The sequence below is a fragment of the Thermobia domestica genome, chromosome 1 (genome assembly GCF_964235325.1).
Source record: "Thermobia domestica chromosome 1, izTheDome1.hap1.1, whole genome shotgun sequence".
NCBI lineage: Eukaryota > Metazoa > Arthropoda > Insecta > Zygentoma > Lepismatidae > Thermobia > Thermobia domestica.
In genome coordinates, this window is record NC_137454.1 from 147,448,540 (window position 1) to 147,592,718 (window position 144,179).

The window sequence follows — 144,179 nt, forward strand, 5'->3', positions numbered from 1 at the left end:
CTGATGTTTCTCAAAACATTAATTACAATTTTTGAGTTCAAATTCTTGATCGGAGGTGAATTATGAAATATTTTCCCCCTTTCTTTAGCACATAGAATAAGTGATTAGTGCGGCGCACCCACAAAATTATTTGTATGGGCGATGGAACACCCACGTAGTTGGCGCGCATGATGGTATGTCACTGAAAAGAAATTTGACAAACCACAGGCGAATGGTGCACTCCGTCATTCCTGGCTCAAATGAACTGTTAATGTTTTCTGCGATTTGCTCTGCAGAAATAATGTTCCAGTTTGAATTCGTCGAGAAAAGTCACTTGCAATTGAGTCGTCTAGTTCCAAAACGGCTCTTGTCCATGTATATCAAACACCAGAAAATCGAGAAAAACTGTAAGATCGGGAAACAATTGAGGATATTCAAATTTTTCACATAAACACACTGAAGTATTCCCAGTTCTACAAAACATGTAGATCCTATATTTTTTTCTAAGGTTTCTGGGTTTTGTTGTAAATGGACAAGAACCGTTTTCAAACTGGACGACTCAATTGTGTGCTTTCCACGGTGTACCCTCATACGACACATTTTAACAATCTATTACTTTCTGACTGTCTGGATATCCCGGCTTTTTTTTTATGCTTGCAAGAAAATGAACTTCAATAATTTCTTGTTTGCTTTTTTTAAAACACATATTTACCTAATAAATAAATGGTAGTTTCAAGGGGTATGAGCTCCTTGCCAACAGTAAGGCGTTGTAAACTTTCAGGGGTAAATTACAATCATCTTGCCAATTTGTAGTCACGATACTAAATCCAGGAGCGATCCTATTGATCGCTTATATTAATTTATATGGTTGAGTGGATGCAAAAAAAAAAAAAAACTTCACCTATCTATAGGTTTTGTAATTAGCGGAGTGCAGCCATAGTCTGTTTCACACATATCCTTGGAATTGTAAGCAGAGTACCATTGTGTTTGTTGGTTAGGTGTGCTTTGACCTTTTCCGATGGAAATTGAAAAATGAGAACTGGAATTGTCATTCCCTCTTGTTGGAATATATGAGTAGTGTTAATTCCCTTGTCTATGTGGGATATACAAAGCTAATATGTTCTAGTGAAATATATTTATTTTATTTTATTTTTTTCCACCGGAAGACGAAATATAAAAGAAAAAATGATATTATTAACCAGATAATGATTAAAGTAAATTAAAAAACAAGTCCATTGTCTTGAAAAACATTTTAAATGTTTGAAGATATCCAAATCATTGTGCGTCAAAATTTGTTTGATGGTGAAGGGTCCATAACCGTAGCGTTTATTTAGCGCTTTTATAACTTGAGGTCTATTTTTAGATAACAAAGGACATTGGAATATGAGATGATTCAGAGCCCAACCTCTTCGTTGCACCAACAGAGAGGTGAATCTGTCCGATGAATTTTGTACAGAAGATATGGAGTAATTGCAGTGTTGAAACGAAGTCTATAATATAAAATGATTTTTGACCGTGACCAAGTGCGAAGTACATTCCAGGTGGTTGATTGTAAAGGGTTAGTTTGCCAATAGTATGTTCCTGGTCCACTTCTGATTTTGTTTTTCCAAAGGACAGTTTGCTCCGAGATTATCTGGTCAATGTGAAATAAAAAATTGAGAGGTGATAATTTTATATTGGCTGAAAGACCAGAGTTGCGAGATTTTTTGGATAAATCGTCGACAAATTCATTCGGTTTTATGTCAATATGACTTAGTACATGGATAAAATCTATGATATGACCCATTTCAATTATTTTTTGATAAAGGGACTTTATGTTTAATATTGTCCAAGTAGATTTAATTGTCCAATGAATAGAAGTAAGTGCTTGTAACACACTGTAGGAATCCGTGCAGATACATGCACGTCGGATATTGTTACGTTGAATGAGTAGTAAGGCTTGTCGTATTCCAAACGCTTCACCCTCAAATACTGTAGTGGTAACTGGAAGTTTCAGTTGTAGGATAATATCAAGTTGAGGAACATAGATAGCTACTCCAACTGGACTATGTGCAACCTTGGAGGCATCAGTGTAAAGGAAGATTGTGTCAGGACGGAATTGATCGAGAAAACCTTGCCAGATATTTTTATTTATGCGATAAGATTGATCTTTAATCTTGGTATCTACATATGACGGCAGAATAGGTTTTATAATAGTTGTATTTGTTTCATATGCGAACCTATAGCATGGCAGGTTTTGAAGTTTTATTATTTGAGTTTGGAAGTTTTTCAAAAGTAAAAATGCTTTGTATATCTATGGTAATTTAGTGAAATGGAAATTTGGTATTTCGGTTCTGTACTTCTAAGACTCCCAGTTGTTTGAATAGTGGCGAATTCGTAATAGCGAGTCGAGATATGATATATTTACAGGCAAGTTTGAGTATTTTAATAGATAGCGGTAGCGTGCCTGTTACCTCCAAAATGACATTATTAGGACAAAAGCGAGGTTGGGAAAGTATAATTTTTAAAGTAGTGTACTGAATCGTTGTTAGCGATTTATAGAACTTTGACATGGTGATAGAGTAGATTATACTTCCATAGAGCATCTTGGCTTCAATGCATTGTTGAAAAATGGTATATAACGTGTGCGGATGAATGCCCCATTTTTTTAGAACTTAAGCTGCGAAGAATGTTTTGTACTTGTTTACATTGTTTTATTATATGAGTTAAATGTGATTTTCAAGTTAATTTGTGATCGAGGTATAATCCAAGATACCGTATTTGATATTTGGTGTGCTGTGAAGCTGTGAATGTGAAAGTTGTAGAGGAGGAAAGTTCGTGATATTCTTTTTAGTAAATACTATGTAATTTCTTTTATTCCAGTTAATTTCTAAACCATTGTTCCGGCACCAGGTTGTAATTATTTCAAATGAAGACTTCAGTTTCTTTTCACCAGTATCAAGATCACTTGTAACAAAATAAATGAGTAAGTCATCTGCGAAGAGAGAAACTGATACAGTACCATTGAGGATTTCCAGTAAGTCCACCATGAAGATGTTAAAAAGTGTGGGACTAAGCTTGCTACCTTCCATAAGACCAAAAGAAGTTTGCCAAGGAGTGCTATGTTTGTTATTTATTTTGAGATAAATTTATCTATTAATGAGTACATTATGAACAAACCTAATGAAAGCGGTAGGGATGTTCAATTTTGCCATTTTAGTTATCAATAAATCCAATTGAACTAGGTCATATGCCTGTTTAAGATCAATGCTTATAGCCATACGATGTTTACGATGTCGTAAAGTTGTCCAAATGTCTAAAAGGAATGGATTAAGTGCATCTAAAGTTGACTTGTGTTTTCTAAAGCCTGTCATATTGGGAGGAAATATTTTGTGATATTCCAGAAACCATTGTAATCTGGTTAGAATTAATTGTTCTAATGTTTTAAATAACAAGATATTAAAGCGATCGGTCTATAGCTGGTCGCTGCTTCTATGGGTTTTGTTAGTTTCCGTATTGGAGTAATCAGAACTTTCTTCCACTGTGAAGGAATCTGTGAAGTTTTGCAGATGGAATTTTAGAAATGTAACAAAGCAGAGATTCCCTCCGACGGAATATTCTTGATGTTCTCATAATGTATTCCATCGAAGCCTGGAGATGAATCTCTGTTCAGTGACTGAAGTAAAGTGCTCATTTCCTCAATAGTGAACGGAAGATCAGAAGTAGTGTGTGAGGTCGAAGAAAAATATTTTACAAGATCTAACCGGTTATTATTTACAGAAGGCGGAGCCAGATTCTGACGAAATTCTTCGATCCAAGTATATCCATTGAGCTGAATATTATTTTGTCCAGTCTTAAGAGATATATTTTTTTGGTATTTGAGATATTTCCGAATTTTTGTTTTCGGGGTTTGGTAGGCACAAGATCCTGAGACGAATATTCGGACCCAAGAGGAACGGGAATGGGGAATGGCGGAAACTTCATAACGAGAAAGTACATAATTTATACGGTTTACCCAACATTGTTAGGGTCGTGGTGGGCGGGTCATGTAGGTAGATGGAAGAAAGTAGAAACGCTTTCAAAGTCCTGACTGGAAGACCAATCGGAAAACGACCATTAGGAAGACCTAGGCGCAGATGGGAGGACAATATTAAGATGGATCTCGCAGAGATTGGAATACAAAGTAGAAACTGGATGCAGTTACCTAAGGATAGAAGTCAGTGGAGAGCTTTTGTGAACGCGGCATTGAACCTCCGGGTTCCATAGGCCATAGAGTTAGTTAGTTAGTTAGTAGGACATATTGCAAAAATCTTGCCAATGTTGATGTTGTGTTTGTCGGAGTATTCTTTTTATGAGGGCATTTGGTTTCTGGTATGCTAGAAAATGAATTTTTTTCTTTAGTGTGAATAAATAATTTCCAAGTTCGCTGTCTGGAGTTAACACTTTATTGACATTATTGAGTCCACCATGGAGGTTTGACTGGAATACTACGAATACGTGATGATTTTGAAGGAAGAATCGGCTGAACTTTTGAATGATGTACCGCAGTTTTAAGTAAAGTATCCAAACTTCGTGCTGCTTCCTGCATATCAGGAGTAATAGTACGATGAAGAGTTATTTTGAAATTGTGAAGCAATGAAGTTGTATTTATCCCAGTGTAACTCCGTAAAGATATGTTCCAAAAAAGATTTGAAAGGTAAAGAGCGTCCATGAATAGAAGTAGGTATTTTACAAACTGGTACCTCAGTAATAATGGTAAAATGATCACTACCGAGGACATCGTAAAAAAACATGCCAGGAGGAATAAATAAAATGTTTTGTTCGTATCAGTGAAATATCAGGTGCGCTTATAAAGTTATAACAAATACGAGTAGGTGTACCATCATTGAGAAGAAGATAATGACCTGTAGATAAGGCAGTGATTAATTTGTTACCAGCAGAATTGGTACATGCACTACCCCACCAAAGTCCTTGGGTGTTAGCATGCCAGTAATGATGTCAAAATTATTAGAATGAAATAACTCCTACCAGAAAAACACATCAACAATAACAGGAGAAGGAATATAAATGTTCGCAAGATTAAAATATTGCACTTGTATCCCTAGGAGTTTTACATTAGAAGGTTTATTGCGGATTTTTACTAGTAGTTCTTGGTAGAAAAGATCGTGACGTATACCTATTGCTATGCCACCATAACCATCCTCTCGAAGTTGCTCGATGAACTTGTATTTTTTTTATACGAAGCATCGAATGAGGTTTTGACCAAGTCTCCTGTAACATGAGCAAATGTGGATGAAATACATTGTTAAATGCAGTAGATCGTAACCCTTCCCAGTTGCACTCTGCATGTTCCATTGAAGAACTACTATCGGAAGCCATGATGAAGTTATTTGGTGGAAAGAACACTAGTAATTTGTTGAAGTAAAGTATCTAGAATTTTGGGATTGGGGTCAACAGTAAAAGTGACAGAAGCAGTAGTCAATATTTGTTTTATTGCTTTTATTTGATTAAGGAGAATATCGTTATGGCGGGATAATTCACAAATCTGATCTTTAGCAAAATTGTCATTATTGGAAAGGAAAGTATAGTTCTGGCGATTGTTGATTTGTCCAGGTGAAGGCTCTGCACTATTGTGTCCAATGAGTTTGTTGTCAACGGAGGAAGCAGATGTTGATTTACTAGATGAAACTTGCATGTTAGAAAATCTAAATTTGTCTTTGTTGCGAACTAAACCTTTAGGATACGATTTAGGTTTCGGAGTGTCGAATCTTAGTGGAGGGAACATGGAAGAAGAAGTAGAGGAAGTAGAAGGCACCTCAAAAGGTATTGAGGGACTTCTTCTACTATCGAAAGATGATTGAGATGGAGTAAAGTGATCATCTTGCAAATCTTTTCTTCTTTTCCCAGGAGAAACTGCAGGAGGAATAGAAGTAGAAGGTGGTTTGTTATGTAAGTTCACAGATTGTGAGAATACGTTGTCAACAGGAGGATGTCTAATAATTTCACTGTAGAGAGCCGTAGTATTCATGACATTAGTTGAATTTGTTTTATTATTAGAAGTTAACATACTAGTTTCATTAAAGGATAGATGTAAGTCGGCCATTAAATGGACAATATTTTTTGTCGCAATTGTTCAGGACACTGAGAGAAATTTGCTCTATGATTAGACTTGCAATGATAGCACTGTATAGAGTATGATCAATCAGTTTTACAATGATTTTGACTACAGTTTGTACATAATTTTATGCCTGCTTTACACGTACGGTTCGTGTAACCGTATTTTAAACACCCATCACGGCACTGCCAAATGGCTGGAATATATGGTTCTACAGAAATTTTGGGAAAGTATAATTTTATTTCTGATGGTAATTGTTGAGAATTAAAAGTGAGAATAACTGTTCTAGTGGGAACTTTCTAGTTTCGACGCGCAGAGATAATTGTTATCTCAGAATCGAAGTCCTGTAGTAAGTCATCTGTTGAAACGTCAACATCAATGTCTTTCACCACTCCCGTAGAAAATAAAGCATGATTTGGAATATAGGACGACCAGTTCTGTTTTTTATGGATTGGGTGACACGAATTGATTTGCTTCAGTCCCTGAATTAAAGTGAATTTTTAAAAGGTTTCTACTAATAGTTTGAATTTTATTAATGTCAGGGATTTCTGCTAGATAGAGTTTCCGACTTAGACATAATGTATTATCTCCCAATTTCGCTATTGTTAGCTTTTAAAAAGATAAAATATGGGGCGGAATGATGACAACTATATAGATTTTCAACATGATCATTATATTCAGAAAAGTTTTGAAATTACTGTTTCTTATTTTGATTTTAACTACGATTGGCATTGATTCAGTTGCCTGAGTGTTTTGAACTTCTTTTCTAATTACTTCCATTTCGTTTGATATTTCCATTGAATCTGAAGAGACAGGGATAATGTTAATATTTAAGACTTGAGTTGTTATTTGGGTGCCATTTGTATTTGTATGAGGCTCCAATAGATGGAGACAATTGATCATGAACTGATATGTTTATTTAAAATAAGATAATGTGTTCAAAATAGCTATACCTAAAAACCAAATAAACACAATATTAAAAATTAATGCCAAAATTAAATTAACAATGGACAGATCTTACCGATATCAGGTAATATTAATTACTCAAAATGTATCATAAACTAAATACACTTGTTCTTCTTCTAAATCCGATGCCAAAATTATAACTGAGGACCAGTCGTTCTTTCAGAAAAACTGTTCCGGGGGGGCACACTTAGTATTCCGGGGGGCACTGCCGGTACTATTCTATTTATTATTATATTATAGACGTATTATTTTGCTCTCCTCCGGGGGACACTCTCAGAGCTCCGGGGGAGCATTGCCCCCCCCCCAAAAAAAAACATATCTGGAAGAAATACTGTTGAGGACAGGATATTCAAGTGTTAAAGAGTTTCCAAATCAATGTGTTCCATGCATCTTATTTGCTGTTATTTTAGCACAATTATGCACCGAAGCTAAAGGAGGCGGTGATGATGGAATGACGATAGTAGGAAGATACTGGAGACCCCCGAGAAATCTCAGGCATACGGTATTGTCCACCACAAAGCGCATTTGGGAGCTGAGATCGAACAAGAGACCTGGCTCGTCAGAGGTGAGCAGTAGCGTAGCTAGGATTATTTTTCAGGGGGGCCAATGAAGGGCCCAAGAAAATTTTGAGGGGACCATCTCCAATGAATGAAAAATTTTATTTACATGAATCATGAATACATACATACATACATACATACATACACACACACACACACACACACATATATATATATATATATATATATATATATATATATATATATATATATATATATATATTGTGTGTGTGTTCAAGATGGTGAATGTTTTCATCTTTGTTGTTCATGATTTTACTCTTACGGAGAAAATGTAAGAATTTACTACTTCAAATAACTAGGATACATTAATACAATTGATTTCTAATATAAGTAGTTATTTAATCGCTGCCTTTAAAATATGTGTGGCTGGTTGATTTAAGTGGAAGCAGGGAAATACACTTTTACAGGAACTTATATGTAGGTTCATGCCTCTACTTTCTATTCTTGTGGGCAGCAGCAAACTTATCAACAACTTCTTCAAAAATCTAACGATTTAGCAATTTTCTTCATATAAAGTAATCCTAAGTTTTTCAACCTATCATCAGTCATTGAATTGCCTATATGTCTTTAATGTTTTCAAACATGAGAATGGCCTTTCACATGTAGTATTAGAAACTGATATAGTGACAGAAATGACATCTAGCTTGTAGGTTTCTAGGAATGCGTTTTTGTAGACGCAAAGATCAACGAAGTTCATCAAGAAATCAACTTTGGTTTTCTGTCGTCTTCATACAACTTGCTTGTGTTTGGGAGGATTTTGAGTTCACATTTGAATATTTCCAGATCACTTCCATAATGCTGAGCCATATGCTCCACAGTGTTGTAATTTAGAAAGTTTCGATGTAGAGTGCAGAGTTGGCGTGGGTTGATGAAAACTTGACCCACGACCCACTGACTCACCACCCACCCTGACCCACTCTGACCCACCACCCACCGTAACCCACTCTGATCCACTGTAAACCACTCTCATCCACTGTGAACTACTCTGACTCACCAAAATCCATCGTCATCAACTCTGAACACGATCCACGGCCTCTTCTGTACTGACTAAAGAGTTTACACTTGTAATAAAACAAGACTGTGAAATTTTCACTAATCGGAGTTTGAATTTCTACGGACAATCGCTCAAGCACCACCCTGTTACAATAACGGTGGATCTGACCTTTACGATATAAAATGGTAAAGTGTTTGTCGGCGAGGAAATTAAAACAGTTCGAGGTGGGGGGGGATATTCGTGTGTGCCTAAAATATACTTGTACTAAAAGAGTATTCTTGCAAGTGTTAATTTCTGAACGCATTCCAAAAGAAATTTGTATTCACAGGAAAATATCCCTGTACAATATGAAAAAAGTTATGATTTCTCAGTTCACAGTATTTTTCTCACAAAAGACTTGAAAAATCAGTTTTTCATAGTGTATAAACGTGCTCGGCTACCCTATGTGAGAGCATCTCCATAAAGTATGCTCATAATTGTAATTTGTGTAATCACTAAAACACTACATTAAATTTAAGTTACAAATATGCATAATTGCAATTATTATGAATATTTATTCAAAGTAGTTTACCTAAAGCAAAGAAGAGACTTACTAAAAATTAGGTGCAAAATTGAATAACACAAATAAGCCATCAGTAATACAAGTATACATTTTCCATAACTCATAATTTTCCATCTTAAAACAAATCTGAAATCGGGTTTATTTCCTGTTGGTAACTTTTTCGTGGTAAATCATCCGCAACGGAATTGTGTCCATCCTGCAGCCAAGAAATAACTAGCTCGTCTACTTTGAGCTTGTCTAGCGGTGGGCCATTAACATTGATGAACAAGTTAGACAATGTTTGAGTACTTGGTCTATTTCTAATATCAGTCATCTGTAAATTCATAAGGGGAAATCCCAGTTCGCACTCCGTCGTGGAAATTGATAATACTTCTACCCGATTTCTGCAACTCCTCATCGACAATCTGCTTATTAGACTTAAGTCTGATAACGATTTTCCTTGGTCAGTTTAGAAATACTCAGCAAGAAGTATCATCTCTCTATCACCATACAATATCTTTTCCATATCGACCATGTTAGTTCGCAATGTCGACTCATGGAGAACAGAAACTTTATCTACCACGCTGGGAATCTTGTGAATAAATTATGAATTAAAGCATGATAAACTGGTAATTTCTTATTTGTTTATAAATTTATTTTTTGTAATTACACATGAAGGTTTGATGTCATTACCAAGTTCCCTCCCCTGTCTAGAAAGCCAAAGGGAACGAGGTTCCTGGAGAGTATTCAGAGGTGAATGGGAATTTCCCTCCTTCTTCCCCTTCAATTACCACACTGCTATTTGCCATGTGCCAAATTACGATGAATTTCAATTAAATTATCGTAACATAATTATTTCCTTGTTGAATTATCGATACTTTTCAATGGAAAAAAGGATGAAATTTGAAAGTTCCAAATCCAGGTAAGTAGACCAACGTAAAGGGAAAAAAGTGTAAAATTTTCCATATAATTATGCGTACAATCCAAACTTCAAATTTCCGTGTAATTAAGCTTACAGTACAAATTTTATGCCTATTTTACTCACAACTTAATGGGTTCATTGCCATGTGCTGTAATCGCTCCATATAATAAAGATAAGCTTCAGCAATTATTATAGTAGAAAGCAATAGATATATGAAGCCAAGCACTGTATTTTTTGTTTCTGATTTTTTTCTTAAATAACATCGGTCGTTTTCGATCATTTTTACAAACCAACTCACTACCAATTTTCCATATATAGAAAGTGCCCCACTCCGTAAAGGAGAATTTTAAAAAAAATGCCAGGACACATTTGTTTATTTTCAATAAAGAGCTAATACACTGAATTTCAGCTCCGTACGTTTAACGGCTTGCAAGATACTAATTTTTTTTCGTAAAAATTTGGATCCTCACTACCTTCTTAGGATATTATGTATTATAATGAAAGCAATATAACAACCCAGTTTGGATTAAAGCCTAAGTGTATAACAAAAGTAATTTCATTTGACTTCGCAATTTGACCGTGATGATCAGGCACACATAGTTACATTCAAATTTTTTTATATAACAATTTATATATTACAGTGATTCAAAAATGTATTTTTTTTTCAGTAGTTAGCTCCTCTAAAAACTCACAGGTCTCGAAAGCCATGTAGTAGTATAAGTCCTATTGCTATTATTACAATTAAAAATATCAATATCCAAAAGTGCCTGAAGTTCTTTTTTCACTTGGTTAGATATACTCACCTCAGGTAAGTAGACAGAAACAAATGGAAAAGGAAGGGAAATGAAGGTCTTGAAAGTAAAACGAAGACAAATTTACCAGTCTTCAGAAGATACTGTCTACAATGCAGTGAGCAGAGAGGGTCGGTAGATCATACTGAGTCGGTGGGTCGCAGTGAGTCATGATGGGTGGTGGGTCGCAGTGGATCACGGTGGGTTTTGGGTCGCAGTGAGTCACATGCTGTTGACCCACGACCCACTGACCCACTTAGAAAACTTGACCCACTGACCCACTTAGAAAACTTGACCCACTGACCCACTCCATTTCTGGTAGAATGGTGATTGATTTAATGATTTTGCTACATGATCCAAAGCGTTTTTCCGTCTGAGTTATTGCCGTATCAATAGTAGGCAGAAAAATGTCTCTTAGTATATTATCTTTAGAAAATTCGTTTTCTGCCTCCAATGAAGGAAGAGATTCATCCAAAATGAATTTGTGATATTTCGATGGCGAATGTCTAGTTCATTTCTAGGAGGAACCCCTATATTTTATCTGTCTCTGGCTCTGAAATTTAAAGGCCATTTTATTTGCATATCCACAAATATTCTTGATAAATTTGTTCGAATGTTGTTCGTTGAGAGTTATATTCTCCAGACCTCGTCTTCGACAGCGTTTGAACTAGTGAATCTATAAGAATTAAGTCTTCTGACATGTCTGCATCTACTTGAGATAAGGCGAAGTTCGAAGTTACAGCCTGGTAGCAGTCATCGCAAATTTTGCCAGCCCGAAAACATTCCCTCTTGTACAGATCACACTTTTTTGCCGGATGGAATGATCGAAGTAAATAAATATCACAAGTTCCAGATTTGGTTTAATACCGCATAATAATATAAATAGTTGTTTGGTAGATAAACTGTATTAATAATAATAATTATAAATTAAAAAGTGATGTACAAGTACAAAAGTGCTTACGAGACAAACGTCGCACAGAAACAGGAACTGAACTCTTAACAAGACACTGATTTACCGTTCCAGCTCACTTTTAATTATAAGCCTTGCTCTTGAAACTTAAGTTTCACTTTAAAGTAAACTGCCAATAATTATCATGTACTCTTAATATTTCAGACAAACGTCCCGATTTCACGCTGTAAAAATATGGTAGCCTTATCAGTGACGAAACTAGACAAAATTTGGTGCCCAGGGCAAATTTTGCGATTAGTATCCCTTTTATCTACATCTACACCAATAAACACGCATATTAGTTTGCTGGCGCCCGGGGCAACTGCCCTGGTTGCAGCACCTTGTTTTGATCTCTCCGTAGTTCAATTATTTTTGGTTATTTTTATCCTTGATCTCTAACACTGAGTCATGTATGTGCCTTTACTTTATTAAAATGATGAAGTGGGCACTCTTTGAAGCAAAAGAGGAAATGTTTTTTTCTTTCCCTAATATCAAACAGTGTTAGAACAGACATTTCAATCGGGACTCCTTACAGAAAAAGAAGTATACGTGGCCTTTTTCTTTCGTTTGTTTGTTTACCTTCACTAGTTTTTAGAATTCGACGTGAATTCAAATACACAAACACTTCACACAAACACCGAATGGCCAAAGCTCAGCAGTAGAACATCAGCTTAAGATGGTGTGATTGATCCCTCGTGGATAAATATTTCGACTGAGAAGATTACCAAGAATCTTCCTCGGTGTCACAAGGGAAATTTTTATGGCCCTATTGACTCATTTCCCTTATTTCTATTCTCTGAGTCTCGGGTGTTTCAAAGCCTTAAAATAAATTCAAATGTAGTTGAAATAAAGCTACTATCCTGTAGCCGATGCTAAATTAATATTATAAGTTTTGAGATTAGATTTAAAGGAGAGGCATTAATTAGTACTGTATATCCTGTTGAAAAATCTCGTTACCACTGATTTTACTGTTCTGCATAATTCCTACAATGTAATTTTCTCAGAAATGCATATTTTGACGAAGAACAAATATAAATCTGCGACAAAGTTTGGTACTATTCACTGACTGAACTTACTGAATGGAATATCTGTTGTCCAGTCACACAAACTTCTGGGGCCTTATGCATACTCGCTTTGACGTATAATTAGCGTCATACTAAAAGTCTGACTACTGCAGGAGATATATCTTAGTCAAACTCTTTAGTATGGAACTAATCACGCATCAGAACGACTCTGCATAAGGTCCCTGATATCTCTCTGATTACTAAACATCAGGTAGCACGATGATACAACATGGTCATGGGAATAACTACTACTTTTACTGCCGCGACCAAGTTGTATCATCTCGGTATCTTGCCTGATGGTTAGTAATCAGGAGATTGTAGCACTGGCTCTGTGATAAATTTCGGAATTTCTCTAGTAGTAGCAGTCTTGGGATTAAGCTACAGGTATAGTTAAAATCGTTTAAAAGAAAATACTTCTGAACGATTTATTTATAAAGAATCAGTGATTTTTTTAGCCTCATTTCCCCAGGCTTTAGTTAGTAGTATAGGTTCACCAAGCGCTGACTTCGTTTTCCTTGGAGATCGCTAGTATCGCTTATTAACATCGCAGCAAAGGTTTTCTATTTAGTTGCCACGGCCAAGAGCGTTAGGAAACTAGACGTACTGGAGACAAGACCAGAACATAGTCGAGATGGAGAACCAGTATCAGTAGCATATAGTAGGTGTCGGTAGTATTTAGTATCTTACCGCTAGTGCTCTCAACGGGTCGGGTCGGGTCGGGTTGAACCGACCCGATGACCCGACTCGACCCGTGATCCGACCTGATTGACCCGACCCGAGCTGACCCGATTGACCCGACCCGACAACCCGACTCGAGCTGACCCGACTGACCCGACCCGACAACGCGACCCGAGTTGACCCGACCTGACCCGTTTCAGAGCAGTACGTCACGACACTGGATGAACGCCAAAATGCACTCCCATTGGGAATTAAACCCGGACCACGTGTACCGAAGTCTTACACGTTAACCACTAGCTAGATCAAGCGGGGGCTTTGTATATGCATCTTAGGGAATATTTGGCACTTTTGAGGTTTGGTTATTTCTTTTTCAAATGATACCAATGTTCGACGTGGGAGAAATTTATTTTTCTTTTTCTTGCTTTAGTTCTATGTGACGAAATTTTTCTTGAAGGTCAGTGTTCTCACCTGTTCGGAAGGCAGGGGGTCTTCTCGGAAGGCAGTAGAAAGAGTCTCTTGACGGAGACAAAAGGAAATCGTTTAACACCTATGATTTTTTCCAACCCTTCAACTTTCATTCCAAAATAGGTTCTTATGATTCCGGAACCCGCGCCACTTTGATTTTTCTTTCTCGGTAATTAAAACATATTTTACAGTATATATAGTTGCAAGTAAGAAGATACATAATATGAATTTTGTAATTTAAAATTTAAAAATACAGTATGATAATTAATTATAAAGTACTAATTTTATTTCATCACTTTCAGCCCAACAAACGAAATTCAAACAATTTGCACCCTGGGTCTTGGTCATCAATACTGCGTCTTATTCTTTGTCTTGCACAGTCAAGTCTTGGTGGTCTTTCATGCTATACAAGAGCCAAGAATGCTCGCCTCATCGGTACAAATGAAGACCAAGTGTGATTTTGATTATGGTCTTTCATACTATACGGAAAGCAAGAAAATATGCTCATCGCTACTTGGTGATCACCAAAACAAGGCCAAGAGAAAAATTACTATGACTTCGTCTTGCATATCCAATCTTTATCTTGTTCTTGTATCGATGTTCTTGGGCTTGGTGAAATGAAATGAAATATTCAGTTTAAGGTCCCTCGATTCTGCACCGAGGCTAAGGGAGATGGTGACCATGAGAAATGAATGAAATGATGGAATGAAGAAAGTGGGAGGAAACAGCAGAACCCCGAGAAAAACCACTACACGGCGTTTCTCCACCACAAAGCCTACTTAGCACGAGATGGGATCGAACCATGGACACCACGCACCAGAGGTGAATTCTCAACCATTGAGTCACCGCGGCCCCGCTTGGGCTTGGTCTTCCATATCCAATCTTTCTTGTGGCCTTGCTTAAACAACTTCTAGTTTTGTTCTAAATCCAGACTCCATATTGGCGTAGATATTAATATTACAGTCGATTGGTAAAATCAATCTTCCACATTTAAAAATTAAAGTACACACAAGTACAAAAATAAGCATTTACCATAAAAACAATAGCTGCAAGTGTTCAAAATAGATTTATGGTTTCTATAAAATCAATTGAAAATTGCTATTTTTAATTAGGCAGCTAGTGAAAAACAGCAGCTTTCGACTCCAGCCGAGTTTAAGCTCAACCTAAACTCAGTTGACCAAAGTGAACTGACCCGAGTGACTCGACCCGACCCGACCCGACCCGATCCGTTTGAGAGCACTACATCGCCTTATGCAGAGTCGGTTTGAAATATGATTACCGTCATACTAAAGGCCTGACTACTGCAGGAAACATATGTTAGTCGAACTCTTTAGTATGGCATTAATAACTGATCAAAACGACTCTGCATAAGGCCCTTAATTTTCTCGAACCGCAGAGAGAATGACAGAAATAATAAAAACTTCTCTCTTCTTTTACTGTATATTAAACAAGACGGCTCGATATTATTTGATAATAATAATAATAATAATAATAATAATAATAATAATAATAATAATAATAATAATAATAATAATAATAATAATAATAATAATAATAATAATAATAATAATAATACCAAATTATTTAATGGATGCTATGCATTTGTTCTATGTCGACAGAATCGATGGAAATTAATTACTTAGTGTACGAAGACTTCTTTCCTCCAACACGAGTGTAATGTTTTACTGCAGTGCATGCTATTTGTAAGTAAGCATCTCTTATTTTAGTTTGACTTTCAACATCGAAACGAATGAGAATGCCGACTGATTTTACCTTTTTTCTGGTTCTTTGTCGATAACAAAGAAGATAGCCAGATAAGGAACAGAGGTTAAAAGAATCGTTCAGATGGTGAGGTCAATGCATGCACCTTACAGATTTCAATGAATGAGATCTTGCTGTACTACAAACAAAAACGAGCATGGAGATTTTTTCTCGAAACGCAGACTATTGCAACATACGGTATTCTGCAGTTTGTAACTCTGTTATCGAGAGATGTTTCGGTAGTAGTTTCACTTGTGGCTACTATCAACTCACCGTTTGTCGACCTATAGCATTGTCACCTTGTGTGGGGGGCCACTTGGGGGGCCAAGATTTTGAGCAAGGGGGCCTGGCCCCCAGGCCCTCCCTTGGCTCCGCCACTGGAGGTGAGAGTTGTGTTACTGAATCACCGCGGCCTCTTTCAATGTATTTTAATCACGAAATAAAACCCGATACCATCTGTGCTACAGTTATTCAGTTATTGAAAATCCTGATCCTTTTATCCAATTAAGAAAAAATGTCACTTCTTCAAATGCGTGTTTAGTTCATTCAGGAGCGTCATTTCAGATTTTGCTTGGGGGTGCAAGATCCCTTGATATAAGTAAAATTTCGCGTTTTTCACTGATTTACTACTATTCTATTGATAAACTCTATATACATCTCATACTCAGGGGGGCAAATTCCTCTCCCTGTCCCCCTAAATGACGCCCCTGGTTTCATTATTCTCTAAATGTCTACAGGTAAAATCAACATTATGTTGAATTTATTTGACTGTTAAACAAATAAATTGATATATTGTAAAGTGACAAGTCATCCCGTTTTAGCCAGGACAGTTCATTTTTCACAACTGTTATCCTGTTTTTTTTTTTTTCTGAGTCTTAAACGGGGCGCCTAAATGTCCCACTTTTAACCAAAATTGAGTAAAGTGTCCTGTAAATGAAATATGAAATATAAATTATTAGAGCAAATTCTTCACACTTCCGTTGAAATGATTCTGTATAGAGCTATTTTTGATACCAACACTAATTGGGAATTTTTAGGACATGAAGTTCTTCCCGTTTGTCTACTGGGTAACGCGTGTGTCTATTGTGCACGTGGTCCCAGGTTCGATTGCCGGGGAGAGCACAAAATAATTTTACAATCGTTCTCGTTTTCTTTGGCCTAAAGGGCATAACCGTGGAACATTTAACTAAAAAGTTTCCTTTTATTTCATGTTAGGCCATGCCTGGAACTTTTAAATTGGCCTATCTTAAGTGCTTGAAATTGTGAATGCGTTACTTGCGTATTTTGTAATTTGAAAATACTGCTGGTGCCCAATGTAATGCAATAGACCCCCTCCCGATTCATATGCGTCTCGTTTTTGCAACTTTAAGTTCTGGTCCTCAGATATATTGTCATTTGGCCATAATGAAAATAAATTTTTATTTTTAATAATGATTATAGAAAACTTTGATTCAGGTAAAATATTATCTATATCGGTTGTCAACCCTGTGACAGATCAAGGTTCGGATTCTATTGGTTCTCTCCTCCTTCTACAGACGAAGCGATTATAGCGCCGTCTTTTGGTGGCAGCCATGTTTATAATGGGTTGGGGTGTGTTGGGTAGACACGGGGTGAAATATTCATCCCTGCATTACCAATAGGTAGAGTAACAGTTATGTATACCTTTTATATGTTAATTTGTAATAAGCTATTGTGGTATAACATGTTATCATAGAGATATCTTAACCCAGTAGTGTATGTGATTATCTTGAAGACGACGCGAGTGAGTAATGTTGTCTTCCATTGTTAGTGAAGCGAGGGTTGAGATAGTTCATGGATTTTTATTCTGTGCTTTCGTAAAAGTGCTTTTCTTGCCTCTTCAATATCTTATAGTTAGTCCAAGAGTGCATAATTAATATGATGATATGTTGACCATTGCGAACAGTAAGATTAACAGATGACAGAGGTGATCCAAAGAATTTAGTGGGACACTTTCTCTTAAAATTTACTTGAAGAAAAAAAAATGGTTGTGCTTTTGCGATTCAACTGAGTGACACTAATCTGTTAACTTCGTCAGGTAGGCTTTGTGACATATTACATGAAACACTTGGTACCTTCGTAATAGTTAACGATTTCAAAAGCGTCAGTATGATGTGCCATAGCACTTCGATAATTGAAGTCTGAATTACAGAAAATTAGTAAAGGATATTTTTAGTTTAGGTGTCCTGTAGTGTTTTTCATTAAGATATTCGCTGTGTCTGCTAACGAACGCTAACGGAACAGTGAATTGTAGTTATGTGCTTTTCGTATTTTTGTTTTGTCCTTGATGACTAATTATAAGATTGTAAAAGTTGTAGTGTAAATAACGAAGTAATTAACCCACGACTCCTTTGCTAAATTACGTATCCGCTTTTCATTAAGCGAGATTACAAAACTTCGAATGCGATTGGTTTGAGATTAAAAGTTTGTAAGTTGTAATTTTTCTAAACCTTCATGTTACACATATTTTCAATTGCCGCTGTAGCTCGCAGAGTTCTTGGAACATTCTCATTGAATCGTAATAAAGTTATTAACGGGACTTCTAACCTTCCTTCACTTGCTAGGCATAATCATGTGAACTGAGTGTTGAGCTTACCCACCTTCACATATCTGTGCAGGCTAGCATTGTAGAAGCTTAACTAATGGTTCAGTGGTAGACTGTACACCTCTGGCACTTTTCCGATCCCAGCTCCCGCCAAGTAGTTTATGGTGGACAAACACGGGTGTTCTCAGGATTCTTTGAATTTCGTCATTGCACCATTATCACTCATCTCATCATCATCGTCTTCCTTAATCTCGGTTAAGGCTGATTGATCAAATTATTTTTGGGTTGACTGCCTCAGATGGCCCCGAAGTACAAAATTTACGGAGAAATTATCAGTGTCCGACGAAATGTCACCATGAGAGTAACAATGGGTAAACTACTCACCTAGGTAAGATCCACTCGAACCTGTTCTCAACGTTGTATTACTACTTAGGCCGTGTGTCATTTCAGGTCTTCACTGCTAATCACAAATACTTCTTATTTTCATGCTTCCTTTTCTCTTTGCTTTATCCGTATGCATCATTCATTTTATTTATCCCATTCTGTACAGACTTGGGAATAATTTTCGGATAATACATCTACATGATATTACGGAAAACAATGACTTCTCACCTCACTGCGATGGAGGATGTACTTCCGAAACTGGTACTAAAAATGCGGAAATCATATCGTCTTTCCGTGTTTCAGGAACCTTTGAGGATGCAGTATCCTATCAAAGACATGTCTCAAGTTACAAAACGCATACGAAAATACTGTTTTTCTGCGTTCTACTCATTCAATGAGCGGACACTTACATTCATGAAAAATGAATTACTTTCAGCATCATATATCCTCTTAATACTGCCTTAGAAAGTGTTTGTTCAAGGAGCAGCTCCATTAATAGGTGCAGATTGAGTTCACGAGGGCTGAGTATAAATACAGTGTGCGGATGTATGGCGTAAGGACTACAGTGCATTAAGCACGAACCAACTTGTGCTGGGTTTCCACTAAAAAGCGTGAATTCTATCTAACCGAGCCAGGGCAGGAACGCAGCAGGGGGGCTTGAGCGACAGCGAAGCGGTGCGTCCGTAAGGTGCAGGCTCGTCAGCAACAGTGTATAAGCATAAATAAAGGTAGTGGAAAAACACTTCATACTGCATAAAACGTAATGCATTGTGTGTCACAAAGCTTTGCGACACTTGCATTATCACTGTACTCTGCCTTGACATAGCACGTCCTTTCATTATGTCTTTTGTTATTGAGTATTAAGTGGTTCAGAGCACAGTTTCCATTTCGTACTTCCGCCTTACTATACATTAAGGCCTAATGTGTAACATTCCGATGTTTTTTATTACCGTACTCGTACAGTCATATTGCAAAGTCAAATACGCGACTTTTTCTGTGGATTTTACAAATTTATGCCCCTGTAACATTTGCTTCATTTCACTACGTTTATCTCAGATGCAACTCCCCTTTTATTAGGTTTCACTCTGCAATTTATTTATTCCCCTCCATTACAGCAGCATACACATCCTACGTACGTTAGTTAATAACATAGTGGGTTTGAATTGAAACACTGTCATATTATTCTCTACTGCCTGTTCACCTCATCGCATCAGTCCGCGAACTCATAGTCCAAAATTTAACTGGTTTTCTCCCTTATTAACCTTCATTGATTACCGCTTTTGTTACTCTCATGAAGACATTTCGTCTGATTCAGTTCATTTCTCCGTAAATTTTGCATTTCGAGGCCATCATTTGCGGCAGTTATCCCTTCGCGTATTGACACGATATTAGGCAAAGGGCAATAGGACATAATATTTCAATGTTTCTAACAGATTATCTTACTAACCTAGGAAGTGTATGCTTCAGTAATGGAAGAAAGTAAAGAAATGTATAGCGGAAACTAATAAGAGCGAGTTGTATCTGAACCGACTGTGGTGAAATGGAACAAATTGTTGGGCGCTATCCTATTTTATGAGGTTTAAATTTGTAAAATCTGTCCATAAGTTACTTGATTCGGCAATATGATTGTACAAGTAATTAAAATATATTGGGATCTTACCTCTTACATTCATATTGTAGAAATGCGGAATGGAAAATGTGCTCTTTACCACGTAGTACTCCATAAGAAAGACAATGAAGTAAAGTATTATGTGAAGACAGTGTACAAAGTGATAATAGAAGTAACACAAAACTGTGCCACAAACAAGGCATGTGTTTTACGCCATATTAAAGTGATTTTCCACTACCCTCATTTATGCATATATCCACCGTCGCTGATGTACCTGCTCCGTACGGACGCATTCCTATCCTTATTCAGTTAGATAGCAGCAACCAACATAAAAACCTAAGCCTCAACTTGAGGAACGTTTCGGGACATTTTCCTCATTGAGAAAGGTTTATTTGACTTGTTTCTGAGTTGGAGAAGGAAATGATGAGTCACTCAGCTAATGATAATCTTTTCATACAGGTCTTAGTATCTGGACTAAACTGACATGAAAAGTTTTTAACTAGCTAATGGTTTTTGTGCAACATCAAGCAAGTGTTCGACGTAGGCAAATGGTTATCAGATCAGTTTTCTACCCCGGGTTAGAATTCCGCAGGTTGAAATTTTTATTAACGTATTTCAATTTTAATCGATATTCTGTAAGATATGCAAAATCTTCCCCTGTGGAGAAGGAAAGAGATGTTTGAATGACGTGGAGTTGTAATTGGTCCATAACTAGAAACAAAGATTTACAAACTTCTTTCCTTCAGTCGTTGCAGATTTGATACCGTTATTTGTCGTTAATTTCAACCATTTTGTAACGCATGTACGATCAGTGTTTTTTTTTCTTCTTCTTTCTTCTTACATGCAGAATGTATACACAACAAATTATAGTATCATTGATGTATATAACATTCATTGGGCAACACGCTCCAAACAATAGAGAATAATCTCAAAATGGAGAAATTTGTTCGTACATCAGATGCATAGCAAATGCCTGTTTCAATGCCCCACAGGCGTACCAACTGTTGTTTTCTGATTGAAATGTTGGGTGTAATTTGGGTTGCATCTGCCCAGTCATTTGTGATAGCCATAAAAACTACATGATCCAACTTAATCAACTTATAGCAGCTGGGGCTTGTGGGATGAAGAGTGTACTAGAGTTTAATCAGAAGATGCAAATTCTTCAACCTATGCTAACTTTATATTCAAAAATATATTTTTTTTCACTTCCAAAGTTCTTTGGTAGGGAAAACATCGAATGATCGTATCCCACGTTAAGTTGTAGGTTCATTTCTCATGTATCCGTAGTGCTGGGAGAAGACGTTAAACTTTAAACAAACACTCTAGTTTTGATGATATACAATCTATTTGTAGTGAATTCGTATAATCATTGTCACATTAGTATACTGTACACCATAGGATGTAAATGAAATTACATTAAAGAATTAATTCGACTATGTGTTTGAAGAAGGATTCAGCCAGTATGAAAGCAGGGTATGTGGTTGTGAAATTGAAATTAAAACCTTTTCTTTCTTGTTATATATATTCTTATATGATAGGTGTAGATAATTCATTGATCTTAGTGGCGAATGGTATTTTGTGTTGCAATGCATATTGGTTTCTCGATATTAATGTTATGTTATACTTTCTTTCAGAATGGGTGATGCCAACATATCTGAAGCAACAGTGAAACATTAAAAGAATGCAACTACTAAAAATTTTATGAACGTTTTAGTGTTTATTAAACTGAAAAACAATGCGTAAACTTCAATAAAATATTTAAACTTAGAAGTTTACGTTTAACGCAATATTTTGTTTTTTTAAAAAAACATAAAGCAGTAGTAATAAATATTCAAGAACTTTTCACTGCCACCTCACGAACATATATAAAAGGAAATAGAACTTAAATGGCAACACACTTCAGCATTTTGTTTGGTTGTTCTACCCACACAACAAAACGCCAAATATGGGGAATTGACATTAACCGCACTACACCACTGGATCAAGGACATGAAGAATAAACATAGGAAGAAAGCTGTACTGTGGTTGGAAACAAGAATTTTACAGGCAAGCTGCGATTCCAGAAGGGAGCGTCATACGGAAATTCATAAAATGTGTCTCCAGGTCAAGCTTCTATGCTGAGGTATGTATTATTTATTGTACATATAGTGCAATTATGATTAAAATTTAATGAAATAATATTCGAAGGTTCCGGTTTCCTCCAGCTTTATCATTTTATGTGTTTAGTCAGTTGTTCTAATTATTCACTCTCATTTGACATTGTCATCTTACAGGTAAGTCATGGACGAGTAATTCCGTGTCATATCTGGAACCAGTTTCAGATAAATCCTCGTATCATCAATGTGTAGAACAAGCGGAAAGCTCAAGTTGATTTATGAACCGGTTTCAAAATTACAACCCGCACCCACCCCACCCCTCTCAAAAGAAAGATTTCTCAAAATTTACCAAAAATTCTGATAGTAATATTTATTCGATTGGCATTTGTATCTGACTTGAAAGACCTATCAAAAGAGCTTTCAAATGGTATATAGCACTAAAATTTTTTCTCGGAAGAAATAAAAAAAAAAAAAATGAATTTAATTTTTCTCAAAAAGTCATTTTTGAAAATTTCGAAAAATCGTTGAACAGTATTGGGACTGTTCCAAATGTATCCCCGATATTTAGTTTTGGATCAGCATAGGATAATTTGTTTCCAAATCACATGAAAAAAAAAAAAAAAAAAAATGGTTTGTCCATATTTGAAAGTTCGTCTTTTCTGGATACTGCTCACAGCTTAGTTTGGAGTAAACTTGAAAGACTTTCGATTGCGCCTACATCTTTGTCAGACAAGATGTGTAGTCAGCCTGTTAGAGTTACAGCATTCATCTTATACAGTACATCCATACACGAATCCATAGAACATCTAGCTTCCCAGGATATGCAGATGATGTAGGTGGGCTAACTGAATACAGAAACGTCATTATCACATAATCGTTTCTCCAAACATTCGCCAGTCACTACTTGTTATTATAGATTGCAGTTATGTATCCACTTACGTCTGCCACCTCTAGCTTGTCAAATTTGTTGTGTCTGTTCCAATGAACTCCGGCGTACGAAAATACTTAGACTAAAAGCCCGGGAGTATCTAAGGCTGCAGGAATGAACGCGTGAAATTCGGTGTCCCAAGAATTGTTTGTGCTTGATACGATGTTGTAGGAATGTTGCCGATTCGGTGAACTCTTCTTAAGTGCTAAATATAAAATGCACTCCGATCAGAAAGCTGACGGAGTGAAGATTTTTTTTATTATTATTATTATTTGACGTATCACGATATGCCCCGAGGCTTAGGGTGACTGTGATAATGAGATGGATGATGATTGAATGAAGAAAGTGGGAGAAATCCGAGAAAACCCACACATGGTGTTTATCCACCACAAAGTTCATTTGGGTCGGAATCAAACCAGGGAGCCCACGCACCAGAGGTGAAAGCTATACCAGTCATCGGGCACCAAGGTCGAAGAATTTTATATATATATATTACAGACTTGCTTAGGCTTGCACCCTGTTGACTATGCCACAACCGCATTACAAGGACCCTTTCCTTGAGCTATTGGAGCAAAATGCCATTCAGCCTCTCTGCCAGAACCATGTTTATGTAAACAAGGTTAGAAAGGTTGTGTTCTTGCACTAGATCATCACCAAACATTGGATCCATCAGAATAGTAGTTTATCTTTTTCTATCTAAACTGATTACACTGATTTTGTGTGTATAAATTTTTACTGGAAGCAGGCACATGAAACGGATTCCTTAATCGCATAAAAGGAATCTAGAGCTACATTCGCCAATGGCCACACTTTGCACCATTGGCACAAGCTTGTATTTCGATTTCTAAAAGAAAATAGATAGTTATGTAGAGTAACAGAGAAATTGGTAATTCTACATAATATAGAATACGAGGGTGGTCCCAGAAGTACTCGACCTGACGTATAGATGGCGATTGTTGTTTGAAAACCATTACTATGGTCGAAAGTACCAACCTTGTAAAGCTTAAGTTTGAAGTTGGTACTTTGTTTAGTATTTGACAGCCATCAATAGTGAACGCTCTCAGTGAATTTGTAAAGATACAAAACTTCAGTCATCGTTATGTGATACAATACTTTCATTTCAAAAGTGTTAGCACAACCAATATCATAGTCGAGCTAGATTGTACTTTCGGAGAGTCTGCTCCTTCGTTTACAACAGTAAAATATTAAGTGGCAGTTTAAACGAGTCCGTATGAGCTACAAAGACGAACATCGCGGTAGTCAACCAAATGAGGCGACCACGCCAAATATGGTGAAGAAAATCCACAAAATGGTATTAGATGATCGTTGACTGAAAGTACGCGAGCTAAGACATGCTAGGCATTTTAGAAGTGCCGTACATCGCATATTGACATGAGAAAGCTGAGCGCGAGATGTGTGCCGCGTTTGCTCACATTGAAACAAAAGCAGCGTCGTGAGGATGTTTCAGTCGAGTGTTTGGCGATGTTTCACATCAATAAAGCCGAGTTTATGCGTCGATTCATAACCATGGATGAAACATGGGTCCATCGCTTCACATCTGAAATGAAGGAACAGTCTAAACAATGAACTGAAAGAGGAAAATCTGCTCGAAAAAAGGCAAAGACCGTTCATCTACTGGCAAGGACATGGCGTCAGTTTTTTGGGAGATTCGCGTGGGATAATTTTCACTGATTATCTTCAACATGGAAAAACAATCAACGATGGGTATTTTGCAAACTTATTGTGGAGTGTGAGTGATGAAATCAACAAGAAATGGCCATATGTGGCGAGTGTTGTTTCATGCAGACAATGCACCAGTTCACACATTCGTTATCAAGATGGCCAAATTCAATGAGTTAAAATTCGAATTGCTTCCTTACGCACTCTGTTCGCCAGATTTAGCCCCCTCGGATTATTTTCTTTTTCCAAACTAGAAAAAATGGCTCATTGGTAAAAGATTTGCCAAAAATGAAAAGATGGAGTCTGCAGTTGATGACAGTTTTGAGGAGCTTAACGGTTCTCACTACAAACCAGGGTTGGCAAAAACCATGTTTTTTTATTGAAGAAACCAGTTTTTTTTGTTTGTTTTAGACCAGATTTTTTTTTGGTTTAAATAATTTGCTCTATGTACTTATACCACATATGAACAGAAACAAGTTCTTTTTCGCCTTGGTGTTATGCAACAACCGGGTTATGCTAGAAGGGGTCACATAAGCCCAAAGTGGAATCCAAACCGCTTCTCGGCTTACATCCAAGAGAAATTGTCCTCCGTTTGAACTCGGAACCGGGAGTGATTGGCCACAAATGCGATACGTCTGCCGACTCACTCACGAAGGACTCCTGATGATAAAAAAAAAAAAAAAAAGAAAAAAAAAAAAAGTTGTACTAATCTTTACATACTTGTTAATATAATTGTCAAGAGTCATTTCAGAAGGAAAAACAGATAATCAGTTGCACAAGTGAAACCATTATTCAGAATTACATATGGACAATTTCAAAGTACTTCAGAGTACAGAAGAACTACAGTGTGGCGCACGAAATGATCCACCATTAGTTTTTTTATCGTTTCAGAAGAATAAGAAATCGCAATGTACACTTTTATAGCAGTAGCAGTTCAGTTTGGAGAAACAGTTGAAGAAGAAATTGACACTTAACTCACCCTACCGCCGCTAGAGGGTTAGTTTTCAAGATGGCTGACAAGAGCAGCGCTCAACAATCGTGCTTTTGTTCCATGAATCAAAAAGTGTTATTGTTGCTCCAAGACGGTTTCGAGAGAGGTTTAATACCCGATGGGCTCACTCCAAGAAAACCATCCACAGACTGTATGAAAACTTTCAGAGGGAAGGAACAATATTGGAGCCGAAGCGTCTTCGATAGAAGCCTGTGTGTTCGCCTCAGAATATTGAAGCTGTTAGAGTTGCAATGCAGAGGAGTTCCGGGAAGTTGACAAGAAAGGCAGCAGTGCAACTTGGCATATCAAGACGTTCGGTTCAACGAATTCTGAACAGTGACCTCCATTTTTATCCATACAAGATGACCATTGTGCAACGACTCACAAATGATCACAAGCAGCAGAGATTAGTGTTCGCGCACTGGGCAGAGGGTAAGAAACGAATCCTTCACAACGTTTGGTTTTCTGTCGAGGCGCATTTCCATTTGGACGGAGTGGTCAACAAACAAAATGTGCGTTTTTGGGCCAATGAAAATCCACGGTTGATTCATGAAAAACAATACAACTCCCAGGATTACAGTGTGGGTTGCAATTTCCAGCCATGGACTGATTGGGATATTCTTCTTCGAAGAAGCAGTAAATAGTGAGCGGCACTTGGCTATCCTCCGGAATAACTTTGTCCGCAGTTGCTTGCTACTGCTTTGCCCATCAACACGCAGTGGTTCATGCAAGATGGAGCCAAAACGCACACTGCGAATGTTGTCTTGGATTTCTTACACGAAATTTTTCACATGCGTGTTATTTCTGATCGGTTTCATGCTGGACAATCTTGGCCACCTCATAGTCCTGATCTTAACCCATGTGATTACTTTCTGTGGGGGTATTTGAAGGAAAAGATTTTTCCGAAACATCCTAAAAATTAGGTAGAACTCAGACGACTTCGTGTTCAGGCTTGCAGTGAAATTGATGAAAACATGTGTCGTCGAGTAGTGAATAACCTCAGTGTTCGATTAAATGCAGTTCAGATCAACATTGGCGGCCACATTGAACATGTTTTGAATTAGAACATTTCTCCACAGTACTCTTTCTTGTGACGTGCATTTCTTTCTGTTTTCATTGTGAATAAAGTTTTTATTTAAAAAGAAAATGGTGGATCTTTTCGTGCGCCACCTTGTAATTTAGTTCAAGTTAGTTCACTACGACTTTTATTAGTCCAAGTTAAAGAAATACGACGACTTAATTTGCATATCAGTAAGAAAAATGAATAAAGATACGAATTATTTGAGTCCACTTTGGCTCTGACTCATTTATACTCAATAGTTACAAAAGATACTTCTGATTTCAATAAATGTCTCTCGTGGGGTTTGTATATCCCCTTCCCCCAAAAGTACGGCGTTTCAATGTATTTTATCAATAATAAACATTATTAAAACAAAACAATATTTAGAATTTCTTTGATTGCAATTGCATAACAATAATAACAAACTATGAAAAATCACAAAAGAAACATTCATAAACTTATATATTTAAAAAAAAGTTGCTTTTGTAGTACAATCTCTTAGTAATGAATGGGGAATTTAGGTCTGAATATAATACGCATAATATACGGGAGGGAAACATGATAACCCACAAATGTGTGTTCATCAAGATTTTACGAACATTTTTAGTTTTTTGTTTGTTTGTTTGTTTGTTTGTTTGTTTGTTTGTTTAAACCACGTTGGTTTAAACCAGCCAACCCTGCTGCAAACTATTGAAGATGGCTGGGAAAGGTGTATTGAGCTAAAAGAAGACTATGTTGAGAAATGAAGGTATTGTTTCGCCTTTTTTGTGTTTTCTTTGTTAGTAAAGGTACTTTTGGAACTACACTCGTGATCACACTAATTTCAGTCCATAATTTGAAGTATATTTTTGGAGGTGGGTTTTATTCTTTTGTTTTTGTGTATGTAGCTTCAAAAGAGCTGGAGGAAAATTCTAAGAACTCTGGTACACAGGTATGGTGTTGTGTTTGAGACACTTCAAAATTATTACATAACTGGCATGCTCAGTTTCTGTTTCATATTTATACTACATTACAAGTGACAGCGCCACCTTTAATTTCCGGGGGAGGGGGGTTAGAAAGTATTTGGAGGGCAGTTCTATACTGAAAAGGATAGTTTTATTTGAACCTAAATTAAAGCGATTTTGAACTCCACGTTTGGAAGTGGAAACTCTTTTAAGAAAGGATTCCATGCTCATCCCAAAATATACTTAAGAAATACATTCATAACACTCCGAATATTTTTTTATAATTTGAAAATTTTCGAAGTATGGCTTTTTTAGAAAATCAAATTAAAAATTGGTAATTTTTCGATTTTTAATTCTATAGTGTTGTATACCGTCTGAGAGTTCTTTTCACAATTTTTAAAATGACACTTTAACCAACGTCCTAGGTACTTTAGGTTAGTCACAAATGAAAATCTAACAGATGTCACTCACGAAATTTTTAGTAAATTTTGAGAACTTTGGGGACTTGTAATTTCGAAACCCGTTCAAATATCAACCTGAAATATCAGTGTGTCATTTTACAGTGATACCAAGAACTTTGCAAATTTAATCAAAATCTGGCAAGGTAAGGTAGAATTTGTTTGAAAATTGTGTTGATTTCATAATGAATGGCTCAGACGTTCGATTAAGTTAAAAATGTTTTGTTTCATTACCAAACAGATTATACTTCCTGGATAAATTTTGTACGAGCTTTGCATTAATAGAAATTTATCCTTACCAAACACATTCCTCTACTCTTTATAGCCTGAGCTGTCTATACGTGTGGTTTCGGTATTCTCGTTGGAAGAACTTGCCTCGCATGTAATTCTGGGTAATAACTCCACCCCATTCTAAAGATGACCCTGTCTCGTACAATCTCGGTACTGAATAGGAACGTTAAACTGTCGGTAATCTGCTTGTGAATTTTTTCATGAAAGAGTCAAATACTTGAAGTGATAGTAGCCATATTAGCAGCAAACGTGTTACAGTTCACTTTTCTCGTAAACTATAGCACTATAATTTTTATATGTTCGTATAGACATAAATACGTAGATATTATATTGAGATTTTACATTCAGGAGGAAGTATTGTGGTCTGCTTATTCTTATTCTGCTCCAGCTGGTGAACACTACTTCCTTTGACAATGTTTACGATTTGGTATTAGACATGGTCTTGTTTTATCGGTATTTAGGCTTGCTTCTCAGGCTATAAATTCCATTTATTGCAAGTTAATCGGGGTTCAGAGGACAGTTATGATACTGATTGGACATGTTGAGCAGAAACACGTTATTAATATACATGATAAAGAACAGAGTGAGTAATCATATTGCCGGATTAGGCTTATGTACCAAATATGAGTAGTTCATTTCTATAGAATTTTTCCTCTATAAAAAGTCGAAATTTTATAGTAGTAATTCTTAAATAGAACTTACGGACTTTCTGATATGATTATTAAAGTTAAATTATTGTCTTAGTAGTGATAGCAATACCGAGAATCGATGAAGATTGTTTATTTACACCCCTACCTGCCATATCTTGGAAAAAGGAAGTTTGATAATTCAAATTAAATATAAAATTTATAATGTGCATACATAATATTAAGGGTTGCTAAAATTAAAATAGGAATTTAGGAAATAAAATAATACTAAATTTAATAATAAAACGAATATATTGAAGCATAATGGTAATAATGGTAATAGTTGATCCAGGGGGCGCTATTATATCCGGAGCAGTGAAAAAGAATAAAGGTAATGTAAGTAAATAATATAGGGCAGTACCCATAATTTGAAAAATATTATCAAAAGGACAGTTTGGCCATAAACCTTGCAAGAATTTAAATCAGAGAACCTTAGGATCGTTTGGACATATGGGTACTTGCCAATTAAATGTGAAAACCTAAAACTTTGAATATCAAATTTACACGGGAATTTGTAACCATCAGGAGTGGCTTTTTTTTTTTTTTTGTTTGTTTGTTTGTTTGTTTTGTATGATCTTGTGAATTTGAGTAAAAGTGAACTTGGCTATTTAGAAAGCATTCATAGTGATGATGAATTTACAGAAGAACGCTAAATTTCTTATCATGAGCAACTAAACTCGTCCTCGGAATATAGTCATCCATTTTATTATTTTCAAATATGGAATACGTTATTGAATATCAGATGTAGCTAACACGGAAAATTTGTGAATCAACTCATGGCGTTAGTTATATGCGATAATTGAAGAGTGCTCTGAATGCTGCTAATTATAATAATAATAATTAAATGTTGACAGGGATGATACTTGTCTCATATGCTAGTTTAAGTTCAGTCTAAGTAATGATTTTCATACTTCGTTCACGGGAAATGTCTAATAAAAGTGCGATAATTTTAATTTCTTGAGTACTTTAAATATGTCGATAATATGTGTAGGTTAATTTAGAGTAGGTTAGTTAGGTAAGGGTTTCTATTAGTTAGTAATATATCAATAATTGATTTGAATGTGTTCTAGTGTTATAAATGCATGTGGTAAAGTGTAACGACATTTTGAATTTGAATATTGAAATATAATACGTTTAAATATGTGAACCACATGTCAAATGAGCGCGATCTAATGAAGAAATCTGTGAATTGGTATTACCGTAAACAGTTAAAAAAAAAAAAAAAAAAAAAAACTGATATGGTCTATACGTTTATAATATATTAAATATTTAAATGGAACGATACCTAGACTGACCAAAACGATAAATGTTGTAGTTTGGCAACTAACTACTTAAATGATTAGAAATATGTGTAACAGCTACAATTTATTGTAATATTTTATATACAGTGAGATACAGGAATAACCTATCCATAGAGTCAGCATCAGAGAATTTAAAAAAAAAATGGATTTTATTAATCATTGTTTATTGTCCAAATTATGATCTTCCTCTTGAAATTAATGACAATAGTTTTAATATTTTTTTTTCCTTCTTCTGTCCTTCCTCTGTTGATGTCTGAGTTTTATTTTGCTGTTAACAAAAAAAATATATGTTTTACTAAAATTCAAAAATCACCTTTCATTAGTATAAAGAAATAGTAGAAATATGAACGAGATAATAATTCGTGGGATGACTAGATACAGAACTAGGATAAAATATTTATGAGACTGCTTATCGGAATGCCATTATCACAAGTTCTTGGATATACAGGTAAATAAATTTTTATTTTCTCTAAAATTGATAACTGTTGCTCATAACAATAATAGTAGTAATAAATTATAGCATATTTGTTTGGGATGTAAAAATCTGTAACTATAGTGACAACTAAATCATTTAGGATTCATAAAATTTTTTCCTTCGAGAAGCAGGAGTGCTATAAAGTGGCTACAACAGCCAGGATTTACTTTTTTTTTTTTTTTTTTTTTTTTTTTTAATGGTGTAAAGAGCCTGCTATAAAGTGGCATCTCCAGCCAGGATTCGTAACTATGGAGATGACCCTAATCATTTAATTTCGAAATAAAATAATAGAGTGCTATAAACTTTCGTGTGTCTTCATATAGTTCAACAAATCTAACTTTATATATATATACCTCTTACTTGTATATATAGGGGGTTAGCTTCCTTTTATTAGAGGCTTACAAATAAATTTTATTTGTAGTTTTAATCAAAAGAGAAGTAAACTAATTCATTTTGAAGCGATAGGTTATTTACGACAAAAGGTACTTTTTATATATTGTGGAAGATTTATCAGACAGGTTTGAATGAAATTATCACCGAACTTTTTTCTAACGTTTTATTTACATATAGGTATGTTTTGCTATATTCCTATAGAGACGTACAAGACAGGATTCATAAGAACGAGAATGACCTATATGTTTTGTTTTAATTTATGTAGATATTGTTTTAATTTATTATTATTTTCATATCTTATTATTTTACATGACGGTACCAACATAATGTTTTCTAGAATTTGCTTCTACTTATGATCCAATTTTCACGTTATTTCGGTCTTTCTCTGGCCATGATCCCAAAAATACAACCTAGAAAATATGTCAGTAATTATAACAATCTGCAGTGTTTTTGTCTTTGTAAGTTTTCTTAGCCCCGGAATACACAGACAGTTCCTCTACCTTGTAATACACAGGGCAGATGCTAGTTAGCCTCAACTACTTCATATTTTTTATGACTAAAGTCGCAGAAATGCTCTTTCTTCAATTCTAGTATGATGTGAAGATTCCTGAAATAATTAGTAAAAATAATTCCTGAGACTAGTTAACTTGGCCCTTATTTAAATATATGGTATGTTGTGAAGTTCCTAAACTCAGTTGCACATAAATATAAATCATAATATTTCAAAGCTTTATTGGCCATATGATACAACCACAAATTGTAAAAAAAAAATAATTGAAAAAAAGATCGAGTATATGGAACGCATTGTAATATTTCAAGTTCTTTACTTATGTGCCTCGGACAGTTTTGCATCCAATATTTCGAATATTACAATGGGGCACGCAATGGCTTACTTCCTTTTTTTCGCATCATGTTCCTCACATTTTTTTTTTTTTTTTTCAACATACAGCTTTGAAAAAGAATATATACTAATTTAGTATGTCGTAAACTAGGAATAAGAGTGAAGAGAAAGTCGTGTGCGATACAATGTGGAATTACATTACATACTGCACCTTTGTATCCTGATAAACATAAAACAATGTTCTTTACAAGGGTTTTACCTCGAGTAGATGCTTCAGTATTCTGTCTAATTTTTTTTTTTTCTCCCAATACTTTTGCAAATATAATCAGCTTCAGTTTCTACTCTATTATTTGAAAGTGAGACATCAGTTTCATCTTCACATTCGGACAGAATTTTGCGATATAGGTTTCCGAAACGTGTCACTGTGACTTACTTCATTAGTATTTCGTGTAGCATCTCCAAGTCTGAAGTCACTAAAACTTGGTTAAACAGCAATACACTGATGGGGTGCCAGGAAACCCTGAAGTAAGTATACACCGTAAGAAACCAACTAAAAATACACGAGAGGATATTAGTAATTATCACTTTGATTAGGAATACAAAAATGTCACAGCATGTTAGAATGTGCAGTGTCCCATATGTAGGTAAACAAAGAACTGATAGGGTGTCATAACACTCCTCTGTGTATTCCAGTGTTAAGAGTTAATATTATTAATATAGGATTATATCAGTATGTATTTGTATATTATTATTATTCATTGCTACTTTTATTATTATTAGTTGTTGAAACTATTGTTACCAAGCAGACGGATTACTAAAAGGACAAGTATCACATGTCATAACCTAATCGAATGAATACATAGGGTGGATCATTTATCTTGTAATTACCTTGTAGTTTTTAAACTAATAGATAAAATTGGACGAATTTTTTGTAACATGCAAATACCACCAAGATGACATTGACATACTCTTCAATTCCACCCGATTAACAGTGTTGTCAACCAGATATGGAGTTATATATATTAAAATGGCATTACGATACGTTATTACACATTTCAAATCTACAGGTTAAACGTAAATTTACAATACCACCTTTGTGGCAGAAACTAAGTACACTGCAGTCTCACAAACGTCCTTGAGCAACCAAATTTTGGAGACTGTACAACAGTAATAACGCAAGTCAGATGGACGTGTCAGTATATCGACAGTGCCTTTGTGTCAAATACTATGACTATAATATATGTTTCTGACTAGTAGGAAGAAAGTTACAAGAGATTGAAAGTTTTTCTTCAAATGATTTTATTTCGAAAAAGTATCACATCCAATCAGATGGATGGTTTTCAATAACGTGAAGATCATAATGCCGTTTACAGCACTTTGGTATCTCAACCCAGTCTGGAGATATATAAAACATTGGTAGGAGTTGCAATACTGCTTAAAATGAGGGTAGTTGTGGGATTTTTTTTTTTTCAATGAATGCGTTCGTCTGTTTTTATAACCTTAGATCAGTAGTTTTTGGTAGTTGTATTTACAAATTTTCAGTTACACAATTGTAAGCAATATTGCAAACTTGATCCATGTTCATCATATTTCCGGAATAGATTGAAGTATCAAATTGCTGTAAACGGCATTATGACGTTTACATTTATTGTAAATCATTATTTAACTGGGTGTTATACTTGTCTAAGCACTCTCGAAATTAAACCTTTCGAAGAAAATCAAAGTTTCAGTTCTAACTTTGTTCCTGCCTATTAGAAATAAGTCATATCATGGTCATAGTATTCGACACTAAGGTACTTCTGATGTGCATTTGATATGTCTGCCTCATTTCCGTTATTATTGTTATAGGGGTCTCCAAAATGTAGATGTTTACGGATGTTCGTGATCCTTTGTTTGTAACAGCGAGCAATAAATGTGATATTGTGAATTGTTTAAAATATAAATTTCAAATATCTAATAATCTGACGTAGTGCCATTTTAAGAAAAATACAACTTTTTATTGGGTTTTCACTGTAAATCCGTTGGTATTGCAGTCTTAAATAATTCTACCTGTTGATATTTGCATGTTATAAAATTTCATCGATATTTATCAGTTAGTTTAAAAGTTTCAAGATACATAGTTCATAAAATTAGCGCATGAGGTGTGAGTAATCTTAAATTTTTGTAATCTCTCCGTAGCGAGAACATCTTATTTACGGACAAATAATTAAGTCCCAACAGTGTCTGTTATGCAGAGATTTCACTGTACTACGTAACAAGTAAAAGTTTTCATGTCCAGAACAGGTCTAACTAATTTTTCGCTTCCTAGCGAGGGAAAAAAAAACTCAGTTACTAGCAGCTCTATCAAACTTGCGCTAAAAAAAAAAAAAATCGTTAAGGTCAGTAATGTACTATAAAATTTCTTTTTCGATAGGTTCTAATCCTTCAAAATTAATGCCAATCATACATCTAAGATCACAACCTGCTTTTGCAAAAATACTAGATTCGTTTCTGATTTTATTTATTTATTTTTAAAGTTGTAAACTAGTTTATATAGTTTTCAACACTCGATTCGTTACGCTATGCTTGTTGTAAGTTAGTTGATCTACTCTTAGAGTGCTATGTTAAGTTCTTTCTCTCCAAACGGTTGGCTGACACTTGTAAGAATTATTTCTATTGCGATTTAGACATTCATGAAATAAATGGGATAACTCGCACTATACATTCTTCGACCACAATTGTATACATATGATCAAATGTACGTTGGAGTTTATTCATAGTTAGGTACTCTAAATGTGTCATCAGTATAGGAAATGGAAAGCTGTAAATAATTAACACTCGGCGATAATTGCAGAATTTGTATTATCATATAGAGTTTATTGTTTCTTCTTAAGTTAATTTCCTCAAATAATGTGCTATGAAAGTTGTCAAGTTTCACACATACAGGGGTTGGGCAAGAAAATCTAAAACGTTTGCAAAAGTGTGAAATCATACCTAGTATGGTGTGGGGCCTCCTTTTGCGTTCAAAACAGCTTGGATCCGACGTGGAATGAACGTATACAACTCCTGAATCGTGGTGTGTGGAATTTTGTACCATTGTTCCTCCAAAACATGCTTCAGTTCCTTAAGGGATGCTGATGGAGGGTAATGAGAAAGAACACGCCTTTCTAACTCAGACCACAATGGCTCAATGATGTTCAGATCTAGTGATTGTGGGACCCAGGGGAGGTGTAATAGCTCCTGGTCATGGTCCTCAAACCATGATTTCATCATTTTTGCAGCATGACAGGGTGCCAAGTCATCTTGGTAGATGCCATCACCATCAGGGAACAATATTTGGGCCATGGGTAGAACCTGGTCCCCCAAAATAGCCTCATACGTCTTAGCATTCATCATTCCATGCAGGGCTATGATGAGACCTGCAGAAAACCACTATATCACTGCCTGTACTGTAACAGAACCACCCCCATGTTTTACAGTTGGGAGCAGACAGTCTGTATCATAGTCCTGCGACGGTGTTCTCCATACGTAAATACGACCTGTTGTTGGAAACAAGATGAAGGTCGATTCATCGGACAAACATTACGTGTTTTCACTGTTCATGAGTCCACGCCTTGTGGCCCTTGCGCCACTGGATACGCTCCTTCGCATTTACTGCTGTGACCAGGGGTTTGGCAATAGCGGCCCTGCAATGAATTTTCATTTTATGAAGTTCCCATCGCACTGTTTTCGATGAAACCGGGTTCTGTAGACCGGAATTGAGTTCAGACGTAATTTTCATTGCAGTGGTCTTCTTTTTAGCTGCTACAATCCGTTTTAATGTCCTCTGGTCCCTGTCTGACACTGTTGTCTGTCAGGTCGCCCATTTTACCGCACCACTTTCACACCACGACACACACGTGAACTGGTTACTGCTGACGGAAGAGGAAGGTCCACATGACACGTTGAAAACAAAAAACGATCGGCAACCGCAACACGTGTTGTACAGTAGAGGGCCAACCTTACGTGTCCTGTATGAAGTGTTTTTAGATATTTTTGTCTACCCCCTGTACATACGCACCCTTCTTATATCTTGTTTGAGTGGAGAAAACTCGAAAGTAAAATCCCTGTCCCAACTCTCTTTCTGTCTGCTAATTGTGAGCGAAGACTAAACGCCCGTGACATTTTTGACCTCGTTATTTTCTCCGCCGCTTTTATGAATAATGAATGTAATAATCGGTACAATATGATCTACTCCATAACATATTCTTCCACTTCTTGCTGTAATTGGGCACTTTGTGACTCACTCACATTTATAATCACCCAGAAGTTTTTCTAGAATTCTTTTGTTTCATTAGACAGTATTTACGCGAAAGAACCCCGCAATTATTACATGACATACTCATAACAAAGAAAGGATAATAGGACCTGATTGAGTCAGTTAGTGCATAAATCATGTGTATTCAAAGTGTAAATGGAGTTCTCTAGGGTTGGAACGATATGTAAAGAAACTACATTTATCCGTGGGTGCAGAAAGAAAAACGGTGTATAAGTAATTGTACAGTTAAATGTATTGCTCTCTTGTAAAATTTAAAATACGGGATACGTGTGAATCCTGCACTCACCAATTCCATTGATACACAAAATTTATGGTTATTTTTTTTAAAAAAAGAAAAAAAGCAGCTCAGACTGTGTATATAAATGCATATTTAAAATGGTACGTTGAAATCCACGATTTTTAAAAACATCTTGGGCGGAGGGGAGGGGGGAGTGAAGGATTTTTTTCTGAATTTTCTAGCATTACTTTTTTTGTTAACAGCAAGTAGTAGAGATAATGATTAATTACCCTTTTCTTCATCCATATTGCCGTTGGCTGTGTGATGTATGTGCCTTGAAATTATTTATCCCTATTTGTGTCCCAAAATAAATGAACAAGATGCTAAATTTTGTTCATTTATATTAAGGTACATCTTTTAGGCACAGATGCTACACTTAAGTTCCACAGATTCCGTTGAACATTTTCTCTTATAAGACGCATGCGATTTACATAACTTTTTTGCACGTCTAGCCTTTCCGTATAACTGGACATCTTTTGCGTAATAAATTCAGCTGGCTTTATTAATGTTTATAGATTTCACTGAGCGGCAACATAACCTGAAGTGTTAAAATGAAAAAATCTCATACACCATGTACTTTCATGCAAGACAATAAGTATTAAATTCTTCCTCGAATTGAACCGTGTGTAAATAGTATATTATTGAAAAATGTCGACAAATTAGTTAAAATTACCACAAATCGTTCGGTATTCATTATTAATAAAATGGTTCATGGCTCATGGGGCATTGTATACTTCAACAGTGTCTTTTATATTGTGGAATTCATTTCTGCTTTGCACTATTTTTACTTCCCTTTTGCATATCAATGTACATGTTTTTAAACCATCTTTTGAAGTCATCATTGCGTCCGTTCCCATTTTTTCAAATTGTTTGTAATATTTTAAAATCTAAGTTTAGTGTTGCAGTTTAACAAACAGCTCACTGGTTTGTACTATAAATACGTTAGTTTTGACTTCGAGATCTTTGACATTAGTTGGTGATGTGGTTTTATCTAAATTTGCGCCATAGATTTCCAAGATGTATTAGTGTACGATACAGAATGCCTGGAAATCGCTGATCGTTGTAATTCATAACATCTTGTAAATTTGAGTGAGTTTTGTAGAAAATATCGAAAAGAACTTCAGATGAGATTCAAAGTCTGTTGAATTTACTGTAGCCATTACGAAAGATATCTGCTATACTCTCGAGGATGCCCATGGAATCACATGGCATGGTTACAACATTTTGCTGTGCTTGCGTAGCTATTCATGTTAATAGCGTATTTTGCCACATTCCTTCCTTCACCTTTAAAGGCTTTGCAGCTAAATAAATACTTTGAAGAATACTGTTTGAGAACTCAAAGAATTGATCACATTTTTATTAATATTTGTTTGTATATCTTTACTTGCAGTCAGCATAGAGCATGAAGTACCCACAGCTGGTGTCTATGCCAGCAGCTCTGCAAGACTGGCTAGATGCTGAGTTGGAGTCACGAGGCATTGATGCAGTCGTGTACACTCGATACATTCTTAGTTTGCTCCAGAAAGACACAGTTGACCCACATGAAGATAGTCTTGCTGTAACAGGCAGTAAAGGACGAGTATGTATAATTTTCATGTGATTTCTTTCCTTTTTGGAAAAAAAAAAAAGTTGCACTATAAAAATAAAAGTTGAATTAATAAATGCATTCCAGAATATCTGGGAATCCAGCTTTCCCAAATAATATCTTCTTGAAGTAAATGTGTGTAGAATATGACAAGTATTGGAAAATACTTGGCCATTTCGAAACTTTGAATACTTGAGTCAATTTCCAAATTGTAATAGCGTATAAATTACTGACAGCAAAAAATGAAATTTCTTCCTCTTTATAGGAAAATAGCCGAAGGACCCGCAAGAAGAATCGAAGGGAAGATTATTGGAATGTTTGGGACTGTGAGCAGCTAAAGCGCTCTGCAGCTGTGGAATGCCTCATGTCTGCTTCTGACCAGGTATTAAAATAATGCTATTGTGTTTTTCTTATTACTGAATTGTGTATGTACTTCTCATGTTGCGTGAGCGAAGAAAGGAAGAAAAAATAGACCGGAACATTTTGTGACAGGTTCACCTCATTGTTTTTCTCGCTAAACTACAAATAATTATCCAATTCATTAAAAAAAGAAATATCGAGAGAAATAGGTATACTGTAGAGTCATTAGCAGGGATGCAAATAACCACTAGCCCACTCGCGCAGGGCGAGTGGTTCATCGGTGCGGGCGAGTATTTAATATCATACAGCAGGTAAGAAAATGATTTTTATTGTGGGATGTGGGGTAGTAGCTCTTTTTTTGCCTAGTAAAATTTTGTTGCTTATTTACGTCTCTGGTCATTAGTGACATACATATGCTACTTCGTGCCTAAGTGACTGTCAGCGCATGCTCTTTTAGTTCGATCTCCTTTGGAGACACTTGCCGGATACTAATCTGAGCAATTATTCGGATTTCATCCAAGCAGTGAGGCCTCCATGCTGAAATAGCATGTTAAACTACAATTATTTCACGAATTTGCAACATCGACTTACGAAATACGAACAGTCTTTTTCGACCAGATTGTCCGAACATCCTGATCATTCAAAATTGCACTAGAACCTTTTATCATACTTCTCACTCCGTGTGTTCAGCTGAAATCGCTCTTGTTGTTTCCAACCTTTTCGAGGATCTTGCGTGGAAGTAACGTAGAGAGAAGTTTAAAAAATAAACAAGTAAAGTAAAAAATGTGCGTGAATCTCCATGTATTTGAGATCCTTTAGTCAGGTAACTGACTTGTAAATGGAACGATGCGAATATGCTATACCATTATGTGACGATATATTTTGTACGTTTCTGTTATTCAATGACTTAAAAACTATATAGTTGATGATAAGGTTCACTATAGATAAAATGCAAAGAGGGCGTTACGGCGCAGGTATGAAATGTGCTCAAACATGAAAGTTGTATCCCTGAGGCAATATTGTGTGATAGGTCTGTTTGCAAAGTACCAGTAGTCTTGTTGTACGTAACGTATAACAACACCACTTACAGATTAATTATAGTTTATAGCAATTAGAAGTGTAATGTGAAGTCCAGTGACGCCGAAAGTGAATCGATTCTGGAAAGGCTATATATATATTATAGCATTTGTGATGCATACTTTAGTTGTTTCAGCATCATTAAACGGTGCCACGAACACGAATTTGCTGTTCGACTCTTGCAATGAATACCATAGTGCGACAATAGCAGCACGACCGTCCCCTGTAGCATGCCTTCCGACTAAACCACATCTGATAGAAACACTACGAGATGAAATCTTTCCATTTGTTTTGTGGATATTGGCAACAGTATAAGAATAGATTAGGACGACAAAGGAAGCAACATCTATATCACTAATTCGTGAGTTTAAAAAAATGGTTTCGCATTATTTTTTTCCAGGCTTGGAAAAATGACCTTGATTCTAGGAGTCTATGATAGTGAAATCTACAGTAGTTAATGCTTTTCTTTAACTTTTTAGTGTTTTACTAAAATCAAACTACTAAAATTAAGGCTCTAAATGTATATTTAATGCTAATCTACAGTAGTTAATGCTTTTCTTTAACTTTTTAGTGTTTTACTAAAATCAAACTACTAAAATTAAGGCTCTAAATGTATATTTAATGAATGTACAAAATGAATCTAATAAAGAAAAGAATCTCGCAAAGAATTTAGATGATATAAATTAGGTCAAATATTACAAAGTAGTAGCACTCACTGTACTTTCTTCAGTTAACATATTAACTATGAAATTCTTTTAATGTAAATATTTCAGTAGTTTTATTCTGGGATTTATCTGAAGCTTTGAAATTTTTCATGTGTTAAATGCAATATTCATCTACCTGGCGTAGTTATGTTTGTGTTAAATATAGAACAATTAAGCAACTTGAGAAAGAGAAATAAGTACATTAACAAATGAAGAGAGTGTTTAGCATTTAAAAGAAAATTGGAACTATATAGATCACATACTCAAGCAGAAAATTTAGCTTCGTGATGCGTTATTTACTAAATGCCAAAAATCAGTAGAGTATGCCTATGACAACCTTGTCGATACATAAGAAATTTCCGTCTCAGCATTACTTCAAATTTAGATTAGAATAACCTACCAGTCTTTCTAGAACCACTTACATAATGTCTGTTCGCAGTCAATTTAGTTATGAATAGAACGTGTGGTTGGTTGTGATTTTCTTTCGTGAGAGCTTAATGTGTGATTATTACATCTATCCGGTTATCTTTAAATGTATATTTTTGTTAAAAGTCGTACTTGACTCTTGAAAAAGTGTGTATTGACATATTTTCGAAAGTAGTAAACTGAAAAAGAAGAAGAAAAAAGCTATTCTCAACATGTAACAGATAAAGAAGTATCTTTTTGGAGACAGTTTTTTCCTATTGTAACTCGTATTAAACGTGCAAAACGAAAATCGATTAATTACTTCGACCTCAGTGAATAATCAGTTATATTAACAAATGTGGTAAAATACCCACTTTTATTCGCTCTAATTTCCTTTCTTCTATTTCAGAAGTGTGGCATTGAAAAGCTGGTGGATGAGCTGTGTGCTAAACTGAAAGAAATACAAAGTGAGGGTAAGTTTCAATAAACTGTTGGATTTTAAATTTTTATCAGGCAAAAATCTTAATCGTAGTAAAATCCTTGGTAGAAGGAACCCACTTTCTATTATATGAAGTATGAAATTGTGATGCACAATATTGTGCTCGAATGTTTTGTGGTTCTTTAGTTTTCTCCAATTTTTAGGGTAAAGACATATTCAAGATATCTCACGATCGAGGTCGAGATTTAAGTCGCGGTCGCTCGCTACTTCGAGGTCTAGGTCTAGATGGATGAAGGGCGCACATAGCGAAAAGGTCGCATCCTCGCTTTAAGTTCTCAGTTTGAGGAGAGGAGAAACATTACTGTGACGCGTATGAAATTATTTCACACAAACGCGTGCGAAACCACATTTTGAAATTGAAAGGACCAAACAGTTTATAAATAGGGATGGACGTAGGACGAGACATGAGAAATGTCAGTCTCATCTCTGGTTTCGCAAAAGTATTTGAGTCGAATCTTTTGTCCATTTCTATCAATAAATCAAAGACTTTACCTTTTTTCAATTTTCTGGGAAGAAATTCCCTCTTTCAGCACCCAGGCGAGAAACCATTTCCCAGTAAAATAATAATAATAATAATAATAAAAAATAAAATAAAATAAACAGGGATGTCTTCAGGTTTCGAGATGGAGGGGGCATTAACTTCACCAAATGAAGTTTCGTCACTGCAATTCCATTTTTCAACGTTGCCTTCCTATGGATACGTGCCTATCTTTACAGGTATTTCTTTACGTTAAGAAATTCTTTTTCATTAACCTCGGCGGGTTGGGGGGGGGGGGGAAGAGTGAAGTTTTTAAGCATAGATATGATTAACACTTACTTTTTTTTCTTTACAAATTCCGAAATTCTGGGACTTCAGCCCGAAAGCCTTCTCCCTGTAACCACCAATGCCTTATATAATAAGCTACAGTATAATTCTCAAATAAATATGCATAACTTATTCGACATCCCCATTTGAGTTGCTATTTTCTTCCATTCTCTATTTAAAACGTGCCTACTGTTATGTTTGTGCCGCCTATATTATTGGAACATTCCTCATTAATTCTACTATGTCTTTCATAATCAAATCTTAAAGTGCAGAAAAACCTCTTCAGCATAGATACACACAATCCGCTGCATACGAAATTTTGAACAAATGAAGATTTTATTCAGTGCAGTGCTTCAGGGAGAACCCATGAGAACACGAGCCACAGCGATGCTTCCACTGAACATCGATGTATAAACAAACTCGGTTGTTTATCATCGCGATCACTAATTCACCATCGCGGTCGACGTCTAGGTCGCGATGTAGCGTACATCTCCGGCATGCGCTTACCGATTTGAATCCATGTATTTGTGCCATTATCAAGGTAGCGACCGCAACTTAGACCTAGACCTCGATCGCGAGGTATCTTCGGTATGTCTTTACCCTTACATTTCTCCAAATCTTCGATCATTATTCATTGTGTTTATCATTGTATACTTAAGTCCACAAGACATAATCGCAGATTGTTAAACTTTTTTATTATTATTATTATTAATTTTTCATCTGTAATATATTGTAAGTCCGGCAATAGATGGAGCAGTTACATACAATAACATAGAATAATAGGTTATAAATGCATTAAGTTGTACGAAGTGTGTTATGCCACGACTTGTGGTTAGGTTTTTAACTCGGAAATCAGTTGAGCTATACCATCTTGAATCCCTTAATGTAGTTAAAAGGGCTGGCGTTTCCTTCCTCGTGAACTGAGATACATATGTCTTTTTAACCGACTTAGAAGACTAGGTTCTCAATTCGACCCATATAATATATATATATATATATATATATATTTAGACATTAGAGCAAGCATTTAGACACTAAAATTCAAACAGCGTTGCTGTACTAAAACGTAATACGTTTAAAAGCATTTGACCTTGAGTAATGAAAGGTGTAACTGCAAGGCTGCAGGTTGGTTTGTTTGAAAGTTAGAAGGCTGAAGTGTAGATTAGTTTGAGCTTGTCATTCTGCAACAATGGAGCTCGAGCAACGTGATTTTCGTACAATGATCTTTTACAATTTTAAGCACGGTTTAACGCAAGAGCAGTGTCATGATCATTTAGGAAAGTGTTTCGGAGACTCTGTTCCTTCACGCGCAACCGTTTTTAATTGGTTCGCCGATTTTAAACGCGGCCGACAAAGCCTGATAAATGAGCCTCGTTTTGCGGGTCCTAGCACTGCAGTTACGGATGAAAATGTCGCAGCAGTAAATCATCTTGTGAAGGAGGGTCACTATATCACATACGAGGAAATTTAGTCAACTAAAAATCAGGGTACAAAACACCATGATTTAAAGAAATCATTTTTTGTTGTTTTTTGATTTAAATCAAATCTTTCTCCTCGTATACTACAAGTCGCGATCTGAAGAAAAAACATTATGGGCTAATATTAATTGTTAATTATGCCATTTAAGTGAAAGTATTGGGGTTGAATTTTGAATTAATCCCCACTCGTTAAGCTATCCCAATTCTGTTAATGTTTCTTAAGCATTAAGGAAAAAGTACAGCAACTTTTTCAACATACTTTTTTGATTCACAAAAGTTACTGATATTTGGCAGGGGCATATATTTTTAAAAAAAGATCGGAACTAGCTTGCGGCATGAAATACGAGGATCATTTAACTCGAAGTGGCAACATAGTTGTGTAATGAAATGTACTGAATCACCTCACAAAGCTTACAGTCCTTCGATGTAGTCTCCGCCAGCCTGTTGAACCCTTCGCCAGATGTTTGGTAACCGTTGAATACCTGTCAAAGCCCCACATTGTGAGAGTGTGTTGACAGTGCGCCCTAAGGCACGAACAATGCTGGGAATATCTCTGAAACGTTTGCCCCTGAGGTGTGGACGTTTGCGCCGCAAAGCTGGTCGCAAATGGTGACTGAGGTATGAAGCATAGTATGCAGCACTGTCGGTAACGCTCGGTGGAACTTGATGTGACAGGATAATGGCTTCGTGTTCGTATGACATTATCATCATCACCTTCACGTTCGCTGGCTCTTGCCTAAGCTTTTTCGGTCGTGGAGATTCTAGGTGGCGCCAGTCACTCGACTGACGTTTCAATTTAGGTTCGTAGGATCTTCCCCACGTTTCGTCACTTGCAATAATGCGATGCAAGAAGTCATCACGTTCCTCATTGTAACGTTGAAGGTGTAGGCGCATACATTTCCACCTATGCCACTTTTGAACCTCGGTTAGAGCATTGGGTACCCATCTGGCTGCAATTTTCCGCATGCCAGGGTCTTGTGTTAGCATGCGGAACACTGATCCGGAAGAAATGTTTAGCTCCTGCATCAATTCACTACAAGTCCAGCGCCGATCACCGTTAAGCAGTGTCCGTAGTCTTGCAAGATGAATTTCGTCCGTAGCCGTTCGCATATGCCCTCCACCGTGCATTTTGTCTGTTAACTGTCGTCCCACCTGAAATGCTGCAACTCATCGCCACTATCCGATACGGTAGAGAAGCTTCACCACAGGCCTCTACTAATCCTCTGTGAATCGTCCTATCATTTCGCCCTCGTGCCATCTGGAATTTCATGAACAAACGCATTCTGCACGCGTGAACATTGCATTAGGGCGGTATTTCACACAACAATCACTTTAACAATGTCTACTCACCACACACACCGTAATATGGGACCGCAACAGCGGTGAACTGACTCATACACATCCACATTACGTTCGTCATTTGTCTTCTGCCCACACGACACTCCAATCGTAGCAGTGTTCGAGTTAAATGACCCTCGTACATAAAATGCATAAATCTCGCCTAAAGTTATAAAATCGGAAAAAAATTAAGTTTCGGAGATGGGTTCGGACCCCCTGTAAATACACCCTATTACATGTATCTGGAAACAAACAGACGCGCACAGAAAAGAATTTTTGTCTTAAATGTCCATAGTGATTTTCCCGTTGGAATAGTTTACGATTTGAAAATCCTGTGTTATGGAGAGAAGAAAGCAGGATTCCCCCGTTACCTGTTCAAAACGGGATTTTCCGTAATCATCCTCTGCATGACACTCGTTTTCATACTGTGCTGAACATACGTTTTAGTCTCATTGTATTATGATTATTACCTTCCATAATCGAAATAACAGAAAAGAAACAGGATTTTACTTATTTTCTCTTTAAATTAATTTCTGAATTTGACTTAAATCAACGATTTTTATTTTAAAAATCAAGTGATTTAAATCGAGATTTAAATCGTTATTTAAACCAGACTGATTTAAGTCAGTCCACCCTGCTTAAAATAGGATCAACTGTAGCCCAGTTCATAATAAAAAGGTTGCAATCGCAGCTTCCTTCCCACGTGTGCTTCCTTCTGAGCAAAAAGATGATCACGTGGGTTTGTGCCGCTATATGCTGAAGATTTTCACTGGGAAGCTGAAGGCATTTATGATATCGTCACAGATGACGGAACATGGATTTACAATTGTGACCCTGAAACGAAACAGCAGTCTCAGTATAGTGTTTTCAGAATGAAACTCCACCTTTGAAAGTTAAACGAGCACGGAAGGTCGTAAAGTTGTGGTGGCATTTTTTTTCTCTCTTTCTCTCAAAGACCGGCCATGTAGCAACTATATAGTTAGATATCGACGTACAGTGACAACAGACTGGTATGTTACTTATTGGCTTCCGAGAGTCTTAGAAACTTGGAGATCTGCCCACCGAAAGTCTGCACTGTCTCACTTTCTTTATCACGACAGTGCACGGCCACATAAAGCAGCGAAAACACTAAAGTTTCTACAGGAAAGTGGAGTCCGTATTCTACCGCACCTGGCTTATTCTCCAAATTTAGCTCCATGTGACTTTGCCTTCGCAAAACTCAAGAAAACACTTCGAGGGCGCCGCTTTCAAACAAGTGAAGAAGCAATCGCAGCGTATAATAATGAAGTTTCTGATTCCAAGAAATGAAGTTTTAAAAATATTTCATTCGTGGTTTTTAAGAATGCAAAAGTGTATTGATGCTTGTGGGGACTATTTTCTGAAATGGTAAAAGGTTTTATACAAATAAATTGATTAAAAAAAAGAAAAAAAACTTCCGGCATGTACGTATGTTCAAGCATAACTCTTCAACATGGGTGCACCGGTTTTAATGGGTTTTTTTTCTTTCTTTCTTTGTCTTTTCTGGTTCTTCAACATAAATTTCATGAGGATCTAATCATAATCTTCCGAACTAAACCATGAAACTTTTCTGTGTATGATCACTCATAATTTCGACATAGGTGCACTAGTTTTGTTGATTTACTTTCTGTTTGAAAAAGTATGTTCTCACGGTGGCTTTATATAAATTTCATTAGGATCTTAAGATATTGATTGGATATATTAAGATATCTCCTCAACGGTTGATAGTGTTAATATCGTAACTGACTTCATTGTGTTCATTCTCACGCATAACTTCAACACAGATGTCTGATTTTTATTTTTATTTCAGTGTTTCAAAAAGTATACTTTCTCGCACGTTCTATATACATTTTTATCAGGATCTAATGTTTTTTTTTAATTGGACCGTGAAACTCAACAGCTGATAGTCTTTATACCGTGTGTATGTTCACGGATCACGCATAATTCATATCTCGTAGACCGATTAATATAAAAATATAGTCAGTTATGTTTTCTAGGCCGACTCCTTTCGTAGGAAGTTAGTGGCCTACCTTAGTTTAGGTATCTTAACAAACTAATGGGGTTAGGGGAAAATGGAAAAATTGAAACTTTTGTCAAGGAAATAGGTAACCTGTGTCACGGAAAGTCAGGTAAAGTAAGGGAAAACAATTTACAAAAACAGTCTGTGGAGAACCCTGTATTTAGAAAGGTTGTACGTTTTATTACTGTAGTTGCTCGGGTTGAAATTTAACATACAATTTAGTATAGCATCAGCGTTGTAAAATGTCGACTGAGTTATCTCTACTGTCTTATTAACTGTATAATATGTACGAAGTAAACAGAGATTGTGTGTTATTACTGAAGTTAACAACATAAATGAGTTTGACAAAAAAGAATACACAAAGCAGGAGACTGAATGTAATACAATTTAAGGTAATAATTGATTCAGTAAAGTATTCCAATTTTCCAGAAAATATAAATTCGTAGTAGAAGTTAAATATAGCAATCATTATTTAAGGTTCCAGTTGCAAAAACGAACACTGACTTTCGAAGAGATTAAAATACAATAAAATAAACACGTGTAAATTTTTATTACGATACGTAGTACTGAAATACTTGATACACTATGAACTGAACTTTATATGAGAGCAGGGCACTTCTAGCTTACATCATATCGAAGCCACTTGTACGTGGTACAGTAAATTATAAACAGAAAATGGCTTCAACTTTTCAACAAACAATGATTTAAATAGTTTATTAAAGTTACGATCTCCACGAAGAGCTTTCCACATACAGGTAAGCGTATGACTGTTTCTACCATTGTGTAAATACACATACTAAATATAACCAGTAGGGCAAGTTGCATTAGATGCACCAAGTATACAAAGAGATACACTCTTTAAGTTCACACAAAAGGACAAGAAGAAAGTCGCCATTCTTTATACATGTTTCGTCTGCGCTTAAAAGTAGTGCACTCAACTTTCATCAACTTCACGGTCTGAGCTAGAAAATCCTAACTCACCTCTTCATAACGTCTTAATTGTCGAAGCGGACACTTTTCTGTAGCGAAGTTCGTCATGCGCTATGTGTTGTACTAAACCGAAGCTCATATTCAGCATGGAAGCCATTTCAGTCAAGGTGACACGCTGGTTTTCATGAATAAGCCAATCTGGTGGGGTTGTGAACTCCTCTGTCACAACTCGGTCGGTCGATGAGCCTGACTTGGACGGGGAGCATCACTTAACAAAGTCGTACCTTTTATGAATTAATTGAACCACTCGTAGACTTGCCGCTGTGACAGATAGGCGTTCGTATACTTCATCTTCACTCTCCGATGAATATCAACCGGTTTCATCTTCACAAAAATCGAATAACTCCACTCTGTTACTCCTTGGTGCAACTGTGTAGTGGGTCTGCCATATTGAATTAGCTGTTACTCAGCTCAGACACAATCTACCGGCACAGCTTTGTACTACCAGTTCGGAAAGACAGCAAGGACTATGCCTGCAAATTTCCAAACTCCTAGAAAAGAATAGTTTTAATGACACCTCTGTGGTTTTCATTTGATTCTTCCTCGTATAAGAAAGCACCCTACGCGTAGTTGATATTCAAAATAATATTATTATTATTATTATTATTATTATTATTATTATAAGAAGTTAAATTTATTGGAGAAATAAAAGAACTGCTAATGTATACAACTAATAGATTTAAAAATTACAAATAAAAATTCTTATCAATTTGTGGCTTAATCCAGATGTTTGAAAAAATCCAGGTTAAAACGGGCAGGTCGCTCCTCTTACGGAGATGTTTTATTTTCTAGGAGAGAGTACCTTCCAGATAGAATTAACTCACGCAACAGACACAACCGAGAGAGTTCGTGATGCACAGCAGGATACTTGTGCTCCATCTCCTCAAGAACAAGCTGAAAAGTAAGTAACAACTGCAGATTTATACAGGATGTTAGAATGTCAAATTTATTGAATAGGTGAAAAATTGTGACTAGTAGTATTATTAATAAGGAGTGTATTATTCAAAATTGGATAGTGATTTGGAATACACTGTTTCTGTATGATAATTTATGATTCATCTTCAATAGCTTGTTTGACTTTTCCAATTAATAAAGTGATGTACACTTTTTATTTGTGTTCCCAACTTTCGAAATATGAGTACTACTCAGGACTCATGTTACTTAATCTCCACAATATGTCAGTTTTGAATATAATATTAAGTTATTTTTAATTTGAATTCCTCAATAATCAAGGTCTAAAAACTTATACAAAACGTAGGGTTCTTGGCAGGGTTGTTGGAATTTTCCCCAGCCCAAAAATCTTCAGATTTTTTTGGGAGGGGGAGGAGGAGGGTATAAACCACACACACACACACACACACACACACACACACACACAGTGATTATAATTACCTTCTTCAGTCGTGTTTCTTAGTATATATCTAGTTTCAGAATTGATTTAAAATATGGATTTATCAAGAGATTTCCAGAACATAATACAGTTGAAAAAATGTTTGGGAATCATGCATAATTAATTTTGTTTGTATTCGACCAAATTCGCTGAAACAGTTTAACTGCAATCTGTTACATAAAAATGAAAAGGATCTTGTTTGTGACGTATTATGGGGAAACAGCTGAACCGTTTGAAATGAAGTTTTGGATGTAATTATCACTTCCTCGAACTGAGTTTTCATCATATTACTTTGATTAAAATCCGCATTTTAACGGGAGCGGTGGTGGGGCAGAAGATCAAAAGATAAGTTCAGTTCAGTGTTTCACGATTATGCACCGAGGTTAAGGGAGACGGTGATGATGAATGATTATGGTGGCACTACGAAGGTGGGAGGAAACAGAACAAGTCCGAGAAACCATCCCGGCCCCAGAAAGAAATTCCGTAGTTTTGTGTACAATAAAACATGAATGCTTAAATGATATTTTAAGTAGGATACTTTAAATATACGTACAAAATTTAATAAAACCCAATTTTACCCAATAGAATTCAATGGGCAGGATTCCTTAAAAGGGTTTTTTCACAACCTGGGTTCTTGGTCTGAAATTTGTGTACAGATGTACTCACAGATGTACTAGATGTACTACAGATGTACTAGATACTGGAAAATAGCGTCTTCCAGAGGGTGATCTACTGGTAAAATAGCGTCAACGAAGAGAATTCTTGAGGTTTGGGAACAACGAGAAGTCACTCGGGGCTAAATCTGATGAGTAGGTAGGTGTGGTTTAAGTTCAGTATCGCGGTCAGCCAAGAATGAGGTCGCAACATTAGTTAGGTGTAGTGGTGCATTATCAATGTGGAGGCTGAAGTTGCAGCTTGTCCTCTGTGGTCGTTTTCTCAGTCAATTTTGGCAAAAATTCTGTATCCAAAAGTGTACGAAAATACTCGCTCGTAACCATATGATCTTTCTGGACAGGGTGGGACAATATCATTCCTTGGAATCCCCGAAGATAGCGCACAGCACCTTCTTATTGGATATCACCAATTATTTTTTTTTGGGGGGGGGGAAGGGGGGGAATCGGTGATTCATCCATTGTCACATCCTTCCATCTCTTCAGAAGCGTTTCAAATTTGCAACACTTGATCGAATCCTTGCCTCTTTTTGATTGTCATGGAACTCAGCGAGGAGAAACTTTTCTTAGGCCCAGTTCGTTTGTAATTATTCGTTCCAGTGTTGCATTGTTAGCTCCAGTGTATCACAGATCTCCTGCATGGCGACACGCGTATCTTCCATAATGAAATTTTCAACATGGACAATGTTAGCGTCAGTTGAAGCTGTTTTTGGACGCCCAGACTGCTCATCTTTCTCACTTGATCACCATGCTTTGAACTCACACACCCAATTTCTAACTGTTTTCCACAAGAACACTATCAGCACACACACACTCCCATTGGCAGTGATTAGCTGCTGTACAGCGTTTCAGCTGCGGTGATGAATTTCACAATTACCCGTAGCTCTTCAACCGACAATTCCATGTCCCCGGGCAGAATCAGAAACGCATCTTACTCGTTCAGACACTGACTCAACTGCTGCCACCTAGTAAATATAACCCGCACTGCTTCGAGACGAAAAATGGAGGTCTCCAATGCCGCAGTTGCTTTCCTGACATGACAAAAAATATGGACTTTAAAACAAAAGGCAGATACTTTTGGTGTGCACGTCGTATATGGATAATTATTTTGACCGTTCAGAATTCATTTACAGGAAACAAGTCTTTGTTGAGTTCCTCTACTAGTTAAAACACCTAATATTTTTCAAGTCAGTGAAATGCACAGATAATGGACTTCGGTAATATGGTAATTAATATTGCAGCATTTTGACTGAAAATCGAATTATTAGTTTCATATTTAATGCTGTTTGTATTAAATAGTATATGGAATCATGACATACTTAATATATTACAAATGTTTTTTATTTATTTATTTATTTTTGAGCACTGAAAACTTTATTAATGTAATGTAATGCATAATAATGTAATTATTTTTTTTCTCCTTACAGATATTATGCAGCCTTTCCGCCATTAGATAGCTCATCAGAACAAAACAGTGGAAGCATTACTCTTTTCCCAGATACAGGCTCAGTTTGGCACAGTAAGAAGGCTTTGACTTCATGTGGGGCAAACGGAAATAGCTCTGAAGTTGAAAATCTGGACGGAACATCAGACGCTGAGAATGATTGGGTAGATGAAAACAAAGAAAATGAAAGCACAGAGAACGAGAATCAGTGGAAAGCTATGAGTAAGGATTATGCCAAGTCAAAATGTCTTCTGAAGCAGCAGCGAGTTCCCTTTTATGTTGGAAGGAAAGTTTTAGGTTTTAGTGAATCTGAGAAAGATGCCTCATTCGAAATAATGGAGTACCCACAGTACAGCACCACCACAGATGAAGATTATGACACAGAGAGCTTGTTGAGAGTTTTAATGTACAACAAGCAAAATAGCGAGATCTGTGGTGAATTTCTTGAATTAACAGGTGATAGTGTTTGTAGTGATGATAGTTCGAGTAAATTGGAGCAGGTGATTGATCTAAATGAAACAACTGAAACACCCGTGAACAAAAAGGACGATGAAAGCGAAAGCTTGACACATCTGAGGCTGTACGAGAGAAAAGGTAACGTTGATTCGGCAGCGGATTCTGATGGCGATGATGATGATGATGATGAAAATGATGAAGATAATACTGAAGAGTATTGGCTGGAAAATGAACTAGAAGAAGAAATTTGTCATTCGCCTAATTTGCAGCCCATTGATGATTCTTCTTTGAAACAGTTAATTGCTAAATTCGATGACAATGTTGCCGCCCTTTGGAATCAGACTTCTGAGAATACTTTGTCGTGTGAGCCTACAGAATACATAGTAGTTTGTGGGAAAGAATTAACCATTGATATTGAGTCAACAAAAATGGAAGAAAATATTTTTCAGTTTCTGTCACCACCTGGCGAAGTGTATCACACAGTTGAAGTATACAATGTATCCAAGAAGGGACCGATCCTGAATCACAATTCATTTATTGAACGTGGGACCAACATTACTAGTTCAATTTGGACACAACAGCCTCAGGAGTCTGTGAATTGGGTGCAAGAATCACCGGAAACATTTATTCGAGAAACCAGCAACAGTGAAAATCTCAGTTGTGAAAAAGCATCAGATCAAGAATCGGAGCAGAGGATTGAAAGTTTAGTTAGTAATATTGTTGAAGATACTCTAGATATTCCAACAAATAATAAACAGTTTAATTTAGGTAGAAATTCTTTTGATGATAGTGAGGAAGGTAAAGAAGAAGAAGACATAAAAGTCATAGCTAGAAATGTATGGAATAAGCTGAGCGATCAATATTCTCCACACTTTACAAGCGTTAAAAGACCATGGGAATTAGGTTATGATTTATCCAATAATTCTCTAAATATTTCTAATAAAAGCTCAAGTGCTGAAAGCTCAGAAATCAAAGCTTTATCATCTTTAATTGGTGATGTAGAATCTAACAACTGTCTATGCAATGAGCCGTCTTCTTCGTTACCGTATACCTCGAGAGAGAATGCTCAATTGAACAGCCGATTCAGTTTCATGACTCTGAACCATAATAGAGAAGATAGTAGTTTCACAGAGGTTGTGCCGAAGCAAGTATGGTCTTCACTTACAGCAGACGATGATGTTGAACTTTGTGCGTTACGAGAATACAACGGTAGTAAAAGAGGTGAAAGCAAATCGAATCATCAGCAAAGTCGCCATCATCAGTATACCTCACCTAGTAAACGATCCAATTGCTCTGGTGCTGAGGACGACGAAAAAGAAGAAGATTTGCTTACTTCTGCTCGAACCCATTTTCGTCCAATCAGACAAGAAAGTTTCGACAACAACGGCAGCACTGATAATTATGAAGACGGTACCACTTTCGCAATTCCGAATAGTTTAGAAAAAGTTGCATTCCACAGAAGTGACAGCGGTGCATTATATTTGGAAAGCGATACTCTTGGTTTGGAAACTCCGAAAAAATATATGGTTTTCAAAGAGAGAACTTGGTTGGGAAATAGGAACACTTCATCGTCAAATAATGCGAATAACCTTTCTGATGAGAAACATTTCGTTCCAAAATTTCAGGTGAAACAAATAGAAAAATGTTGCCAAACTGATGATTTGATATGGAATCCATCTCCTTCAGACGATCATATTGGCATGTTATCTACGGAAAATTCTTCAAATGTAAGAAATTGTGGAAAGAAGGTGGGTCCTAGTCCCGAAGTGTTCGTTTTTCCAGCTAAAGCTGTTGTCAGTACTCACAAAGAGAAAACTGATAAGCTAGATATTAGTAGATCAGCATCGTCACACGTAACTTGTTCCAGTTGTGATAAAGTATATAACAGAGAACATGATGTGAATGAGTACTTCAAACTAAGAGCAATGTGCTGTCCAGACTGCAAACGGGATAATCAGGAAGAGGATTCAGTTAGAAACTATAATGGTAAAGAAAATTACTATATTAGTAAATGGAGCGAGCCATTGTATTGCCGCAGATGTGATAATAATAATATGCCAATGTGGAAAGCTGAATGGCTTAAACAATCATCTTGCAATGCAGCTGTAAACGATTCATACAAGTGGGGTGAAGAAACTAAAAGATCGTCTGAGGAACAACAGTCTTGGTAAGTACAGATTGTAGACATTCAAAATTTACTATTATTAATTAATGCATTTGAGAAATAAACAGCATGTTAATATTCTGAAGATGATCAGTTGAACAAATTTATATGTATTGATAATACAAGCTAATGAATAGAGAGGAATACGAGTTAACACTGATCCTAACCATACAGTATCTTAATTTATTTTCTGTCCATCGTATTTTCTTTCGTATTCAACAACACATGTTACTCCAATTTACTTCCTTTGCAAAGCATTTAACTATTTTCGTCCTTTCGTCATTTAACTATTTTGATTTTCCTTAAAAAAATCATTAGAAAGACCATATAATCTGTATGGTACGATATATGTCATATCTCATTCGATCTTCATCAGACTTAGCGTACTGGTAGACCTGGACCTCCTTAGTACGCATTTGAATTATTTTCCTGAGTAGACCTTTGCGAGATGTTTTTATTTATGAGTGTAAACATTTAATTTTATATATATATATAAACCATCTATAAGAATTTGGAGGAACAAAAGTGAATAGCTTTGAGTTTATTGATAAAATTACTCTTCAAACGATTTATATTACAGTAAATCATTCATATTCTCTTTTGGTGTGTGTGTGCTTAGGCACGCACGTGCACGTATGCTAGTTCTGAGCAAACAACTAAACTAGAGGGGGAGGGGAGAGGGAATAGATGAAATGGAGAAAAAGAAAATCTGTGATAAAACAGAAATCATACATGGAAAAGGATTGTCTGGTTGTAATGGAAAATTTTAATACTTTTGTCGAAGAATAGGAAGGTAGTGTATTAGTCCAAATTAATTGCTAGAGAGAAATGAGAGTTGTGGGAGATATATAAATTATTCTAGAAGACAAAACTCACTTGGAAGTTGGAACAGTCGTGTAATTCGCTTAAGAATGAACAAAGATGTCAGAGTAATTTCTGGATCCATCATTTTAGATCACAACCGTGTGCTGTCGATGTGAAATGTCGAATTGAAAAAAAACATAATAAAAGTATGAAGCAAAAGTTAAAAAAAAAAATGAAGAAATGAGAATCCGATTCATTAGAAAATTTGAAGTAGTGTTTTTAAATTCAAAAAATGTAGAAGATACTAACGGGCTGTGGGAGCATATTAAACTTAGCTTATATCGACATGATTGCAGACTTAACATATAGCGATTGATGCTTGTGAAGTTGATTTACTTGCAATTATTGTGTTCGTTTTAGTATTCATAAGTTTCTAGTCTAGAGATCGTTGAACATAGTACATGATTTGCGAAAGCAAATTTTGCTTACGTGTGATTAAACATTTGCAACAAATCTGCATTAATAGTTTCGCTAATTGTTTTTATTTTCACGTTCCAGGTATCATATTTGGAATGTGAATCCCACAGATTGCTGCGGTCATTGCTACTCACCAAAGCAAGAAACTCTCACCCCAGAAGCTAAAGCACAAGAAGACGCTAAAGACGATGGTAGTTTACAATATAAATTACGTGAAGAGCTGACAGCTGAAGGGGAGCAGTTATTTGCTGATATCCATTACTTGCAGCAGTTGTACCTTGGAACTGAGTGGCTAGAGGAAACAGAATCCAGTGCTTTAGATTGGGCGGCAAATGAAGACGAAGCGGAGAAATCTAAAAAGGTATTTACTTTTCTTTAAAAGGTGTGTTGTCTTATATAACTTCAAGCATTGTTAGTGTAATTTTAGTATAGTTTTTCCGTTGATCAAATATAGTAACATGGTCTTACTGCAATATCCTTGTCATTTCATTTCCTTGAGCATTGGTTATATTTTTCCAGAAAGTTGTAATAGTATTGGCTACAGCTATTTCAGCGTTTTTGTTCAAACATTGGCAGTCAGAAGCATAACCTTGTGAATTGACAAAGAGTAAGATCCACTTGATCAAAAGTTAGTGTATATTGTAACCTACATTTCTAGTTTTCGAACAAGACGATAGTGATTCATCAAAATAATAGTTACGCTCAAGGAAATGTAATTGAGGATCTTCTGGTATTGCTATTTCGGTAAAAATAAATTTATGGTTGCTAAGCTAAGGATAAAAAAGATGAATGGAGACGTTTTGATGTATATTTGTTTTAGCTATATGAAGATTTAAATACAAACTATTATTATCAGTACCGTAATGAAATCTTCGAATTTAGATGTACCTTTTATAATTTTTCATAAAGCAAATACAAAGAAATAAATATAACCTATACAATTTAGATTGTCATCCTACGATTGTAGTGTGAAATATAAATCTTAACAAACAAGAAATTTGAGATTAAGTAAACAGAATAGTGGTGTCGGAGGAAGACCTCTGTATTCTCAAAACTTCTTGTTTTAAGTTTTAACATAATATTTAGCAGAGGTATAACTTAACAGAATTAAGGATGCTGATCCCCTGATAACTGATTCCGCTCGTTCCAAACTTCTAAGTCCTTCCGACGTACTACAGACTATCACCAGATGAGAGAAGACCGAATGACCGACTGAACAAGACAAGACCACCTTTTGTTCATCTCGGAGGTAGTTTATATACACATTGGTTTTGGTTTTCACCTGTTTGTTTTTCTATTTTCATATATTATTTTGGTACTTTCACTCTTGTTTATTACTTTTCTGTTTTATGGCTTTCTAGGAAATGAGCTTGGTTATTTTCTTTTCAGATACAAAATAGTACAACAAAAATATAAAATTTAATGTACATAAGTATAATTTACATCACAATACTTCCGTGTATTCTCAGTACATCTCGAGGTGAAAATACATCAATCTTCTTTCGCGAAGTGACCTTGTCTTGTCTTCTTTCTAGTATAACGTAAGAATTTTATTGAATCACTACCATGCAGTCATGCTTAGTCCTTCCCAGAATGTTCTTTAAAATCAACGATCAATAGCATAAAAACACATTACTAAATATTAATCTGCAAAATCAACGATCAATGGCGTAAAAGCACAGTACTAAGTATTTATCATTTATCTTTTAAAAATAACCACATATTAGCGAATAACGAAAAGAAAATCAAAAGATGAGACATAGTAATCGATAGAGCTCATTGAGCTGAACAAAATTATGCAGATAAGTGTAAAGCGTAATAGTTTCCGAGAAAACAGAGAGAAACTACTTTGTATGTAAACCTAAAATTTGTTGTTGTATGATAAACACGCTACCTATTAAGATGAAACTTATAACCGAAATATAGACTAATCAAGCTTTTCGTCATTGCACTAGCAAGACTACGATTAGGTAACGAGATGTAGAAACAAAGTTATGATTAACGCTAAAATTTGATTTTTTAATTTTTTTTTGTTTAACTATAATGTGCAAAGAGGACACGTATATAGATCGGTAAATGACATTGAGCTGAATAAAATGCTTGAAGGTAAATAATTCTCATGCGTAGTTTTCGAGAAACCTGAAAATTTATGGCCCTATAAATATGTTTTTCAGTGCCAATAATAATTTATAATTTTTGTTCTGGTGGAAAGATTATTTATTTATGTATTATATAAGTAAAAATACAACGTTAACCATCTAATTGTATCTATTGTTGTGTCCTTTCTCCAATGGTGACACATACTACGTGTAACCATAGTAATATCCAAGAATATTCGTGTTCATGTAATGACAGTACTGGTAGGTGAAGCATTGAACAGGATATCTTGGAGACAGTATAATTATCAGCTTTTACAAAAATGTAATGAAAGTTATTTCTCTCCGTCCCCCTTTTTATGAACTATGACGTTTCTGTTCAGTCATTTTCTACTCTAGCATATTACAGCCATTTTCCCAGGGTTCCTACTGGTTAGGGAAGTCAGAGAAAACCCAAGGAAAATGTTGCAGGTCAGGGAAGCTCAGGGAAAAGACTAGAAAGTCAGGGAAATTTTATAAAAAAAAAATATATATTTTTTTAAACATTAATTCTACATCAATTTCAGCTTAGCCAACCATTATAATACCTATTTGGTAAGGTAAGTGGAGTGTACATATGAGCAATTGATTACTATTTGTCTCTGTAGAATAAATGTTCTCACATATAATGTTCACCGATATTTATTCCTTATTTATATCAGGTCATCCGACACCTGTCATGAATGTCGTAATTTCCTGCCAAAGGTCAGGGAAATATTCTTCAGATCAGTAGGACCTCTGTTTCTGTTCTAGCATGTTATTACGGTTTCAGCCTTTCAGCATTTACTCGTAAATCTAATAATTATTTGTTTTTTTTTTTGTGGTTTTACCTAATTTTAAATATATGTATGTTTTAAGGATGTTGATCAGTACCCTTGTGAAACATCTGCAGATGAGGAAGAAAAGCAGCAGATGATAGTATTTTCGAGCGAAAACGGAAGAACAAAAGCGATTCCTGTGGAATACTTGGATGATGATGTGTTTGAAGAAATTATCAGCTCTGTTGAGGCAAAGGTAATTGAAACCTACTTACCTTTAACTTTCTACGAATTTCAGTTAACCTAAGTATTAAATAAACCAGAGTATTAAATGAAATTAGTTAAATAATAAAATTAATACAGTATGGTTTTCCAAAGTGGTAGTAATACATAAGATGCTATATATAAATTAACAGAATTTTACAGTACAGTACAGCAAAAATACTATACAATGTAATTACAGTATTTTTAGACCTAGGTAAAGCATTTGACACAATACCATATAAAATTCTGCTGCACAAACTTGAAAAATATGAATACGAGGAATAGCGTTATTTTAGTTCCGTGACTATTTAAGTAACGGAAAACACTGTCCAAATTGGAAACCTTCACTTAGAAGTCCAGAAGTGAAGGTAGAACTAGAGTATGGTGATCCACAAGGACAGTCCTAGGATCAGTTCAATTTTTAATATATATTGACTCTTTAAATTCTGGCCTTTTTTGGCGTTTTTCTTGAGTCTCGGATAAGGAGCGACAGTATCATCCCTATTTACCCTAGGATCATGGTTCATAGCTCGTTTTTTTCAAAATGGAACAGCCTTTCAAACAGTACCACTTACATGTCCCTATGATGTACCGGAGGGGAAATATTTGAGAGAAAATCGGGATTTTTGGGATTTTTTTAAAAAAGATGTTTGGACCCTCTGGACAAGACTCACAAGACTCAATTTAAAAAAATGCTACTTAGTGTACTAAACAACTGTACCAAATTTTGTTCTCATAGGTTGAATAGTAAGGGAGGAAACTTTTTTTTACCTCTGTGGGAAAGCATCAAAAATACACTCAAAATAGGCCTAAAAACACAAAATGTAACTTTAAAATTTCTTGACACGTCCCTATTTACCCTAGGATCATGGTTTATAGCTCGTTCTCTTCAAAATAGAGCTGCGTTTTCAAAAGTATTATTCAAATGTCCCTATGATGCACCTGAGGGGAAAAATTGCAGAAATCCCTGTTTTTCTTTAAGAAATCCCTCTTTTAAAACTTTAGGGCCCTCTGGAGCTGCCCCTGTGTTAACGTAGACATCAGAAAATTTTCAGGAAATAGCAACTGGTATACTGAGTCCATGTACAAAATTCCAAGCTCCTATCTTGAAAAGTAGAGATTTTTTTTTTTAATTTCCCCTCAATGGACCATTTTACCTTAAATGACCCGGATGCCTGCTTATACAGGGTCTCAGATAAAAATTCCCTGACACGTCCCTAATTAACCTAGGATCTTGGTTCATAGCTCGTTCTTTTCAGAATAGAACAACCTTTCAGACGGTACTACTCGCATCTCCATCGTGTATATGAAACGAGTAAATCGGGAAGAAAGGGGATTCTTAGAAGAAAAAATCCCTTTCCCCCGTTTTCTCCCTCTGGAGCCACCCCTGTGCTGACGCAGACAGCAGAAAAAAATCTGAAAATAGCAACTGGTATGCTGACTGCGTGTACAAAATTCCAGGCTCCTATCTTGAGAAATAAGGGCGGGAAAAAATTTACCGATGTCCTACGAATATTCCCAGAATATTGCACATGTCTGCTTATACAGGGTCTCAGATAAAAATTTCCTGAGACGTCCCTAATTAACCTAGAACCATGGTTCATAGCTCGTTCTCTTCAGAATGGAACACACTTTCACATCGTATTTCTTAAATTTTCCCATGATGTACCGGAGGCAGGAAATTTGAGGGAAAAGGGAAATTCCCTGAAAAAATCGCATTCCCCCTTGTCGCCCCTCTGGACTCCGCCCATGTTAAGATACAGAGCTCAAAAAAAATATGGTAAATACTAGGGTATACACTGAATATTTGTGCAAAATTTAAATCTTCTAGCTGCAAAAGTAAGCCCGCCAAAAAATAATGAACTTAGGTGTAACAAAAAAATATGTTTTTCCCCTTATGACGTCATGACCCCAAGATGCAAAATACCCCAAGAAACATGTTCTACAGTGCTTCTATGCTTGAGAAAACACAAAAAACCCGAGGTAAAATGCTTTATTGGTTCATTTTTAAGCCCAAAAAGCAGACACTGCTCCATGGGAACTATAGTTCCCATAAAATTTAAAAGTGTTATTTATGTAACTTAGAAATAGATGGGAATATGCAATCTTTCGCTGGTGATATTTCCCGCACTGTTGCTAGCAAGACATGAGATGAAACATCCTTAAAAGCCGAATTAGAACTGAGAAACATACTTATGGCTCAGTAATAATCTGTTAATACTAAATGATAAATATTTGACGTACATTTAAAGTGGAATTACCATATTCAATACTCTACTAAAGCTTTAAAAAAAAGTCATATAGATTTGTCCAACTGAGAAATATTGCTAATTCGAAAATATTGCGTATGGTGGACCATGCTCTTGTATGTACAGAGCATATTAAATTACGGGATATTAACACGGGGTGCTGCTTTTTCCACACACTTAAAACCAATAATGGTACAGCAAAATATTAAAAAAAAAAAAAAAAAAAAGACTAAATGAAAGGATAAATTTAGAAAGTCTATATGAAAAAAAATTCAGTTTAGTCTTATTAATAAATTATGTATGAAGTCTGTTTCAGTTTACCTGAAAAATTATGTAAATGAATGGCAAGCAATTGATCGGGTATAAGAAACTAGAAATATTACACAAAAACATTTATTCACAATAGGAACAACTAGATCTGTAACTCAATATCAGACTCATTATATAGCAAGAAAATTTACAATAAATTACCGATTCCGATAAAAGACGAGAATAATATGAAAATCTACACTTTCTCAGCTGCACAGTGGGTAGAAAATATATCAAATAAACAAATAGAAGCAATATTACAGAGGTAGCATCCAGCTTAAATTTATGTATTAATTAGCTGATTTAAAAAAAAAAAAAAAAAAAAAAAAAAAAAAAAAAAAAAAACTGACTCTCACACAAGCTTCTACTTATGTGAGTATTTATTTTATACAAAAAGATTTTATTTTATACAAGACAGCAATTGAATCAATATGCTGCGAATTACACTACGGAACCGGAAGATTGGACTTCCGGAAATCCGAAGCTCTATCATCCTTGCAATACCGACTATGTTAAACAGAAACAGAATAAAAAATCTGAAACTCCGATTTCCTTTAGATAAAGAACAATGCAAATAAAAGAAATCAGAATTTAACCCATTTCCATTGAGGATTCTGATTTTTTCTTTGCTTAGATATTTTGTAAAAATATTTTCGTTTTATTATACTGTTATAATTTAGTTACACACACTTTTATATGTATACTTCTGCACATCTGGAGTTTCCAGTGTTCTGATTTTTGTTTTTTCTTTCAATAAACAAAATGGAGGTAAGCAAAATCAATTAGAGAATCTAGACTGAATGAGATTTCTTCTGTAATAGCCGATCAAAAACGCCGATGAAACTGATATTTCTTGAAATTGAATAATTTTAATGGAAGTCGTGTTGATCTTTTTATTTCATTGAGTTCATGGATGCGAACGAAGCAAGTAGCTTCGTAACTAAAGTGAGATACAATTTCAGCAAGGAATTTCATGATATCACTTTCATAGACGCGTTGTATTTAATATTACAGCTGGAAGCATTTTGTGCAAAATCATAGTTTTATGCTTTCTCATTCATGTTTTTGTTGTGGTGTAAGTAATTTTTTTTTTTTTCAGTCGAAGGTTGATTTGGCTTCAACGTGTATACCTGGTATGCCACAAAATAAAATTCTGTTCTCCTCTGAACTTGAGGCAGAATGGAAGAAAAACGAACGACCCTTTAAACAACAATCTTCCCAGAAGGAGCGCAAGAGGTAAGTTTTATTTCGAGAGAATCCATATTGTTGTTGAGATGTAATACCTGCTATCAGAAAGTTCGTTGGGAGGTCCTGAAGAAGCGCTATTACCCGCTCCTCCTAGATATTCAAGGTAACCTAAACAAGTCCAGTTTAGTGTCTCGATTTTGTAATGCCTAAGGATAATCGGGATCTTGCCCGGTTTGGCTCGTAATTTTGATCGAGAACTAGTCGTAAAGTCTCAGGGATGATTGTCCCTCTGTCTTTAATTTCTGACTTATGGTAGTGTTCGCAAAATGCTCTGCTTGGGTAATTAAAAAATATGATTCAGATTCACATTAACCTTCATGTATGAGTCTTATTTTCTTTTTTTACGAGGCTTGCTTTACTTCCTTTTTTAAAATGGTAACTAATACCTGAGAATATTATTATAACTATTGGAATAAACAGTCGTATTTCTAAGACCTTCTTAATGAAATACAGATATCAAGATAACAAAATTGCTATGTAAACTGTTTGAAGAGCAATCTTGGAGAGTTGGAATGTAAACTCAAGTACTAAATTTCTTTCCTTACCTTAGTTTTGACAATGGTGTCAACGAAAATTTGACGTTGATAATTTTTTAAACAATATGTAATAATTTGGAGGAGCAAAAGTGGGTATCTTTCGAGGGTATAGATGCTTCAACTACGTGAAAAATACCACTCACTCCGTATATTTCTCAAATGTAAAAGAAAAGTGCTTAGAACAAATTTAAATAGTATGTGAAGAATATTTTCATTGAAAAATAGAGATAATGCTATATGAACAATACTTGAATCTGAATTATTCTGGAAAACAGATAAAGCCAGGCACATTTTTGTTTGGAATAACAGCCACTAACCTGGGTCGCAGTGTTCAATAATAGCTCATTTGTGATACATGGTTCCCTTGTTCGATCTCAACTCGCGGCAGGTGGGCTTTGTGGTAGACACGCCGTGTCCGTAGGTTTTCTCGGGATACTCCCTTTTCCTTGCGCATTCTCAGCTTTATTCATCTTTCTCCCGTAGCCTAAAGAGTATAATCGTGGGACATTAAACTGAAAGATTCCATTCATTCTCATCATCACTTTTATATGGCATATTCGTAGGACGTAAAACTGAAAGATTTCATTTCGTATAGTTTCAATAATCTTTAATCTGTTTGTGTCGTGTGATTACTGTTAATTACGTTACTGCTATCACTTCAGCAACCTCTTATGGTGCTGTCATCAGCCAGATATAAATTGAAGAACGTCAGCTCCGAGATATTTACGTTATTAACTCATTCCTAAGTAATGTTTCTTCGATGACCGTTGCAACAATGACATCTGACGGACGAATAGTGTAATGAATAGCTGTATCATATAGGACACTTCATTGTGCAGTAGTGTATAGAACAGCCTACTCTACATTTTGAAATTGTGGCTTGTGTTTGATCATAACTGTCGGAGGACCACATACGGTGTATCATACGTATGAATCTCACCGGGGACGTACAGCCAGTGCAGTAGCACGAAATATTGATGCCGTATATGGTCAGGGTTTTGTGGCTGTGCAAAAGTGCTAGTGGTAATTCCAGAAATTTTGGTCTAGGGACACCAGCCACACTGATAAGCCATAAGAAGGGCAATCTGAGCAGCGGTAGTGGCAAATCCAGTGCAAACTGTTGAAGAACTGTCCAGTGAACTCCATCTCACCCAATCTACCATTCATCTGCAAGACCTTGGGCACAAGTCAAAACTCGATAAGTGGGTACCCCATACGTTAACGCATCAACAGAAGCAACAGCCAGTGGACATCTGCTCTTCCCTGCTCACCTGTTATGGTGCGCACATGCGTGAGACATTTTTGGACAGAATAGTGACATTGGATGAAAAATAGGTCGTCGACCATAACATCACACGCAAATGTCAGTGGGTACCTAAAGGAGGAAGGGCACAGGAACTTCGGGAAAACAGGACCCTGTAAATTGATGAGTGGTTTGTGAGACACTGGTGGAATAAGTATCTCCATTTTGAGCTCTTGCTACGTAACTAGATAATCAGTTCAGATGCCTACTGTCAGCAGCTTCAGTACCTACCGATTACATACATTGTGGGAGAAGCGTCCTGCTCTGGTCCAACACAAGAGTGCGCTTAGCTACAATAACGCATGCCCACACATGTCAAGAAGGACTTGTGCTGAGACTGGGTCGTTGGTCATGGAATGTGACTAGAAGAGAATCCACCACCTGGCGCTTTTACCAAATTCTACACCAGCAGACTATCGTCTTTTTCGCAGGTTGCAACACGATCTTTCCGGGAAAACACTGCAAGATGAGGATGGTGTGCGCGACGAATAGTGACCCAGTACTTTGCCTTCAAAACTGGTGTCTTTTTTTCAGTGTGGGATTCAGCAACTGTTGATGATAGCAGTGTGTTGTAGAACCTGATGGAGACAATTCTTGCCTAATTTCACTGTTCAGGTGAGTTATCGTTCTTTTCCTCATGGTGCAAAAAATACATTACTTATGGGATAACTTGGTATTTACTAGTCTGGAAAACGTGAAAAAATTTCTATGTATTACGGAAATTCTAATGTTAGGTTAAATTATATTACAAATACTGAAAATTTAATGAATGTTTCACTATAAAATAAGCAAGTCTGGAGCATTCGTCTTTTCTAGCTTTCCCAGTCACTTTTTTTTAAAGCAGTGTATTTAAATCTCCTTTTTCAGTACAAGTCTACAAACATTTTTCTTCCAAGAAACGTTTTTGAAGTGTTAGTCTGTAATTTCCACTTTGTAGTCATCTTGAAATATGAAAAATGTTCGGGAGTAGGGGGTAACAAAGGAAAACTATTTTTCTAATTGTTGTGTTTATTCTTAGGTGTTCATTCCTTGACAAGAAATCAGCATTTTATACTGATAATTATAAGTAAAGAAATTGCTGCTTTATGTAGTTGTCTTTCTGTCTGAATTGAATCAGTTGAACGTGTTACTTATAAACATTGTGGTTAGTTGGTGGGCATCTAAGCTTTCAAGGGGGTGAGAGGCCTTTTATGAATACACTTTTTTTTTTTTGTTTTATTATGTATATATTTTCGTTCTTCCGTGTATTTTTGCGTTTTCTTGTTTCTTTGGAGTAAATTTCTCTTTTCTCAGTAGTTGAAGATATTACACACAGACTACATACACATGCCCATTTCAAAACATGTGCTTCTTTCAAATTGTACATTACACACATCTTACGTAGAATTAATAATCTTACCTGTAATTTATGAATGATCTTTTTCGTGATAGTTACATCGATCATGTATGGTTTTTACATGAATATAAAGCATATGATATTTATTTATTAAGTGAAACCTTCGTTGCTAAGTCCCTTCGTGCCTTTGGTGCACGTAGTCCCAGCATTTTCCCGGTGAGAGAGCACAAAAAATTCAATTTCACAGTTATTTCTTCCATTAATCATCTGTCTGTTTTAGCACAAAATCATAACGATTGAACATTAAACTAAAAATATTCATTTCATTTTTCTTCTTCATAAGTGAAATCTTTATTCATAGCCTATCACTTATAAGCAGCCGAAGATGTTAAAATTCGAGTTCAAAGCCTGGTGATTTGAAAACTGTAGAAGCTATCAAACCCTGTTCAAGATCCCGGTATTACTTAGAATCAAGTAAAGATTATAATCAATATTTCAGAACAATCTGTCACTTGCGGAACGAATTTTATAAAGGACGTGTCCGTACAGTCAGAACTCTGTATTTACGGTTTACGAATCGCGGGGCAAACATTATTCGCGAGGCAAACAAGTGTGACCACTTTCTGAACTCTTTGATAAGAATTTCACTATTGTGGATTAAAACTGTCTTAAACTTATTCCTTGTCGTCGATATATAGATAAAATTTTATTTTCAGATAGATAATTACAAAGCAGTTGCTTCCGATGTACTTACGAACTAAGACGTTACTATAATGCAATTGCCCATAACTCTGCCTATCAATGCTGCTTTCGAGTGCCGGCAATAAATGCGCTGTTTTGGTCTTTTTTAAAAGCCACCGTTGTTTTGTGTTTTGGAAAATTATTCAGTAAGCCTAAGAACAATTACCTCTAGGAAATTTGATACACTAATAGGTTAAGATTGAAACTTTACGTGGCAAAAACCCAACAGAAATCCACAGGGTTTTACGTGAATTTGTGGTGAGTTAACAGTGGACTGTAGTACACTCTGACTGCTCGTTTTCGTAGTAGTGGTATGATCATAAATGATGCAAGAACAGGAAGGCCCAAATTGTCAACCGATGAACGCAGTGTGCAACTTGTGGCAGATACTGTTGAAGAAGGTGACCGGGCCGTGCGACGTGTGAAGTACGTTCTGAAACCACAGTAATTCCAGCAACATCAGTATACCGCATCTGCGCGGAAAAAGACATAAAGCCCGATCTCAGTTGTTCGAGGCTGGCTGGACCACTCGTCCTCCACGGCAACGCCTACCTGCACTTCGGGAAATCGTAAGTAAAAAGAGACTCGAATGCTGTTGGGAGGTGTTAGAGTTCGGACGTAAGTCCACCAGCCTTCGACCTATTCCCGAAGTTGAAGCAACTTACATGTGACCATCGTTTCCCATCTCTAGAGGAACTTTCGGCTGCCGCTACCCGACCTACTCGACAGCGGAATAAAAATAGCATCTTGGATTGAATACTGGATTTTCCCGCATATTGGGACTCGGTCAGTGATACCTTGTAAAGAGATACCATAGAATTAAAAATTAAACATAGAAGTGAACAAAAATTAGTGTACATTATTTATGGAATAATCTCTCGTGTACTATCTATGTTTTATTATGCAGTCGTGTTTTTTTTATCTTTTGAAATATTAGAAAAAATATTATAGTTCTATTAAAACATCTGCATGGTTTGTGATATCCATATGGGGAGGTGAAAGACCATCAAACATACTTCGAAAAGCATTGAATAAAAATATAATTTTTGGGTATCAAAATTCTGTGAACTTAATAATAAATAACAGAGCGTAGTTTGTGGAGAGAGATCAGTTTTAGAAAACTATAACATACTTTTAGATTTTAAAAAGGAAACAATAATATTATTATGACTAATTTAGTTCGAACCGCATGATACAAAATTATGAAATTCCATATATGGAAGTTACTTGATATTCAGTCTATAATTTGTCATTTACCTGTGCGCATATGTATATGACGCAGAAGAAGAAACAGAAATTTTAACTTTTGTGTTTGTCGCTTTTTAGCACTGGAACTACACAAAAGATGATTTACAACTTTTTGTGAGTATTCCCATTGGGTTCAAATCTATGACCACACTTACAGAAAGGAAACGGCTAAACCACTTGGCCATGAATAGGCACGGATATTAATTTCAGCCCTTTCGTTTCTCACATTTATAAAAACAGGACCGGCCCTAGGTATTTTGACACTAGGCGAGAGATATTTTGGCGTCCCCACATTTGAGTAATATTACCTTCGTGTTTAGGTAAAGAACCTTTACCTTAAAATAACTCCACTACTCCCCTACTCTGAACGTAAGTTAATGTAATTTCGATTTCGGTAAAGTTTCGCGCTGAAACCTAAAACTGGTGATTGTTATGATATGGCGGAAAGGGCAAAAAATGTCAGCAGTATTGTGCCAGTTGCGTATAGTTAAATTACATACTTTGTTAATTCTTCATGCACTGTTCTTCTCGTTACAGACACCACTCATCCAGTCAGCGTCCTTGCAGTTTCTACCTGGAAGGCAACTGTAGACGTCTACACTGCCGTTTCTCACATGATCTTGCTTCGATACCCTGTCGATTCTGGGAAGAAGGCTCCTGTTTGAAGGGAATAGCGTGCCCATTTCTTCACGGCCAACCTAGGCCTGTGACATTGTAAGGTTTGCAGACACTAGGCGTGTTAAATTCTTGTAATATACTAGTGATTATTTTCGATATTGTTGAAATGCACCTGATGAAGAGCCCTCTGAAGGAACGATATATAGAAAAAAGAAAAAAGGTTGAAAGAAAGTCACAGTTATTCTTAAGGGGTTGGATTAGTTGTTTTTTAAAAAGAGGAGTCGATATATTAATTTAAAAAATGAAAAAGAATACTGTGAATTTCTTACTACTTTTATTTATTTATTTGTTTTAACACATAGAAAAACATTCGTGGCGCAAGTGGTATTGTGCAAGGTACTTGTAACGTGTTGATAAAACCTTTTTTGTAGTTGGAGTAGTATTTATTGCCCTTGAAAGTAATTGTTTACTTAGTAGCCTAATGCGTTATGGCTGCTGATATTGATGTTTCTAGGAGCTCCTTTGATGTGAACGTTCTTTCTTGTAACGCATTATATTTAAGTAATACGTCATGTAGAAACGGGTTTCGTAGATACATAAAAAATCTGGGTTCATGCATTTTTATTTCCAAAGGGAAAGGGGCTGGGAGAGGGCTACATCTGTGTTTAGATTTTTTTTTTTTTTTTTTTTTTTCACATTGACTTCGTAGGTCAAATAGTAATAGATTTTGAGTTAGCTAACTGAAGGAAGTACCTTGTTTACATTTTATAAAATGTGAGTTAGTGTTTGTGTTATTGTGGTTCTATCCGTTCGTAGTGATCACCATTCATTTGTACTGAATAATGTGGACAGTTCATTATTTTATAAAAAAATCTGTTCCACTGTAATGTATTGTAGAACTTGTGTAAAATAATACTTGAGATTTGTGAAACTAGTCATTTTACAGTACGCAGTTAGTTTTGGTTTATCCGAAAACATTAATATTATATTCATTATTTCGTAATTATCTTTTCATACCTGATTACCCATCATTCTGGGATATTATAAGAACACTTATTAGCTGACGACATGTAAATTTCTGATTTTTTTTTTTTTTTTTAATTTTTAAAATGGATAAAGGAACAGGTAACGTAAAGTATCAGAGCATATTTAGTTTTTCCAGACAGTTTTCCAGTGATAGCATGTTACGAACGTTTGTTTGTGATTGCTTGGGATTTTTATAACATGTATAGGTTGTTCTTTTAGAAAGAGTAAGAAAACATCATTAGTAATATGAATAATGTAAACAATAAACACTTATGAAATAAGAAAAGAGGGCTCTACATTAGCTGCTTCGTATGGTGAACTCCGCCAGCTTTGAAAGAAGTGGAGTTTCACTAAAATATATATATATATATATATCTATATATAAAGTAAATAAAAAGAGGAAATAAATGCATGTTCCTAATAATCATGTGGTGAATAAAGAAAGTAGAATTTATATTAATCACCACGTAAATCCCGTGTCATTATTTTAAATATACACGGTTGATTTTTTTTCTGTGCATCCAAGGATGAAACAGGCTTGTACCAGCTCTAAATAGTAATAAAAGAGCTGACCAGTATCCTAATCCTTTGGATGCAACAAGTGAAATAGTAAGTTTTCATGCCTTTTTTTTTTCCATATTATTGTTGTTCTATTCACCGTAAAAACAAGAACAAAAGAATAGTGAGAGTCCTTTTAGTATTTTCCTGCACACTTTAATTCTTTGTCGTACACCACTGTTATTGTATTTCCTATTTTGTAGTGTGATCATATTAAGGACAGTGGCACTTGTAACGAAATTGAGTGATTCCTTTTTTAATTGAATGTGTTTTAGTGAAGTTGCCTTGTCTCTGCAATTCATTGTGCTCATTACTGAAATCACTTTATTATTATTAACTTTGAAATTTCTAAGGACAAAATTCCACGCTAAAAGTAGTCCTTTAGAAATGATAATCTGTCTATTTCACGTAACTTCGTCTTAAACCTTGTTAACTAGAAATTTTCCCCTCATCTTCATTAATTTTTGTCTTGTAGAAACCAGACATGTCTCCCAAAATAATTCAGTAACTCTTCAGTAGAGGATGTTTCCAGAATATCTTCCTAACTAATATATATATATTTTTAACATAGTACCCTTGAGTGTTACCTTTGCCTATTGTATTATCGGCTGGTGATTCAGAATTATTGAAATTAATTCATATGAGAACACAGAGCATTTTAAGTGTGCTTCACCATTCATGAGATAGTAGACCTCTTTATTAGTGTAGACATTTTTCTCCTACACCAATTCTCATCCTGATTCTGCTAAAGAAAGAATGTTTCATAAGTTGGAAGCTCGTATCTCATGTATAAGATTTGATTTTGTTTTACAATAATATACGTGTTGAAAGAAGACACGATTGTGGCATGAAGGTTTATAGTAAGTTTTTTTTTTTTTTTTTTTTTTTTTTAATTAATTATCTGGAGTGATATTGTTCCGTATGGAAGTTGAAAACCTGCGAATGACAGTTTGAGCTTCCCTTGTGATGTTAAAGAATACTGTGTGTATGTATTGTAAGTTGAAATAACGTCTTGGGCATTTAAGTACATTTCACTTTGTAAAACATAGGCTTTTACCCTAAGAAAAAATGTGAAACACTCCCAAAAATGTGTTAGAATTTTTCTCTATATTATAAAGAAAAGAATAGTGATAGTCTTTCCTTTTCGGGAGGGTAGAGAGGGAATGATGCAGTAACTTTCAGAAGTTCTCATTAGAAACTTTCTGTACTTCATTTACTGACATTTTTTAATAACATGTGAAAGAGAAAGAGTGGTCATAGAATTCAATGGATAACATTTTTCTCGTAGAGAAAATATATACGTTTTTTTTTTTTTTTTTTTTTTTTTTTTTTTTTTTTTTTTTTTAATAATTGGAAAACCATTAGATGAGTTTTGACTTGATAGCAGGATTTCTGCTTTGTAGGTGTAATGGTAAAAAGAACTTTCTTTTTAAAAAAATACTCGTTTATGAGTAATTGTACGTGCCTGTATTTGCACCCGAAAGCTTATATACATTATGAACAGTTTGTCATTTTTTTTTTTTTTTTTTATTGTAGCTGAAATTTTCTCCTTTTCGGCTTTTTGAATGCCCAGGTAGATACAAATTTTCTCAATTGAATATATGCCCAAGGGGTAAAAAAAAAATAATAAAAAAATTAAAATATATAAAAAATATTATATAAAGACCACAATTCAGTAAAGATCCTTATTGTAATTCCTACTTCTATCTCTTTTATCAGGTAATAAGTTCTGTACTTCTTAATATGTATTGTATGTGTTTAATTTGGTATTATGATGATTGAATCTTATTGTTTCATATGTCTTTTACATGTTACAAGATATGATTATCACAAACTAATGGAAGAAGTTACGAATTGAAGGGGCCAGAGAATGAAGATGTCCGGTTACGTATTTTGAAACTATGAATTGTGGTGGGGATGGAAATGTTACTTGATATTCTTGCTTCACAACACCACATTTAAGTGATTCCTCATCAGGTTAAAGAGATTCAGAAACTATGGAAGGGTGTAGGCTACACAGGAAAACTTTTCACCTCAATTTTCTCGAAATATACAATTCGGTACATACCACCTTCATCCCCGAATCCCTCAGTACTTACTTCTGATGCGAACGCGTGAAATAGATCATATTTAGTACTTGTGGCCAATTTTGTTAAAGACGATAGGAAAGTATTACGATATATTCAAGAAAAATATTTAGATACGTCTCTACAGATATAGGTGCTATTAATATGCTAGTCTGTGTTTGCGTTATAAGCAGCCAGATGCCAGCACTAAATAATTTACTCTCGAATGTTAATGAAGAATATAGTTCAAACACCGCTTGAACGGATCATAACTAAATGCGGAACTGCTATATAAACACCTGCTGATTACAAAGTTGTGAATTACAAAGTAGCTCGCTGGTCATGTCAAAGTGAAAGACGGGTACGGATAAAGCGTGCTCCCAAGTTTTTGTTATTATCCATTTGTTTTAGGGTGTTTAATCCTAACTATATACAAGTGAAAGCTGCAGTACATTTTTGTAAGGCACAGTGTATCCTCCTATCACTTCAAATATTCCAACGGCACAATTTTGTTTTTGTTGTACTGACTGAGCTCGGAGGAAGAAAGATAAGAAATACTGTCAACTGCTTCAAAATCTGACGGTGCATGCATTGATTTGATGTTTAAGCAGACATTCTTTATCTAGATATATGTGCAAAGTCAAGTTCTCTTTCAAAAAGAAATCTAGACCCAGGAATTTAAGTCTGGCATCAGTAGAAATTTACGTCACTTTCAATGTTACTGAAATTTCTGAGTTCTTTACAGGACAGTCTACCATCTTTTATCCTCTTTACTTTTCTTTAGTACTTATATGGTTGACTTACAGGAATCTTATTTCAGTTATTTGTAACTCTTAAATCTGAGAAAATAATCTGTAACTGGATAAATAAGAGGATATTAGTGATATCACAAAAAGGGAGTGAGCACCTGTTGAGTAGCATAAACTTGCGTAGTATCATTGTGAAAGAGCAAGCCATGGGCTTTTCCCGTATTGATTCTGTTGTGCAGGCGAATGAATATATATGCCCTTGCTACTACAAAACTGAAATAGCGCAAATGATAATTTGTGCATGAAAAGATGGTAATTAGAGAGTTAAATATACGGTAATTAGAGAGTTAAATACACTCTATCATGTAGTCTTTATTTTTTATTTTATTTTATTTTTTATCGACGCGTTAGGATTGAAGAAATCTCATCCTCGTCGTTGTGTAAATAATGGATGAAATCTCGATCACATTAAACGCACTGTTTTGTAATGCATCAAGTTGATGTGCAATCCTTACGTGTAATTTTCCAAGCAATTAGAGTAACGATATCAAACTTGTAATGGATAATTTGATTTCTTCAAAATTTAATTTTGGAATGGGTTATGTATGTTAAATATGGAAAGATATTTAATTAACAGTGTGTTACAAGTTGATTCAAAAGTAATGTGATACTTGTTTTCAGTTGGGTATCATTTTCTTGAGTAGCGTTGAAAGCTTTATCTGTTGTTTGAGAGAAAGCCTATAATCAGTGTAATTGTTAGGTATGGTGGTTTGGTTATTGTGTCGTATTGTTGAAATGAATGGTCCTATTTCTCATATGCATGATGTAAATGGGTAAGACTTATTTTTATATCATTATATATTAATGGTTATTTGACTATAGTTTCGATTGAAGTTTCGTAATAGTGGTCGTTAGTCTTGAAGTTTATAGTTTTCGTTAATGCGTGTGATTTTGTTGATCGTTAGGTTGGATAACAGTGTCGCATACTTTCTCCGATACTAATTCCTTGTTCTTTTGTGTGTGTGTTTGTATTTATCCTATAAAGTTGTTAACGATCTGATGTCGGGATGCTGTTTTCGTTGTTTTGGTTTTGATTGGTTTGTAAAAAATAGTTTCTTCGTTGCTGCCGTATTCGATTTGAAAACAATAAAGGCAAAATATTTTTCCTTTCTTAGTGATAGTTGTAGTCGAAAACTTGAATCTCCACTTCCACGTGCTCGTTATTCGTGATGGTAATTTCGAAATCAAGTTTCTGCATAATATTTTGTCTTAAGAACTGGCTTTGCTAACGAATAATTTTAATCCGTTTTTTATTAATGCTCATCAATAATACTCTGCTGAGCATTTTCTCCTCTCTCTCAATGAGATTGAACATGTGTTACGTAGGTTGAAAATTTAAATTATTGAACGATATTAATATCTATTTTCTCATTGTTCCGTTTTATAAAAAAATATTCCAAAGACTGTAGTGAGATGTATAATAATAACTAATATTGTTCTTAATACACATGTTAGAACACCGAATAAATTCAGTACTTTTTCTGAGGAGTCGAAATGTAGTACTTTTCTAAAGAATCTAAAGCTTATGTTACATAGTGAAGATTCACATCTGTTTCTTTATCTACTCTAGTATAGTGTTGCATGATTCTCTTCACTAATTTTAATTGTGTTTGTTTCTTTATTCTAGTCAGTATGTTCCAACATTCTCTTCTTCCTTTTACATTTATTCGTTGGACTTCATTCACTATTATTTTTGAGTAATGGTAATACTGAGTGTGTACACTGAATTTAGTGAAGGCAGGCTTTTTAAACATTGTGCAGGATCAGATCATAACGTACAAGCATTTCGAATGTGTCTTAAAGTGACTTAAGATAAGGAATAAAATAAATAAGTAAAAAAGTAACAAAATACTAACCTGAATGTCTTCCTGTGAATACATCCAAGTTAGTAATATGTTAAATTTGATATGTGTTCTATACGTTCTATTAGTTATAATCTAAAAGTAGTTTGAGACACGACGTTTCGCTTTTCAGAATATTTGGAATTTAAATATTTATTTATAATGTTGTCTGTATTCATATACGATATCTTTTTGCTGTTATTGTTAGCTACAATAAGTTAATAATAATCACGAACTTTCAAAAGCTTACTTTATCTGAATAAAAGAACAAATCGAATCGAAGGGAATAAAGTGCAAATACAGTATATTTGGTTTACTGCATTTTATGAATGTAGAGAAAGTGATCTCTGATCATGACTTTGAAGCTGCTAGCAATATTAAAGTTTGGGATAATTGTGAACTTAATATACGAAAGTACAGAACTAGATTACCTGTTATTACTTAAAGATATAGATTTTGTTGTTTTACTCTCCTCATGTTGATAACCAGTTAGAGAAAATAAGGATCTTGACAGAATTGTTTGTTTGTATGTGGCAATACAGTAGTATTGACGAAGCTTCGCGCTTTTTTTATTTGAAGCTAAGTCAAAGAATTAAAATATATATAAAAATAAATTGGGTTTGTGTGTTCCCTAACTGTATGCCTTGGAGTTTTACATTTACATCATGTTATAAAAAAAAAATCTTGTAGGAACAAATTTCAAAACACACGTTAATTTTCTTTTGTTCTTCCTTCTCATGATTCAAAATACTGAGAAGGAAGAAACAAAAAAAATTGAGAAAAAAATAAAAGATGTAGGTAATAATAATAATATATTGATAATGGATGCTTGATAAAATATTAATTTTTAATTGTAATAATTATTACCATCATCATCATTATCATCAATACTAGTAGTCACTTGTCAAGAGTGAATGCACTTAAGTTGCAACACCATTTTTTTTGTCATCCATGTCATGAAAATACGAGAAAAAAACCTCAAACTTATAAAAAAAATATGTTGAACACAAAATTACAATTTTGAGTGTATTTTCTATGTAATTGAAAGAAAATTGTGCAAAATTTAATTTTTGGAAAAGAAAGAAAAAACTGACCATGTGTAACACCGAATAAAAGAAAATTGTAGTTTCGGAGGTGCTGAGAATGGACAAGAATTAAATGCTGCCTGCTTTCAGCACAAATAACATGTTCATAAACTTCAAGCATCCTTTTTCTTTCTTTTTTTTTTATAAAAAAATAAAAATGACGTGCTGAAAGCTGGCTTATTTATGTATTATAATTTTAGTCATGTGATTGTTTTTTTTAAAAAAGATAAAGTAATATAAGAATTGTTTTTGTTTAATGAAAAATAATAATAAAAGAACACAAAAGAAAATATTAATATTGTTATGGTCAGTATGAACCAAAAAAATAAAAAAATAAAATAATAAGTGCTGGCAAATTGAAATAAAACAGTGAAGCGAATGAAAGTTGTTTTATTTATCTTTTATTAGTAATTAGATCAGATTACTGTACAATTAAATCTACATCAGGGCAGTTATGTGGGTATGCAAGAAAAAAAGTTGGAACCAATTGAAATGTAGATTAAAATAACATTGTATTGTTCTCACATCTCTTTAAATAACGAAGTACAGTGAAACCTGTCAACTTGGCCACCTCTCTAAGTTGGCCACCTGCTTATCTTGGCCTAGTTCGTCTTGAACCTGCATTTTCCCATAAGACATTCGTTACTTACTACTCTATAAGTTGGCCACCTGTCTATCTTGGAAGTTGGCCACACTGAAGCAATGTTTACCCTATGATGATAATGATAAATTTACCTGCGTATCTTGGCCACGAAAAATACAATTTTGTTATTTTTCTTAACTCTTTCGAATTCCCATATGAGAGGCAGATGTTCTGTATTTGTGACTGGACAGAAAGAAGCATAGATTCGCACGATTTGTTCTTGGAGGTCAATGGCCAGAACACTACCCTCATAAAAGGGTGGTGAAGAAAGATGTGACTAAGAAAAAGCACGTACAGCAATTCAGGAAATGGTTGTACGTATTTGTTTACCCTCTCTGTTTTGGTAAAACCATTAGCTATATCTGCTCCTTTCATCAGTGGGAAACTTTAGTAATTCCGGAAAATTCTCAAGGTTAGAGCTCAATTGTCATTTATTGGCACCTGACTGGATGTCAAAAGGTAGCGGAGGTTTTGAGATATGAATTCCCTCAAGATTTTCGCAAAACATCTTTTGCTCCAAGGGAAACTTTTCTATTAGTTCATTAACAAGAGGTAGTTAACTACAATATTAGAATGTGCATATCTGCCAAAAAGAATACAGCAAATATGTCTAGAATGAACAACCATTCAGTAACAACTGAAAAGAAGTCATATAAATTGCATATGAATTTCTCAATTTATAACTTGGCTTTTCTTGTTTTCAATCTGAATAACTCAGTGTGCTATAATATCAATTTTAATAAACTGCGTACATACACTTCTATTTCATGGTTGTTTGTGTTATTGTGTTTTCAATCAGAATAATCCAATGCACCAGACTAGTTTTCAGGAAGAGAAAGGTATGCATATATATTAAACATACTATCAAGAGCGCCGATCCTGGGGAACTGAGGGGGCCTGGGCCTTCCCCCCCCCAAAGCTCATGTGGCCCCTATTTTATTTATGAGTATACAATATTTGGTATAATTTGAGTGCAATTTGTCCTAAAATCTTCATATATATATACCGGTACCTTCTGCATCTGAATGCCCCCCCCCCCCCAAATTTACAGAGAAATCGGCGCTCTTGCATACTATAGTAATATTTTCTAGTACTGTATATTTTTATGATTACTCTATACACATTATTTATAAGTAGCTGTCGTGCCACTGCTTATTAAAATTTTACAATCAAGTAATACTAGAAATCCTATACTAAAAATACACAAATCACACTTATTTTCTGTAAGTTGGCCACCTGTCTAAGTTGGCCACTTTTCGATGGAACCGATGGTGGCCAACATAGACAGGTTTCACTGTAGATGCTTATGTAATACCTAAATATGACAATATCAAACTTAACTATTCAATTAGGTGCAAAACTCGCACTTGCCAACTATCAAGAGATCGATTAATAAAAGTTTGTTTCATGTATTTGCGTGATCGTTCAGACGTGTCCCAGCTACATGAGATTCAAATTCCGGCATGGTTTGGAGCCGACATAAATTCAGTTCTGTTCTTTATACAGGCGTTGTTTCTCATCTGTAATAATGATTTCGAGGATCACCGAGATTAGAAATTCCCATGAAGCCACAACCGCTTATGTTGTCATTATATGATGGTCCTGCATTCTGGCTACCACCGAGCATCGAAGTTTCTATTGGAGGAGACTGGCATACACTGTAAACAAGTTCAGTCGCAACCACTTGTAAAAGATTTTTTACACACCGTCAATGATATGGATTCCTAGTTGTACCTAGGCCCTTTTGAGGAGGCTGAAGGCGCAGTAGTTCATTGGTGAGGCACCCGGAGACTTCACAGTGGTTGAAAGGAATGACACGGATATTAATTTCTTCCGTCGGTTTTGAAAGAAGAGGACTTCAGATGAGAGGTGTTGAATTCGCTGTCTTGATGGAGTCATATCCAGTTTTTCTCCTTCCCATCAAATGAACAATGTCCTGGCGATAAATTGGTGTTAGGACGTTGGAGACATCGTGTATCTTAAAATTTTCCATTGTAATAGAAACCAGCAACATAAGTGGTTAGTGTAAGCGCCTTTGCCGTGGGAGACCCGTTTTCGAGTTCCGGTGGAAGCTTATGTTCGGATTCCATGCTAAACTGTAAGCCTGCGTCTCATATAGCCTCGCTGCTGACAGGGACGCTAAACTGAAAGTTAAATAAAATAAAATCAAAATTAGCAACGATTATGAATCGTTGCTAAAACTTCCCCTACACTCATGAATACCACATTTGGATGTCTTTTAACACTACGTTCTCTGTAGAAAGTTGCCTATGGCCTCACGAGAGTCTGCACTTTACGGATAGTAGCAGAACGTTGGTTTGGTTTTTTCTTGCCTTTGCTTTGCCTACCTCTTTTAACACGTGCTATGCCATTCTTCGACACGGTGTTCTGTACATCTTGAAGGTAGCACTGGCACTATGTTTGACATTGGAAAGCAGCGTTTGTAGTCTTCCTAGAAAGGGTCGGTAGCACTTTTGTTACGAATAAACTGAGATCCAATGTATCTTTACGACCATTGATAATTTACGCTAAGTGACTCTATTATTGTTCGTATAAACCCCATCACTATAGATCTGAAATAACTTCTGTAGCTTAGGTGTTTCATAAGGACATAAAGCAAAATAATTGAATTTCTAGTTACGAATTAAGCCTTTGGCGGTGCGCTAGGAAGAAGAATTGGTAATATGCTTTGGGAAAGTAAGGAGAAAGAATATATTGGAAGGTACTTGAATTAAACTGGTTCAATTAACAAGCCGTCTGACCGGCACAGTTCAGTTCGAAACATTGTAGACTTTATTTTACATTTCGATTAATGAGAACAATTCAATTTCGCACATCGTGACGTGTACGATGTATGAAATATAAATGTGATATAGCAGTGTCTCAAAATACAAGGCGGGTTACTAGAAAAGTTTTGAGACATGCAGGTCTGGGTACACACATCTTTATTTCAATTATTTTTAGAAGTATTCTCTCCGACATTCCACACAACGTTTCTTCTTCTAAGTCAATCCTGGAAGCACTGGCTTTCAAACATTTATTACGGATATTTTTGGGCCCATTAATTGTGTTAATCAAAAGAAGAAAGACAGTCGATGCAGTGTGAACTTCCAAATTAATGAACAGGCCTCGTATGGAAATTTTCCAAAAACTCTGTCTTCGCAAGGATATACATATGTGTTTGAGACTTCGATCAAATCGCTTAGCAATCCTTATATGTCAAAAAAGAAAGAAGAATTGCTTCGCAGAGCATTCCAGCAAGAATTCTCATCGCTTAGTTTAACAATTACATCAGTCAATAGCGTTGCAAGTCAGAACCGGGATTTTCCCTTTCGAATAGAAGCTCAACAGGCTGGCGATAAAAAGTCAGTCGAGTAGAGGAACTCGACAAAGCATGAGTGCGTTTCGCACACGTACATGCGTTTGCATGTAAAAGGGCATTAGTTATTCTGCGTGGGCTCGTACTTAGCTCGCCGACCTGACTTTAGTTTCCAGAGCTTTGTGCCCGTTGTTGTTCCTAATTTTACTTTTAAAAAAAAATAATGTATAAAATAATAATAATAATAATAAAATGAATTGAATTAATGTTTTCTTGTATGATGTTCCCTTTCCTTGAGATTACATGCTATGTTGAATGTATCACTGACTAGTGACACCGAACCTACTGGGCCCGTATGGGCTCGTCATCAGCAGTCACTGATACACTCACCAAGCCAATCATCTCCGGAAAATAGAACTCAAATTTTGGCCCGAAATATAAAGCTTCCAAACTCTCTTCCATCTCGACTCACAGCCCGATATCCAGGTCTGCAGTTCATCATCCACATCCCATCCGGAAATAGGTTGTGAACCACGACTACAGACACAGGACACCGACTTCCGAGTGGAGCTGGCACTGAGCACAAAGAAGATCTTGATGTTGTCTGTGAAAGCCCTATCTGAATTTGAAAAAAAAAAAAAATCTCGAAACAGAATTTTGTAACTTAAAAAAAAAAAAAATCCAAACTGAGATTTTGATTGAAACTGGTAAAATGAGAAATTTCTACAGATTCGGTTGTTTTCAACTCGGTCACACTAAGGAAAGTCTCTTCCCTGAATTTCACAGCTATTTTATTTCCCCAGTACACTTATTCTGTACGTACTGCTCTCCGTTTTGATCATGCTTCGCATGCATACCAAAAACATCGACTACGTATTTCTATGACTTCTTAAAATTACAAGCTAATTAGATTTCGTATTCGAAAAGAAAGATGCGTTCACGGCTAGTAAGTTTTATTCTTCAAAATATTCATGAATGTATTATTGGACAAAATATTCATTAACAGGAAAATATTTTACATTGAACTGACATACCCATCAAAATAAAATTTAATAAGATCAATTTCTATACTTTTCAGAGCCGAAACATTCTTTACTTTTGCTCATATTCTCGAAATATTCATATTCTTTAATATTCATCTAATATTCTTGCCTTCTAGAGCATTGACATTGTATCGACACGCAAAACAAACAAAAGGACACAATAGAAAATACAAAACACTACTGAAAATAATAACTTCACTGCCTACATGTTGTGGTTAGCTTATTTTGCTTCTGTTTACATATTCTTTGGTGCTTACACTCCTCTGTGCGTCGAGATTGTGGCCGGCGTAGAGGATTTACGCTCTTCGCGACCTCTTTTCAGCTCGGACCCACCTGACAATCTAGCACAGGCAAAACATTCATGTACATCTTGACATACTTAAACCTAAAGCCCTAATCTACCTAATCTAACTTAACCTAAACAAGCATATATATATTAAAAAAAAAAAAAATCACACATATATTTCATAAAGCACCATACTTATTTCGCATTTATATTTTGTTTCGTTTCGCTACCACATTCCTACCGAAGACGCAGTGGTTAGTTTTGCATCAGTGTCGCTCTGAATATATTGAATTTCTAAAAAAAAAGGAAAAGATATTTACTAGTAATTAACAAAAATTGCAATTTCTAACTTGATGGGTATCAGATTTTTAAAATATTACGTAGGTTTAGCCTATTGATGAAAGTTTTCAGTTATCGGTACGCAAAATGCATGTACCCTTGCACTTGACAGTAGCCGTGAAACTGACACTTGTTTACATCTTCAACATTCATAATCATTCTATTTCAAAAAACCAAAGAAAACATGCCAAAATAAATAAAAGTTGAATTTTGAGCAGAATTACCGAAAATGAATACTTTCTAGATTTTGGGGAATCTAAAACATCTTTTCATCACTGGGGAAAATGTGTGTGTGGTACACACATTTTTCTTGAGATTACAACAATCGCTCTGTGCTGAGATTCTAGCTTTCGTTCCCCCCCCCCCCCCCATCGAATGAAAACACGATGTCACATTGCCTGAATCTACATGTGTGCGGCGTTGAGGGAAACTTTACGAACTTAATGCTTCATATTACGAATATTACACGTACACCAGAAAATATATTCACACATGTTTGTCAGAACAAGGAAATTTTGACGCCAAATACCTGGATTGAGTTTCACTTTCACTATTCCTTACTTACTTGAATCCTCTTCTTACACAGCGACTGAACGGATATATTAACAACAAAAAAAAAGGTTCCTGACGACTTTTCCACCCGAGATTCCTGGGAAACTCGTAAAACGTGGTCTCAAAACAGTTTTAGGATACTAACTCCTACAGCACCTATCCAGAAAAAAGCATCGAGCGTGGCTTGACTTCTTCTTCCTCGATGTCTGCACCACTATTCGATGTTCTCTCTCCTTCACCGTCTCCTCTGGATTCTCTTAGGTTCTCTGGCTGATCGAGAACGCAAAATTTGCTAAGGAGCTCATTCCATAACACTAGACATCTACAGGCTAGTATCCATTATGTTATACGAAATCACTTCCCAATTGGACTATTTCTGGATTAATAATCTGTTGAAACACCAAAACACCGTACGTTTATCTCTTATGACAATTTTCAATATTCGCCAAAACGAAGAATTTAACACAATTTAACGTGATCACAAATTATTCCACTTTTCTGCAGACGCTAAACACTGCACGTCTGACTCTTGAAATGGCTGACGCCGTAAGACAAAGAGTTACAAGAAGATGATCCCTAATTGGAAGATAATCATGACGTAATGATCGGATGATAGGCTTCTGTGTGAAGATCAAAGAAAACCGAAATCTCAGCCGCAGCTGTGATTGTGGATTATCCAATCAGATAATTTTACTTTGAAACAAAGAGATGCACCAAGAAGAAATTATGGCTGACTTTATTAATTTGGAATTTTGAAGAAGATTTTACGAAATAAAATTTTTAGCTTTCTTGTGAAGATTCCCTATGCCGAAATATGAATAGAAATGAGCTGAAAACCATTGAAAAAGCTGAAATATACACTTATTTGTCTAAAATAATAATATATTCATGGATAAATGCGTAAAATATATAAAATATAATTAATAAGCATGTAATCCTCATATACTATCTATTGAAACGCTCTGTTTTACTAAAATTACGCAAAATTCTCGACCTACTGTTCTTCCACTATAAAATAAAAGTTTCTCTTAACATTCTAAATAAATTTTAAAATTTTCCTGCCAATATACAAGGTGCTCAAAAGCATCGGGCCATGTTACGTTATGCTGAGCATAAGGTAACACTAAGACGTTGGAGTAAAAGGAACCAGTATCGGTGTTGTATGATTACTAAACGGGCCTATGCAGCTGAATTTACTCGTTTGTGATTGAGCGTGCTGTGGCGGCCGAACTAGGGTTACCAGATTTTATAAACGAAAAACCGGGACACCAATCTCAGACTATATATAAAGGTCGGGGTTCCTACTCATTTGATCAGTCAATTAATTACCTATCTTTTCCCGGTTACTACTCAATTTTCCAGTTCACCGGCATAACCGTGGGACGTAAAACTTAAAGATTTCAATTTTCCAGTTCATTCTATACATAGTGAACACAAATGAGGCCCTACCAGGGATGTATAAAGAATGGGAAAAGGTAACATAAGAAGACCTGCCTTGGCGTCCCTTATTCCGAATTCAGATTTGTTGTGTTTAACAGGTCCTAAATATTGCGCCAATCACGACACACCTCCCATTTAAGATTGAAGAGAGACTTTTTTATTTGTTGCATCATCACCTGCCCCTAATAGAAATACATATTTTGCATTTAGCAAGAAAAAATACATTTACACTAAATTCAGAGCGATAACCAAAAACTAGAGCTCTTGAAAGACTTACGCGGGTTCTCCAAAAGTTTGTCAGGAAACAAAATCCAGTATCAAAATTAAACAAGACACAGCTTAATGTGTGTGTGTGTCACTTTTTGTGCTAGAGTAAGTTGTTACGGAATTTTAATTTGAAAATTACTGAAAATTTTATCAGATAAAGAAAAGATATAAATCCAAAATTATTGAATGCGTGCACAGAAATATCTATCCACACATGGGAAAAACATTAAAGACAATTCAGTTCTCAGAAGAAATTGTGCCTAAGAAGACGACAGTTTAAATGCAGTTAGCATACAGAGTGAGAGCAGTATCACCATTGTTGATTGAAGTTCCTAGAATGAAGCAGGTCTGCGCTGCCGATTGAAGTATAAAATAACTAGTACTTAAAGTTCGTCATAGGGAAAATATGTCCCCCTCTTGAATATTTAAAAAGATCCTTTTTCCCTTTTGGAAGCTAAACAATCCATAGGACGAAAGAAAAGATTTGATTTCAAACTCTGTTGTTTGTTTAATATAATTAATTGGCTACACAAATCTTCCGAAAAGTAGGTGAGACGTACTAGTTCTTGCAGGTTGATTTTTTTTTATTCTGAAGGAAAACCGGGACAAACAGGCGTCCCGAAAGCCTTTTTCGGGACAGTTTATTCTCACTGAAAACCGGGACGTTTGGCAACCCTAGGCCGAACAAAGAAAGAAACTTTAGTGAGTCAATTTTAAGATGATTGTTAGTGAATTCCAGCACAAGCAACGTTTTTAAGCACATCCAATGTTGTGAGCAGCATAGCTGTTGGATGTTTTCTTTCGTATGACAAATGAACTACTGGATTGGATTTGAAAACCAAGTTTTTGAGAAGAGGAAACTGCAGCTAGCTTAATCCCCAGCCTCCTTGTGCAGGGCAGTGCAGTGTTGTTTCGTGAAACGCGAGTGTTATATAATTATCCCCTACTCTTATTCTTTGCCGCTAGCGCAAACTGTAAGTAAAATTGAGAAAGAATGATTCTTATAAATCGTGAAAGCCATCTGATTAAACTAAATGGGTTTGAGAGAATTAAAATTAAAAGTAAAGTAATTGTTTTTGAGCGCTCAGTTTGTTAAATATATACAGTAGGACGTCAAAAATCCGAACGCGGTCCCTAGAAGCTTTTTACATTTTGTCTTAGCGCTAGCGATAAACAAACAATAGGGTTGTCCGTCGGTGTTGTGTGAAGTCAGTGTTTTTACAGAAGCTCATTCATATGTAATTGATTGTTATACATATTTTTTATTTTTATTTACCCTTAGGCCAATACAAGTTGAGTTACAAGAACAGTGTAATTTAGTATACGAGCAGGTTCTTCAGAAACATTAAATGTAAGTAGCCTTACGTACGGTACTGCAATTACTGTACGTACTGTACAAGGCATTTTTAAGCTACCTTTTTGTATCCAAATGGATACCCAGGCCCAGCACTTGGATACCCAGGCCCAGGAGTTTGGATATCCAGTGCACTTCATATTTTTTTAAATTACTGGAAGAGTACTTAACAATCAATTACTTGAATTACTGTAAATTTAAAATTACTTCCATATACTTTGGTTTTGTGAATATATGTATTAGTTTGTATTCTGTGGATAGTTGTAAAATTGGAGAGCTTCATTGTTGAAATTTCAGATATTTATCTTTTCTTCGTTTCGCCTACTCATTGGTCTACCTCGAGATTCTAGCACTTTCATTCTACTCTAATACAGAGAAAGTTAATAGACCGACTAAAGAGGTAGAAAGGTTGAAGCCGAACTCTCACATCAGTAACGATCCAAATGACGTTTGGATTATACACCTTTTGAATAGAGAAAATAACAGAAGAAAAGAAGTTGCTATTTACATATTTAATTTTCATGAAATGGAATTATTACTTATCCTTAGCATACAATACTGGTTTGCTTCGTTACAATTAAGACTCATTATTTCTAATAACATATGGAGAAAAGAACCTTTACAACACTTTTGGGGAAGACTTTGCGTTGCGACGATAGCCACTTACATCAAAAACGGCGAGATGTAGAGCAAGAAGGAGCTGCTGATTCAGTGTTTACGCCGATGGCTCTTTAGTGAAAATTTCTCACACCGAATGATTAATGTAGCTATGTGAAGTCAAAGCCAGGATTGTCGTCTGTCGTCTATAAGGTAGGCCCACGTGTTAGAACATATTTGAGGCTAAGCTAACCTATCTATTGAAGAGGAGGTTGTTGTAAATAGAAAGAAACTAGAGCGACAGAAATAGTTATGCTTGCCATGTTTGTTTTGTTTGCTGCTTGTATGTTTTCTGCATACAATTGAATATCGAGTTTCCTAGAATTAATTTCCGCTTTATTGAGAAGAAGCGATCACAGATCATTTTTCCTTCAGTCAGATTGTATTTTATTCTTTAGTATAACTGATTTTTTCACACATCCTACCATCACACCGATCTACTATGCACTACATCGTTTATATTTATTTGATGCGACGCATTCTAAGTTATAAACTTTCATAAAAACAACTTTGATTTTGTGCTTAGGTTGGGTTATATTGAGTACATTGACTATGCATACATGCTTTTGAAGTTGTTATTTTAGAGGCCGTTGAGACTAGCTTTCAGCTATTCCTAAGCTACACTCGTGCATTCGCAATTTGGTTCGTTTTCCAGAGATTTCCAATTCTCTTTATCGCCCAATTCCAGTCTTCTCAAAGATTGTTCTCTTTAACCTTACTTGTTTTATCCTGGTCTAACATTTCATAGCAACCAAACACTTCGTGTCTGTTATAGGCAATATCGGTAATTGAGATTTGTTCAGGCAAATTTTCTGACATAATTAATAGATGGCACAAACTTGTAAAAAAGTGGGATTGTCCATTAAGTATAAAGCGCTATTTTTAACAATTTTGACTCAATTTGTTCCACAGTGAGCTTCAGTGGCGAATTTACGCAGGAGCGGAAAGGGCTGAGCTCCTCCGATTTCTATAGAAAACGAATCAAATGTTACTCATAACCTTCAAGCCCTTCCCCTTAAAATTTTGAAATTTCTAAACACGAAGTATTCCTAAGAGAATCCCCTACTAAAATATTTTTCTAAATTTGTCGCTGGTTACCTTTGTGCCCCTCCTATTTTTTCCCGGATTCTCAGATATTAGAACCTCTAATACTCAGAATATAATCACTGTATTTTTCTGTTTTTTTCTTCAGCGCGAGTTTTCTTAAATATTGCCGGAAAATTTTCTGTTTTCTTTGGGAATTTTACGATCAGTGAGATGCTACGAAATGTCGGCAGTTAAATTGTTAAAAAGAATCCCTTATGTTACAAAGAGTAACAAATTGTAAACCTTTCTCATGCTCTGTAGCGTTATATAATTAATGGACTGTCCTAATAGTATCTAATGCCGAAATCTCCAATACACAGCATGCATTCTATTTTCATAGAAAAAGTAGGGCTACATGCAGTGCTGCTGTTGATGGCGATGTGTTGAATCGGAAATGAAACGGTTAGCAGAAGTCTGACAAATACGCCATTTTATATGTCATTATTTCAAAAGTGCACATTATACAAAAATGCACTTTAAAAACTTTGTGTGTTTGAATTTTGCTATGTGTGTCAAGGGTCCTTTAGTGCCTGGATACCCAGTAGCAATTTCTTAAAAAATGCACTGGTACTGTATAACCACTGTATCGATAAAAGCATACCGTACAGTATATTTAAGCCTAAATAGCATTTTCAAAAATCCGAACTACTTGTGGTCCTAATTAGTTCGGATTTTCGACTTCCTACTGTAATTTTCTTATAGTTTATTGTATATTGTTTGTTTAATCATAATACATAGTACTCGCAATTTTAACCTCATGTTTAATTCTTAGCCGTAATCGCTCGTAGCTTTACAGTGAGTTGTAACGGTTCATAGATTGTTCTAATTTGTTTTGTTCATTAACTTTTTACGGCAAGCACTCTTCTCTTCCCCCATACCTTTCCAGCGGTCGGTGGAGACGGGAGGTTGCTTGTATGGTTTATGACGACCTGTTGTGGGTGCTGGACAAGGGCGCCGATCCCGGGCCCCCCAAAGCTCATGTGAGCCCCCTCGTATTTGTAAATTTACAATAATTGGCATAATTTGAATGCAATTTGTCTTAAAATCCTCATATATGCTTTCTGCATCTGAATGTCCCCTACCCCCCCCCCCCATTTACAGAGAAATCGGCGCCCTTGGCGCTGGAAGCCACGAAACCAAAGTCTGGAGCAAGTGAAACAAAAAGAGAAAGAGCAATAAGTCGTCTATTAGCAATCCAAAATCAGAATAAGCTGTCCTATTCGCGATAAACCCACAAAGGTCGGTCATACACTGCACGCAACTGTTCTTTGTAGGCATTCACAGCATCTTCAGGGAAAACTGATCCAAACAGATGACTGGCACTTTGTCTCTGGGTCAGACTGTTAAATACAGGTTTTACCACTCGTCACAGTGTATGAAACCCTCCTAGAGTCCCCACTTTGAAATTTCTGAAACATGTCTTGACACCATTCCACTCTTGACTGCTTTTGATTTTCAAACAAGTTGTGTCGCACCCACCGAGATGAAACCTTTTTCACATGCAAGTATTATGCAGAATGGTTGAAACACTCGGCGCACTAATCCGAAGGGCGCACTTAATATCACTGTGTTATTCATGGATCGTCCCTAATCATCTGGCCCACGACATCAATGTTTTCCTCTGTCACTGCTGTTGATGGCCTTTCACTGCGCCCCTTGTCTTCTAATGAGGTCCGGCCCCGTGTAAATTCTGAAAATCAATTAAACATTGTTGCACGCAGTGTTTCTTCAAGGCATGTTTTTCGGAGGGCACTGCCCGCCCCGGAGCTCTGAGGAGACCAAAATAATACGTCTATAATACAATAATTAATAAAACAGTACCAGCAGTGCCCCCCGAAATGCTACGTGTGCCTCCCGGAACATTTTTTTCTGAAAGAACGACTGGTTGCACGCGAAGGTGCCCTCTCCCCAAAGGCTCGTGTCAATCTTTCCAGCGACTCTGATTCATTTAAACCATATTTAACATTCAGAATTATGGCTTGTAAATCCCTTTTATCGAACTCCATGGCTGCGGTGCAAATGGTGGCAACACTGCTCGCCACATCGTCGTCGCGAGTTCACTTACAAAGGAGAGCTGATTCTCATGCAAGCAAAATTTTATTCCTGCAGTGTCGTGTTTGGCTGTACCTCAAAACTTTTCTAGTCACTCTCATAACGTAGCCGAACAGACCATTGTATCTATGTATTGGAACAAGAATGAAACTTCAACACGTTTCTCAATAGTGCGAGCATGGTCAGTATAGTTCTTGATTGGTTTGGACCGAGACTCGTAAAAGATTAGCCTAATGAACCTTTGTAGTGTAGTGGTCCTCGGACCACGAGCATGTACTTCTATCGATTCGCATGAGTTAGAAGATTTTCGGAAAATTTATCTTCTACTATGGTTTGGAGCCGGCCCAATAACGTAAAATGGACCCCAAATGAATTTTGATCCCAAAAGAAATTTGAATCGTATAGTTTGTATTTTTTAAAGAAAAAATAAGAGAAAATAAACAGAAATACTATCCGCAATTTATGCACACGTTTTAAAATTAATTTTAAATATTTAATTATATTCAGATGCGATTATATTCCTTTCCTTACATTAATCCGGGAATAAAAATCCTTTGGCTACACGCATTACTTTCCATTTCGCACTTGGAAACAAATCCATTACGAATAGAGACTAATAATGACAGGAAATACAATTGCTCGGCAATATTCTTCATATGAAACCTTCAAGGTAAGCGTCATAGCGCTTTAGAAGCTGTGGTTGCCCAATAAAACAGATTGGCGCGACAATACACTAGCTGCTATCTATTACTGTGTACAGTGGGCCACATAAATTCTTGAGGTACAAAATCCGTGAGTTAGGCAACGCAACTAACGCCCGATCCATGGACTTTCACCTCTCCTGTTCAACATCTACAAGTTTATAGAAGAGACTACGAAAGAATTCTTGGATAAAAACGAGAAAGGCGTAAAAGTAAATGGCCAGGTTTTCAGCACAATAAGGTTTGCTGATGACAAAACATGGATAGCGGAGAACGATGATGACATGCAGGAAGCGCTTTCAAACTTGAACGACCAACTGGAAAAAAACATGCAAAATGAAGATAAATAAGATTATAAGAAAACGAAAACGATAATGTACACAAGAGCAGGACAGGAAGGGGCAAACGTTTGGCTAGATGGAGAGAAAATCAAAGACGCTAAGACGTTCCCCTATTTAGGAAGTCTAATATTCTCGGATGGAAGAAGTGAAAAAGACGTAAGTTCCAGAATAGCATATTCTAAACAAGCATTCAATAGGAAAAGAGGACTACTAACATCAAGTAATGTGTCGCTGGACGTTCGTAAACGATTTATTAAGACACTGGTATAGAGCGTGGCACTGTACGGATCAGAGACGTGGACATTGAGAAAAGTTGAAATATCCAAGCTGGAAGCGTTGGAAATGTTGTGTTGGCGCACAATGCTGCACATATCATGGACCGAAAGAAAAAGAAATGAAGACGTACTAAAGGAAGCTAATGAAGGACGACAGATCATAAAGATAATAGGAAAAAGAAGAAACAGCATACCTGGCCATCTTATTCGTCACTCCGATTGGATAACTGTGCTGATAGAGGGAAAGGCAGAAGGAAAACCAGGAGGAGGAAGAGCAAGGATAGAATATCTAGATGCATTTACGAAGAAGAGGGCTTATCAAAGTAAAAAACAGCTCTCCCAAGCGAGTGAAAAGTTTTAAAATTTCCATGTTGCCCACCAACCTATGGTTGAGGTGAACAAGAAGAAGTAGCTATTAATAGAACAGCAGCAGGAAGTTGCCCCTACCTACCTATTAAAAGCACAAATCGTAAAGAGTATTTTTGTGCAGGAGTGAGGCGGAACGCTGGCTGACGAAATTACAGAAACGAATCTTTAAATACTTGTACTCACAGTACACAGCACAGTACCAGAAAAATAATATACGGACACCAGAGGCGCCGATGAGATGATAACAGTAGGGGGACTTAAATAATCTTATATTTAACTCAAATGAGGGATTATATAAACAAGTTAACTTACTTCAAATGACTATACATATATGCGTATCAAATAATATACGGATTGATTATGCGGTATATGTAGTAGGTTAGTTTTTTTTAAGTAAACACAAAGCCTTGCACTGAGTTTTGAAATTATTAACAGTAGGCTAGTCCTATCTGCAAATCAATAAAGTATGGATGGATCATTCGGGGAAAGAACCCAGTCCCTAATGAAAATTTGGGGAGTCTAACAGGGCCTGAGCTCCTAGGTTCCGGCGCCACTGATTGATACGTAATACTACTTCGAAAGAAGAAGTTGTCCGATTTCATTATTCGTTAAATGACTTGAAAATGCTAAATGTTGGTATGCAGTGATTTATTTGTAACTATTAAAAATGCAAAATTCGATAATACTCAAACGAGTTGGAGACATCCGGACTAAGCTTATTTCCCCTTAGCCCAGATAGCAAAAATGACTTGCAACAAATTTACAGCAGATTTCCAATTCAAGTCTGGCAGACTTGTAGCAGACTTGTGATGCAAGTCTGCAAGTTTAATGCAAACTTCTTAGTTGACGCTCTTCGAACTTCCAGCCCACGCCTGCAGTGCAAGTGTATCGTAAGTTTGCAGAGCAAGTTTCTGCAAGGTGTTTACTTGCACAACAAGCCTACTGCAAGTTTCCAGTTGCACTGCAAGTGAACAGCAAGTCCGCAGCAAGTTAGTGCAGGTTTGACGCAAGTCTACAGCAAGTTTGTAGTAAGTCTTCTGTAAGTATATACTTGCATTGCAAATCTACAGCAGGTCTTCAGCAAGTGAGTGTAGTAAGTGTTCTGCAGGTATATACTTGCATTACATTGCATGCCTCTTACAAACCGAACATTTACTGTATACGAACAATCACACAGTATATTTTTATCAACAACTTTGTCAAACAATACACGTTTAAAATATCAATTATCTCTACGTACTGGATACTTACGTAATTATCTTAATTATCCACTTGTTTTAATGCTTCACACACTTCGCACCTACTACAAATGGCGGCCTAGCGAGGAGATTTCTAAGATTAGACTTTTGTGCCACCTGTTGGTAGAAACTAGAACTGACACACTTGCTACAAAGTTTCAGCAAGCCTCCGAGGTAGTGCTCACAAAACGGGTCGTGTCGGGTGAGGTCAACTCGGGTCGGGTTGTCGGGTCGGGTCAGTCGGGTCAGTTCACTTTGGTCAACTGAGTTTAGGTTGAGCTTAAACTCAGCTGGAGTCGAAAGCTGCTGTTTTTCACTAGCTGCCTAATTAAAAGTAGCAATTTTCAATTGATTTTATAGAAACCACAAATCTATTTTGAACACTTGGAGCTAGTGTTTTTATGGTAAATGCTTATTTTTGTACTTGTGTGTACTTTAATTTTTAAATGTGAAAGATTGATTTTACCAATCGACTGTAATATTAATATCTACGCCAATATGGAGTCTGGATTTAGAACAAAACTAGAAGTTGTTTAAGCAAGGCCAAAGAAAGATTGGATATGGACGCCCAGCCCAAGCAGGGTCGCGGTGGCTCAGTGATAGAGAATTCATCTCTGATGCATGGTGTCCATGGTTCGATCCCAACTTGTGCTAAGTGGGCTTTGTGGTGGAGAAAGCCATGTAGTGGGTTTTCTAGGGGTTCTCCTGTTTCCTCCCACTTTCTTCATTCCACCATTTCATTTCTCATGGTCACCATATCCCTTAGCCACGGTGCAGAATCGAGGGACCTTAAACTGAATATCTCATTTCATTTCACCAAGCCCAAGAACATCGATACAAGAACAAGATAAAGATTGGATATGCAAGACGAAGTGCATAGTAATCTTGCTCTTGGCCTTGTTTTGGTGATCACCAAGTAGCGATGAGCACATTTTCTTCCGTATAGTATGAAAGACTATAATCAAAATCACACTTGGTCTTCATTTGTACCGATGAGGCGAGCATTCTTGGCTCTTGTATAGCATGAAAGACCACCAAGACTATGAAATGCAGGACCAAGACTTGACTGTGCAAAACAAAGAATAAGACGCAGTATTGATGACCAAGACCCAGGGTACGAATTGTTTGAATTTCATTTGTTGGGCTGAAAGTGATGAAATAAAATTAGTACTTTATAATTAATTATCATACTGTATTTTTAAATTTTAAATTACAAAATTCATATTATGTATCTTCTTACTTGCAACTATATATACTGCAAAATACGTTTTAATTACCGAGAAAGAAAAATCAAAGTGGCGCGGGTCCCGGAATCATAAGAACCTATTTTGGAATGAAAGTTGAAGGGTTGGAAAAAATCACAGGTGTTCTCCCGTTTCCTCAACCCTTACCATTGTAGTTAAACGATTTCCTTTTGTCTACGCCAAGAGACTCTTGCTACTGCCTTCCGAGAAGACGCCCTGCCATCCGAGCAGGTGAGAACATTGACCTTGAAGAAAAATTTCGTCACAGAACTAAAGCAAGAAAAAAATTCTCCCACGTCGGACATTGGTATCAGCTATAAAAAGAAATAACCAAACTGCAAAAGTAAAAAATATTCATTAAGATGCATATACAAATCCCCCGCTTGATCTAGATAGTGGTTAACGTGTAAGACCAGTACAGGTAGTCCGGATTTAATTACCAATGGGAGTGCATTTCGGCGTTCACCCAGTGTCGTGACCATAGTGCTCTCAAACGGTCTGGTTGTCGGGTCAATCGGGTCAGCTCAGGTCGGGTTGTCGGGTCAGCTCAATCGAGTTGGATCACGGGTCGGGCAGTCAATTTGGGTCACGGGTCGATTCGGGTTGGTCTTCAACCAGAACTGACCCGACCCGTTGAGAGCACTACTCCGAGGCAAGTAAAATCTAGCAAGTGAAAATGAAACTTCGACATTTGCGGGCAACTCTTTCAAAACACCTGCAGCAGGTGTACAGTGCACGGAAAGTAAGTTAAAATTAAATATAGTGAAAGAGTTGATGCAAACCAACATGCTATTAGGGAGGTTGCAAATATAACTATTCCTGATTTGTATATTTGTGAAAATTTATACATTGAGACACAAGGAGAAAAGGGAAGAATATAGTGTCAATAAACAATTTAAAAATGCACGTAATTAACGGATATCAAATATAGACCCATTAACAGAATTAATTCTGTAATTCATTTTCTCCATTCATTTTTCTTCCTTTATTTTTAGGATGACATCATCACTGAATTTCTCCACTTAAGATTGTCTTTCGTTTAGCAGTATCCAACTGGAGGTCAGCCTTGTAAGTGAAACATTTTAAAAAGTATAAAGGTCGAGGGGGAGATTCGAACCCGGACTGCAAGATTAGGAAATCACAATACTAACCACTCGTCTAAAGCGTTACTTATTCTGGCTCGCTTATTTGTATTCCAGTTTAAACTGTATTTTGTAGTTGTCTGAACCTTATGCCTATTTCGCCCTGATGTAATATGTCTATTGATGTTTATATGTTTACCGTATTCGTTACTTTGAGGAATGATATATGTTATTGATATAGGTTCTTTTACGTATTTGTCCATAAATATATAAATTATCAGAATTATTCATTATCTTCCATGGAAATTCATTGGTGCATGCACAGTAGAGAGACAGTGTAATTGGAGAGTTCAACAGAGATAGGGTATTCCGAAAACATTATTTAATATTTATGTAGAAGAGATAGCGAAAACGAGTCTACATAATGAAAATGGAATTTCGGTAGGAGATAGAATTATTAGGTTATTCGGTATGGGGAAGATGTGGTTGTTGCTGCAGAATCTAAAAAAAAAAATAATATGTAGAAAACTTGAAAAAGGCCTGTGAAGAATAAATGATGAAAATAAATGTCAGAAAGACAAAATCCATGGTGATTGAAATGAATCGATCGGTGTAGAAGTAGTAGCGGGAAAAAACAACAGGCGACTAGTTTTCGATATATGAGTAGTATTATTAGTGATGATATGACATGAAAACGTGAAATAAAAGCAAGGATAGAAATAGCGAAAGAAGCCTTTAGCACGAAGGAAATACTAATTTGTGGGACCTTGAATAGAGTTGAAAAAAGACTCATAAAATGCTCCGTGTATTGTATTTTACTGTATTTATAGGGCAGAAACATGGACATTATGCAAAATTTATGAGAAACAATCGAAGGCTTTCGAAATATGGGTGTGAACAAGAATGGATAGAAATAGCTGGGTCGAGAGGAAAAGAAATGAGAGGATGTTAGAAATGGTAGGAGAAAAATATTACGAAGAGCAAGAGAAACTGGTTGGGGTATTGGTGAAGAAGGAACTGTATCATGAGGGATGTGCTAGAGGGTATGGTGGCAGGAAAGAGAAGGGGACGAATTAGACTATATCGAAAAAGAATTAGGCTATTGGCGATATCAAAACAGAAAAATCGTATGTGAAGATGGAGAGGTTAACAGATCGTGAAGCATGGTAGCTTCTCAGCTGCGGCAAGTGACACGCTAGTAATGGCGGAATACTTCTGATATAATGATGTTGATGATGCACAGTGGAAACAGAATGATCCACTTTACTGTCATTGCTAACACGAATCCCAATGCAAATTCCTACAGGCTGTCAAAATGCCTCGCTTTAAAGGCTGTAGAAAACGATCTGTTACTATGCGAGGGGAAATCATAGGTCGAGTAACAATGAGACAAACTGCTATTCAGATAGCTAGGAATATGATTTGTGACGAGAAAACAATGAAGAAATTGATTTAGCAATATGAAGAAGGTGGTGAATATTTCACATCTCGGGCAAGAAGTGGGAGACCTATAATAATAATAATAATAATAATAATAATAATAATAATAATAATAATAATAATAATAATAATAATAATAATCTCAGGAATTTATATTTATTTCCAGCAAGACTTTTGCATGCCCTCCTAGTGCAGTATTATTTCTTAAACGGTCATTATAAAATTGTCAAGCAAAATTTTATAGTCATTATAAGTGGTGTTTATTACACAATTCATTTTTGCCAGTAGCTTTCGCCCCCTTACTCGCTCTTTATGCATACCCAGGAGGAAGCTGCGCGTCCCGAGGTTGGGAAGCACTGCTTTCCATTAAGGCATTCTGACAGCCTGTTAGAAATTTGCATTCTGACTAATATCAGTAAAATGCATTCTTCTGTTTCTACTGTGCATGCACAAGCGAATTTCCGTGGAAGATCATGAATAATTCTGATGTTATATAATATTTATGGACGAATAGTTAAAAGAACCTATATCAGTAACATATATCATTCCTTAAAGTAACGAACACGGTAAACATAAAAACATCAATAGACATGTTACATCAGAACGAAATAGGCATAAGCTTCAGACTCTACAAAATACATTTCATTTGCTCTTCCCGCTGGTCTATGGTTAGCACGTCTGCCGTGTCGTGACAAAACGCTGTAACTTTGGCGAAGAAGTTTTGCGAAAATGAGCCTTAAAGTTTTCATCCGAAAATGTGATCTGTATCGTGTAGAAATAGTGTATCTTGACTTTGGAAACACGTGGTTACATGTAATGTTACGTAAATGCATGCTGTATGATTAAATTTGGTGAAAATTGATTGGTTGACCATTATTGCCTAGTTACACTGGTTCTACACGATACAGATCACATTTTCAGATGAAAACTTTAAGGCTCATTTTCGCAAAACTTCTTCGCCAAAGTTACAGCGTTTTGTCACGACACGGCAGACGTGTACCTTTGGTGTACGGGGTCGCAGGTTCGATTCCCGTTGGTGGAAGTTTGGAATTTTAACTTTCCTAGATGTTTTTGTGTTCGTGTTCCTGTCGTTTAAGGTTACTGGAAATGACTGTAAAATGTGTATAACCAAGTAGAAAATAGAGACAAGTTACTCAGATACGTTCGGTGAACCAGTTAACTTAAAGAAACGAAAAAAGTGTCTAAGGCGTTTGTCTGTAGATTGTAAAGAACTCTTAAAGGTTAGTTCCAGTCTCACCAAAGTATCATTTCCCTTTTACCTGTTCTCATAGTTTCTCTTTGTATTTCTATCGGATTCGATTAAATAAAACTTCGAATAGAAACCACGTTGAATTCATTTATTGACTAAGCCTGAAATTTTGATAAAGATATGGCTATTATTATTATTATTATTATTATTATTATTATTATTATTATTATTATTATTATTATTATTATTATTATTATTATTATAATTATTATTATTATATTTGGGTTTAGACCGGTTTTAACTAAAAAATCAGGTGAATACTGAAATTAGCGCCTTGATATAAAGTTCTAACATACTTCCTTCTAAAACAGCTTCTCGTGTTTTATTAATTTCTTACAGTGTAAATTACTTCACAGCTATATCTGAAGCTTTGTTAGTAAATAGTAAGTAAATTTGTCAATGTATTTGCAAAAGATTAAAAAAATATTCTTGAAAATTATCATCAGCGAATTACTCGTTTAGCAGCAGAATCTTGTAGGTTCTACTGAATCGTACCTCAGCGAGAAGTTTGAACTCGTGTTGTTTAAGTGTTTTGACAGATCGCGTAGCACTGATGAAACTTCTTAATAGCATTTTGCTTGTTTGTTGGTTTTTAGTGTTCCTTTTTAGTAGCGGAAGGGAGACACGGTGGCTTAGTGGCAGAGCGCTACATCTGGTGCATGGGGTCCCTGGTTCGATCCCCGAACAAGTGAGCTTATGGTGGACAACATCGTGTCTGTGGGTTATCAGGGCTACTCAACTTTCCTCCCACATTATTATCCCACCAATTATTCAATCATTTATATGCCTTAATCATCCGTCTCCCTTAGCATAATGGGCATAAACGCGGGACGTTACACTGAAATATTTTCTTTTCAGTACCGGGATCATTTGAGTATAAACCAACAGTTTAAACTGAAATACAAACAAGTGAAGTGCGTTTAAATTTCAGTGCTCTCCCTCCGGAAATCGAACCCAGGACCACGCTTACCACAGGCCGTGCTAGCTATTAGACCAGCGGGGAAGGCTAAAAGAGGTATTTATTACTATTTGTCTCCCTCCCTCCGAAGACTTCGGCTTACTGTAAGCTATAGGATAAAATTGCTTAACTGTACGTTCAAATTGTTTACATTTAACATTTTGTTTGTCCACTAACTTGCAGTAACACGAAAATTCAAATCTAAATATAACTACGGCCCCTATCTTAATAATAAACAGCACAGCATACAGTTCATCATTATTATACAGTTTCAATACTTAAATTGAGAGAATACAGTTATGAGTTGCAGTTACATGCTCACAATATATTGTTGTAGCAATTCACAAATACGAGTATTAATGCTCAAATCTTAAGTATGATCACAGATCTTGTCCTATTTTCAAATGATTAAATTGAAACAATACAGTTTTTAAGTTGCAATTAAATCGTCACAATAGTTTTATATGCAAGTTGACTGCGCGTTAGCGATATCTATTGGTGTCTAAGCATGACTATGAACTATTAAGAATTGGCGTTACTCATAGGCTGAGATGCTTCCCTTTTATTCGTAATAAGGATTAATTACGTCAACGAACTTTTCTTAAGAAAGTAAATTTAGCTAACGTCAAAGATAATTTCGAAAGGGGTTATCTCCAGCTTTTGACAAAAAGAACTTTACTATATTTTTTAACGTAATTAGCTTATCGAGGTTAAATACTATAGGCTATTAAGGATTAGCTAGTTTATATAATGGATTCAGTTTCTGGTGTAATTGAAAGTACTTTTCACCTTTATTAAATTATGTAATTACGTCATTACATTCTAACCATTTAATATTTATTCCATGACTTGCATCCTTTTTTGTTTCCTTGAATTGAGTTCCAGAAGGAAATTTAGGTATAAGACTGAGCACCCTGTAAAAACTCTTCACAGCCGGGAGTAGGGGGAAAAACTCAGCAGGAAGGGTCGCTAAGACCGAATTCCGTAGTCTTGCAACCTTCTTAGGTGCCACCAGTGCGCGGTAATTGATTCGTCTTTAGTTTGTTTACGAGTATAACATGCGCGCCGTATTAGATTCAAAATAAAGGAGATTTATATTTTGTTTCTAAAAAATCTCTAATATTGATAATTTAGTGAATACAATGATATAATGCCCTCCGAGTCCTCAATTACATATTCCTGTGTTTTGCCAATCAATTTGACTATTAAGAAGCAACTGTTTTGAGCGAGCAGAAAAGGTTCTTTATTTAGGCAAGCCAGAATAGGTAACGCTTTAGACGAGTGATTAGTGGTGTGGTTTCCTAATCTTACAGTCCGGGTTCGAATCTCCCACTCGACCTGTACACTTTTTAAAATGTTTCACTTACAAAGCTGACCTCCAGTTGGATGCTGCTAAGTAGTAATGTCTAGATTTGTCAACGACAATAGATTTTATTGCCCCCTTAATTGCTTTTATGACTGTATACATTTGATGTCAATATGGCCGTGTCGGCCTTGGGGAGACCGGCCCCGTCCTTGGGGGAAGTTTCTGGGGGAAGTGGTTTTATTACTTGTGCAATAGAGGTTGTTTGGAAAAGTGGAATGACCTTCTTTCTTGTTGAAACACGCTCCTATACGATTCTTGAATCGAAATTATAATCAAATTAGAATTAAAACTACGATTTAGATAATTAGAGCAATGGTATACGTCATTGAACGCAATCCCTAGCTTCAAACGCGATCCAACACGATTTTTGATTGAGGATACGGCTTTGAATGCTGTTTCTAGCTTCAAACATGATTTAATACGTTTATTGAATCGAAATTATAATCAAATTAGAATTAAAACTATGATTTAGATAATTAGAGCAATGGTATACGTCATTGAACGCGATCCAACACGGTTTTTGATTGAGGATACGGCTTTGAACGCTGTTCCTAGCTTTAAACATGAACCTATACGTTTTTGAATCGAAATTATAATTAAATTAGAATTAAAACTATGATTTAGATAATTAGAACTTCACTATATGGTTTAAAACGCGGTCCTTAGCTCCCACAAGGTTTTTCCCCATTAATTTAATTATGCTCTGACTTGTAAAGCTCGTAACTAATTGAACACTCTTATTTGAACTAGAAAATTATGAATAATGAATATGATTACACCCTTTAAGCTCCAATGTTTAGCAATGATTTTTAATGGTGTTTTGTTTTACGGAGTAAAGTATTAAGATAGGAAAAAGGAAGGAAAGGAAGAAATATTTATTTATTTTCATTTATTTTTCTTGTTGCGAACTGCACTTCTTTCGTTTAGCTTGCGTGGTTCTTAAATGACAGACTTAACTTTGGTATTTTTCAGCGGCGCTCAGTACAGAACTGAAGATACGCAAGGCCCGGTGTTCTCTCCAACATCCATTGCAATACTGAATGGTAGAAGAATGAAGTTTAGTTTCTCACACCCTATGCAAACAACCTTGCGATATGATTGGCCAGGAAAAACCAGTTTGCTCCACCTCCAATGTTTAACCATGGGAGATAGATACCTGCCAATCATTCCCTCTAGTTTGAGTGAACGGGAGAACCAACCCTTCCCCCGCCTCTCTTTGGCCGCATCTTGTGTGAACAGGATTCTACCCTCTCCTCACCCCGCGACAATTGACATACATTTCTTGTCCCCACCCTTCACCGCCTCTCTTTGGCCGCATCCTGTGTGAACAGGTTTTTACCCTCTCCCGCGACAACTGACATGCATTTCTTGTACAAACCACTTCTGGTGGATGGTTCTGGAAACAACAACCTTTCCCCCGCCCACTACCCTGTTCGGACAAACAAACAAGGTGTTGCCAGGCTGTCCTTGGATTTTATGTCGATACCCTCATATTGAGTTTTGCAAACAACACACACAAAAAACTTGTAGAACGGTTTCTGTGTATTGCCACATAAAATAATTGTACTGTTCTTTTCGGCAAAATACAAGTTATTGAAACAGATGTTGAAAATGATAGCTATATAGTTTACTGAATAAAGCCGGATTTTAAAATCTAGGAACATTGTCGCCTGAACCCAGCTAACGAATTTTATTGCTTGGTAAACAACTATATGCCGTGAAAAATACGACAATTTGGCGTCTTTGAGGTACGAATTCAGACATACTGGCGATGTTTTTCAAACTTTAGGCATTGTGTGAAAATTCCCTGGTATTACCTCTATAGAAAAAAGAAAGAAAGAAATATTTACTTCGATTCGGCAAGAGACCGACAAAGGAATTCTTTTCTGCTTCTTTGCAGAGTGAGGCAATGCTGTATTACAAGGCAAATTCATTTACTTTATTTTTTTCTCCACCTATTCCATTCCCCTTATGTTAATGAATAAATAAAAAATATATTATATAAATGGAGTATACATTCCTGTATTGACAATTTTGCTCGTGAAGTCTTTTGCGTTGGTTCTTTAAAGTGTTTTTCTGGATTTTTTTTCTGTGTCTTGTTCAAAGAAGAAGATATCATATTCAAGTAAGTTTTATATCATTATAATTGATTAGATATATTTGCATAAGTATCGAATGGTGGGACTCCCCTAGAAAATTAACACATATTGTTTTTCTTATGAAAATAATTAACACAGTGTAGAAACGAACTAAGAGTTTGCCAATATGTTTTAACTTGTGGGGGAGCATAGCACCCCCAAACAGGGGGAACCTCCCATGACTTATATTACCTTCCGTGTTTGCCAAAACCGGGGGAAGCATACATGGGGGAATAGTGCCCCAAACAGGGGGAACCTTCCATGACTTATATTACCTTCCGTGTTTGCCAAAACCGGGGGAAGCATACATGGGGGAATAGTGCCCCAAACAGGGGAACCTCCCATGACATATTGCCTTCCGTGTTTGCCAAACAGGGGGATCCATACATGCTGGGGCATAACGCCCAATCGGGAAAAGCTAGCTTCCTGAACGGTCACCACGAAGGAACGAATATTTGCTTTTTTTTTAAATTGTTTGAATACTATGTTTGAGTTTTGATTCCGTTTCGGTTGCGTTTTTTTTGGACAAGTTGACCACAGGAAAGAGTGAAGAATGGAACTAGCATTATTATATTATAGTTAAGAATATGTGGGGACACGAAAAATATCTTGGCAGTGTTAATCTTTTTAGAGAAAAATGCGTTGTGACATCCCTTAAGAATCGCCAATGACAGATGGACTTATAGTTTACTACAGAATTTTTTTTGACGTTTTAGAAATGCGTGGTGACATCCCTTAAGAATTGCCAATGATAGATGGACTTATAGTTTACTACAGAATTTTTTGACGTTTTTAGAAATGCGTGGTGACGTCCCTTAAGAATCGCCAATGACGGACGGACTTATAGTTTTAGAAATGCATGGTGACATCCCTTAAGAGCCGTCAATGAGATACTTTATAGTTTTAGAAATGCGTGGTGACGTCCCTTAAGAGCCGTCAATGAGATACTTTATAGTTTTAGAAACGTTTGGCAATGTGCCTTAAGACCCGCCACTGATGGACTTTACGGCAAAAATCAAGTGTGCAATTTCTTTGAATCTTTATAACTGAAATTGTGATTAAACAGAATTGCGTACTGTCCAATATTTTTGATGGTAGATTTTATATAAATACATTGTGTCTGAATGATTTGTCATGAATCTGTATTCATATTGGGAAGTCTTTTCGGAAAATAAGCAATTTACACATAAAGAACACTTTTAGAACACATACATATTCAATATTTACTACAGATAATGTTCAAAATATATTGTTTAGTGTAAAATAATTAAGTTCAACAGAAAAGATAGACATTTGTTTTGCTTGTATCCCTAATATTTTAGAAAATCAGTCAGTATTAAGTGTTTTATATAAAGAGTTCTTAGTTGTAGTGGATGCAATTTTCCAAGATACATGCGAATATTGCAATTTTTACGTAAATGTGTAGACTTTTCTTTCCCACAGTTAGACTCGAAAGAAAAGAACTACGTTCATTGATTCATTTTGGATCATAGCAGTGGACTTCTCCCTTTGAATTCGTGTTAGAATAGCTTGTTCATCACGAAACGTAGTGAATACTCAAATGTTTCTCTTTTCCAAGACATGACGAATAAACGAATGTAATTAAGTGAGAGAAATTTAAGCTAGATGTTCTTTTATTTCTGAATAAGTGTTGGGAATATGAACTTGCGTATTTTAAACATGTGTTGCAGTATTCAGAATCTTAATCATATGGTAGTCACATGCTTTTTTTTGTACATACTAACTCTATATTAAGCAAGGTAATGAGTGAGAAAAATAAATATTGGCTTTGTAAAAATGAAATGAAATACGAAATATCTTGTTAGGGGTGCAGAAAGAGAATCCAATGCAGTGTGAACGCGCTCGTTTTGCGTAGAGAAGAGGGGCTATACCCGTCTTTAAGAGTAATGCCTCTCATTACTGAACGTTACTTGTTTTATATATGGATTTTGCAGTGAGAGAGATGGTGGTTTTACTCCGTCTTTTTGGCACTAGGATTTCAATGTAAATGTATGCAGCAGTACTAGTAGAGGGGGTCCCTCACTGAAAGACTGGGCTTCATATCCCAGAAATGATGCGGTACCGCACCACTTAAGTAAATACTCGGTCTGTCACTGAAAGACATGGGTTTATATTCCTTATTTAACCCAATAGTTTTACTTATACGCGTTTGATCTTCAATACTTTGATAGAATATTAAGACCAACAGAATATACAAGCATGTGCTATGGTTTATTACACATTGAAAACATATATATATACTATACTCACCTGAAAAAATATACGGAACTTTGTCGCACACGCGTCAGCACTATGGGACTTTCAACGCACAACTAATCTTTAATTATGACTTTTGCCGATAGGTGTCACTACTAGTTCTATTAAAATAGTATTAAATCACTATTGCTAATGTACTGGTTCTGATTTTTTTTCTTGGAAACATATTGGTAGTATTAGTATAAAAAAGTATAAGGAATCCGCAGACATAGTGTTTGTTCAGTTGGCATGACCTAGGATTGAACTACAGACCCCCTAAACATATGAAGTGAACACCTTACCACTTTTTTAAATAAATAAATAAATAATTTTGTTTGAATTCCGTTTTATAGCATCAAAATTTTGCTTGTTATGTTGTTGGATTGGACTCATATAAGTTTTTATCGGGATTGAGATATAGGATTTTACAAGTGCAAGAGTTTTTGCGGATGAATTAGATTTATCTTTTATACGATGATGAAAGATTGATTTGATTTTATATTTCCGATCTCTAAACATTTTAACCTGTGAGATCAGACAATTTTCAGCGAGCACACTATTCGGGAAAAAGAGGGAAATTAGGTATCACGCAAGACATTTGTTTGGTGTAAATGAGAAAAAACATTATTATTATTTTTGACTAAATGCCCCGCCGGTAATTGGACCAGAACCGTTTGCTTTGAATGCGTTTTCGGGTACGTCCGCGTCGCGACACCTTTATACCGGGAATCGGGCCCGGGACCGCTTACATTGAACGCAAAAGCGAAAGCAAGTATGCTACACGGAACCATCCGCATTAAAGCCAAAACGCGTTAGCGACTACGCTGTGAGGGAACACTAGTTCCCCTACCGGGAATTGAACCCGGTGGTGCCTGCACTGAATGCAAGAGCGTTAGCAATTATATTGTGAGGGGGAACACTAGTTCCCCTACCGGGAATTGAACCAGGTGGTGCTCGCACTGAATGCAAGAGCGTTACCGATTATATTGTGAGGGAACACTAGATTTGATCTTAAGTTATTGGTACGTTTAGCTTTGGGTCTTACACAACACAGATAGTTTGCTTGTACAGATTTATTGAGAATTCGAAAATGTATAAAGTACTCTGCCAGAATCCTACATAGCTCTTGCAAACTAAAGGCTAAAAGAAACTGATTTTCGTACGTGGATAGAATAACAAATTTTTATTTCTATTAAGTATAATTTGCACTATTTTGGTGAAATTATGTTGTACTAATAACATTTTTTTTTATTATTTTCCAGAAGAAATGGAGTCCCAACACCAACCATCAACATCATCATCCGCTTCTTCCTCCTCCTCCCTTAACCATATCGAGTGGTTTGAAAAAATACATAATTTATTAGATGTAGCAGAGGGAAAGAAAAGGAGAAGAGATGAGGGGACATCACAAAGGACGAAAAAGAGGCGCTACTCACCAGTGGTAGAAGTGGTTCAAAAAAGAAAAGAAGCTACACCAGTGGAAGAAGTAACAGTTCCACTAACTCAAGAAAGAAAAGAACTTCGACCAGTGGAAGAAGTAACACTGGAAATAGTGGGGGAGCGGGGTAATAGCGGGGCAGCGAATGAAGCTGATATATATTTGAACGATGGGGAAGATTGGGTTATAGTGAAGGCAGGGGAAAAGTGGGATAGATTAGAGAAGGCAAGAAAATTAAAAGAAAAATTTTTGAAATAAAATAAGTTGTATATATATTTGTAAATAAATCGTGTGTTCTTGCTGGATGGGTGCTGGGAAATTTGTGTTTTCTTTCCTATGAATTTTTAAAACCTTTCTAACTTTTTAACAGTACTGAGGTATTTTGATAATGTGTAATGAAAATTCATTTTCTGCAAAACATATAAGGTTTCTTCTTCCTTTATATATACTTGAAATTAATGCAGGTTCTATTTTGATGAATGGTTGAATTTTGAGTTTATTTTTTCAGCAAGAAGTCTCTATTTTTTCAGCAAGAAGTCTCTATTTTTCTAAATTCTTAGAACATTCCTTGTAAGAATTAATCTGTTGTCACATGACCTATCTTTGGGAATCGAATCCTCGACGAGTGATATTAGAAAATGTTTTCGTACAAATAAAAATATTAAATGTCCAACACTGATGTACTATTCAGTTAGCCAAGACGATCATACTAACCACTTGGTCATGAAACAATTTTAGTTGATGCTTACATGATTTTTTTCAGTAGAAAACAAACTGTACAAACCTTGAAGATTTCAAAACAATTGAAAAGAGAGAAAGAAAATTGAAGTAGTATTTTCTTATTGGTAATTGCTTATTTGATTTTTCACCAGTAATATTTCTCTTTGTCTTGTGGTAAACTAATCAAAGTTTAAACTTGGATAGGCTAAAGGAGACAGTATTTATGAGAAATGAATGATTTAATGTTGTTTCGTCTTGAAAAACTCCAAGAGAGTTCACTACAAGTCTAACTGCTGGTACTACCACTGACCCACTGCTGTCTTATATTGAAATTTGAAATCAGATTCTTTACTAGTTAAATAAATAATTAGTGGTCTCTCTTCGCTATGTATTGAAATGATTTCCCCTTGACTGTGTATTAAAATGAAATGTGACACCTCACAATTATTTTGTCTAGGATAAAGCAATTGGTAAAATGAAGAAACTCTGAGAGGAACGCTTGGAAATGCTCAAGAAAAAAAAAGTTACAGACACAATATGTTCAGCCGTAATTTTAGTTGGTCAACCCGGGATCTCAACCATCTAAGGTGAAGTTTGGTTCAACAATTAGTTTGAAAATATGTATTCGTGAGGATAGAACAGTAAGCAAGTTGTATGTCAAGTCTCATTCTAACATTTAATTGGTGTAAACCCCCCTTGCTTTTGAATTTGTGAGCGTAATGTGAAAACAATCTTATTTTTTTTGACATCATATTTGCGTTGCAGAATTAAGGAAAACTTCACGTAAGATAGTCATGATATGTATGAATTTGTTTGGAGTTCATCAAAGCTATTTTCTTTGTAGTCCTTAGACAGTAAACTGATAGACTTTGAAGTTCTTTTAAACATTCTACTTGGGAATCGAATCCTCTTATTACTTATTTCTTCTTCTTTTGAGTATTTCTTTTATTGGATTATCTGCTTTGCGGTATGTATTTTGACTTAGCAATTACAATTTTTAAGAGTTCAAGCTCTGCTTTTGTGTTATTTCGTTTTTATTAAAACTCAGCTTTTGAATTCTTTCGTGTTATTTAATTTACATTGGATCATTTGCTTTTTGCAAATTCAGAACACTCTTTGAGTGTGAACGTTAAAAAAATAGTTGTTAAATGTTTCGAAACACTAAACTCTATGAACATATTAAGAGCTACTTGTGAAATAAATGGAAAATGATATTAGAAAACTATAAGTACGAATAAAGTTTAGATGTCAAAGACATGTACGCTATCCGCTTAACCATGCAAACTTTTGTTTCATCTCGTCTTATCTCATAGGTAAGCTAGAACAAAGAGAAAAACTATTCTTATTACTTTTAGTAGTGAGGTTATATGAGACGTGAAATCGATACATTGATCATTTAGTGTAATCTCCTTTCCTTATGCTCTGTAAGCTAAGAGAAATGAATAATGCTGACAATCAAAACAAAACAAAATGTACATTTAGAGGAAGAGAGAGAGGTCCAGAGATGAATGGAGAGAGAGGTCCAGAGATGAATGGAGAGAGAGGTCCAGAGATGAATAGAGAAAGGTACAGAGATGGAGGGAGAGAGAGGTCCAGAGAAGGATAGAAAGAGGTACAGAGAGGGAGATAGGAAGAGAGAGAAGTTCAGGGGGAGGTCCAGAGATGGAGAGAAAAGTACAGATAGGGAGATAGGGAGAGAGAGAGAAGTTCAGAGAGAGGTCCAGAGAGGGAGAGAGGGAGAGAGAGGTCCAGAGAGGGAGAGAGATGGAGGGAGAGAGAGGTCCAGAGAAGGATAGAAAGAGGTACAGAGAGGGAGATAGGGAGAGAGAGAGGTTCAGAGAGAGAAGTTCAGGGGGAGGTCCAGAGAGGGAGGGAGAGATGAATAGAGAAAGGTATAGAGAGAGAAGTTCAAAGAGAGGTCCAGAGAGGGAGAGAGGTACAGAGAGAGAAGTTCAGAGATAGGGATAGAGGTCCAGAGATGAATAGAGAAAGGTACAGAGATGGAGGGAGAGAGAGGTACAGATAGGGAGATAGGGAGAGAGGTCCACAGAGGAAGAGAGGGAGAGAGAGGTCCAGAGCAGGAGAGAGGGAGAGAGGTCCACAGATGAAGGGAGAGAGGTACAGAGAGGTAGAGAGGTAGAGAGAGGTCCAGAGAGGGAGAGAGAGGAAGAGAAGGATAGAGAGAGGTACAGAGAGGGACAGATAAGGATAGAGAGAGGTACAGAGATGGAGGGAGAGAGAGGAACAGATAAGGAGAGAGAGAGGTACAGAGATGGCGGGAGAGAGGGAGAGAGAGAGAGAAGTACAAAGGTAGAGAGAGAGGAAGAGAAAGAGGATGTACACTACAAGAAGTTTGTATTCAATAATCTTCATGGTTTTGCGAAATATGTTCCTATCTTTCTTTACAACATTACGATCTTCATATTGAATTGAATTCCTCATAAGCAATACGAAGCTAGAACTAACCTAATGATGGATTTGTCAACAATTTCATAGTTCTCACTGTAATTTTTCGTATTATTTTAGAGTGCATAAGCGTAGCAGACTCCTTGTTAAAATTGTTTGAACACTAAATAATGATGAGTAAGCACTTCAAAATTAGACCTGATATATAGCTGAAGCTATTAAATACCAACAAGTTGAATGGGCTCAAGTCAGAAAGTATACTTGAACTGAAATCTTTATTTCTAGTGGGTATGAAGAACACCTCTTAAGACATGTGGGTGAATAAATGAAGGAAAACATGGGTGTTGGGAATCGAATCACAAACTACCACATCAGAGATGTGTACCCTATTACATATAAAGCTATTTGATTGTACAACAGATAAATAGGCGATATACTACACTTTATCCGTAAAATAAATTCCAATTTCATGAAACGTAAGAAGGAAAGGTGGCAGAGGCCGATGTTGGAAAATTTTATAATTTGCTCAGTTTACTTTAAATATTATTAGGAATTAGATTTTTTTCTTTCTTTGTTTGAGCTTATCAGTATTTAAGGACATGTTAGCTATGAAGGTCTCAGTATCTATTTATCTATAAAAAGTGCACTGCACTGTGATCAATATCAGCATTCGGAGATTTATCAACTGAATATGAAAACTTGTATAAGTTTGTAGCAGAATAGCTGATTTGAACAGCGAGTGCAATTGCGACATATATTCGCAACCTACACTAACCAATGCTGACAAACATTCTCGTTCTCCTTAAACAATGAAATAAATGAAATCTTTGAGTATTACGTACCACATTTATGTCGGTTAGGCTAAAGGAAATGACGAAATGAATAAAACTATGAGGGAAAACGGGGAAAATTCCCAAGAAAAGTTACGAACACAATATTGTCCGGCACAAAGTTCACTTCTCAGATCCTTAAACAATTTATTACTCCCATTTGATCTTTCCCATGACCAGTATTATTTTAGATAATGTTTGTTGTACTTATCTGTGCACATACTTTTCTGCATTAGTAGAGCAACTACCCACATCCGGTTGACAACTCTGATGAATTTTACGCGGGAACCAAATCAAAAGCAATACTAAAAGCAAATAGAAACGGGGAGTAAACCGCTAAGGCTTCAATGGGTAATAGGATAGGCCGAGTGTGGACAGAGTAGGAAACTCAGCATGAGAGAGACTTAAGAATGTTCAAAAGTAAGAAAATGATAATTAGATACAGCTTAAGATAATCATTATTGGAAAATAACAAGAGCAAAGGACTACTTAAGAATCGGAAAATCTAGTAAACATTGTTAAAATCTTCCCTTTAACTTTTAAAAGGATTATTTATCGATCAAATCAAACTGTCACATTGCGTTGGAATCCAATAGTCTAATTAAAACAAACACATGCAAAGGATCTATTGATGTTCAGGTATCGTGAATTCTAATTATTAATCTAAAATGTCAGTATATAGAAATTCAAGCAAGCGCGGGTAAACGGGATGGGTGACTTTATCTGTTGTAAAAAAACTCTTGTAAAAATGAAAATATTTTATTGCAAAAAATGTAATATTCAAGCAAGCGCGGGTAAATGGCATGGGTGACTTTGTCTGTTGTAGGAAAAAACTGTTGCAAAGATGAAATATTCAAGTTAATTTGAATATAAGAATCACTTCATAATCATAAAAGAATAGCAGCTAAAACTAATGGGGGTGGAAACTATGAGATAACCTTAAACTTGTTCAAACCTGTTTTCATTGGTTAATCCAAATAATACAATACATCCTACGGTGAAAAGTATAAATACCAGGGTTAACAAAGGTACATATAATAATCTTGTGCTGTTGTAGTCGATGAAAAAGATTTCTTCTTCGTATAGTGGACAGTGAAAATATTTATGCCTAGTGTTTTAGAAAAATACATAAAAACAATATTTTCAAACTGTTGAAGATTTGAACTGAAAAATGTCTAATGCTGAAAACGTATGGTTTTGTTTCTGCAATAACATTCGCATAACCACGCAGTGCTTAATAAATGCGTTTCAACTGTGGGAATCTAAAAGGAGAAGTATGCTTCTTTGCAGTGGATGTGCACGGGGATTAAAAGACGCAATAAACCATGACTGTATTCTGTTAGATAAAAATATATTGAAAACAAAAGTACTAAGCATTGTTATGGATATTGATACACAGGATGAAATTTGGCATGAGTTTCAAAAGATGCATGGCAATACTTTTAATAAATTAGAACAGTTTTTTCATATATATGATGATGCCATTCATAATGATACATTTCTTAATCAACTGATAGAAATATTCTTGCAGAAAGATTTTAAGAAATTCTTAATTTGGAATAAAAACCATAGTGATAGTGATAGTGTTTGTGATTGAAAAATATGAAGAAATAATAGACGTATGGATAAAATGTTACTCCGCTGTAGGCGTATGACACATACAAAGTGTAAAAAGGATTTGGTATGACTTGATTTCTTCTGTGAGCATAAAAACTGATAACAAATAAATCTAACTGCTGTAATTCTCTAAGAAACTTAACAATAGTTATTGCATAGTTCGGTATAGTGCGATAATTTTAAACATATGTTTGATAATGATGAAAAGAATGTGGTAAATGCTACAAAGAATTGATTAACACCAATACAAAATGAAAACTATGTACAACCCAATTTAAAATATTGAAAGATACGCATCTGCTAGAATTATTTGGGAAATAAGTGATAGTAAGATATTCACTATAATACATGTAAGATCCTACAAACAATAACCACAAAAACATTGGGTTACAAACGTTTATGTATGTTAGTTATCAATTGGTTCTCATACAAGGTGTAAATTTTGTTTGCCATCTTTAATTCACGGATATATTATACACTTAACTCATTTGTTCTTCTCATAAATAATTATCTGATATTCAGAGGTTAGTTTGTTTTCGAACTTCTTCGCATCTGCAATAGTACAACCATGTTAATGGTCAACACTAACATTGAGATCAATGCACAAATCCATACCCTGCTTTAACAATCGCTCAGGGTGATTCTTTAGTTTGTACACGTAGTTACGACGTTGATCAGTCTTACCCATTCCAAGAATGACAATATACAATGTTTCTCCATTGGGATGGAACACTTTTCCAAAGCGTTGCATAATCTTCATATTTGGCTGATCCGTGGGTTCAACCCTTTCCCTTGCATGGATTTCCCTTCTTTCCAAATGTTCATTAGTATTTAAAACATTTTCAACTATATGTAACGATATATCGGGATTCATTTCCTTTTTTAGGATGTCATGTCATGTACATCGTTTGTTTAATTTTGACGCGAACTTTCAATAGTAATACTGATAAACATATCATCATCATTAACGTCATTTAGCCTATGTTCTTGTGCAAATTCGAATAATGAGCGAACATATGTTTGCGGGTCTTCGATACCATTAGTGTGCACACATTCAATGGTAACTTCCTTTCCACGCAGACCAAAATAAGGATATTGCATAGTTTTACTATTAACAATGCGAAAGTAATCCCGAGTGCCTGTACCATACAATGTAGAACATATACTATGTTCTGGTGCAAAACTCGTACTATCCCCGAAAAAACACCCATTAACTCGTCGGAATCATCAGCAGTTAAGCCAGTAGTCTTCCCTACAGACACAAATTCACTAATTTTTTCACACGTAGCTTTCAGCATATTGTCTTGACGAAAGAAGCCCACACAGTACAAATCAATAATATCTTTTGCGGACTTGCAACTTTTCAATACAATAGCCGGTACACAGCCAAAATGCAGGAATGCTGCCTGCAGTAAGTTTACATATGTTTACCCTCACACCCGTAGCATAGCGTTGCGTTAACACCAAGTAAACAAAATCTTTTGTTTTGCAGTAAGGCTGATCGTTATGTCCATTTTTCGTACATTGACATGTAGTTTGTGTCATGCATGGGTTCGTCCTAATGTTATCTTCCATTAATTCTATTCCTTCATATACATGATACTCTTTCATGTATTTTTCTTTGTCTCCTTTGATTTGACATAAGGTAAAATCTTAAAGCTTCCTGATATATTTAAATGACTAAGCTCATAACCAACAGTTCAAATTCCCATTCTTCAATAATTTGCAGAATTTTATATTCAGTCTTTAACGCTTTATGAAGTTCTGGGGTACAATATGTGTCTGTTAAGACATGCTGAGTGTCACAATGTGTGCATTCAATAATACCTTCTTCCTTACATGTGCAACATAAGCCAAACATAAGTCAGCCGTTACACGTATATGTCTACTGTTACATGCATATTTCTTTACTTTGTGTATATGTGCTGTATCATGAAACATTACAAGTGGATATAGTACTGTAACATTCAAATACTGAATTGTCATCCATTAAATCTGTATGAATAAAATCATGCTTTCTCTCACTATATTTTCATAAGATCATGTATATAATTAATGTTATTTTTAAGTTATTATTATTATATTCAATCAAAATAAAAAAAGTGCAGTTAGTCTGACGTATCAAATTAAATATTTTTTTTTTGATATTTAAAATACACAGAATCTAATTCAATACGTAAACAAATATTGTAATGGGGAAAAACTTTTAAAATATTCATACTTATTTTCTGCGCATTTCTTTCGCGCATCCCCTACCTTTGCACTATAAATCCTGCGCATGCGTGTACTTGTACTAACACAAATAAAGTGGGTGATACGTTGTTAAGATGTACAGTCAAAAGGCAGATGTTTCAGCAGTTGCAAAGCGAGAAATAAATAAAGACTTGCATAATGTTAAACAATTAAGAACATATTCTTCTTTTCATAATAAGAAAAGGAAAGGTGAAATTGAAACCAATCTTTCCTTATCGCAAAGTAAACATGTAAAGTACATTTCACCACGTGAAAAACGTTTTGAACTTGAAAAACAAAAGAAAATTATTGTTGTACATCCAAATGATCCTGACATTCCTGAAGAAGACGCTGAAAAATATAGGATTATTTATCCAACACAAGAAATTAGCATAGACGATAGTGTGTATAGACGAAATTTCAGATACCCGAATGAAATATCCTTTGAAGAGGAAGTAGTAGTGCTAGATCAAAATACAATTTCTAATGACATTCTGATATTCAATGATGTGAAGTGTGGTTGTACTCCTAATGAAGTAAATGAAGTTTGTGTAAAACAGTTACTAGAAAAATATAAACTTTCTGAACCATTACTTTGTGAAAGTTGTGCAATTCGTAGTGAGAAAGAAACTGAGCATAAATGTGTAAGTGAAAGTGATGAGGAATTAAATACTACTGTGTGGAATTTCCTAATTAAGAAATCAACACGCGAAGAAATATTAAAACAATATCTAAAAATTCATGTGAAATACATAGACGTAAACATTATTCCCCATCTTATAAACAAATTTAACTATACATATCAGGAGATTACATTCAATGATTATCACATTTCTGATTTAAGAGAAACATATCTTGAACACGATAAAAATGTGTATCAACAATCCATACTGTGAATACCAATGTCGTTTCCTAAATACATACAATTATTGCGAATATCGGTGTTCTTCTTTTTCTATAGATGAACAGTGTTTGTTATTATGTATTGACCGTTGGAAACCACAGCGAGAACTTTTGTGTTACGGGTGTTTCCAAAATCGCGATAATTTAAATGAACATGAGTGTATTACTTTAGACTATGATATGTTATGCTATAACGCATGGCGTAGAATGGTAAGCACACAGTTTTGATAACTTATATAAAGATTTTGCAACAGTGCATTGTGATACTGAAATTGATGATTGGACATTTACATATACATTATATAACATTTTGTTAAACAAAGATAACATTCAGTTAATTACAGAGTTATTCTTACAAAAAGATTTACATTATAATATGCACAAAAAATAGTAATAATGGAAAATAAAAACTCTTCTGCTAATCAATTACAAAATAATAATAATAATAACAATGTGTATAAATTAACAAAAACAATTGATAAAAAACTTTCAGCAAAAAATTGGCCAATATGTAATTGTACATATACTAATATAAATATAGATTGTATTAAACAATATATCAAGGAATGTTAAAATCACAAATGTATCTGTATGTAAACTATATATATATATCTTATTGTAATTTGTAAATAAAATTTTATCACTGTATATTACTTGTTTTCATTTATATTATTTCCTTAGATGTATGATTTTAAAACTTTCTTTTGTGTAAATGCGTTTTACATTATCGTACTTAAAATTATTTCATGCAACTAAAAAACTTTAACATGTGCATATGAAACTTTAACATGTGCATATAACAAAAAATCCGTATGTTATGATCCGCGTGCCTAAAATTTGTTTGTACACTTTTATATTGCATGCATGTGAAAAAACCTCACATTTCTTAGTTCACAGTTCGGCATTTTGTTTTTTTTTAATTTAAATTTGTATTTTCATTTTGACAACTTGCATTTTCATTTTGACAACTCGCATTTTCATTTTCACAACTTGCATTTTCATTTTGACAAGTTGCATTTTTTAATTTTGAAAATTGCATTTTCATTTTTCACAAGTTGCATTTTAGTTTTGAAAATTACATTTTCATTTTTTCACAAGTTGCATTTTAGTTTTGACAACTCGCATTTTCATTTTTGCAAGTTACATTTTCATTTTCGTAAGTTGTATTTTTAGTTTTAATTTTGTTCAATCACTTCAATAGAAGTTCCGTGTTATTTATTTGTTTTTGAAAACACTTTTCGACATTTATACCACATGTATGTGAAAAAACTTTTTGCATGTCATGATTCGCATTTGTAAAAACAGTTTCTGCATGTTATGATGCTTGTATATAAAACACTTTCTGCATGTTATGATTCGCGTTTGTAAAAAGTTTCTGCATGTTATGATGGTTGTATGTAAAACATTTTCTGCATGTTATGATTCGCATTTGTAAAAACAGTTTCTGCATGTTATGATGTTTGTATGTAAAATATTTTCTGCATGTTATGATTCGCATTTGTAAAAACAGTTTCTGCATGTTATGATGGTTGTATGTAAAATATTTTCCGCATGTCATGTTTCGCATTTGTAAAAACAGTTTCTGCATGTTATGATGCTTGTATGTAAAACACTTTCTGCATGTTATGAATCGCGTTTGTAAAAACAGTTTCTGCATGTTATGATGCTTGTATATAAAACACTTTCTGCATGTTATGATTCGCGTTTGTAAAAAGTTTCTGCATGTTATGATGTTTGTATGTAAAACATTTTCTGCATGTTATGATTCGCATTTGTAAAAACAGTTTCTGCATGTTATGATGTTTGTATGTAAAATATTTTCTGCATGTTATGATTCGCATTTGTAAAAACAGTTTCTGCATGTTATGATGGTTGTATGTAAAACACTTTCTGCATGTCATGATTCGCATTTGTAAAAACAGTTTCTGCATGTTATGATGCTTGTATATAAAACACTTTCTGCATGTTATGATTCGCATTTGTAAAAACAGTTTCTGCATGTTATGATGTTTGTATGTAAAATATTTTCTGCATGTTATGATTCGCATTTGTAAAAACAGTTTCTGCATGTTATGATGTTTGTATGTAAACACCTTCTGCATGTTATGATTCGCGTTTGTAAAATCAGTTTCTGCATTTTTATTACATGTATGTGAAAAGTTGTTGCATTTTGTAAGGTAAGTATATAAATCATACTATAATATTACTTCATAGTATACATATTTAAATTCATTATTAGATCAGTTTCTGTTTTATATATATTCTCCTTTGCCATTGCAAAGTCGGTGTTAATTTTTTTTGTTGTATTATTTAATATCTCGTAATTATTTAATCGAACACTGTGTGAACGTATTAAGAATACGATGAACAATCTTCTTATTTTATTATTATTTCGTTTCACTTACCGTAATACTCTTACATCAACATAGTTATGTAGTGTTAAATAAATACTATGTAAAATACTAAGGACACTTAAGTGTGAACTTAAAAATGCTTTCTCATTGCAAAGTCGGTGTTAATTTTTTTATTGTAAATATATTTAAAAAAAGTTTCTGTGGAACTCTGAACAATTTATGATTGTGAATATGATAAAAAAATTCTTGCAGAAAGTCTGCTTACTTTTCTTAACACAATACTCATAGAGTGTAATTCATCAAATATTTGTTGCACAAATTCGTTCTTATTTATTTATTTATTTATGTGGATCTTTCGTTACATAAACTCTTCTTATTCAAGGTATGTTTGTTTGTTACACAAACTTTGAGGATCTATGTTTCAAAATCGCAAACTTGGAAAATAGTCATCAAACTTTTAAATACTTCAAAGTATTAGTAAAATCAAGAAAAATATAAAACACTCATCAAATACCAATTTTAAACGATAGAAACCATAAATGATTTTCACCTTGTAAAATGTCAATGATACCTTTTATTTAGGAAAGTTTCTTTTGTTAAATAAAAATCAAGAAATGAAATTCGTATATATTTATTTGGAGATAAAGATATATACAAGCAAACAAGTATAGAAAATATTATATATATATATATGTACAAACACACACACACACACACACACACACATACACACATACACACAGACACACATATAAAAATAATATATACAGATTATATTACATACAAAAAAAAAGAAATCACTTTGTAGCGTTTCTATCTTTTTCTAATAAAATGTTCACTAGTCCTTCAATATAATTTGGATTCTTTAATAAGTTGTCATAGTTTTCATGAAATAAATGTTCACTTCTTTTGTTAGCAGAATGTGATTTCACATAATTTGAATACACATTGTCTCTCACATTTTTGCTTGCCATAATTTTCCATGCTTCTGCTTCGAGAGTTAATATATTCACAAGAAGGCACCTGTGCCCGAGCTGATTGAAAAAATTTAGGTTACAACCAGGGCAGAGTAAAACTGTATCTGGTTCCCACTTTAAAATACTATCTTTAACACATGTTTCACTTACAAAGTCACTATTACACTCGCACTGGTACTGTACACGCAAATCCAATGGAACCTTTTGGGGTGAAGATGGAAAGTCCAACGGTGAAACACTTGGTGATGGTGTGCTGGGTTTGCACTCTTCTATCTCGTTGAATAACTTACAAATTTCTTCCTCCTCTTCCTCATTAAATAAATCAGGAGATGTTGATCTTTCTTCTTGTTCTTCTTCTGCAAGTGTCCACTTTATCGCTGGAACTTGAAACTTTTGCTCCTGTGTTCCTGTTACTGGTACTGGTGAAGTTGTTCTTGATCCAACGGGCGAAGTTGGAATTAATATTGGATCTTCTCTTAAATCAATGATTTCTTCCTCTATAACAACATCTGGAGAAACCGGTGAGCAAATTTCTTCCTCTATAATGACATCTGGAGAAGCCGGTGAAAAATAGCAAGTTTCTTCATCAATAAACAAGTCCGGAGATTCTCTATGCAATTTAAACTTTTTGTTGGGAGATTCAACATAGTCAAATGTAGAATCCCAATCTACTTCGTTGCAAAGTTGAATTTCTCGCTGTACTATACTGGCAGACGAATCCATGATGATACTATGTCAGTCTTCTCATCATACCCAGTATATAAGGAAAACTTATGTCGACGTCACATCACGTGGTACTTTAAAACACGCCCATTACATCATTTAAAATATTTTCAAATGTACTTTCCCAATTCTCTATACAACTTTCAATAGGTATAAGGGATGGAGAAAACATATACTTACATTTCATTTATGATGTCATGTATCATTTATTGATCAAACATTCTTTTGAAACAACATCGTCAATATTATTAACATTGTACCACGTTCATTCACATCTTACAACGGTATTCCCTCAATAATGTTATTCATATCCTGTACTATTCACTTAAAATGTTATCTACGTACAAAGAAAAGTGTCAACACAATTCATACTGCAAAACTTCTTTTGTGTTTTCATTCGGTATCATATCAATGTGACAATCTTCTATTGTATTCAGTGCCGCTTCATGTTTCAACAGGATCAACAGTTCTTTTGTATTTCCGTTCACTGTCGCGTCATGTACCAGCTTTAGTGGTGCCAAACTTCTTTTGTATTCTTCGTCAACAATGTTTTATTTTCATTTCCTATACCATTAAAGTTGTTTATTACTCTGTCGGTATTCTGTGATGTTTATCTACCACAACCTTAATCTCCTTTGTATTCATCATCGACATTGTTTTGTGTTCACCTAACGCATTACCAAACTTCTTTTCTATTACCAATTAGCATACAGGCATGATTCAACATGTTTACCTCCCACAACCTCAATCCTCTTTGTATTCTTCGCCGCCAATGTCTTGTATTCACCTACCCTGGCGCCAAACTTGTTTTTATTACTCTGTCGGCACTCTGTGATGTGTACTAAACGTGTCGTCGGTTTTCCTTTGCATTTGTCTTCATGTTTTAACACGCACCTGTTACCCAACAACGCCATCTTTCCCTGTTGCACAACCAGTTTCCAAAAAGCGCGCGAAAAGTTCAGTTCATGTCTTAAGTTCACCGGCGAAAGACGTACGAGAACCACGCTCTGTATATGTACCAGCATTGCATATCATACCGCAGTATACATACATATTCTATACACGAAATTTCTAGTATGCTCACACAGTGTTCGAGAAAATAAAGATACGATCCGTCAAATTAAAAAGTCCCGCATGAATAAAGTTTATTCCTTCCAATTTATTAGGAAAATACAAATAAGAAAAAGCTTCTAATGAAGCGAAAGAATAAAGAATTAATATGATCACAATCAAAGATTGTTCTGAATTTGCTATGCAAATGATCGAATTAATTAATATAATCACAATCAAATTTAACAACAAGCGTTTCTAGTATGCTCACATATTGTTCGAACATAATATTTTTATAATGAGCTTCTAATGAAGCGATCCAATAAATAAGGAGCTTGCTTAGCAAGCGATCCGTAAAATAAGATGTTCCGACTAATTTATTAAGAGAATGCAAATAAAAATGAGCTTCTAATGAAGCGAATTAATTAATATGATCACAATCAAATTTAACAACGAGTTTGCACAGCAAACGATCCAATAAATAAGCAGAGTATGCTTTAGCAAACGATCCAATAAATAAGGAGTTTGCTTAGCAAGCGATCCAATACAAATTGTTCCAACTAATTTATTAAGAAAATACAAATAAAAGAATAATTAATTTGATCATAGCATAGCTGTTAGAAACAACCCTATCAAAATCACGTGATACATGTCCTTCAACCTCTTTTCTAGAAACTACTCCATCCCTCCTAACACTCAACCTTTTCCAGGAACCCATCTAACCACCTAACAAACAGGGTAATAAAACCACCTCCCCCTAAAACCTCCCCAAGGCCGACACGGCCATATTGACATCAAATGTATACAGTCATAAAAGCAATTAAGGGGGCAATAAAATCTATTGTCGTTGACAAATCTAGACATTACTACTCTGCTAAACGAAAGATAATCTCCAGTGGAGAAATTCAGTGATGATGTAATCCTGAAAATAAAGGAAGAAAAATGAATGGAGAAAACGAGCTACAGAATTAATTCTGTTAATGGGTCTATATTTGATATCATCCGTTAATTTCGTGCATTTTAAAATTGTTTATTGACACTATATTCTTCCCTTTTCTGCTTGTGTCTCAATGTATAAATTTTCACAAATATTATACAAATCCGGAACACTTATATTTGCAACCTAAGGGGAAATAAGCTTAGTACGGATGTCTCCAACTCGTTTGAGTATTATCGAATTTTACATTTTTAATAGTTACAAATAAATCACTGCATACCAATATTTAGCATTTTCAAAAGTCATTTAACGAATAATGAAATCTTACAAGTCCTTATTTCGAAGTAGTATTACGTATCAATCAGGCGCTAGAACCTACGAGCTCAGGCCCTGTTAGACCTCCAAAATTTTCATTGTGGGCTGGGTTCTTCTCCCGAATGATCCATCCATACTTTAATTGATTTGCAAGTACGACTACTGTTAATAGTTTCAAAACTCAGCGCAAGGCTTTGTGTTTACTTAAAAAAAACTAACCTACTATTAATACATATACCGCATAATCAATCCGTATATTATTTGATACGCATATATGTATAGTCATTTGAAGTAAGTTAACTTGTTTATATAATCTCTCATTTGAATTAAATATAAGATTATTTTAAGTCCTCCGACTGTTATCTTCTCATCGGCGCCTCTGCTAACCGTATATTTTTTCTGGTACTGTGCTGTGTGCTATGAGTACAAGTATCGAAAGACTCTCTTTGTCATTTCGTCAGCCAGTGTTTCGCCTCACTCCTGCACAAAAAAAAACTTTACGGTTTGTTGTTTTAACAGATGGGGGCAACGTCATGCTGCTGTTCTAGTTACTCTACCAGGCGTAATTTATCTTGGAGCGGGCGTTTGTTGGGTTGCCTAACTTACGGACTTTTTACCTCAAAAATTTATGTGGCTAGATCATTTCTACAATTAAGTTGATCGAGTGATTTAAATCTTGTTTTTGGGTGCTCTTTCATGGGGGTCACTCTTACAATGAATTTAGTATAAAATAAATCCATGGAATTTTAAGTTTACTGTCCTTAGTGCCAAAAGGATCTAATTTTGGTACTGAAAGATGTGGATTTGGCACCAGCGAGACGGGTAACTCAAGTTCCTCACTTTTCTTATTCCTAGAGCACTTCCTAGAGCACTTCCTTCGGGTTTCGCCGTAGGGAAATTCGGCAAGGACAATTTTTATCTCGCCATGAGTTGTCATCGAGACTCTCCCCGTACGCTATAGGACCAAAGGCTATTTCCGACTAAAGGAGATTGGACAGGACCAAAGGATCCTTCCCATTATATACTCTCCGATGGACAATTACCATGTTGAGCGTCGAAGGAATAAACACCAAAATAATGAAGCGTGTGTACATTCAGTGTATTTAGTATGGACATAACAATATGGAACATAACGTACGTAGGATACTATGTTCTTTTAAAATATAAAACAACTACACGACAATATTACCATGTTCTATTTTTAATTATTTTTTTTTCTGTGTAAAGGTGCATACAGGGTAATGGCGCGCAATGTATTCCATTAGTGCGCGGTTTTCCCCTCATTGTCTTTTAGGGGACAAAATATACCGGTACTCAAAATTTTCTTCCCCTCCTATTTCCGCAAATGCCGAGAAAGCACTTCAAGAAAACCAAACACAAAAGCTGGATAAAAGAAGCATTGTGCAAATAGACTTGACAATAGTTTGTGTTAATGTTTGCAGTAGACCTTATTTCAAGTTTTACTTCAAGTATTTCATTCCAAGTATAGTATTTCAAGTTTATTGTCTCTGTTTTCAGTATTTCAAATTTATAGTACGTAGTAGATGATTAAATACATAAACATATGTTTTATTTCTATGTTACATTGGATTATTTAATGTTAGAAAATTATCTGCGCGCTATTACCCTACGGGGGTGATGAATACCGCGCATTTGCCTCACTCACTTTCTCGCTTGTTTTTTTTTAATGACGTAATAAAGTTGACATAATAGCTTATACATACGTTTAAAGCTAAAGGATGTGATTATATGTTCCTGAGTTCTTAGTTATTTTCATCCCAAAATGTCTGCGTAATTCGCGATTAAACCTTAAGTGCGCGGTATTCACCCACTTTCCTCTATCAAATTATATTTCGGCAGCCTAACACTCAGCTTTCTTCAGCTTCAAAGTGCTGCGGTGACTATTAAAGCACTTTTCTTATGTAATATGAATTAAGATAGGAATAGTTGTAGCAATGGTGTGTAATGATGACCAATTGCTAATATATACAGTAAATGGTAGAAACAACATAAAGGATATAGTGGGATACGGATTTTTTAAAATCAAATCTTTCAGAGTTTAACATTCCACGATTATATCCTTTAGACTACGTGAGACGAATGATTAAGGAAACGGGGTATTCCGAGTAAACCCTCGCACACGATGTTGCCCACCACAAACTTACTTGGCCGGGAACCGAAGCAGGCATCCAATGCATCAGAGGTAAACACTCTACTACAAAGCCCAATGCTTTTACGGATTTCTTTTTAAAGGCATTAAGAGCTTTCTAGTGCAGAAATTGCCATATTAGTAGGAATAGTAATGTACAGTCGCCAGCAGAAAATGAAATTTCAAAGCACTAAGAGCCAAAATTAGAAACAGAGAACAGCTTTATTTGTAACTATAATATAGTGCCTGAACATTCTCAATACGCATGTGATTAATCTTTAATTTAAATTGATTTAGTAGTTAGGTTCCTAATGTTTCTGGTCTAATACAATAATAAAATAATCCTGCTGATATATATCCAAATTGTTTGAAATGTTAGATTACAGACAAATTTTAGTGTATTTTGAACTAGGAGAATAAGTGTTAACCAACACGTTATTATATATATATATATATATATATATATATATATATATATATATATATATATATATACAATAAATATTTTACTTATTTTCTCACTTTCCTTTCACTATTCCATTGAATTGATTTGAAGACTTTGCGGCAAAAACCCGTTAAGTCCAAAAAGTGAAAGCGTAAAGGAGATAGCTTCACAAGGGTTTCTCTTCATCCGATTTTCTTCAAACTTGGTAAACCAAAAATAAATCGACCCGTATTTTTGGTTTCTTCCAGAAAATAGTTTAAGGGGGCAAAGGACCCCTTTTAAAACATGGTCCCCTTGTTTAGAAGGGCCACTTTAAAGAAACGAAACTCTGCCGATGCGAAGATGACTTCAAAGTAGGAAATACGGGTTTTCTCATTTTTACGAGAAAAGGGTTGCAGGGCAATGCACCCTTCGAACTAACAAAGGACACCGCACAATCCTTACGGAAATTGGACTTCGGTGGAATTGCTTAAAACCGTGATATGATGTAGATATGGCGTTCCTGAGAAAAAGTTTCAGTGTGCACAACGACAAATCATTGACCGTTTTTCTACTACAGGCCCACTTCTTTGAACGCAGCCGAAGATAGTGATATTCTGGATTTCGATGAAAATGACTGAAAGTCTGATATGTTGTAGGTGTTTTGATCCTGAGAAAAAGTCTCAATAAACACAACTACCAACCAGTGACCGTTTGGCCACTACAGGGCCACTTTTTCTTTTTTTCAAAAAAAGAAAAGAGAAAGCTGAAGGCAACGGTATTCTGAATTTCGGTTTAAAAAAAATGACTGGATCCGTGATATGTTGTAGATGTTGTGATCCTGAGAAAAAGTCTCAATAAGCACAACAATCAATCACTGACCGTTTGGCCACTACAGGGCCACTTAAAAAAAAAAAAAAAAAAAAGAGCTGAAGGAAACATTATTCTGGATTTCGGTGGAATTATTTGAAATCGTGATATGTTGTAGATATTATGATCCTGAGAAAAGTCGGAATTTGCACAACCATCCACCACACTGACCGTTTGGCCACTACAGGGCCACTTAAAAATAAAGAAGGTAACGTTATTCAGGATTTCGGTGGAATTGTTCGAAACATTGATATGTTGTAGATATTGTGATCTTGAGAAAAAGTCTGAATTTGCAGAACCATAGCATCACTGACCTCTTGGCAACTTAAAAAAAAAAAAAAAAAAAAGCTGAAGGTAACGATACTCTGGATTTCGGTGGAATTGTTTGAAACCGTAATATGTTGTAGATATTGTGATTCATAGAAAAAGTCTGAATTTGCACAAACATCCACCACTGACTGTTTGGCCACTACAGGACCACTGTTTTTTATTTTTTAAAATAAAGAGTTGTGGGTAACGGTATTGTGGATTTCGGTTAAATAGCTTGAAACCGTGATATGTTGTAGATGTTGTGATCCTGAGAAAACGTCTGAATTTGCACAACCATCCATCACTGACCGTTTGGCCACTACAGGGCCACTTAAAAATAGAGAAGGTAAGATTCTTTATTTTGGTGGAATTGTTCGAAACATTGATATGTTGTAGATATTGTGATCTTGAGAAAAAGTCTGAATTTGCAGAACCATAGCATCACTGACGTTTTGGCCACTACAGGGCCACATTAAAAAAAAAAAAAAAAAATAGAGAGAGAGCTGAAGGTAACGGTATTCTGGATTGCGGTGTAAGTGAATTAAACTGTGATAGGTTGTAGATGTCGTGAACTTGAGAAAAATTGTCTAGGGCTTTCCAGGCTTTTTATTTGTCCCGCAAAATGAACATTTGAATGTTATCTATGCTTAAATGATGGCCGCTACTCTCACCATCCCTTTTCCGGGTTGTGGGATAGCACTTTTTGGGGTTTTATACAATTCTACCAAAATTCCAGGGTATCCTTACTTTCTGCTGTTTTAAAATTTGTGGCCTCGTAGGTACCAAATGGTCACTGCTTTGAAGCTGTGCATCTTGACACTTTTTCTGAGGATTACAATATCTACAACATATTGTGCTTACGGAAACTTTTTCTCAGGATCACAACATCTACAACATATCACGGTTTCAGTCATTTTTTTTTTTTTACCGAAATTCAGAATACCGTTACCTTCAGCTCTTTTTGTTAAAAAAAAAAAAGGTGTCCCTGTAGTAGCCAAACGGTCAATGATTTGTCGTTGTGCACACTGAAACTTTTTCTTAGGAACACCATATCTACAACATATCACGGTTTTAAGCAATTCCACCGAAGTCCAATTTCCGTAAGGATTGTGTGGGGTCCTTTGTCATTTCGAAGGGGGCATTGCCCCTGCAACCCTTTTCTCGTAAAAATGAGAAAACCCGTATTTCCTACTTTGAAGTCATCTTCGCATCGGCAGAGTTTCGTTTCTTTAAAGTGGCCCTTCTAAACAAGGGGACCATGTTTTAAAAGGGGTCCTTTGTCCCCCTTAAACTATTTTCTGGAAGAAACCAAAAGTACGGGTCGATTTATTTTTGGTCTAGTGTATATGTGCCAAGTCTGAAGAAAATCGGATGAAGAGAAACCCTTGTGAAACTATCTCCTTTACACTTTCACTTTTTGAACTTAACGGGTTTTTGCCCCAAAGTCTTCATTTGTACTTTATAGTAAGGAACTACAACATAGAAACAGTCCATGGAGCTTTCAATACGAGCCAGAGAGGAGACCCAACATATGACGTCACGCCAAAATTGCCTGTTTCTGTTGCCGTGAGTTAAGCAGCGCACTTTTTTGCTGCGCAATTCTTTGAAGCTTTGTATCTTCGTATCTAAGATTTTTTTTCTGAGATTTTTGGTGTGTACTATATTGAAGACTAGTTCTATACGATAGAATCATTAAATTAAAAACTTTGATCAGAAAGGAAATATCCATTATATGAAAATAACTACTGTTCATAAAAAAATATCTGATTATGAAATAAATTCTAATGATTCTCTAAGAAAGCTGAAGTGTAATGGAACATTTTCATGTCGATATTCGTCAATAACATAAAACTGACTCACTTCCACCTACTTTCAGCCATGTGGCAAAACGTTGTTGCTAGGTTTTCGGTGAAGTAGAATGAACAAACAGGACCAAGACTAAAAGCATTGCGCACGAGCGAACCGCTCCCCTAGTATCTATAAAAACGTTAGCACTTGAACTTGGGCAGAGCGCTCAATGCTTTTAGCCTTAGCTCCACATCCTCATTTTACCTCACCAAAACATTATTCTCCTTTTAAGTATATTTATATTAACTTTGTCAAGAAAGTAATAACACTGAATTACCACAAAGAAAACAAGAAATTCTTCTTTTAATGATTGTACGAAACCATTGTTTTTAATTTTAAAAAAGATAGTAATGGCATATTTAAGGGGGCTTCCGGACTTAAACTCCTCCCCCATATTAAAGTAAATGAAGTATCTTGCAGAATTTTCACATTTCCAGGAATAAAGTTAGAAAAGCCCTCCCCCCGAAACAAAATCGTAAATACGCCACTGAAGATGGTTATTATTATTATTTTTATATGTCGCCCACCATTTTCGTATTTTTGTATTACTGCGCACAATCTTCAGTATGGATAAACGTATATTTCTGGCAGAACTTTTTTGTTCTCTGTGTCATACGTTATAATATTGATTATCCTTTGTTCTCTCTTGTCTGTCCTATTTAGACAGCAACAGTATTATTTTTGATCTACCGATAACATTATTTCATCAATAGTACATGTTTTTGTTACGTACAACGTTTACAAATGACTGACACCGTCAAGGTTATTTTAATACATTTATCGATTGGTTGAAGTCTTTCTCAAATTACTGTTGCTCATAATATACGGAAATTCTGTTTACCGTCTGAGAACAAATTGATGAAGATTGTGTTATTTTCTTTAAATGTTTGTTAAGAAAGAAAAAAAGAAAGCTACATTTATATCTCCTGACTGACTGATCACACTACACTACTACTCAGGCTACACTAAAGCTAGAAACTTGAAATTTTGACAATGCATCGGATTTGTGACGTAAGGTACCACTAACGAAGGATTTTTTTTGAAATTGATGGAATAAAGGTGGCAATTATTATAGTAAAATGCCAATAGCTCGGAATGTCTGAAGAGTCGAGACATGAATTTTGGTATATTGACTTCTCATTTTAAATAATTAGACAAATGTTTCAGTGTTTCTTGATATTTCCCCTAGAATGGAAGAAAAAGGATGGGATTACAATTGTTATAACACCATGACCATATCTCGAAATCCTTAAAATTTAAAGACACGAAATTTTCTATTTAGACTTCTAATTTAAAATAATTAAAGATGTGATTTAGCGTTTTTAGAAATCCTTCCCTTATTTTAGAAAAGAACAGAGGCAGGAAAGGAAAAGGATGGTGGTTTGCAATTCTTATAATAAGATGGCCATATCTCGAGATTCCTTAAGATTAAAGATATGTGAGGGATATAAAAGATGCGAGGCCGAGTAAATGCAGGGTCTGGAGGCGCGGCCGAAGCCTAGTTATAACATGAAGATGAAGAATTAAGGCTCAAAAGTTCGTTTTTCCACAGCTACAGCGTTTTACAACTGCATCGCTAGTCCTCCAATTGTGCCGGATTCAAGCTCAAGTCATAATTCGGACCTATCTGAATAGCATACTATGTTCTGTTCTTTATAACCTCGCTCTTGTATAAGGATATAGAACAAAATATCCAAATCAAGAAATTAACCAAACTATGGACTAAATAAATTGAAAATCGTAAAATACGTAGGTAACGGAAAGAAAAGGTGTGAATTAGTATAAGATGATGCACAATTTGATGCATAGTTCGAGGACAGGATTTTTCTGTATGTGGGTATGCTTCATTTATAAGATTTACAAGCTATTCTGTTCGTAAATCCAGATAGTTATGGAATACCTGTCTGCCTGTCCAAAGGAATCAGAGCGAAAAAGGGTTAAGGAAAGCTAGATTTTTTTGTTTTTTGTTTTTACTATGAATCCAACGTACGGAGAATAGGTTCTGTCTCGCCACTGTATCGGGAAATAGGTCATGAATAGTAATACACTCTTCGACATTGTCAAACACAAGGTAATATTAGCATACGTTTAGCATGGGAAACATTATGTTCATGAGTTTTCTTAGAGTTCTCTCGTTTCCTTCCACATTATCATTCCACGAATTATTTTATAATCCGTCTTCTTTAGCTTAAATGAAATAAGGACTTCATTTTATTTTTACGCATGCTCGGTCAATACTGTGGCTGATCGATTTCCAGTAACATCTAAGAATCATGGAAATCACTTTTCTACTTGTAATAGTCTTCAAAGTTGCTATGCGTCTTCTTTTTTAAGTAATATTGCGACAAAGGGAGAACTGAAAATTTCATGCCTTACTTCGTTAAACGTTTCCTCTGATATAGAGCTGCTTAGGTCATTTTGAATTCTATTGGAAGTTCTAGCAAACGCAGTTGTGTTCAACAAATGGTTTGCAACTTTCTAATCATATCTTACAATCAAATTCAGCAGTTCAATTTAGTTGCTCTTGTTCATTGACTTGCTGCCCTCTCTATGTCTTCTGTAATCCAATTCCTCCTTTTGCTAAAACAGAGCTTTGGCACTAAACAGACAATTTCTTTTTCATAAAATAAAGGAATCCGCACTTTCCTATTAAAAAAGGAACCCGCACTTTCCTGCTTCTGCTTTTTCTTAAAATTTGTGATATTTCATTCTTCAAATCTTATTGAACAGAAGTCATAATGGGCACAATAGAGGAAAAGGTATCCTATAAGGCTTCTAATCGTGTCCTCAATTATTGAGTCACGCAAGTAAGAGTTATATGGTTGTGTTGTTAACACATTACTCCATGCAATAACTCTTGAACTGGAGCTAAAAAAAAAGGGACGTAGGTTTTTTCTTAAATAAAAACCATTTATTAAAAAAACGGAAATTTTCGTTTTTTTGTTAATTTCCTCTTCAAGTGCTACGTTTGTTTCCTTATAGTAGATTCTTCAATTAAGAAAGTGCCTTTACAACACTAAATATTTGAGAGCCCTATGTTCAATCCAGGACTGACTATAGATATTGATTGGTTCTCAAACTGACATTATATTGTAGCCAGGAAATGGGAATTTTGCAACCCACCTTATCACAAATATCATGTGATAAGGTGCCTTACGAATCTTACCTAGTGACTGAAAGTTAGACATCTTGTCATATATTCGGGCCTCGGTGGCTCATTAGCCCTCCCTGCTGGTGTAGTGGTTTGCCCTCCCCGCTGATCTAGTGCCTAGCATCTGCGCCTTTGGTGTACGGGGTCCTGGGTTCGATTCCCGATGGGACAACCTATGGAATTTTTACTGTAATAGATATGCATGTGTTTGTGTCCCTGTCGACTTTAGTAAAGGTCAAAGACGCCTTGTATACGAGGAAACTCGGGTTACTCAGGAAACTGAGGTATGATCGGTTGATTTTTTATATATATAAAAAAGAAGTGGTAGAACGTTCACCTCTGGTGCATGAGGTCCCTGGTTTCGATCCCAGCTCGCGCCAAGTGAATTTTGTGGTTGACAAACACCGTGTGCGTAGGATTCCTCGGGGTTCTCCAGTTTCCTCCCACTTTCTTCATTCCACCATTTCATTCATTTCTCATCATCACCGTCTCCTTTAGCCTAGCCGTGGCATAACCGTGGGACGTAAAACTCAAAGATTTCATTTATCTTATCATATATGTTTTACTGGTTGCCTACATTTAAAGTGGCTGGCAAGAGAAAAAAAATAGGCTAACTTAACCCAGAAACAGGTAGGGGAAACCGGAGTATTCGCGAACACTGAGGTAATGCCGAACACTACAGAAGGAGGCTTCTTAGAAAACAGACGATTTTGCTGCTCCCTAACGGAGAGACGTGGAAAAGTGTAGCAAAAATTTGGTGGCAATCAGTTGAATGGATTACCAGGAAGAAGACGTTTTGTTGTTTTTGTCGATTCACTTATAACGTTGATTCAAGAATCTGGGCAAAGTACGTTGGCTCTTATCTTATCTATATTGTTACAGATAAGGCTGTATATTCCCCTATATTTGAGCATTAGTTCTTTGTAATCTTACTAGCCTGTATGCAGTCAACAATTAGTTTCAACTATAAAAATAAAATGGTGTCTTATGGGGAAATACCAGACAGAGTGCTTGCCGTTACCCCCGAGTGTTCGGGATTGCCCCATGGTGTGAAATAAATGATCAAAAATGTTTAAATTGTTTTTGAAAAATAAGTAATAAATTAATGAAATTGGTTTGGGAAATAAATCATGTCTTGGTAATATGCGTCATTAACTTTATTAATTAGAATTCTTTGCTATATTTATTATTTGCTCTATTTATTATATCTGTAGTTATAATTCTTATTAAAGATTTAAATATTAAATTACGGTATATTTCAAATGTATTGTAATGCATTTTGCTTGTTTCGTAAAGGAAAGTTTAAAGTAAACAGTATGTTCGGGCTTGCCCCTAACACTGGGGCAATCCCAACATAGGTACATCTTTAAAACATCTCATTGATTTGTTGGAAAATGTTACTTCTCATTTTCCGCCGGACTTTAGTAAACAAGAAAAACTCCAAGCTTTCTATACACAAGAAATTTTAATTTTATATCCAAAACCAAAAGAGTTATTTATAATCAAAGCTTAAGTGTTCGTGAACATCCCGGTCTCCCCTACAAAAACAATTTGGTTTTGGTTTAAAAGTTTTGCTTACATTTCGTTCTTTGTTCGGGAAACATTTTATTCTGAGCTTCAGATATTCTATTAGAATACTGATCGCCAAACCATTGATCGCGAGCTACTAATAGCTCACGTGAACATTTTCGGTAAATCGCATTTAGTGATGAGCGCAAGAGTCTTGGTCTTGGAGTTTGTGCAAGAGTCTTGCATGCAAGACCAAGACCAGAAATCCCGATGCAAGACCAAGACTAAGATCAAGGGTGCAAGACCAAAACCAAGACCAAGACCATACCTGCAAGACCAAGACCAAAACTCTTGCGCAAGAGTCTTGCACAAGTACCGGCTCAGTGGTAGAGCGTTCAGCTGCGGTGCATGGTGTCCCTGGTTCGATCCTAGCTTGCGCCATGTGAACTGTTTTAATGGACAAACACCGTCTGCGTGGGTTTTCTAAGGGTTTTTCTGTTTCCTCCTACTTTCTTCAGTCCACCATTTCATTCATTTCTCATCATCACCGTCTCCCTTAGCCTCTGTGCATAACCGTGAATCGTTAAACTAGATATTTCATTTAATTTCAAAACTAAAGAGAAATGTAGTATTGGACATCAGTAATTCCGTACACCATAGGTGCCGACTACATGGATATGGCCTATTATAAAATTCAAAGTGACTATGTTTGTGATTCCTAATCTCTTGAATCACTCAACCAATCTCGATCAAATTTTCAACACAGATGAGGTTCGTGCCTGGCATGTTTTTTATTATTTCACTTTGATGGAGCAACGTAGGGGCCAGAGAGCAGGGGGAGATATACAAAAATCAATATATGCAAAAATAAAAGTGACTATGTTCGTGAATTAACCCTTTCGTGTACTGCAACCACATATGAGACGATAGTTATAGGTAATTAAAATTAATTGTAAAAATCTCACTCAGATCTTCAGAGTGACAATTCATGTACAGAGATTTTATTGAAGGTCTATTCTTGGTTCTGGCAACTCTAACAAATGACTCGCTTAGCCTTCTCAGCGAAAAAGATATATATTTTTTTTAACCAATTTTGAAAACCTTTTTTTATTCGTACACGAAAGGGAACTCTTGAACCACAGAACCAATCTCAATCAAATTTACAACAAGGATGAGGCTCGTCCCTGGAAAGTTATTTGCATCAATTCACTTTGACGGTAGAACTTAGGGGAGAGGGAGGAAAGGAGGGGAAATATATGATAATGAATGAAACTTAATAATTCTTGAACCCCCTGACTGATCTCGATCAAACTTTCAACATAGATAAGTACTGGCCTGGGATGTTTTCGTCATTTCACTTTGACGGTACAACGTAGAGAAGGAGGAGGGGATATATATCTTAATCACTCTTAAACCATCCGACGATCTCAAATTTTAAACTTCGAAATAGATAAGGTTCGGACCTGATATGGTTTTTATTATATCACTTTGACAGTTCAACTTAGGAGAGGTGAAGGAGGTAGGGATATATAAAAATGATCGAAAATGACCTGTGTTAGTGTCGAATCTATAGTTTTCGGGGTCGCTGAGAAGAACAGTGACACTTTCTATGTTGTGCAAATCCAATTCAGCCCCCAACTTGAAGGAGGGGAGGGGGAGACACATAAATGATCAAAAATGACGAATATTAGTGGCGAATCTAAGTTTAAGGGTCGCTGAGATGAACGGTGACACTTTCAATCCCGTTCACATCCGAATTCAGCCCCGCAACTTGGGGAGGAGAGGGAGAGATACATAAAATGATCGAAAATTACCAATAGAGTACAGGGAGTCAAGAGTACGCGGGGGGCAAGAATATGATTCCCTAAAAAGAGGGTAATATATTGGCGTATGTCAATAATGCGTTACGTGGAGTTTGATGTTAATGGCGTCTAGAATCTAAACAAGTTTGAGTGTGCTCCGGAAAACTACAAGCTATCTAGGTAAATATTTATGTTTTTCTAATAGTTTGATATAATATTGGGACATAAGTACTTAAGGTATAACTTACACAATTTTTTAACGATTTCAAAGTACCGCACCGTAAAGCATTAGTTTCTAGCATATCCATAGTTTGTTGTTGGAGTAAATTGACTTTCTTCCAACAGCTGGCAGTGCAACATCACAAGAAAGTCCATTGTGTAGTTAGGGGGTAAGGATACGCAGATTCCGACGGGGCAAGGATACGCGTTTGTACTCTTGCCCCTTTTTTACTATGAAAAATAAATCCAAATTGATTTAAATCTAAAATAAAAAAAAATGTGTATTCCGTTGCAATAGACAGTGACCTCAAACGTTAAGAACAATAGTTCCCATATGTAGCCTATAACGTTAAGAATTCTGAAGAATCCTGATATTTCCTTATGTACGAAGAACACATTGTTATTCCATTCTTCCATTGAAGGAAAAATCAAAGGTAGTATTTTAGTTTTCGAAACAAATAAAAGTCTCTGACAGTTAAATCTGCAGCATCTGCACCATATATGAAGGTATATCCTAACCTAACATTTGACAATACGTAGCTTCATGAAGGGTAGGCCGAGAACTCTACAAATTACCCTCGTAGTTTACAAGTATTCTTTACTACAAGAAACTGATGAAATAAGCTAGTTGGAAAATATATTTTAATAAATGGTTTAAATATTATCTGAATTTTTGTATCCTATTCATCCTCAATATTGATATGAGGAGAATTGAGGATTTTTCTTTCCTTTGTTTTTCAAAGAAAAAACTGCAGCGACTTTGGGCACAACAAAGCCAGTATTTACCAAAGAAATGGAGAACGGATTAGTGCAATATACCACATTACTGGATCAACTCTTCTATGGCTTAACTTTAAAAGATCTAAGAAGAGTGGCATACGATTTTGCTGAATGCAACCAGTTGCCTCATCCCTTTAGCCATATGAATCGAATGGCATAAGAGATTGGCCAGAGTCTTTTCGTCGTAGACATCCAACTATTGCTTTGCGACAACCTTCAAAGACTGGCTGGGAAGAGCTTGTGATTTTAGCAAGCCACAAGTCAAACGCTTTTTTAATTGTCTACAGGATCTTGTGAGAGAAAACGGTTTCCCTGCACAGGATATCTGCAATATGTACGAAACTGGCATAAATACGGTTCTTCATAAAGTTCCAAGTGTTGCTGACTAAAAATCAATTGTGAATAAAATTGTTTCTAGTGATTTTGGAGTTAACATCACAGCTGTTTCCTGCGTGAGTGTATCTGGTTCCTTTATTCCTCCTATGTTATTTCACAGAAAACGAACAAAACAAGAGTTACGCGATAGTTCGCTGCCGGGTTCTGTGGGAATGATATCTAATTTTGGTTTAATCAACTCAACTTTTCGTAGAATGGCTACATTATTTACTCCAACATGTGCAATCAAATCCGGTCACGAAAAAAGGTATTGTTACTTGTTGACAATCAGTCCTCTCACATTTCAATCGAGGCGATCGATTTCTGCAGGCAAAATAGGATTCTGATATTAAGTTTACCACCCCATACCAGCCATAATTTATAACCATTAAATCGCTCCTTTTTTAGCCCGCTGAAATCCTGGTATTCAACAGCGTGTGATAAATAGATGAGAAATCATCCATCTCACCCAATTACACAGTTCCAAGTTGCGAGTTTGTTCACTGAGGCTTGCTACAAAGCTGCAACCATTGGTATTGCAATATCCAGCTTTCAAGAATGTGGAGTTGTTCCACTCAATCCAGATGTGTTCACTGAAGAAGATTTTCTTCCTTCTACTGTGGATGTCGTAGACTTAAAGTAGATTCTGAAGATGAAAGCATTCCTGAAGCAACGAATCAAGCAGAAGACCTGAATAGAGCCAAAAATCTTTCATCGGAGGATTCACTGAAAGTAAACAAGAGCCCATGCGTCGCTTCCACATCAAACACTCGTTTGTTAATTGCTCGTTCTCCATCTGTTACCAAACCTTCAACCATTAACGCTGGATTCTCACTAGAAGCAACCAGAAACTGATGCAGACTGTCCATATCAAACACTCCTCTGCTGGTTGTACGTTCATTGTTACCAAACCTTCAACCAGTAAAGCTGGATCTTCACTGGAGGTAAGCAGGAGCCCATGCGGACCGTCCACATCATACACTCCTCTGGTGGTTGTCAGCCTCCTCCGCCTGCTACCAAGCCCTCAACCTGTAAATCTTCTTGAGGTTAATCAGAGAATCTGACATCCTCTCCTTTCAAACAGAACTTACTTCTGAAACTGCGCCTTCCAAAGAGCAAAGGCAAGCATCAACTTGCACCAAGAAAACTGCAACCGAAGGTAACTCCTCAGATCAGTGAGAAAGTAGTGCACAAGTGTCCATTATGCAATATCATCTACAGCGATTCCCCAACAGAAGAATGGATCCAGTGCGCAAGATGCAGTGAATGGTGGCATGAACAATGCATATCATATGAAGAAGTGGGCACCTTCATCTGTGATAAGTGGTAATGCTTCTTTGGGTGTGTAGTCTTGTTCCTTTGATTTCGCACTCTTGCCCCACATATTGGGGCAAGAGTACGAATTTTAATATTTTCATTTTATGAGTTCTAGTTCCTCCAAGGATAGAGGCATATAAAAGTTGAGTTCACATTTTGTAAAGCAGAATTCAAGTTTTGTGTTCCATGAAAAAGTTTTCTGTTATAACTATCTTTTACCAAAATATATAAGTTTAATTGAAATTTGCGTACTCTTGCCCCCCTTTCCTCTATTAGTGTCCAATCCATAGTTTTCGGAGTTGCTGAGATGAACAGTGATACTTTCCATGCCGTGCTCCGCAACATGGGGGAGGGGGATATATAAAATCATCGAAAAAGACCGATATTAGTGCTGAATCCATATATATAAATGATCGAAAATTACCAATATCAGTGTTGAATCTATAGTTTTCAGGGTCGCTGAGATGAACAGGGACACTTCCAATGCCGTGCCTCACAACAAGACGGATGGGGATATATAAAAAGCATTGAAAATGACCGATACGCGTATTAGTGACGAATCCGTAATTTTCGGGGTCGCTGTAATGAACACTTCCGATGCCGTTTAAATCCAAATTCAAGCACGCAACATGGGAAGGAGGAGGGAGGGAGAAATATAAAAGTGATCGTAAATGACCGATATCAGAGAACGCTTTAGTAATAGTAAAAATTGAATGACTAACGGAACCTATCACTATTTAAAAAAAAAATAACCCAGCGAAACGAGTAATTGATGCTAGTTACATCTAAAATTCTTCTTTTCTCCCCTACTGCTACTATTTCTAACGACTTGTCATTCGTTTTCCGTTCAACCCAGTTAACTCTCTCTTTTTTTTTCATGCCCACATTTCAAAAGCCTCCGATTTTTTTTATTGCTTTTGAGTAATGTCCATGTTTTTGCCCCATAGAGTACATATTGGAATCAGTGAAACAAAATATCAATATTTAATTGGAAGTTTGTTCAATACAAACATTAGCTAATCGTGGTTGAAAAGAAAAATGTCTGATGCCTTTAAAGTGTAAGAAAATTGCAATTCATGGTATTTCAGTAATTGCTGCCATCTTGATTTTCTTTCATGCGTCTCAGGCGTAGCCTCCCCAGTTTGGGAACAGTGGAGTATTGGATCTGTTAAAAAATATAAAAGATTATAAAACCTTATGACTTATAAGTAGTGAAGCGTGGGCACCCATTGTGACAAAAAATGAAGATCACCTCCTATGCTGTATATACACTATCATCATACACGAAGGTAAACTATATTACATTTAGAAACATACATTGTATTTCTGTTACTATTGGCGTATTGTAGAATTTATTATCACTTATATCCAGAGTAAAATTCACCTATGGAAAGCATAAGACTTCAGAAAAGCCAGACTTGCAAGATTCTTGCAAGCAAGACCAAGACCAAGACCAAGACTGGGTGTGCAAGACCAAGACCACGCGGGTCTTGGTCTTGGTCTTGCATTTGCTCATCACTAATCGCATTAACGCTTCGGTTGCCTAACCTTGTTTCCTCCACTGACGGACGCTAACGACAGAGGGCGCTGACGACAAAAAGTTGGTAGCTCACAGTAGGATTTAAAAACAGAACGGTAGCTCAAAAGCTTCATAAGTTTGGCGACCACTGCGTTAGAACCTAATATGAGGTCAGTTTACAAAATTAAAGCTGTAAATGGCTATTTTATGTGCATTGTTAGTATAACCCAATAGTAAAACTTCATTATTCACATCTAAATTATTTTCTAAGAAACTTTTCGACAGTGTCTTTCAATTTTTCACCTTCGAATTTTAATGGGCTCAAAAAATGTTAATGAGGTTTTAGTTTATTCATAAATCCTTCACTTATGAATAAACTAAACGAAAAAAAATAGGGTTCAACGAAAAAAAAATGTCCAAAGATGAGATAAATCTCATTGAGGTGAACAAAGTGATCGTGAGTTTGTAAAGTTCAAGCGTAATTTTCAAGAAAATATACGAAACCCGAATTAATTTGTAAGCATTAAAGAAAAAACAGATGCTGTAGGAGAAGCATGCCACTTATTGAGGTGAAACTGATACTGAAATATTCAATAAGATCTTCGTTATGACAAAACTAGCAAGACAATTGCAAATGGTATGATTAAATGAGATATAGTCAAAAATGAACTCATAAATTTAAATTTCTGTTTCATTTAAATGTTATTCAAATATAAGACATATATAAGTTTTCACGTCGAGTTGAACGAAATAATAATGATTTTGTGGGGAATTTCTCTTGCATAGTTTTCGAGAGAAACGAGAAAAGGGTACTTTTGGGACGCTAAGAAGTATGTGTCATTCATTGTCAGTAATATTGTAATACAGTTTTTATTTCGTTGAAAAAAATATATTACTACTGTATATGTAGTAACCCGTGTAACGTAGGTTCCTGTCACCACCGGAGCTTCAAGTTTCGCCTAATACATCCTACCTATGGAAACGTCAATCAAAACGATGACACAGAGCTAATTTTCTTATTAGGCGAAAGTTGAATTTTTCTTAAACCTTGGTTTAGCTCGCATATATTGGTAGTCCTGCACCTCATTCATAATTCATAGTGTATAAAAGACACAAAAATTAACCAATCCTTGACACTGTGCACTATTGGGACATGCAGACCCGTAGCCAGCCCGAAAATGTAGGAGGGGCCCGGTGGAAGTTAGGGGGAGCCCGATCCAAAAATATTAGTTCATCCCATATTATAGTTCATTTGCAAACCTACCGTGAAAGTTTTAGATGGGGCCAGTAAAAATTTAGGGGGGCCCGGTCCCCCCTAGACCCTCCCTGGATACGGGCCTGGGGACATGAACGATACGGTTCGGTTGAATCAGACCCACTGCTGCTTCTCATGAAAAAGGTCATTGAAACAATCAGTTTTAAGGAGAGTTTTTATGTTTTAATATTTTAGGTTTCACATAATAAACTCTGCTTCTTTCAGGACAGAAATTGTATCTATTACACTGAAAAACTAAAAAGAATAAGAAAGAAGGAACTTCGAAAGATTCATAAAAGTTATGTATAATTCGAGGGTAGTTAAACACTAAGATAACGCCAACATATCACTTTCATCTTGTTGTTTGATTCCCAAAATGTAACTTGCCTACAATTAATACACATGTCTGAGTAAAAGAATCTCGAACAAGAACAGTTGAACTAAGGACATGAGGGTTTTACATTTACAATACACCAGCTTCAGAAAAGAATTTGATACTACGGTATGTTCAAACAAGTAATTAGGTAGCATTCTTTATTTTCTCCTCCGATCCCCAATCAATTGCTGGAATATCTTACTCCAGCCGAGTTTGCTTCTGATAGTACACCTTCAATACGTGTCGTCTGCTCGCACGCTTTTTTTTTTTTTTTTTTTTTTGAGTAAGACTAAGGGATGAGTGACTGGTGTGAAATAAGTCTTTTGTATGTGAAATACCGACAGAATGCAAGTGCCTCACTATTATGCTATGCATAAAGGTATAATTGGAAAAATTATCCCACTTTTACGAGTTCTTCAGGATTCAAAGTAGATGCATCAATTGACCAAGCGCCATTTTGCGATTTTCGAGATTTTTACATCAGTGAGTAAGAAACAATGTAAATAATGTAAAAAAATGGTTTGAAACACTACATATTTGTTTAAATGTTCAGGAAAAGCTATTCGACGAAGCGCCAAGTACTGGATCGTAATGGGAACGTTTCTATTTCCTTCAATATCTCACAAGGGAAGAGAGGGAGATTATATATCGAAGTGGAAGATAGCTTGTACACCAATCGAAAGCACTAATGACGCCTATTACGAAATTGTAATAAAAATTTTCCGAATGCACATACTGTGCGAGTTATATGAATATACAGGGTGTCCAGAAAATCCGTTTCTATCCTTAGAAATCGCAAACAGTGAACCAGATGCCAAAACAGGAAAACACGTGTTTGATTATTTTAAAAGTACAACGTATCAAAGCAAAAAGTGTTGTCCCAGGGCCACTCGCAAGGTTCCAGGAGGAGTCCAACTCAAAAATTGCAAATGGTGAGGGGCACAAGTAGCATATCGTTGGGAAACGAAACGAAAGAAGACGGAACAAGTCTCGGCTCTCTAGAATTATCCTGTGCAAAATGGCCACCGGTCAAAATGTCAGCAGAAACGTCATTGTAAAGTCTATTGCCACCTTAAAAAAAAAAAAAAAAAAACTGAAACGGTGAGACAGACGTCAAAACAGGAAAACACATGAGTAATCATTTCAAAAGTACAGTGATTGAAAGTAAAAATATTTGTCCCAGGTCCTCCATATGGTCCCAGACGGGGTCCTACTCAAAATTTTCAAATGGCAGAGAGAATGTAGAAGAAAGCAGGAGTACCCCGACAAAACCCACGGACGTGATATTGTCCATCACAAATTTACTTGGGCAGAAATCAAACTAGGAACTCCACGCATGAGAGGTAAGCACTCTATCATTGAGCTGCCATACCCCGTAAAATAGAAAGACATAGTATTGAATGTTTAACTTGAATTTTATTTATATCATAGGATTCACAAACTATAAAGGACGTATTTACAATTGTTTTAGTACGAACTATTTCTGACACTATAATTGTCATAAAAGAAACAAGTTTCATAAATTGGTTATCTCACTACCTGCAGATGCAGATCGAGATATTGCAGATGTGGTACGGATGCAAATGCTCTCTCTCTCTCTCTCTCTCTCTCTCTCTCTCTATATATATATATATATATATATATATATATATATATATATATATATATATATATATATATATATATATATATATATATGTATATCCCTGCAGATCTCTACTTATAAGTCTCATTTGAGTGATTCTAATAATTGAGGTTTCGATTAGAGGGCTTAGGGAGAGTGTCCATTATTTCCATTAGGAGATGACTATTATGACATTTGTTCAGTAAGATGTGAAGAATATAAATATCACAAATCAAAAAAGTTATCGAAGCCGTTTTTCCAAAAGTTTATCAGAAAGTTATTAATTCTGATCCCTGTGGGAGTACCAAAATATGAAGCATTCGAGAGGTCAGCATTAACCCAGTATCATCAGGCATTCGAGAGCTCCCTGAGAGGTATAACAAATTCCGGTCCATCCAAAAATCCGAAAATAATTCATGGTAGTCTATTCGCTGATCACGCTTCTCTCAGTTAAACGTGCGCTGTCTAGTCACGTCTAGTCACCCTTAGAGTATAAGCGTCAGTCAGCGTTTCAATATTATAACTAAAGAAACTTGAAAATAATATGATACCTTTATTATTTGTCTCTTCTGCAATTCGCCTGAGCTGCTCTGTGTATCGAAATAATAATAATAATAATAATAATAATAATAATAATAATAATAATAATAATAATAATAATAATAATAATAATAATAATAATGAGTATGCCAAAATAAATGCTTCTAAAAAGTCTGGTGAACGTATACCGAGAAAATATAGTTTGATTTCTTGAAACAGACAGTTTTTTACGTCACTTTATACAAAGGTGAAACTCCATAAATATTAAGACAATTTGTGCAGTTTGATGACCTGCCGTTGAAAAACAAATTTCATTTTTGTGCTAAAAAACGGTTTCTATTTTATAATGGTGATTTAATTAGATAATATATAGTTATACTCATCATGTAATGTTAAGACATGCGTTTGCACAGATTAATGAGTAGAAATTGTTTTATTTCAAAATCTTTCCATATTGAAGAAAAAATATGTGAGTGGCCATTAATATACCCGCTATTCTCAGAGATCACTAAGAGAAATAATGCGCAAACTAAGAGCATCTTACTCATGTGTACATAATGACAGAATATTGATTCGCTAAAAGTAAAAGACTGGGTTCTACTTCAAGATACTAGGTCTTGAAATATAATAGATTTTATATACAACGTACTAGGTATATCTACGTTGCTTTACATGTTTGCCGGATTCGTAAGTAAGTTCATTAAACATTCCGCTCTTGCTACCTACAGACGTACTCCCACGTTGTCGTACAGTCACAGTCGCCAGCTATGCCCTGATCTCAACCGAAATAGATGTGTAAATATAGTAAGCGTTTACCAGAAGTTGATAGTGCTTTTTGTACAACTAATCGTTATGACGTATGTCTGCAGAGATATAAATCTGTACACAAGTAGCACAATGCACCAAGAATAGGATGAAGTGCCGGGAAGTAGGTCCAAGATATAAAAATACAGGTCATTTTCGGGAAAGAAATGATGAATCAGAGATTTATCGTGTGATTCATACGCTAAACTAATCTAATTTAACTCAATGACAGATGAACATAACGTTACCTAATCTAACCAAACTCAGTAACAGAAGAAATGACAATATTTTATATTTTTAAGCTATATAATTTAGATCATACTCTGCGACACAAAGAACCAAGAGAATGAAGCTCCAGAAAGCACTCAAGTATTAATTACAGAAAAAAATTATGTGAAAATATTATTCCAATTCAAGTGACTCCCACTTTCTTCATCTACTTTTGTTATAAACTTGCCATGCATAGTTGTCTTCCCTTTCCTCATTGTTTTCTTTAAGGAGCAATAGATTTTATTCGTAAAATTTTTATTTAATGCTGAAATGTTCTCAATTTGAACGCTATAGCATTTCTACAAGATGTTTCATATTTAGGAATGTAATAATTAGAAAGTGGTATAGAAAGAACGGCAAATGAATGATACTCGGGATAAAAGGGCAAGGACGGGTGCAATTCGTAGTATGGAATAGAGGTTCGTTAATAACAGGATGGTGTATTTTGCGGTTGTTTCGAGTACTCTATTAAAGTTTCTTTCATTTTAATATATGCTCCTTTTAGTACCGGTATCTCCTTCTCTTAAACAAGATAGTTTTCTATTCTTTTTCCTTGTTATTGCTACTTTAATTTCGTCTTGTAATTATTCTGCTAAAATATGATATTGTTACTGTAGCTTTCCTCTTGGGCATACTTGAATTGAAATGGCGAATTGAATTGTCGATTTCGAATTGACCTAAGCAGAGCAAGACCACAAGTAGCCTTCAATTTTGGCTGAAATAATTGAAGAGAATCCAAAGAACGGATTTGACGTAGTCGCTTTGATTTAGTAGCAACTGCAAAGAGTCTATTAGGCGTGCGACCAAGTCAAACAAGTAAATACAGGACTTTAGTCGCAAGAACTTATGAAGGATTCTAACCGAACCTATGATCCACAATTTAACCGGTGACGCATGATAGCCATTGCATCGGATTCCAATGGTTCATGTCAGTAGATGTAACAGACCAAGACTTTTAGAAGTGTAATGTAAAATAAATACATAACTGAAAGGAGTATTAAACTCCAAAGCAAACAAAGTAACCCGTGATTGAACGTCTCACTGCGCTCCAGATATGTGGTTATTTTACCATGGCCTAAAGGCTCTTTAAATTGAACCCGATATACCTAGATAAATCAAACTACAGAACAAAATTAGAATTCTGTTTTCCCTTAATCCTATCTATTTGCTATTGATTGTATTTTTTATTTCTTCATTTTGAACATAATCACTAATTTGCGTATGATGTCAAAATCGTATAACATTTACATACATACATAGCCAAATAACACAAGTAAATCGATCTGGTTACAAACAGATTTCCTGCCATCATGAGAAATTCTAATGCTTGACCATAAAGGCTTCTATATTATTCCATTTGTGGCTGTCAGAAAAGAAACGGAAAAGAATGAAAAGAGAATAAAGGAAAAAGCTAAAGCCATCAAGTTTGCGATGGCCGACTCCGCCCAGTAGTTTTGTTACCTTCAAATCGATAGTCTTTACTTCATCATCACGCCACATATGAATCATTGAACGTTGGAACTATCGGTCATCTCCTTGGCAACCTATTGCAAGAGCAAACATACCACTAACAACACAAAATACGAATATACATTCTTGTCCAGACTTATTTCTGGAGTAGTTGTTAGTGAGAAAAACGCCAATTAACCACGCGTTACAAATTGTCTTTGGCTTCATGTTTTTAGTTCTGACAGTTACCACCAGGGAATAACTGGTGAGTGGATTTTGGACAATATTACTTAAACCATCTTTGATTATGCCTGCGAAACATTAATGAAAATATTTTTCTAACTACAAAGAAAGAAAATGTTTGTAGCTTGTATAAGTCTTTTTTTTCTTAAATTTATGTATTATTGCAGATTGTCAAGTAATTGAAATGGTAAATTTTACTGTTTGCGTACACGAAATCAGTAAACTCATGCTAAGACCCTAAGTTCCACTTCTTACGTTACAGCGATATTTGCTTCAGAGCAAGAACTTAATTTATCTATTCAAAATTGCTAAATTACATACTTCTATCAAAATTTTGGAAAATGTTTTCCCTACTTGTCCAGTCTACTGAAGTGCCTTAGCTTTAGGTATAGTTAGGTATCTGAATATACTATTCTCAATTCTGAATGATCTTGAAAAATAGCTGATAGAAGCTCTCTACTTTACAATATTAGTTGCGGATTGTGATAAACATCAGATGTTCATATTCTATTAGAGAACAAAGTATTCAATCTTTGAAATTGAATTAAATACTCTTGATTGAATTTAATTACGTTAAGTATCGTATACAGTGGTCGAAGTGAGACTGTATGCGGTGGTATACCATACCGCCTCTCGTTTTTCACTGACGAAGGCATACCGCTTCTGTTTTTTTAGTGATCAAGACATACCGTCAGGGAAGAGTAGATGCTAAATTCATTTAATAAATTCATTTTATATACAGTAATTGATGAATAGCTTTGCACGTAAAGAGATTTTTTTATTTCTTATGTAGAAATAATTTCTAAATTGACAACAACGACATTTTTGCTATCTTTTTCCTACCTTTTAATTTTAAAAATGAGGTGTCTTCAAAGAAGTTCATATTTTGATATTTTAACATATTTTGATGTGCCATATTGAATTGTTTCTTTCGTATGTATGTATGTGTATTTTCTTGTCTTAATTCATATAAATGTCGTGTTTTGATCATGAGAGGATTTAGGGGTTGTCTGCTGTGCAGGCGATTCTTCCTGGAGGTTGGAATACCCCTCATTTGAGTGGGGTTCCGGGAGCTTTCCCGCAGGAAATTGTTAATATAAAAACTAGTTTTTTGAGCATTTTTGTGTATAATTCTGTGTAATACAACATAAAGGGATATTTTATTTTTTTTTTCACAAAGTTGTTGGCGAGGGATCAAAGTCTCTTCATGCTCCCCTCCTCCCCAAATTAAAGAGAAGCTCTCCAATGGTTTTC

General features: G+C 35.6%; 2 protein-coding genes across 4 annotated transcripts in view; both read left to right on the forward strand.

Annotated features, from left to right (window-relative positions):
• The first annotated feature begins 17,317 nt into the window (after window positions 1–17,317).
• On the forward strand, window positions 17,318–76,258 carry LOC145689909 (uncharacterized). Of its 3 annotated transcripts, none has more exons than XM_081764250.1 (11): window positions 17,318–17,425; window positions 21,976–22,463; window positions 38,450–38,638; window positions 38,910–39,026; window positions 41,600–41,663; window positions 49,131–49,239; window positions 51,827–54,466; window positions 55,826–56,105; window positions 58,738–58,893; window positions 62,559–62,695; window positions 68,409–76,258. In XM_081764250.1, exons 3-11 carry the CDS (start codon window positions 38,462–38,464, stop codon window positions 68,587–68,589), a joined length of 3,861 nt encoding a protein of 1,286 aa, XP_081620376.1. In that variant the 5' UTR covers window positions 17,318–17,425; window positions 21,976–22,463; window positions 38,450–38,461; the 3' UTR covers window positions 68,590–76,258. The 3 variants fall into 3 exon arrangements, with proteins under 3 accessions (XP_081620376.1, XP_081620391.1, XP_081620385.1); XM_081764265.1 differs by having other exon boundaries at window positions 17,414–17,436; XM_081764259.1 differs by lacking the exon at window positions 17,318–17,425 and adding an exon at window positions 17,456–17,841.
• Window positions 76,259–142,853: 66,595 nt separating this feature from the next.
• The window catches only part of Ir25a (ionotropic receptor 25a), a 222,565-nt gene continuing 221,239 nt past the window's right edge, over window positions 142,854–144,179 (forward strand). Inside the window, exon 1 of the mRNA XM_081764277.1 lies at window positions 142,854–142,947. The gene's annotated coding sequence lies outside the window, so the exon portion shown is untranslated. The remainder of the gene's footprint in view (window positions 142,948–144,179) is intronic.

Excerpts from the sequence above, each read along its gene's own strand:
- LOC145689909 (XM_081764250.1), top strand. The coding sequence starts at position 38,462 with ATGAAGTACCCACAGCTGGTGTCTATGCCAGCAGCTCTGCAAGACTGG. Across the intron at positions 39,027-41,599 it reads TCATGTCTGCTTCTGACCAG|AAGTGTGGCATTGAAAAGCT; the intron begins GTATTAAAATAA and ends CTTCTATTTCAG. Across the intron at positions 56,106-58,737 it reads AAGCGGAGAAATCTAAAAAG|GATGTTGATCAGTACCCTTG; the intron begins GTATTTACTTTT and ends GTATGTTTTAAG.